The sequence below is a fragment of the Aplidium turbinatum genome, chromosome 9, assembly GCF_918807975.1.
Source record: "Aplidium turbinatum chromosome 9, kaAplTurb1.1, whole genome shotgun sequence".
Taxonomy (NCBI): Eukaryota; Metazoa; Chordata; class Ascidiacea; order Aplousobranchia; family Polyclinidae; genus Aplidium; species Aplidium turbinatum.
In genome coordinates, this window is record NC_137480.1 from 18,882,783 (window position 1) to 19,004,678 (window position 121,896).

Below are 121,896 nucleotides of genomic sequence, written 5' to 3' on the forward strand. Positions count from 1 at the left end.
GCACAACATCATTCAACACTTCGTGCTGCTCTTGAGACAGCTTTTTGCAGCAAAGGCCTCACTGTGAAGAAAGCAATGAGTCCATACAGCACTTGGGGCTTTGATGCGTACTTTTACCACATCAGACTATTTGTGGCCCAACGTGTGGAAAAATTTGTCATGATTTGTCTTACATAGTGTTCCTGACATAGGCTATAGTGCACGTTACAATGCAAGTCATATCCCGTAATTTTGGCAAGTTAATTTATGTTTGAGACTGAAAGTTTTGTTGGGTTTACATTTAATAATAATATTAACAATAATAAAAACGAAAACTGTTAAAACTTCTCGAACTACAATCATGCTACAAAGCTTTCCGATGTTTCGACATGAAACGCTTCATGTAGGAACAGTGGATTACCGGGACGACTCGCTTTATTGAATTTTCTTACGATATGGACAGCTGGAGGGTCATTGCAAAATTTAAAAATTGGCAGAACTGCAAAAAGTTTTCTTTGCTTTTGGGTAAATTCATTTTTATCTAATGAATTGCTGTATTTTGCGTGAGGTTTAGGATGCTAGAACATCGGCAGAACCTTGCTACTGCAGTGTGAGGCTAACTACTGCAGTGTGAAATATATTGTTGCATTATTATGACTAGTACGGTATAGCATTACACAAACATGATGTCACATATTTTCATGCATTTACAGTATTTTGGCAATACACACTTTGTAGGGGAGGATGAGGTAAGTTGAGCCACTTTTTACTTAAACGCTTCTACTAAGAAAACCGCTTGGTTTACAACAAAAGTGAAAGTGGCAGCATAATGGTTGATGCTTTGGCCTTAATTTAACAAAAAAAAATTTTTCATAACTCATAAAAATATTAAAAAAAAACATGTTTTAAATATTACGTCATTTTGGCTCAACTTACCTACCCCACGTGGTAAGTTGAGCCGGGGTGTGAGGAAAGTTGAGCCACTCGTTTTTGTTCAATAACAAAAGCTGTAGCGATGGTAGCCTACATTATAAAATGCTATGCAATACATATGTTCACGAAATTATTGCCCAGATATTTGTCCCGAATTGTAACATGGACTGTGACGCAATGGTGACGTCATCATTGCGATGCACTGTCATGCTTGAGCGACAATCTCTCATTATTTTTTCTCTATTCACTAACTCGTGTTTTGCTGCTTGGCGAAAACGTGGTTCGGCCTTTTACGATGTGATAAATCTATCGGACGGACGTATTATAGTGTGCAGTGACTATTCCACATCACAATTGAACCCGTCTCTTTTTGACAATATACAATCTTAACTCAACACATGTGGAACCTGAGTCGAAAGTTAGAAAGAAGACAGGTTGGGTAGCAGTTAATACATAGCTGCTACCAGGAAAAAAGAACAACATGTAAAAGGATAAATTTATTTTGTTGTGACCAGGGCCGGATTTATCTGATGGGAGCCCGGAGCACTTTTAGATCGGGGGGCCCCCCTGCAAAATTTTTTTTCAAGCCTACGGCGCGAAAAACCACCTCTGGGTCTACAGTAGCATCAATCCAGCACTGCACAGCATTTTGCAGAAACTTCAAAGGCTGAAAGGAAGAAAAAATAACACAAAATCACATTTTTTCCACGTAGGGGGGCCCTTCAAAAGTCGGGGGGCCCGGGGCACCTGCCCCCTCTTCCCCCCTAAATCCGGGCCTGGTTGTGACTGTTCGACTGTGAAATTGCGCACTTCCCAGCCGACAAATCTGCCACTTTTTTGTTGATTAAACGTCAACAGACGTTGAATCAATGTAGTACTAGCAGATCGTGTCAACTGACCTGCAGAACAGAAAATAAAACGATGAATTATTACACAATCCTGATTAAATAAACCTCCATATGTGAATTTTCTAAATCAATTTCCGTTGTCTGCCGGAGCTAAACTTATTCCATATGCCACTGATCAAGAGAGCATGGAAACCGGAATTTCTGCTGACGGCAGAAAGTTTCTCCAACTGGTCGTGTGAGGAAGCTTTAACGACATCCTCTTTAAGAAAAGCACACTCATCGTCTGCTTTAAAGACAAAGGACAACTTTTCCTCGGACTTTCCAGGCACTTTTCTTAAAAAGTTGGCCTCAACTTCTCCATCTTCATTGAAGCATTCGATTTTACCAATGTAATGCACAGGTCGGGTTTTCCTTTGCATGTTGCTAGGAGGCTGCAAGTTACACTACAAATAAATTTAAACTTCAATAGACCAATGGACAAATTATTTTTTCCAGAGATTTAGACTATTAAAGAGTAAAATACACTTTGTTATCTATTTAATGACTACATATATCATCACTTAACACTGGCAGCTGAAGTGAGGTAAGTTGAGCCACCGGCTCAACTTACCTGTACATCACTGGCTCAACTTACCTCAAGGCCGCCATTAAAAGTTAAACGGGAATTTCTCCAGTCATATATGAGCTAGCAACCTCACTTTAATAGTTTCTGAATAAGCTAACATTAGTGATTACTGTTAGACATATCAATACTGGTGAATGCCATAAACATTTTGTAAAACTCAAAAAATATTTTTTTTCAAAAAGCTTCCCAAAATCACTAAAAACAGTTTTTCTGTCTTTCTACAAGACAAAGACTTATAATCTTTACAGAACAGCTCCATATAAAATAAACGGTCAGGTAGGTGGCAGTAGAAAGTTGATGCGATTTTTATTTTTCGAGTTACGGGGGGTGGCTCAACTTACCCACTGGCTCAACTTACCTCACCTTCCCCTACACATGCAGGCAGATCACATACACTACACCTGGGTAGGCTATGCGACATATGGCGGTAGACCTTAAGCTGCAGTTTCACCAAATTTTGTCATAATAGGCCTACTATGACCCTCCAGTTGTCCACCTCCTTTTTGAGCGAGCAATCTCCTACTTCCACTATTCCTAGCTTCATGACTTGTGTTTATATTTTTCAGTTTTGTGATCGATCTCTTCACGTTTCAAATTTTTTTTATTGTTATTTTTTTCGTCGAAGATGTGTAACAGAAGTGGTAGCAGTCGGTAGCCTACAGATGCAATATGCCTGAAAAACAAGCGACCTAACTTTGGGTCGCGACCCATGTGTTGGGAGCCACTGCTATTGCCCCGTGATAAACGAAATCTCGACTTAGCTGCTTATTAGGCTGTAGAGTTAACTTGAAGCATTGAAAGTATTTGCATTTTATCTTTAGAATGTGTCACCTTAGCTGTTTAAATTAGGCTACATATTTTGCAATTGATTGATTTGATACAATAAAATAGCTTATAGGCCTACAATTGATACCATACTTCAATGAAAAACATCTTTTGTAACACTAATATAAGTTTACTACAGACAAAACCTTGGATAACTAGAGGACTTCACGTGCCATAAAAACGTATAAAACCCACTTCTTAATAGGCAACAAAGATAGTTTAAATAAGGAATGTTCAAAGGCTCCAAACAAATGTATTCCATCGCGTTCCTTTTCGAATTCGAGCTAACTATGATAGCAACTGCAGTAAATGCGGCTTTTACTAAACAAGATGTTCCGTACTACAACGATTGTGGACCATAGCTCACTACATTACAGTAGCCCATACCAGGTTGAAAAGATGAAAAAGTTTTCTTGTGAAATCATTATTTGCGAGTGCAACATTAGATAGGCGGCTTTAGCATTTTCATTGGTCAAAATATATTGGGCTGTAGCATGTACTTCTAGACCAGTGCTCTTCAACCGGGTATACTATATACCCAAGTGTATACCAAATCAAAACTAGGGTATACAGCTTAGATCTGTGATAGTGGAAGTCACAACAGAGGTACGGTGGCTATCGCGAGGGAAAGTTCTTTCCCGTGTGTTTGAACTTCGCCAACAATTAGGGGCATTTTACACTGAACAGTGAACACGGAGACCCAAGGGCTTCCAAGTTTCGTGACATATTCTGGGTTGCAAAATTGGCATACTTGGCGTCGATTTTTGATTGTTTGAACCAAGTGAACATCAGTCTTCAAGGGAGAGGGGGTGATATATTTCGGTCAACTAGCAAGATCAATGGGCTGAAGATGAAAATTGCACTCTGGAAAGAGAATGCTTTGTCGAAAAACTTCAATGACTTTCCTGTATTAAGTCAATACATGAAAGAGTCTAGCTGGGAGTTTGAGGACATTTCTACTGAAGATAACTTGTCTGCCTTTATTGTTGGTCACCTGAAATTACTTGCCGACAGTTTGACTACGTATTTTCCCGAAGATAACGAACAATGTCTGGAAGCAAACTCGTGGATTATCCAACCATTTAATGACGATCCAACTGAGGATGAGGAATTATTGGAACTACGGGCTGATTTAAATCAAAAATACTCATTCCGAGAAGTGGATTACACAGAATGTTGGGTTTCTCTTCTTGAATTTCCCGAATACAAAAATCTCGCGCAAAAATCCATTGATGTCTTGGTGCAGATGCCTACCACTTATTTGTGTGAAGAAGGATTTTCCAGTCTTGTTGAGATTAAGTCCAACAAACGAAACTCGATACTTGACATTGATTCTTTAATGCGGGAAGGAATAGAGAAAGAGCTAACACCACGTTATGTCCACCTTGCCGAAACAATGCAACAACAAGCTAGCCATTAAATCAACTTCAATGTTGACGTTTTTTGCACTTTTGCATGCGTAGTTTCTTGTGCCCATAGTTCCAGTTCAAGACTACTATAATCACTTTAACAAACAATTAATTAATTATTAGGTTTTTTTTTACTTCCTATGCACAATTAAACATTGCTATTTGTGAGGTATACGAAGTTATTAAAAATTTAAAAAAGGTGTACCACGGACAAAAAGGTTGAAGAGCACTGTTCTAGACTACTGGTAGTCTAGAAGTTCATGGCTGTAGGCTACTAACTTAGTTAGAAAAGCTAATCTTAGAGGCGGGGTTAGGCTAACCCTAACCAATATTTTTTTATACCAGCTAACCAGCACAGGCAAACTCATTCCACAAACCAATGGTGTTAGTAGCCTAGCGTACAATATATTTATTTAATCGATATGACAAATGAATTAATTCTAAATTGACGTGTGATTCTTAAACCCCAATAAAAAGTCAGTAAGATTTCTTTTGTGATGACGTGTATCGCAACAATAAACACTAGTAGGCTACGCTGCAACGTATGAAAACAAATTGATATCTGATTGCAATTCCAAAAATATATTTCATTGATAGATTAGGCCAAGCCTACTACTGTAAAGACACAGAATGGAAAATGATATCTATAATATGAAGCATTGTCATGGTTTAGTTTGGTTTGTTGGCGAATGAACGAGAAGTTATAGGTGGGCTATATGGTATATAAGATAAAAGCTTCAAGTCACGTTTTTGCTGTCAAGTAGATAATATTGTGTCTTCAAAATATACAAAAGGTCTATCATTTGCTACTTTAAGTGTTATTATTAGGGCCATTTAAAGTCATTAAAGTCATATTTTTTTCTATGCATCAGTAAGTCGTGAAATCAATTTTAACGCAAAAACCGCATCCCTATGAGGTATATTAAGAAAGTTATGAAGTCATACAGTATAAAGTCATATTTTCCTGGTTAGGTCATAAATCAGCTTTTTAAGTTATATAGTCATATTTTTGAGATATAAAGTCATACCGTTGTATACTTTAAATAAAAAATACTAATTTAAGCGGTGAAGCAATTAAGCACTAAGAAAGTAAGGCAATTCTGATTAAACGAAGGCAAACTGTAGGATTAGCCTACATAACACTTACAGTCACAGACCTATATTTTATGAGGTCACACATTGCAATATGAGGTCACACATTGCATTGTGTTGCAACACAATCTGTTCTACTTCTGTGCATTGAAGTGGGAGGTCATGTGAAGTTCAGTCAGTGGGTAAGCAAGCTAAAAAGCTCAACCTTGGTCTACTTATATACAAATACAGTACAACTAGTAGCAAACTGAAGAATATAACTATTAAATATATACAGAGACTTAGACATAGAGAGAATATCTGGTTCAGCATGCCAAAAGTGAAAGAATCAAATGCAGCGAAAGTCAAAGCGATTGTAAAACTTACTACAGTCATTTTTACGTCCAAATCGTAACTTCAAAGACTCTTAACATTCCACACTACATGAAACTGTACTACAACAGTGGTTTAAAATAAAAATGGATGTATATTACTGTTATGTTGCGTATGTTTTACTCTTTAGTTCCGTGAGTGACGTTGTTCGCATGTAAAAATAAACGATTTTCACATAAAGTCATATTTTCCAAAAAATAAAGTCATATTATTGATTTTTTAAGGTCATATAAAAATGGCCCTAGTTATTATACTGTTAGGCAATTAAAATTTTTAATAGGAGTAAAGACAATCCCTGCAAGGAAAAAAAATAGGCCACCACCACTAGTGCAGTGGGAACAATACCGAGTTTGAATGACTAAGACAATTTATAATGGCCTACAGTAAATTGCAAAAGGCAACCATCAAGACAACCCTCTCTACCGGCGCATGCATGGACTTTTCACCTCAATTGAGCACCGCACATTAAAGCCTACTAACGACGACACTAAAATTTGGCAAGACGCACGAGATCGATCAAACTGGAACATCATTGTACATCAAGGGCTGTATCAGCTGTGATACCTACAGAGAGAGAGCGACACCACTTGACGAATATTTTTTTTTATAAATTTGTAATTAGCGGATTTAAGCGAAAGTTCGTCACGCATCTTGCACACTCAGGCCGGGATTTAGGGAGGGGGGCAGAGGGTGAAGTTGCCCCGGGCTCCACTTGTGAAAGGCTCCGACGTGGAAAAATGTGATTTTGTGTTGTTATTGTTATTTTCTCTCAGCTTTTGAAGTTTCTGCAAAATGCCTCCTTTTTCTTTCAAGGTTAATTTTTACTTACAAGGTGGCGATTAAGCTTGGCGGAAAAGCATTAGCAACGGTGTGGGTGACTTTCAAGTTACCTTGCAAAGTTTTTCACGGGGCCCCCGATCTAAAAGTTCCCCGAGCTCCCATCCGTTAAACTCGCCCCTGTGCACACTTAAAAAAACAAGAAACTTTGCACTTGAGCATACTCAGCCTGTTTGGAAATCAAGCTGTGGGGCACCACTTAGTTGATGTTCTATTTTTAACACTGTAGACTACGTCTACTGCAATAAACGTCCAGCAAGATTTTTTCAAGTCATGTTCATTGAACTTTCCAGCACGACTGGAAGCAATTCGCTATTCAAACATAAATATAGTATTATTTTGATGGTATTACATTACCATTTTGCAATATCTGTAATTTCCTCCACAAATTCATAGAAGTCTACGTCATAAACGAAAACGATAAACTGTGTATAGGCCATATACGGTACTTTTTATGATGAAGCTAGTGGTGTCGAGGGGAGCTGCCGTTCAACACCGCAGGTAAGGTAAGCTACAGAAGTTACCCAGGGGGCAAATTAGCCCCTTCCCACTGCCTCAACATTCGCTGATGCTTTGGAATTGAAAGCTTTTCATTTCTTGAATTTTATGAAACGAGATAATCCTTTTTAAAGCATTAATTTTGAAAACAGAAATAAAAAAAGACTTTCAACGATACAAGAAAAGCTTTGCGGAAAACAAAATGCTTTGAATAAAAGGCTACATACCTAGTACCTACGTCATATACAAGTTCTTTAAAGGAACGTTTTCGATACAAGAGTACAATTTTGCTTTTGAGGTGGTAATTTCAAAATATAAATTACTCAGATCTCTTTTTTAGCGGCGTGAGGAAATTGAACGAAATAGTTGTGGCCATTGAAAGAGATTTTTAATGCTTTACATGCAAACGCTTCTTCAGAATATGTTTCGACATTGTATATACTGATCCAGCAACCAGCTTTCACTAGTTTTGAAAAAAAAAGTTCGTTTTGGGTTGCATGTACTTTTAGTCAGTTGAGTTGTTTCTCGTAATTTCATAATTAAATTAAGCGTCTTGTAGTGTATACCCAGAGAAAGGGTTTTTCAAGCTTTTTGTTGTGCGGCCCTATATTTCAGAAAATAGTTTTCTACGCGACTATTAGGTGGGCAGTTTACAACGGAAACTGTCCACTGTAGCCTACTTTCATTTGTTTGGCGATCTTAAAATTACGATTGGCAACTCGTAGTTTGGAAAGCATCACCTGGTACCTCAAGAAACACACAATTTTGTACAAATAATCAAAATTTCATGAAGGCACTTTCCACGCAGTTTGCAAAAAAAAATAGTCCACGACACGTTCCATTAGGCAAAACGGTGAACAAAATGCAATACAACCTGTATAGTAGTATGGTGAAGGCACAATTGTCAATTTAACGCAATAATTTCCAACGTCTTAATAATAACAAGAGTGATGACAACAAAAATTTTTACAAACAATATCCAAGGACTATCTGAAAGCTGCTATCTCTTCATATTACAATCTAATAAACTCTTTAAGAAAACATGATTTAACATACACAACGAGGACCAATGTGTTAATTTGCGCAATAGTGCGATGAAAGGAAAAATGTAATCAACATAATATGGGTGCAAGTAGTAGTAGTAGTAGTCCAGTTTTTATCCGGTGATGTCCCCGTTACCGAGGGTAACGGGGACATCACCGATGCAAGCAAAACAAAAAGTTTTCTGACAAAATCGATGACCAGGCAAAGGAACGGCTGTCAGCTCGACTTCCTGTAGATAAAACAGTTATAATAATTTTTTTTCAATAGTTCTCCAAATAACAACAACAAGTAGTGCTGCTACAGCATATGAGTATAAGTACACACAATCAAATTACACATACTGCACGGCTACTACAACATTCTGCAATCTGCATTGCAAGGTATTTTCAATCAATTTGATATAAATGTTGGTCACTGAAGGTCTAGAAAAAGGTAAAAGCGAAAAAACGAGAACGTTAAAACGTGCTTGAAACCCAAATAATTTAAGTTAAAAAAAACTGGCACGGTTGCAAACTTTCGAAAGTAACGTAAGGTATTGTTATTACGTTCATACACGTAGTTGCACTGATGAGAATTTAATATTCGAAAACGCGTTCTGCAACACTGTTTTTTGCACTCTGCAATGCCTGATGCAGATTTTCCTGTAGATTTCCATCACGCATTGTAGCGGTGATCTGATCATGAAAATTTTCAACGGTTTGAGAAAAAGTTTTCTCTGCCTATAAAACGTTGAATGGTAGTTTTATCAACTATTTCTGGAAACTTCCTTGGTTTCATATTATCTAACGTAAGGTATTGCACAAAAATCTTATATGCAGGAACACTAAACACTTGCATCGGATATTGAACAGGTTTAGCTTCACCGAATTTAAGTCTCTCAGAAAAACAAAAGGACTCTTATTCTTCTTGAAAAAAAAATTTTTTGTTTGATCACGCTGAAACACTGGGTTGTCCTGGGAGATTGTGACATCTCACACAATTTAGCGAAATGGTCTTCGAGTAATGAAACTTCAAGCATGCACAGTGGAAATGCTCCAGCTAATTACACCTCTGCCTTGACCAGCCCGATTTAAAAACCAAATTGGTGATGAACTGGCTTAAACATTATGGCCACAAGAGGATAACTGTCTTTTTTAAGCAAGTTTTTTCCTCTACACATCAAGATAAGCTTAGCGAAAGATAAGTTTAACTCTTGGAAGGAAACGTCCCAGAGGTTTGTTTAAACTTTTACTGGAAATATGGTAACGGTAAATATGGTAAATATGGTATTTAAGTGAAACGTGGCAGAAGTATTTGATGGATCAAAGTGCTCTTGTCGTTTGTGCGTGATGGCTATCAACATGAATGAAGCATGGTTCAAGTCACGAAAAAAGCACATGGAAATTAATAATGCTTAGCCTTGCGAATATTGTAAGTTTTGCTGGATAACTGAGAGTCGAAAAACGCTATCAACGCCGTATCAAAGCCGTCTCACAACGGTGAACAATATTACAGCTTTAACGGAGCTGTTGGGTAAAAACAAAATAGTTTAAATATATTTGAATCACACAGGCGACACGACATCCTGTCGCAAGACAACTGACCGCAGCCGACCTGCCGCAGGGACATCTCACCGCGAGACTACTTGACGCGAATTTTAATTTAATTAATCTTGCATTAATAGATACAGTATTTCATGCAACGTCTACACTTTTCGTTAACCTTACTAATACAATCAATGCTTCCTTCCCAGACAGCAAATCAGTCGTTTTTTGCATTGATTCAACGTCTGCAGACGTTGAATTAATGCAAAAAATGACTGATTTGCTGATTGGGTTATATCAGCATGCCCATTAGGGTGGAGTGAAAATAACTTTTTCGCGAAATTCAAAAACATAGCCCCCTAAAAAGTTGCTTTTGTTCATGAAAAACACATTTGTGAAAAAAATAAATAAAAAAAATAATGTCTTGATGAATCTCAATCCACAAATCAAAGATGGCCGCCAACTTTGCTTGAAAATACAGTAAATTCACCATAACTTTGCCAACACTTGCCCAATTTTCATCATATTTCAACAAGCTTTCCTCGTTCATGTCATAAAACACTAGAAATACATATACTGACAGCGTGAGCAAATTATGACGTCACCAAATCCAATATGGCCGCCAAATTCAGTTTTTCACATTTCCTATCCATGTTACACATTTCTTTTTCGATTTGCTCCAACGTTTGACAATTATATGGTTATGCTGTCTTCTGTCGTGGGTACGATTGTTTCTCTTGATCAGTGTTTTTTTAAGGTGTTTTTGGGGACCGAAACGGTCCCCCAAATTTCTCCAGCGGTTTCCCAAAATTGGGACTTGCAACTACAGTAGAAAAGTAATGGTTGCTTCTCGCTATGTCTTAAGCAAATATGGTTATTTTTTGGTATTTAAATGAAACACTTGCGGTCTCTTAAAACTACTTAGCGATCGCCCAAACCAAACCTTAAAAAAAACCTGCTCTTGATAATAGTAAATACAGATGGAAGCTTTATTTAGTATAGTATTCATCTAGAAATTAAAAATACCTTCAATAATTGCAACAGAGTAGGATAGGACGTTTAGCCGTTAAGCCCGTAGAATTAACGTTTCCAGTTCACGCCACGTGGAGGCAGTCCTACATGTGAACATTTTAGGGCACAAACCGGGGATGGAATACGTTTGTCGCCCAAGAGCATTCTGGGAAGTCCAAGGGATATGGATTTCACCCAGAATGACCTGTTCAATGTAACCTTCACTGAAATTCTAAACTTTGAAATCAGCCTTGCTGTCAAACTTTGGCATTTTGCACCTGTTCTCTATTCGAGCCCTGATCAGATGAAACCATCTCTGTTATCTTCTCCACAAACGGAGCCTGAAGCCTCTGTTACAAGATTAACATGGCGTTCCACATCCTGGTTATGACAGGGGAAACTTTCAACTGTGAGAGGACTCATCGTAAATGGATTTGTTTTGATCATATTAATCAAATCTTCATTGCTAAGGTTCTTGGTGTGGGGAGGTTCAGTGATATCTTCGGTCTGCCAGTCAAATATTTCTATATAATTCCTAGCCTGAAGGTTCAAGGTTGGCACTCTAAAAACTCGCACTGTACTGCTGCTCTTGCGTTAACTGGACTTCAGTATTCGCCTGACAGCTAGTTCTCTGATACTGATGTTGTCGTCTGCCAACATTGCCAGCAGAACGTTTTCAGGGTGGGCAAAGAAGGCATTTCTCTGGATAGCATTCATAACAACTTCCTTAAGCTCATCCTCAAAATATCTGGCCTTGTCTACCATGTTGTAGACATGCTTTGCTCCATCTGTACACAAAGATGCTTTTTTAATGGAGAACCACATCGGTGCATACACTTTCAAAATAAAGGTGATATGCATGCAAATGAGATACCTCTCAGGTATCTTTTTCAGAAGATAGATGGTCCAACTACTGGCCCCCATGGATTTGCAGGACCAATCGGCATAGCCGTTCATATCTGTGAGGCTGTGACCGTCAACCACTGGTAAATTTTGACAAAGTACCTTGTGATTTAGAGCACATACTGCAACCCAAAGACTTAAGCACCGATCAGACGTATCTGTTTGAAATCTGTCTGGCTATTAGCAAAGGTTGTTGCTCTTTGGACCTTTCACTCAAATGCCCTGGTACAATTAATCAAGCAAGATGGCTAACTTTAGCAAATCGCATATTGCGGTTGTATATTTCAACAGAAGCACCTTTATTTTGAAAGTGTATGCACCGATGTGGTTCTCCATTAAAAAGGCATCTTTGTGTACAGATGGAGCAAAACATGTCTACAACATGGTAGACAAGACCAGATATCTTGAGGATGAGCTTAAGGAAGTTGTTATGAATGCTATCCAGAGAAATGCCTTTTTTGCGCACCCTGAAAACGTTCTGCTGGCAATGTTGGCAGACGACAACATCAGTATCAGAGAACTAGCTGTCAGGCGAATACTGAAGTCCAGAGAACGCAAGAGCAGCAGTGCAGTGCGAGTTTTTAGAGTGCCAACCTTGAACCCTCACGCTAGAAATTATATAGAAATAATTGACTGGCAGACCGAAGATATCACTGAACCTCCCTACACCAAGAACCTTAGCAATAAAGATTTGATTAATATGATCAAAACAAATCCATTCACGATGAGTCCTCTCACAGTTGAAAGTTTCCCCTGTCATAACGGCTGTGGAACGCCATGTTATGCTTGTGACAGAGGCTTCAGGCTCCGTTTGTGGAGAAGATAACAGAAATGGTATCATCTGATCAGGGCTCGAATAGAGAACAGGTGCAAAATCCCAAAGTTTGACAGCAAGGCTGATTTCAAAGTTTAGAATTTCAGTGAAGGTTACATTGAACAGGTGATTCTGGGGTGAAATTCATATCCCTTGGACTTCCCAGAATGCCCTTGGGCGACAAACGTATTCCATCCCCGGTTTGTCCCCTAAAAGGTTCACATGTAGGACTGCCTCCACGTGGCGTGAACTGGAAACGTTAATTCTACGGGCTTAACGGCTAAACGTCCTATCCTACTCTGTTGCAATTATTGAAGGTATTTTTAATTTCTAGATGAATACTAAACTAAATAAAGCTTCCATCTGTATTTACTATTATCAAGAGAAACAATCGTACCCACGACAGAAGACAGCATAACCATATAACTGTCAAACGTTGGAGCAAATCGAAAAAGAAGTGTGGAACATGGATAGGAAATGTGAAAAACTGAATTTGGCGGCCATATTGGATTTGGTGACGTCATAATTTGCTCACGCTGTCATTATATGTATTTCTAGTGTTTTATGACATGAACGAGGAAAGCTTGTTGAAATATGATGAAAATTGGGCAAGTATTTGGCAAAGTTATGGTGAATTTACTGTATTTTTAAGCAAAGTTGGCGGCCATCTTTGATTTGTGGATTGAGATTCACCAAGACATTATTTTTTTTATTTTTTTTTTTCACAAATGTGTTTTTCATGAACAAAAGCAACTTTTTAGGGGGCTATGTTTTTGAATTTCGCGAAAAAGTTATTTTCACTCCACCCTAATGCCCATGACTTGTTTGATTGTAATCCTGGACATCTGTTGACCTATTCTAGAAAACAGCAACCAAAACTCCAATACCGGTTGAGTGCTTAATATGTTTTTAGTATTGTACGGTCTTGGAGTGATGTTATGAATAAAGAAACATTTTTCTTCTGAAGTTCATAAAATGGATTGGTATGACAGACTGTAAACATCGACGTCCAAATAATTTCTCTTAAATTATTTTACGCTGTGAATTTAAAGCAGAAGAAGCATCAACTGCATCATCCTTGTCACAATATCGAACTTTTCCAATAGAAACGATTGTATCAAATAATTTCATTGTGTTCCCTTTACTTCCAAGCTGGAAAATGCTTAATTATGTTAGATATGGGATGGGTGACATCAATTCGATGTAAAAAGTAAAAGAATAGGCACTTAACATCACTTGCAATTTTAAACAATTTTACATTTTTATAAGACTTTTCGTACAAAAAATGACCAGATATTTTAGAATGGTTCAAAAAAAATATATTCCCATACGTATCGCTCAAACGTATCTTGTTTGCCTCGATCTTAGAGATCTCTTCAGCGCAGTGAAAAAAAGTTGATTTCGATTGCTTTAGAATTAGTTTTTTTTGTCAGATTGATTTGGCTTTAAATTTTTGTTCTTTGGCTTGCATACATGGATAGTTATTTGGTGACATAAGTGATCAAATGCTAGCGAAACGCAAGGTTGGTCTTTTTTTTAGAAAAGATCAAAACAATTGGCATCCGTTTGCAGTGATATTAATGTCTTAGATATTGGGCATTATCTTTCAAATCACAAAAAAAGTGTTTCACTTTGCGTGGAGCTATATGTTCTTGAGAGGTTGCTGATCTTTCTGTTTTCATTTGTTAAACAAATTTACTTTGGACTTGAAGTGTGTAGGTAATCGGTTCACTTGAAACATTTACATTTCACCAAAACATATTCTGATATGCAACAAAACTGGAGCTAGCAGAATTTTTCACTTTCCCTCACTAAGTCACTTTCGGTATCAACATTTTACTCGAAAACAGGCCTTGGCAGAAATATAGCAGGATAGTATTTTTTACCTGAAACGTATATCTTAAACCTTTGGCTCTTGGTTTTCAGGCACATGTTCGCTTCGTGGCGGATCTCCTCGAAATAAGAGGAAGGCATGGGCAATGAACAGAAGCATCACAATTGCACTGAAGACCTGTGACATTAACATGACCATTTTAAGCGTTTAAAATCACAAAGCACGAAAAGTTGTGGTATTGAAAATTGTGATAGCTGAAAATTTGATTGAATTCAAAACTCGTTTGAAAACATTCTATTTCACTGATAATAACTAGGGGGGCATTCCATTATATTTCAGGTCATGAAAAAACCAATACTCTTGGAAATGTTTCATACTTTGGCAGTAAGTTTAAAATCATCAACTGAGCACACCAAAAAAATTTTTTTGAAATTGAACAAGTGGTTTAGAAGTTGTGGGGGTTTAAAATTCACCACCTGACAGGGGCATCATGCCCACCAAAATTCAAATTTTGCTAATATCTCGTAATTTATAGCTAAAAAAACAACCAAAATATGTGGAATACCTTTTTTGGGGGCAAGGAATCTGAATTTCCAGTCAAAATTGGTGAAAAGATATCATTTATAAATGAAAACAACACTTCAAAAATTTTGGGGGGATAACTTTGGGGGGTGCTTTGGCCATGCAGCCATGACCAAACTCAAAAAAAATTTTCTGAAATTATTTACCTGTTCATGTTATGTCTTTATGATGAGTTATTTTAGTTGTTCCATGTGTTTTTTGAGAGGGACTGCAGTTTAAAACTGATACTCAGTTTGGCAAAATTCCAATTTCTTTGACATGAAGTTTTGGCTTTTTTGAAACAGCAAATTGCAATGTCTGTCATCTGACAGTGATTTGTTTCAATTCATATGATCAAAAAAGTTAAAAGTATAATTAAATCCCATAGGTACAGCTTAGAAATTATTGAGTGAGCATCAAGTAATAAAAAATACACTAAATTGCACATCAGTCTAGTTAAAAAGTTTTTCAAGTTTGTTCAGTTCTTGCGAGCTAAAAGTGTAACTTCTACCATTGGATGTAGAAGGTGGAGTTAGTTTCAAAGTGCAGAAGTGGGTGGCATCCAGCATATATGGTCTTTTCCAAACCAAACTGTTTAACAACTCCTTTCCTGCTGAATAATAAAAACATCATAGCCAGGCAGTTTTCTACTTCAATGAAAAGTTAGTTCAGAAATGATAAGGGTGCAGGTGCTGGTTTGATAAGAAACGGTAGTAAAATCTTGGTTAGACCAGCTGTGTGATATCAGCTGAATAATAAAACATTGGTAGTTTGACACATAAAACAATTCTTAAAGAAATGGACCATAATATGGCTGAACCCTGCAAATATTGTGACAAAGCATCAGTTATGTTTCAATTATTTTCATTTTTTTGATATGTATGGGTTGATATTTTCTAAGTTGAATATTTTGGTTTATTCAAAACTTACATCAATCAAATTTCGTGAAAATATTATTCTTCAATTGCTTTGTTTGAAAAAAATTTTTTGTTGGGATCTTTTTCTCAACGCTCCGAAATATTTCCCAAACTTAGCGTATCAAAAATCAATTAAGAAAAACTTTAAACTTAAATTACCATTTGAAATGTTCATCTTAGCATATTTTTAATTGCAATTTAAATGAATTCCTTGGATCTTAAATTGATAAAATGCATGTTTTCAGTGCGAAAATCGTTCAAGGTAAAGAGTCATTGCCAAAAAATGAAGGCGCAAAATGAAAAAATGGCTGTGCTCAGCTTCCAAGATCGTACTAGTGGCCGAAAATTCAAAGTGCTATATCTCGGCCCCCAATGAAGATACTTCAAAATTTTTTTTGCTATTTCCATTTTAGTATGTACAAAATATGTTAAAATAAGCAAAATCTGTGACTAGTGGTTACAAAATTTGAAAAAATCTGATGATTATAAATGGCCCTACTGTACAATGTTAAAAAAGCATTTAAAATTTGCAAAATTTTAGAAAGAATTTTGACCACCAGTCCAGGCAAGGAACAATATGGAACAACAAAATTGGAGTGTGTTTATCAAAATATAAGTCCAACTTAACATCCCCTCCAAAAAAAATGTTTTATTTTCCTTCGGCTACATGGGCAAATTTCTCCCCAAAATATATATCTCAAAAAATATTTATAATCAAATTACTCCAAAACTACATGTTTTTCTTATATTCTGTTTGCAAATTTGGATTCCTCATCCCCCAAAATGGTATTCTACATATTTTCATCAACTTCCTAGCTTCAGTATCACAGATATTGGGGCATTTTTACTATTTGGAGCTGAAATACTGCCACCGTGCGGATAAAATTGAAAATGGTGTAACTTTAAAACCACTCGACCAATTTTGAAAAAAAATTTTTTTGTTGAGCTCAGTGGGTTGCCATCTTTCACACATGTCAAAATCAACCAAATCAGAGAGTGTGGGTGGCATTTCCTCTAATTTTGACCTGAAATATAATGGAATGACCCTAAGGGCCATTTTTATATGACCTTAAAAAATCAATAATATGACTTTATTTTTTGGAAAATATGACTTTATGTGAAAATCGTTTATTTTTACATGCGAACAACGTCACTCACGGAACTAAAGAGTAAAACATACGCAACATAACAGTAATACACATCAGTTTTTATTTTAAACCACTGTTGTAGTACAGTTTCATGTAGTGTGGAATGTTAGAGTCTTTGAAGTTACGATTTGGACATAAAAATGACTTTAGTAAGGAAAATGAGCGCTCTACAGATGCTGATGTGGGTTGACACTTCTGCAGTTTTGCATAAAACGCTAGTGAAATGTCTTGTCTTTGTAGCTCCATAATTTGTTTCACATCGTTTTTGTCCAATCGCTTCTTAATGTAATTTTTGAGCTCAAGCGGATCTTTTCCGAAATCAAGGGCATTTAGATCAGCATGGGCCTCTTTGATGGTGTACGTACAACTTTCCATTTTGAGTATTAAGTTTGAAATATTGTTGTAGTGGAGGCATATTTCTGTTAACTGACTAGTCAACTTTGGATCGTTGATTGAATTTTTGACGCTCTTTACAATAACTCCTTCACCTTCCCATGCATTGACTATTTCTTTCACTTGTGGAAGTCTCTCGGCATAATATTGAGCAGCATTCAACCAGCTACCCCAACAAGTAACTATGGGCTGTGGTGGTATGCCACATGAATCGAAATCGGCAGCTCTGCTTCTGTTCTTGGAGATACTTGCTTTCACTTTTGCAATCAAATTGTCTACTTCGGGGTAGGAGGCTTTTATTTTCAAGGCGCAATTTTGCAGTAGATGCACAACACATGTTACATGCAGCAGTTTAGGATATACCTCTTTTAAGACTTTTCCAGCGCAGCACATGTAAGCTGCTGCGTCAGATATCAATAAATTCACTTGCTCTCTGTTAATTTTGAGTTCTTTCACCACATCGTCAAGTTCATGTATTATCTTCTGACTATTTGGCGATCTGTCTAGCACAGAGCATTTAACCAGAAAACAAAATTCAGGCTTGTCCAGTGTACCACAAAGCGTGTGCAGAAATTTTTGGCTCTTAAATCTGTTTCATCCATCACAAAAAACAATTCTTTTTCACTCAATTTATCCAGCAGTTTTTGGTTGTCTGCTTCACTCAATTCAAATACGTTTTGGCGACAGGCTGATTCAGAGGGTACAGTTTTTCCCAAATCTACAAACAGCTTTCTAATTGATGGGTGTTGTACTTTTACCAATGGAATGTCACTTGATGCAAATGCCCGAACAAGTTGACTGGTAAAATCGTTTAGCTGCACCGGGTAAATGAATGCTTGTTGCAGAGCTGAGGAGCGGGTCATTCTTGCTTCAATCCCTTTCTTATGCTTGAGTGTTGCAAGATGCTGTTCAACAAAACAACGTTTCTCATGCTTCACAATGCAATTGCATACCTGACAGAACAGTTTCTCTGTAGGGGAGATTGTGAAGTCCTTAAATTTATTTACAATCGCTTTGATTTTCGCTGCATTTGATTCTTTCACTTTTGGCATGCTGAACCAGATATTCTCTCTATGTCTCATCATCATAATCCATCGTCGGTTTGTTCCCCACTAGTGGGGGTGGCCGATTGTTTCCGCGCAGCAATTAAAACAGCAAGAAAACTTACATACAATCTAAATTTTTGATTGGTGGACCACCAATGGTGGTGCAAAACTTGAAAATAGCGAGTAGAAGATTACAGAATGCACAGCTCGATAACCGACAGTTTCGAGTTACGTGCGACCTTCTACTCACTATATATATATTTACAAATTAAAACAATGAAAACTATTAATACTACAAAAAGTGCTAGGAGCCATATTTACAAATTATATATATGTTATGTTACATTATATTAGAGCCTTAATATATTATATTAGAGCCGTATTTACAAATCATATATTGTTGAAAAACAATTGTTTGTCTGCTACAAAATTAGCATTGTGCAATAACTGCTGAAACACATTTATTTCAAATTAAGCACGAAGTTCGTAAGGTATGCTTGCACACACACCTCCACTCCTCCAGCACAGAGTCTAAGTTGAAAAAACTGGCTGAAGTGTGGCCACAACCGGTGGTTATTCCACAATTGAGGTCTTGTCAATCAGCTCAATGTGAAGTAAAATTTACATACTGTCTAATATTTATATGAAACAAAATTAGAAAAATGCATTCTTACTGTTTACTGCCACAAAAAATGAAATTACGATAAGGAATGAGCTAGCTGTGTTGTAACAAGTATCATATACGGACATTGGACAGGTCACTTCAAATATAACTTACAGCTGCAGTTGCAAACAGATTATGATAACTCGGCCAGATAGCGTTCTGAGAGTTGGCAGACGAATGTCCTGCCACAGCTATCGATATAAAGTTTAGTACAGCGCTTCCCAATGCATAAATAATTTCCTGAAAAGAGTAAAAACATAACCACCTTTTACCCAGAATCACGAGTGCTTATTTTAGATATAAAAGATACTATGCAAATGAACATAACAGTTAAACTATACCTGATATTAACTTAATAATAATAGTAGAAGATAAAAAATAGAACTATACTTTGGTCTTGTTAAACGACACAGCTTGTATGAATAACAATCGTTGTTTATGCTTTTGTCTGACATTAGGTAAAATATTGACCTTACGCAGTAGTATCAGTATTTATAAGAAAGGATTATGTCTGGGGCAGGGATACCTAGACACTAACGGGATGCGAAACTCAAAATTCGTCCGTCCAACTGAAGGGCTAACCATGTTGCCTACAATGAATTGCACAATGCGGTGTTACAATACGAGAAAATGTTTGTTTTGCACTGGCTGTTTTATTCGTCGTTTCACAAAAGTTGTATCTGTACATTATTGTCAATCTTATGTTGATGACAAAATTATTAATATTGTAAGTTATAACCAATTCATTAGGCTACATGTAGAATCCACAAAAGAAAAAAAACGACTAATGGCTTATTGTTCATAAACTTGGCTACTAGGCTATGTACACAAACAAAAATAATACCAATAAATATCACTGGACAATCAGACATCATAACTTTACACTGTAACCACAATCAGGCAATGACACAAATTCAAGTATTTGCAGTCTTGCTTGAACCACCACTCGTAAGCTTGCGTACTGTTCGAGCCATCTTCGGCAGCCGTGGCCGAGTGGTTAGCGCGTTGGGCTCGCAGTCGAGAGCCTGCATGTTCGACTCCAGCCACCCGCACTTGCTGTTGTTTCTCTGGGCAAGAAACTTTACGATAATTGCCTCTACCTAGTGATCGATTTCGAGTAATGGGTAGTACCAAATTTAAGTCATAAGTACAGTAGACAATCGGAAACAAACATTGCAGTCGGCTGCAGCGTGGGTCAGGTGTATGTCGGAAGGCGTACACCGATGCATAGCGCTCAAGTCTGCTTTCCCGCAATGCAGGATAAAGATAAACAAACAAACAAACAAATCTTCGCGGGTTCCTCGCGCCTGGGAGCGTTCAAACGTTTTAATTGATTTTTGGCAAAACAATTAAACGAAGTTTTTACAATCAACTCGAAATCGCGGTGGTCTTTTGAACAAGCCACATCAGCCTGCAAACCCAATGGCGTCTCTGCTGCATTTTTAACGGCTCGAATAAAAGCAGAGCGTGGGTTTGGTAGGGTGAGCATTTTCTTTTTAGCAGAAGGATTGCTGAGTACGACATCGTAATACTGAACAGCCATTGTCGTTACAGCGAAGCACAACTCTGTTGGCACTGAAGAATGTACATCAATCCCAAACTGTCATGCAAATACTGAGCAAGTTCGAGCACTGCTGTCATCGTTTGAATGTATGCCAAGAATGTTTGCTCAGTGAGACCAGCATTTCCAGATTGTTGCCACTTCACAAATATATCAACTGCAGCTGCAAGGTAGCACATGATGGGAGGTTGATCCTCTCCTTCTTTAGGAAATTTCCTTGGCATGCACATGTCATCCTTTTTTGCTACACCTTCAAAACACACAATGCAGTGAGTTAAGTGAGCATTTCACTAACAAAAAAGAAAAAATGTCATCAATAACATTGCATTAATATGTAACCGTTTATAAGAGAGTGCGACGCCTGGAAAGTAACATGTCGAACCGCTATCAGTAGCAAATGTTTCCTCATGTAGTCTACAAGGCCTGAATTTGACTATTAATGTGTTGGAATAGTTGCTGGTGATAGTGATTCTACCACTTGCTCATGATCTAATTTGATTGAAAAAAAAAACAGAAAATTTTCACAAGTAATGTTGTGGACAGAAAGCATAATAAACTTTAGAACAGCTTTAGGGTCATCGTATGCACCAATAAGATTGATCCAAATATGCTGGTTCACTGTTTTTAACTTCTTCCACTAACTTCTGTAAACTTTGTAGAAAAGCTGTTGCTGTTGGTTGTACGAAGTCTGCTTTATATATATGTAAAATTTGCGATATCAGTATAGTGACATGACATACCCTTAAATGGTGATTTAACGAACATGATTTTCCAAATTTTAGTTATGAATTTCACAAATCTTGATGTTTCCAGGAACCCAGCATTGCTTTCAGCATACAACTCCAAGGCATGCGCACTGCGCAGTTGATTCACAGAACACATCTGAAAATAGCAAAGGCCATCGTTGGCTTGCGGCTGGCAAAAATAGTCTTATTCCGTATTTTTTATTCTATGACTTTAATTTCGTACACAGTTTCCAGTAATAGTGCTAACCTAAATTACTAGCATATTATTACTTTCTTTTAAAACAATGAAAACTATCAATACTACAAAAAAGTGCTCAATGCTAAGCAAAAAAGCAAAGCAGAGCAAATTAAATCAAATATAGTTATTACTATCTGAAGCCTTTACAAATTGTTTCACCTAACGGATCATCAGAAGGTCTTATTCAAATAGAATTCTATTTGAATAAGACCTTCTGATGATCCGTTAGGTGAAACAATTTGTAAAGGCTTCAGATAGTAATAACTATATTTGATTACTTTCTTTTATATATGTCTTTGTGATGTCATAACCGACCAATTTCAAATGCTATTTTAAAATGTTGTTGTGCTCAATGCTCATATCATCCGGACAAAACCTTTCTGCATACAAGACAGAAACTACACCAGCTGAGCACCATTTAAGTGTATGCATTACAAGGCAGTGAGTTCTATACTCAATTCACAGATGGGTCTGTGTCATTAATACCATATTTTACAACTTTACTTACTTAAAAGCATGTTGCCAGGTGATGTACGTGCTATGCTGCTGGGATTGAGCGATGCTTTCCTCAGTGCAAATGCAGCCTTCAGAGGCTTGTGTTCCTCAAGAGCATACAAGCGTTTTATATGCTCAAAATGAGCAGTGCATTTTTCACCAAAGATGTGTCTATGATCTTCACCAACAGGGGGAAAGTGCATTCTCTTTCTATTCAGAAAATTATTGAAAATATTTTTAAAATTGTGTGTGAAGTCAAATAATAGGTACAAATGCTTTTCTTTCCTTGTAGGATGCACAATGCAACTTGACAATTTGTTGTTTCCGCACATATCCATGAACATTTTTCTAAATAAAAGAGTATGTACATTGTTAGTTAATTTGAACTATGTGAAGCAAAGCATTACCACCAATAAAATTACACCTTTTGTCCAATAAATTTGTATATACATTCAAACTGCATAAAAGTACACCCAACTTACAAGGGTCGACGTCTTTTAGGTGCAGACAGTTAGGCGCCGGTCAAATAGGCGCGCACATGCGCAAACCATTACCCTTTAACGGCACTGGGAACTACCCTGGGTCTAGTGACAAATTAAAGCATGTCAAAAATATCATTACCCAGCTCTCATCACAACCAATTCATGCAGACATAAATACCTGTTGCAAACATGATTGTCAACGGAGACAGCAACAACAAAGAAGATTTCATCTAGTGTATTCATCACTTTTTTCAAATCATTAAACGAGTCTAAATTGTTCGGTTAGTTGTTAAATCATTTTCCTTTTTCAGTCTTGCAGACGCTGTAGATGTAGAAGTGGATCTTTTAGGTGGCTGTTGCTTTGTCAGATAACCAGGTAAACCAGGAAATATTCTTGGTACAGCTGACGGCTTTAGGCGAAGCTTTTTCAGTTGCAACAATTCTCTTTTTGCAACTCTTCTTTCTCGGACATCGGTAGTACTTGTTATAAAGTCTGAATCATAAAAATGTTTTGCACAAACTCTACTGGAGGAAGTGACTGCATATTGTTCTCTAGGAATAGCTTTAATCCAAGCTTGAATTGCATCTTGATTGCGAGGTAATCGAAAAAGTGACACTTTTGGTCTATTGCTTTGAGATAAACGATAACCAGTATTACAATTAGGAACGCAACAGGTAAACCCCATATTGCTAAACAATTTGAATGACCTATAACATTCAAGCACAAGTACTTAGTTTCAGATATAAGCACAATGAGATATGAAAAAGACTTGGTAGCATTATATCATACATTGGCACAAGTACAAATGATGTGTAATTGTGTATTGTTAGCCTACCTACCAGTGTTGGGTCCACATCTTTTAGGCGCCGGTCAAATAGACGCGCACACTGTGGCGTCTGGATATTTAGGTGCGGAGCACTGTGGCGTCCGTTCATGTAGGTGCTATTCCTAGTAAAGTCTGCAGATTGTATCAGCTTGGCAGGTAAGACAATGCTTTTCACACAAAATGTTATATTGAACAGAAAAATATGTTGTTTTGTTAATGCGCGTGTGGATATGTGTGATACAACGCTCTACTACTCTTGATTTTAGCTCATCTCCACAGGACATTTGCTATTTATCCTGAACCTGGGTTTTTTTTTTCGCTGAGACTTTTCGGTCATTTGTCCGAAATGACTTGAAAAAATTCGGTCATTTTTTATTTATTTTGGTCATTTTTTCTGATGAATATACTTCCTTTCAAGTAGCTGATACAAAAAAAATGCACTTCCTGACTAGCTACAACATTAAGTTTCGCTGAGAGACGTTGTCGTGTTTTATCTGAGAAAAGTTAGAACAGACAAACGTTTCTTCAACGTTCATCAGCAAAACTCAACCTTGCAGCACCCGGCCGCAGACATCTTTTATTGCACACTAACACACGTTCAAAAATAACGCAAAACAAAAATACAGTACAACGGAAAGGAATAAAAACAAGTAAGAATGACCAAATAAAAAAACACGTTACGCTCTAATGGTTCGCAATTACAAAGTGAATTAACTCCTCAACAATTTCACCGCTCACGTTGTAGCGTGCTGGCTTCGCGTTATTGTGCCAGTGCGCGTATGCCACGTCATAATTGAATGTTTTGCATGATGCAGCATTTAACCTCAAACACATGAGTTTACTGGTATCTGCAGTTGAACGACGCAAGCGATTTCTTGTTGGAGTTCGCAACCGACAAAGCAAACTGAATCCACTTTGTACGGTTGCGTTCTCTGAATTAAAAGTCAGCAAAGCATTAGCAATAGCTGCCAAACTTGGCCAAACTATGCCACGCTTCGTAGCTATTGTTAACACTTTCGGCCAATTGTCACCTGGTTCGCGATCAATATTGTTAACAATTCAAGCATAGACAGTGTGTATTGTGATTTATCGGGTGCTTTGACTGCTTTCTAATCCTTTGTGATTATAAGTGGCAAAGTACTTTATTCACAAGACTGTTTGCGTAAAATTTTCTCGAAACTTCATGGCGGACAAATGCGGCCGACGGAAGTGCGAGACCTAGCGGACGAATGTCAGTTTTTGTAGGTTAATCGCGGCCGTGTTCACGATGGCCGCCTTCAGTGTCGAAGCCTGAGTTGGAAGCTGATTTAATTCGTATTCAGGTTAAGAAATTACGAAATCGTTTTACTGAAAAATTTCATCTTCTCTTTTTTCAATTTTGAGAGGGTTTGAGGCTTCCCTTGCTTTCATTGAGGATACGCCCCTGAGGCTACTCAATACTTATCGAAAACGAAAAAATTCCAGCTAAATTGAAATGATTTCCCACCTGCTCATTAAAAAGTTACAAACAGTTATATTTTTGTAGGGCTTTTTGCGTCTACTCATTGGAGTACGACGTTGCAAAAACCATCACACAAAATCACTATCTATCGATGTGGAGTCAAACATTTCACAGAGGTTATCACCAGCTCCAAAGTTAACAACATTATGCAATATGCTGATATAATTTCCCGACTGACAGATCAATCTTTTCCACGACTCGAAGGAAAGATTTGAAAACATAGTGGCATTTCTAGAAAGTTGAAGTCTTTGAGTGTGTTATTTTCATGTTTGCGTTTATCACAAGCAATGAGACATTGGATCAACGTACAAAGGGATACTTCGTTGTTTATCGTGGTCTGGTCAATAACATTTCGAAAGAGTTGACCACCAGCTTAAAAATTGATAATACAGTAGAATTCGCCTATAGTGACTTTAGCTATAGTGACACTTCGCCTATAGTGACACCTGTTGCAAAGTCCCGTTTGCATATGCAACAGTTGAGTAGAATTCGGCTATAGTGACACTTCGGTTATGGTAACACTTTTTCCGCTGTCCCTTCAGGTGTCACTATAGGCGAATTCCACTGTATATGCAACATGCTGAGAAAATGTCCCAATTGACAGAACAGACCGATCAATCTCTACCAAGCGGTTTGACCTTTCCAAGGCAACACAACATTGCGTCACACTTGAAAGCACCATGTCAGTCACGTTTGGGAAATGTTACTTCTGTATTTACGTTATCACATACAATAAGACATTGGATCAACGTTCAAACACTAAGTCTATGTCTTGTATTTCCGATTGACAAAAAATTGTAGAGTGGCGCAAGAAGCTTCTTTGCAATCACTGAAATCGATTTGCGCGCGTACATATTTTTTCTGACATTTTGACCGAGTTGACTATATATTTTTTCGAACATTTTGACCGAATTGACTATATTTTTTTCGGACATTTTGATAAAAAATCGGTCAATGACCGATAAATGACCGAAAAAAAAAACCAGTCCTGAACACAGGTTGCAGCCAGATGGACCTTTACTTAATCTGTTATCTTTCGCAATTACCGTACTTCTACTCGGATGGATTGGTCGTGTTGCGAGTACGTATGAGACAACGCTCTACTACATGAATACACTTCTATAGGGCATGTGAACCCTGGTTACAAGTTGCAAGCATAATGGTGCGACTTTGCTCGTTATTAAACCTAGTCAGGGTTTTGACAGAAAAGTAAGTTACGCTTCACTCAAGCCTACCACCCGCTTGAATATAGGCTACGGTATATATTTTACTGATGTTTAGTGTAGTTATTATTTGACTTAACTAAAAGTGAACTCAGTAATGTTTGGACACTTGAATAATTTATTGATAAAACGTTCGCCGACGCAAACCTGGACTAACAACAAATAAATGCCGAACACGCGCATTAAAATACAATATATTTTTCTATTCAATATAACATTTGTGGGAAAAGCATTGCAGGCATAAGCAGCTTCACTCATGGAAGCCATGACATATTTTTTTTGTTCAATATAACATTTTGTGTGAAAAGCATTGCCCTACCTGCCAAGCTGATACAATCTGCAGACTTTACTAGGAATAGCACCTAAATAAACGGGCGCCACAGTGCTCCGCACCTAAATATCCAGACGCCACAGTATGCGCGTCTATTTGACCGGCGCCTAACTGTCTGCGCCTAAAAGACTTGCTCCCCCAGTGTTAACCTACTAATAGGGGGGTATGTTAAAATTAAAAAAATCTCAGTACCCCACAAAATTGTGCCACTGGGTGTAAAAAAATATATTATGAACATTTTTTTGGGTTGCCCCTCCGGGAACTCCTCGCTACCGGGGGGTCTAACAAGCGATTTCCAAAATGCATGGGATTTGACACCTAACTTTTGAACCGTGGTCATAGAAAGCTCGGACTAGTCTCAAAAGTTTCGTCTTGAAAAGTTAAGATAGGAATGTGACAGTTTCAGAAGTGTCAGGTGTATACTTTGGTCCGTACAAACCAAGTTTGGCCCAAAATGACCTATTTAGCCTACCGCGATGGTACAAAATCGAAAATTTGGCAATAATTGGCCTTAATGAGTTGGCAATGGGCCTAAAATTTTTGATTAATAAGCTATGATAGGGTTGTAATATTTTTTCATGAGTCACATATGCCCGACTTGACTTCAGGCACATCATTTCCTGCAAACATCAGAGTGTGTTACTTCTTTTTCGTCAATTGATATGTTCAAATCGACATTGCCTAAACCAACAATTCTCAGCTCGATCAATGTTTGCTTGCAAGAACACTGTAACGAAGTTAAGAGCTTGCTTGCTCTATTCCTTTAATCTTTTGCAAAAGGCTTGGCAACTCAAAAAGAGTCTCTGTTTGGTTTTGGTCCTGCTGCAAATGAGGACACAGGATCACTGTTGAAAATGTGATGATGCAGTGAGCAAGTGATGATGTCCTACAGAAACTGGATGATCTGCCAGTCCACAACCTGGGTGAAGAACGTAGTGTCGGATTATTGAACTACAAGATAAATATTTATGGTGAAAGAAATCTTGATACAGTCTCCAGAAGCGTAGTTCTCAATAAAAGCACGGATTTACTTGAAACTATTCAGAAGATTGACAAAAAGAAATGGGAAAAACCAGTACAGAAATAAGACAGCAAAAAATTAGACTGCAATGGAATGAAAAGATGAAAGCTTATGAAGAAAAAGGTTACTCTAAAAAAGAAGCTCTTAATATCAGAGCAGAGCAAAGTAAACTTGCTGATTTAGATTTCCTGAAAGCGCAAAATCCACCAGGGCCTTTTACCGCTTCTGAGGAAGTGAGTGCTTACCTTCAAAATGATGCTGTAACAGATCACATAAAGAACAAAAGACTTTGCACTGAGGTTCGCTATGCAAAGAAGACATGCCTCTCCCTAAAATCAAGTGCTTCAATATTCCGACTGAAGCGAGACTATAAAAATTCCAGATTTGAAGACTATGCCAACAACCTTATCAGCTAGTAAGATAATTCACGTTCATGTGCAACTATAATAATGTCAGACCTCCAAAGTGTGCTTTCTGCTATGCATTTGCTCACAGAGGCAAATTCAAGCTCCACATCAAATGACCAGGAATCTGATTTTGCAGCACCAGTCTATCAAGTTGGTGAGTTCATAGCTGCCATCTGGATTGAAGGAAGCTAATAACACTGGTACTTTGCTAACATTGTTGAAGTTGTGAGTGATGATGCCTTACTACTTACATACTTCAAGAAGGTTGGCAACAGTAGAGATGGAGAAATATGGATTTCCATGAAAATCCTGAACTTCTTGTTACTGTGTCATATGTCAGATCTGCCCGAATCAAATGCTGTGTTTCAAATGAAACAGTTCAACTATTGAATGAAACTCTTAATGAAAAGATAAAAAAACACTAATTTGATATCTAGAACTACACAATACTTCCATAACATTGGACCTTTGAAACATAACTATTATTATTATATACTTATTTGCGTCAGACAAAGCTGTCCATATCCAAAACAAAACAACGAAATAATACACAAACTGCAAATGCACAAACAAACTATCATTAAATATTACATAGCATCCTGTTCTTATTATTTTATCAGTATTATATACATTACAGTATATCAGTATTCAGTATATAATACTGAATATATATAATATGTCGCATTGGTAACTGACACGTACATATTATATTTATATTCCAAAAGAGCAAACATGGGCAAGAAAATTGAAAATGCTTTATAATGACTGGCTGTATGCCTATATTACAATCTTTACGACATTACCCAAAATGTCTCTGATTTTCAACGAAATGACGTCATATAATCAATCAATTTTCTACAACTAGACATGCATATAATTTATTTAAAAGTACTAATTCGAATCATAACGTTTTAAACAAAATATTACCCCGGTTTCAAACTTATTGAGGTAAAATTTTGAATTTCATACAATTATTGTGATAGGCCAAATAGGCCGTTTTGGGCCAAAATGGGCCTGTCCATACACCTGACACTTCTGAAACAGTTACATTCCTATCTTAACTTTTCAAAACGAAACTTTTGAGACTGGTCCCAGCCTTCTATGACAACAGGTTCAAATTTTAGGTATCAAATCACATGTATTTTGACAATCGCTCATAAAACCCCCCGGTAGCAGGGAGTTCCCGGAGGGGCAATCCAAAACTTTTTTCCTAATATGTTTTTTTACTCCCAGTGGCATAATTTTGGGGGGTACTCAGAGTTTGTACTCAAAATTCGTCTTTTAACATACCCCCCTACTACTAATCTCATTGGTCATTCGCTGCTTCCAGCTGATTAGTACTAAAGTCAAGTATGTTTTTATTATGAATGAACTTGGACCGTTAGTTTATAATGAAATTAACTATTTTCCTCCAACATACCGTACTGGTACCCTAAGGCCTAGAAAATGACCACTCCAGGCAATAGCAGATTGACACTTCATCCAATCAACAGAATTTTGAAAATTAAAAATCTGCTCGGTCTAGCCTATCTGACACTAGTCACAACTTTGTCTTCCATATTCATAACCTACCAGCTTAAACCAAACTAACAACGAGCACACCACGATTTAGGCATGCCCTTCAGTTGGACGGAATAAATGAAAAAACGGATAAGCTTCGGATCCCCTAAGTCCAATATCCCTAGTCTGGGGGCATGTGGAAAGTCTTCCGAGTTTAGGGTTAGGGTTAGTAAATGCGATTGGTTTTATGAGAAATCACTAACATTTATGCACTTAAGAATATCACAAAATATTCATCCAGAGTAATTTTTAGAAGTGTAGCGCCGAGAACTGTCTCTGGCGTCACGCGCTTTGCTCCACTGGCGTCGCGTCAGAACCCTGGAATCCACTTGATTTGTACAAATACTGCGAGCTTTTAGCGCAGTCCCGCGTCTTGCTTAGAAATCTAAGGAATTGAATTTAGGGGATTGTAAGCACTGAATTTATGTAAGAATACCCAATCGCATTCTGGCTAGTGCTTTATACACACGTAGATTTGCCGTTATGTTACATTATGTGGTTGTGTTTAGCGATTGCAATATATACTTACAGAGGCATTTTTTTCAACCAAGACTAGGGCCCTTAAGTAACTACAACCATGATTTCTGAATCATTTTTCCAGTCTTGTTCTCATTCATTCAGGAACTCATCAATAGCGAAGAAAATGAAGTGTCTTCTGACAGGTGTCAAACCCACAACAAAGCTTGATATGAACGACTCGGTTACATGTCTTGTAATGCAAAGAAATTTATTCTCACACGAGTCAGTTCAATCATATATAGCTAAATATCGATTTCGATCAACTAGAAGCTAGATCATCTTTAGTTAAGCTTATTCAAATAGAATCCTATCTTATTCTATTTGAATAAGCTTAACATGATGATCTAGCTTCTAGCTGATCGAAATCGATATTTAGCTATATATGATTGAACTGACTCGTGTGAGAATAAATTTCTTTGCATTTCAATAACGAAGATCATCGCGTCCTGATCACTTCTCGTCATAACCATGTCCAGAAGTGTTGTCGTCCCATCTACGACTGTATATGAGCGGGCATGCTAACAAGCAACGTGCCGCTATATATTTCTGGTGACCCCGATATGATTGTTGCTGCTTCGACCTGTTGGAATACTTTGGATTTATTTTGGATTTACATTGGATTACATTACTGTGAGTGTGGATTATAGTAGGCTACTCTTCGCCGGACGCTTCCTCGACGACGGCGGCTGCCATCATATCAACGTCCCACTGTTGCATCTTGTTCGAGCTGGATTGGTTTATTCCATTGGACCCGAGTTAAGCAGTGTTTTAAAGTTAATTTTAAATTGTAATGGCTGAATACTACTTTTATATCATCGCAGTGGCCATAAGCCTACTCACATCCCTCATTGTCCCGTCCATCTGTAGGCGTCATTCGATTGCGACATGCTTTGTTGTTTATCGTTTAAGCCACGGCTAGTAGGGGCTTGTTTATTCTTAAGGTAGGGTTTACATTCTGAACCGTCATTGGTGGTGCCTCGATTTCTCACAAGGGTGTTACACGTAATGTAGTTTTCTAATTGTCTTCTGTCTGTATCGTTGTTATCTGCTGAATTGAACTTTACCGGATTTCTACCGTTGTTGCCATTGGACTCTTAATTTAAGTAGGATTAGGATACTATAGTTAGCTGTGGATTGCCATATCTGACTACTTTTTGCACTTTCACCTGTGGGCTGTGGCCATTGTGCACGACCATTGTGGTCCTTCTAGGTATCGTTCTACTATCAGATCTGATTGTTTTTATCGTTCTGAATACTTTCAACTCTCATTGCATGCAAATTTGTAAAAGCAGATATTTAGTGAGCTCTCAAACCGATGACATCCAAAGTGGCTCTCTGTAACCTTTGTACATTTGCAATTTGTGTATTATTTCGTTGTTTTGTTTTGGATATGGACAGCTTTGTTTGACAAAAATAAATAATGATAATAACTATAGACGTTTGATACGGCCTTTACTGACATTGTACTGATGTAAGCCGGCATGTTACTTGTAATTTTTGTTAAAAAATAATAAGGCAGGCCTCGAAATTCGTTTTTGTTGACGGCAGACAAACGTGTCCGCTCTGAGCAGCTATCTCGGCGGACAAATTAAGTCTCACGGCAGACACACCAGTTTTAGCGTCGATTGTCATGTTTAATCACTTTGTCTTGATAATTCTTCTCCATTTGAAAACTATAGCTACGGTTTAGAAGGCTTTTAAAAATTTCAGCGAAGTCACTCTGAAAGGCTTCTTGGTCGTGTGGCTTCTTGCGTCACAATGCTCTGAGCACGAGTTGGAAAACTTCTACACTAACGTTTTTATTTTCTGCTGTGCAAGGTTTCACTAGGTTTTTTTATTAGGTGTATTTTTGCGTGTCATGTGAGCGAAAGCAAATTTTTTCCTGGGCCTTTTCTATTACTGTAATACAAAAACTTAACAAATTTTGCTGCATCTTGCTGCAATAGCCTACTCGTATAATCCAATTTTGTAACCAACCAATTTTGTAACCAATTTTGCCTTATCAATATTACTCGGAGATCAAAGCCAGACATTGTGACGTAAGACTTGAAATAAGTTGCGCTGATTAGTGTAGAAGTACCGGTACTCCTATCGATTCTTAGCGAAGAATTCACCTTTGTTACGCTGATTCAATGTCACCACTCGCCATTTGTTGAGGCAATGTAAAAATCGAAAGTTTTCCTGCTTCAATGGAAGCTAAGAGATACAGTAACAGTATTCACATTTTCTAGATGTGCGGGAAATTATATTCTCGCAACAATTGTTCGTGCTATGCAATGACGATTTGTATCACTAGTTCCTGCATTATTTCTCGGCGGACAAATATGACCGATCTAGACGGTACTTCCGCGGACATCGCATGCTGTGACGGTGAACATGTCCGTCGTGAATTTTGAGGCCGGTAAGGTGACCCAACTTTGGGTCATGACCCATACGTTGGGAACCACTGTCATATAATACGGTACTGAGCCTTGTGTGCCTCTTCTTTTGCATCATGTTTTGCTCAGACATCTTCATCAGAAGCTAAACGGCTCGACCTGTTTGCCTTCTTGCGGGGGTGTCTGTAGTGCTGAAAACTCTCTTTGACATCATGCGCTTTGTTCCACTGGCGCCGTGTCAGAACCTTGGAATCCACTTGATTTGTACAAATACTGCGGGCTTTTAGCGCTATCCGCATCCGCTTAGAAATCTAAGGAATTGAATTTAGAGGATTGTAAGCACTGCATTTTTGTAAGAATGCCTTTGAATCGTGATCGCATTCTGGCAAATGTGCTTCATACACACGCAGTCACGTAGATTTGCCGTTATGTTACAGTGTGTGGTTGTGTTTAGTGATTGCAGTACTTACTACTTACAGTGGCGTTTTTCCAACCAAGACTTGGGCCGTTTTTAAGCAACTACAACCATGATTTCTGACTCATTTTTTTCGGTCTTGTTCTCATTTCTCATTCAATCAAGAAAAACTCTTAAATTTTGAAGTCAAGTTGGCAATGTAGGACGACAGAGTGTTGTGTTAATTTCTGGTGGTGAGACTGTCAGTCGTATCGGTGTTTTTCATTTGGTGCTCTTGCCCTGATTCTGTCACTCAATGTTAAGCTTGCTATGTTGGAATAAATCAATAGCAAGGATTATCGTGTCCTGATCACCTCTCGCCATAACCATGCCCATACCTTAGTGTTTGACTGTATATGAGTGGATGCTCTGGAGTCTGGACTATTTAACGTTCGCTACAGATTACAGAAGCTTGGAGATTTGCATGTTTAACTAGGCTACTCTTGAAAAATGACTGTGACTACAAATGTTAGGAGCCATTGTCATTGATGGATACCTATCCAAAACAGTTTAAAGGTTGTGCAATATCACTAGAATAAACCTTTTCTTGTGCGAACTTTTTCGTTGCCAGTCCAATCTAAGGCACTTGCTCTTACCACCCTTGGAACAGTGTAGTGACTGGAGAAAGATGTTGGGTCAGGTATCAATGCCAAAAGTCAACTCATAATCAATGCCAAACAAATTAACATATACCAACTCAACCAACACAACATTTTAAATAAATTATTTGATATGGTAGTATTGTTTTCAAAATTAAAAAATTCTTTTAAATAATTATCATCTTATTAACTGTAAATGGAATTTATATTCTGGGAAACTATGAAACAAGACCTAAAATCATTCTACAACATGCGTAAACTGAGATGAGCATCCTCTACTGAACTCTAAAAAAAACTTCTTAAAGAAAACATTTTAGAACTCTAACCTACCTACATTTCAATCCATTTTTGAGTAAATAAATAACCACAAAACACCAACTACATTATTCAACATATTCCAAATTACACAGCTCTTACCAATTTTTTCCAGGGAAGTAGTTTACAGCAAATGATGGTGTAAAGCTTGAAGAAGTAAATGAAGTAACTGATGAGCAATGTGATAGCACCAAAGCAACCAACAAAGTTGACATATGCCATTTGTTGAGTTGGTAAAATTCTGCCATTAACACTTACTCTAGTTGTATAGTCCGATGCCGATACAACAATCAAAATCAACAAGCAGAAAATCTGAAAGAAACAAGCTTATTTTATACCAGAGTCAACATTATGAGTTTTTGCTACAAACGAAATCGGTTAATAGTATACCGCTTAAACGTATCAATCGTTTATTTGAATCAAAACATGAAATCCCAAACCAAATCCAATGTAATGTTAAGTAAAACCATCATAAGTGTTGTTAATTTTTATAGCCACCAAACTTACTTTTTAACAGTAAAACTGTAGTGCGTAGAATCAGTTATATCCCTAAACTGGGAAAGTAACCTAAATTACATTAAAAGAAAACCAGAGCAAACAAGAAAAGGTGAAAAAATGTCATGATTGAGTAGGCCTACCATGTACCAAGGCTACCATATGTGCTCTTTTTGGAGGATTCCTCCTCTTTTTTCAACAAAAATGAACTGTCTTTCGAGGACACTTAAAAACGCTCAAATGTCCTCTTTTTTCCCTTGCTTATAAATATTTTCGACAGGATTTTACTTTTATGTGACTTTTTCGATTTGTGGTTTGTGTTTGGTTTATGCTGGATTTCCAAAGATTTACTGTGTAAATATAATATGTTAATTCTTGGTTTCTCCATCAAATTGGCATACCTGGTTGAGGCTGGTTGTTTAGAGTGGTGAAATTAAAAGGATTAGGGACATCTAAAGATTTATCAGGGATATCTAAAGAAGGCCCACAACGATTGCCTTATTCTTACAATACTATTACTAGAAGAGCAGTAGTTGGTACCGCATTAAACACAGAATTCTTTTTAACATTGTAGAGTTATATAGTGCAGCTCTCTACAGAAGACAGTTAGCAAATGTTATGTAGAGCATAATTAGAGAATACTTGTTTAGACAGTTGAAAAGTTAGCAGCAAGCTGTTCTTCTTAACAAAGCCTTTGCAGTAAGCTAGGTGTAAAGCAAGTGTACGAGTAGTTGAATTAACAAGTAATTATGAGCAATTGAGCATTCAGTGAATATCCATGCCTGTCCTGATCGTAACAGGGCAAAGCAGGTTATAGTAACAAGGTTTATTAAATTACTACTGGTGCCAATTGTCATTTTACGATAAACAGAGATTGTTTCTATTGTCAGAAGCCCTTCTATTGTCAGACGTAATAAAAGCCTTCGTATCCCCTTGTTTAGATATCCCTGTCTTTTTTCTACAAATCTGTCCGGCTCGATAGCTCATTTGGTTAGCACGTCACTTTGTGAACAAAAAAGCTTCAAGACGAATTGGCGCTGGTTTGACTTTCGGGGTGTGCGCTTGAGCAACACATTATAAGGACTGTTCTCCATTTAGCTGCACCTAATGGATGGAATAAATCCCCAGCAACCACACTACAACAATCGGAAATTTCACTCCGTTAATCTCGGTGACAGGGCCTCATGGTTCAAAACCTCTACAAGTATGCAAAACTTCCAGGATTAAGCTCTCAAGGAAGCTTTTCGGGTACAAGGATAAAGGTTCAATCAATGTATCAAGTATTCAATTTAAGGTATATATAGCTCCATAGGCGTCGATTTTTTCTTAGACCAGAGGAATTATGGGTGGGCGAGAGTTTTCAAACAGATTTCATTGAATGTGTATGTTCGCAAATTCGCAATGGTTAGTCTTTCTCACAAAGACTGTGCAGCAATTAAGCTTTAATAGGTTTGCTTTCTTGCGCCTTGCGATCTTATGAGCGCTGCTAAACTAAACAAACTTCTTTTATGTTTTCCTTTGCGACCTAAAAAGCGCGTGACGCATGACCTGTTATCTTTAAAGTGGCACCTTCGGATTTGTCGCAAAATGTTCGGACAGGTGACTGCTGACTGTTCTGTTGGTCTGCGGCAGATAACCGATTGTTTTCTGAGGCCCACAAACAGCACCTACAGTAACAAGTACCATCAGGGTTAAGACGAATCCACTGAAATTCGGAAAAAAGCTTCCTTTGCAACACACGACCTTCCTGAGCCGAAAGCTGATCCGGCATCAAGCTAACGTCAAATGGAGCAGGTAGAGACTCATGGCTCGTGCTGTCTTCTACAATTACCGGTGCATTGCCTGAGACATTGACTTCACAACTGTCCATCCTTGAAGCACTGCTTTCTTCATCAATGTCATCTCTACGTTCATTCGTGCTGGACATGGCTTCTTCAGCGTTATCATCTCGGCGCCTTTTGGAAGCTGGTTTTAGTGTTGGGCAATATATCGAATTTTCGATACGATACGATATCTTTTCAATATCGATATTTATTTCAATTTTGCTCAATATTTTAACTATTACAGCCCTAACTCGTAACTGTAAACCCCTATAAAAACGTTGCCAAGGCCAAACGGCAAAAGTTGAAATTGCCTTGGCAATTGCTGTGAACATTTGTTACGAAAAAAAATTGTACGAAAACATGTAAAACGAGAAGCGAAAATAATACTCGAGCAGTCTATCACGACCGCACTGTTTGATTTGTTGTGATGTAATAATACCATATCATCATCATTAAGTTCCTTCCTCAAGTCGAGGGTTGGAGGCAATGAGACGCCAAGTTTCTCTGTTGTGAGATTTTTTTACTGCAGTTTTGTAATTAAGTCCTGACCAGTCTTCAATATCATTAGTCCAAACTCTTGGTGGTCTGCCCCTATTTCGTTTGCCGTTCATTTTTACTTCTACTAATTGTCTTTGAATAGAATTATTGCAAATCATGTGGCCAAAATATTTCAATTTTTTTTATTTAATTGTTTGTAGAATTTCCACGTTGGTTTGTATTCTGGATTCTTCTTCAACAGATTGATCATGTTTGATCAGCTGTGATCTCTCTTATGAACTGCCTCCATTTTGTTCTGTCTTTTGTTTTTATAAGTGCTTCCGGCATGCTTTTTATTCCTGTAATTAGCTTGATATTGTCAAAATATTTCATTTTTTGTCATCCTTTTGTTCGTTTGCCACCATCCCAGTTAACATTGAATTTTCCAACGAGTTGCTTCTTGCAATGTGTCCGAAATATCTCAATTTTCTAAGGATAATGTTGTTTATCAGACTCCATTTATCGTTGTTGGGAAACAAATTCATTTGTTTTTCTTTCCATCCAGAAAACTTTTTAACTTTTTTATGTCACGTTTTTTGCATGTCCAAATTTCACATCCATATGTGGCAATTGGGAAAACGAGAGTTTGCAGCAATCTTAATTTTGTGTTTTTACCAATTGATCTCTGTTTCCACACCGTTGTAAGTGATGTCACAGCTGTTTTTGCCATGGCAATTCGCCTTCTAATTTCTGTGCTATCATCATAAGTGTCAGTTATGACACTGCCAAGAGAGCAGAAATTACTTACACTTTCAACAATATTACCACCAACAAGCCTTAAAGCAGCCGGCGGCCATGGCCGCTAAGTAGTGCTTGAATGACCGCCGGTGCTACCCCCTCAGTCGGCCAAGTTTGGCCGCCGGTTTCTTCTACTTAATTATTTAAACCATAGGCGTACGAAGCCGAGCAACGTTATCAAGTTTAACATATTAAAGATTATTATATTTACAAAAACACAAAACTACGCAACAATTAAATATCGAACATTTTCGACATCACAAACAAGATGTCCTCTTCAGGAATAATATACATACAACTTAGCTAGTACATCTGAATAAAATACATTGTATTGTATTTTATTATTTAAAATACAATAAAATTGTATTTTATTCTTCGTCATTTTTACCCTGATTTAACGACTGCAAACGTAAAATCAATGTAAAAATGACGGATTTTGTTGTTTGGGTAGGTTAGTTGACATCCGAGGGGAAAACACGTGTCTTCAGAGTTGAGAAATGTTTCCGCTGTGGGTTAGTGACTTCACACACTCAATGGTGACATCATAACGGTATAAATGGTCAGGTTTTATGAAAGACGGTATTCAGTAATGCAGTTGAAACAATTTACTGAGCAGCGAGCAGTTGAAACAATTTAGCGTCGTTAGATGGTTCCGCAATACCGGATTGCAATCCCGATAAAGGAGTTATTGCGTGGTAAAACGATTCTATAGCAGGACGTCGCCCAGACTTCAACAACACTACGTGATCATTCTGTCATTGTTGCAAGCTTAATTCTATTTACTTGTGCTATCGTTATTTGAATTTTGGCCTTTAAGCACGCAGATTTGGTCGCCGAGAAGGAGCTCTCGGTAGGCCACGATGGCTGCCGGAAAAAAACACGAGTTTTAAGGCCTGCACCAATGTATAAGCTTGGACAAATTTCATGTTTTTTTTACTCATGGCCATCACTTTTGTTTTTGTGGGATGTAATTGCAAACCATATTCTTCACTTCTTGACTTGATCCTATTCAAAAGTTCTTGCAGTTCCGTTACAATTCCACCGACCATGTATTCTGGATAGTACATATTTTCTAATAATACCAAAAGTAGCGACAAAGCGAGCAACGCGATACGCACGCTGTTACGGTAATTCACGTTAAATAACTCACGGGGGAGAAAAGTTAATTTTGAGTTGATTCAACGTTCGAGTCAGCACAAATCGATTTAATTTTCCCGGCTGGTTATATTGCATAACAACAATGCTCAACAAGAAATTTACGTTTGTTTTACATTAATTAGACATCTAGCGACGTTGAATTATCATAAAATAACGTTAATTGTTCAACCAGGTGCCGGTAACAAATTAATAGCTCCCTGCAAGAAGATTGCCTCGATTTACGTATCCACTAACATCCACTAACCAATTTCGGCACAATTGGGATACTGCGAGCAACACAAAGTCTGTTTGATAAAGAACTAGCTGTCAGAATCGGAATCATCAGATGCTGTATCGGAGGATGAGGTTGTCGCGTCATCACTGAAATCGGACACATCAAGAGGCTCATCGCTTGGCTGTAAATCTAATGAAGCGTCCACGTTTTGCTGCTTTCGTGCTTTGATACCCATCCACATTCCACACGCCTCTTTCGCAGATCTCCATCAGGGTGTTGACTAAGGATCAAATCTATGGCTGTGGCATAACGACTGGGAGGAATGTCTAACGCTAACCTTACAAGCACTCGTGTGGCCTCGGCATTTTTATTGCCGACGCTAATGAGCCATTCATGCATCTGTGTCGGCAATTGCCGACACTAATTTCGAAAACTGAGAAACTCTTTTCTTAATTAGAACAAAAATATTGAAAAGTATCGAAATATCGAGTAATTTTTTCTAAATATTGTATCGTTTTGTTTTTTCAATATCGCCGAACACTAGCTGGTTTAAAGAACCCGCAAATAGATGTTTGACTTTGCTTCATGTTTAACTTTTCAATAAAGAAATGACAACATCGCGCGGTGCCACAATTTATACTCAGCAACAAGTTAGTGAGGAAAGATTTGTAAAAAGCGATTGTTTCAGTACCTCTTTAGTTTGTATGGGTTATTTTATTGTCATGTTCATTATGATGTCATATTCCTATTCCCTTACGCTGACCCGGAACTGAAGTTTGATTGCGACGTAATGTAAGTGAGACCATTCGGAGAAAAGATCAAACGTGGCTTTTTCTCACCAGGAATTGCCGGCGTGTGGCAGTTGCCGTTGCAACAACAATGCAGTGGGTAGGCCTACCGCCTTTTTTCAACGCAGTGTTGTTGCGGAATTGCTTTGTTCTGTCAGATACCTTGCGAGAGACATAGCGTAAAACAAGAAGTTGCACGGCAGTTGGTTGGATAATTCAGCGTTTAACAAAAGCGAAAATAATTGTAACGAACACTTCATAAGTGTCATGAAAACAGGATGGGCGAAACATATTTTGCCCACCCTCGTTTCACGGCCGGGTGGGCGTCGCCCACCCTATTTTGACGCCTATGTATAGCTCTAGCACCAAAATGGAAACCAACCCATGAAATACCTAAAAGTATGTGCTATGGGAAAAACAATTTGTATATATACCTAAAACAGTCTGTCAATACATTTTCTCTCTTTTTTCTTTTATGATGCAGCCACAATGGTGCAAGAAAAGAGACAGCCTTTAGTTGAGTTCCTTTTAGCTTCTTAATGGTTGTGTACAATTGACAATTTTACTTTATAGTCTCATTAAAACTGTTCCTTTCTCATTGATAAAATTAAGGGAACCACAAAACATTCATGAACTCATTTGTTTTTAGGAGTAACTTTTGTTACATCGGCCTCTAATGATTGATCCAAGAAGATATAAAATATTTTTCAAACGTATAACTCTAATTGAATTTTACTTGCTGAGGAAACTTGTTCTCATTTTGAGTGATAAAAATTATGGTAGGGCTATGCTTGAGTGAACAGATGAATATAGCCTCCAAGGCAATTTTTGCAATTTATGATAAAAAAAGCCATTGTATATATGCTATGAATAGTACAAAAAAATAATCGAAGTTGCTATTTTACACACTTGTTGCCATGGTTACAATCAGGTGTTACCAGAGTTAAGACATTTTCAACAGATTTAAACTTTTCTCAAATTAGAGCAGAATTTCTTCTAGCAACGCTATTGAGCCAAAAAATATTTACGGGTCATTCCATGCCATTTCACCAGGCTGACAACCCACCCTCTCCAAATTTATTCATATTTAAAAGTTAGTTCAGACTACCATCATTCCTGATCACAGAACTGAAAATTTTATCTTGATATCTTATTTGGTTTAGTCACAGTGCCATTTTGAAAATCGGTACCTCATGCAAAAAAGGGGATAAATTGTTACATTTTTGGAAATCCAAAAATGTCATTTTTGCTCATTTTCAACTAATATAAGAATAAATTTCAGTCAGTAAGATTGTTTCTACGTGTAATTTAGGGTGCTGAAACCAAATATGACATAGTTTTTTGCCTAATTTGCATACTTTTTCAGATATAGCTTAAAAAAATAGAATTTAGTCGTATTGAGTGCCTTTTTCAAAGTTTTGATAGCAACACTTTCCTAATATTGTACAGACTTACAAATTGGTCAAGATGTAGTTCAGATATACTTCTTTATTACATCCAAAATGCAGAAAGGTGTTTTTTTTCGAAGTAAAGTGACAAGCCATTGAATTCACCAAAATATTGCAATGCAAAACAACAATTTTACCAAGATTGCAAGTTAGGTCAAGTTTATTGACACTTTAAATAGACTCTCAGTAACATTAGTCAATGAATAATTTATTGATTGTTATATATAAAAGTGGATGTTGCTGAAATCAAGCCTACAACAGTATCAGACAATTAATTTCTATATGATGTGTTTTCAACAAGTATAGTTACCTGCATAAGTGCATATACGTACTGTAGGTGAAGAGCATGCAAACTATCTTGTTAACTTATAGGCCTAAGCAAGTTCCCTGCAAAACTATTTAATCTATCATCACATCTTCATATAAATATGCTTCATCCAGTTGATGCAGTTGATAAAATTAGTGCAGGAACACTAGCTAGAGTATAATCATTAGTATAACTTGTAGAAATGAAATGAGTATCTCTTGATCTATTTATCTTAAGATCACTATAGAACAGGGCTACTCAACTGGCAGACCGCGGTCCGAATGCGGACCTTTTCAGTGTTGAATCCGGACCTTATCTGTCTCAGTATTCACTTAGTTTTTTAACAAAACCAAATCTATTATCGTTAATATGCAAAAAATGGGGTAGGCAATTTAACGTATTAGAGACAACTACATGTCCAGTCAAGCTGGTGCAAGAGAGAAGCCCAATTACGGATCAAAAGATACGATGCCTGAAAATTCAATGTTCAAAATCAATTCTCTAACATTACTTCTCCAAAACTTTCTTTCCAAAAACAATGCAATTTATACAGATTTACTTGCACACAACAATATAAGATGGTTAAGTACGGGAAGTTTTGGAGAGATTATGGTTGATTAGGGAAGAGTTATGGGGTTTTCGCAAAGGTCAAAACAATGTGAAGGCAGTGGCATTTTTAAGAGATGATGAAAAAATGGAGATTGTTGTGTTATGATGTCACACCTCAACGACTTAAATTTAAAACTGCAAGGAGAAAAACACAGTATTTTTGATTTGATCACAGCAATTCGTGAATTTCAGAAAAAATTAGAAATTTTCAATCATGATATTCAGAGCCAACTTGTCCATTTTCCGAGACTTTTGGAACAGAGCAAAGATAAAAATGATTCTGGTACCAGATATGTCCAATTTGTTGAAAAGCTGATTGCCAAATTTGCAATGCAATTAAATGACTTTTCTCTTGGCAAACAATTGCTGCTGTTCATTGAAACCCCTTTCTAGTAACAGACATTAGCCTATACAGAATTCTCAGTTGAAGCGAAGGACATATGTAAATGGGTAGACGCAGAAAAAATTCAACTGGAGCTTATTGAAGTCCAGGAGAACATAGTAGTGAAAAATCATCCGGTGATAATACACCAGAGAAGTTTTGGTCAAAGAAAGGATTCCCAAATAATTTTCCTGCTCTTCGCAAATTAGCAGTGCAAATTCTCACTATGTTTGGGTCTACTTATAGCTGCGAGTGAGCGTTTTCAAACATGAATTTATAAAGAATTGATTTCACATCTGTATGACCAGTGAAAACCTTCACCACTGCCTTCAACTCGCTCTCACCACTTTAGAATCAAGATTGAAAGAACTAGCAATAAATAAAAAATGCCAATTCTCCCACTAGCTGTGACTAACAGAACCATAAATACATTTCGCTTATTGCTTTTGCTAATGTACCGCTTTACCGGATTTTGTATATAGTTATACCGTATTACATTTGTATGACTGTAAATCATTTCATGAGAGTTATAACGAACCTAAGCAATTTTTAAACTTTTATAACTGGACCTTTGCTAAAAGTAGTTGAGTAGCCCTGCTATAGAATGTGTTGAAAAAGGAATTAACAATGTCTAGGCCTATAATTTTTAGAGTTTTGTACAAACAACACCATAATATATTATTTGTTTGGACAGATATTTTAGATTGTAATAATTTCGTGAGAAAAATGAGTAAAAAACAGGATTTTGCTGCAACCTCTATTCAATTAGATAAGCACAGTTCAAAGAAAACCAAGAACATGAAGAAAATTACTGATGGACTAGCTGATGCTTTGTTGAAAGACAATACATAACAGGCCTCGAAATTCGTTTTAGTTGACGGCGGACAAACGTGTCCGGTCTGAGCAGCTATCTCGGCGGACAAATTAAGTCTCACGGCGGACACACCAGTTTTTGCGTCAATCGTCATGCTTAATCACTTTATCTTGAAATATTCTTCGCCATTTGAGAACTATAGCTACGGTTTAGAATGCATTTTATAATTTCAGCGAATTCACTCTGAAAGACATGCGCTTGAAGAGTCAAAGCGCCGTAAACCTGCTCAAAACGCCGCATAACTGATTAACTTCCATCTTCCACCGAACGAGGTCGTGTGGCTTCTTGCGTCACAATGCTATGGGCACGAGTCGGAAATACTTCTACACTAACGCTACTATTTTTTACTGTGCAAAGTTTCACTAGGCTTTTTTTTAAGTTTATTTTTGCGTGTCATGTGAGCGAAAGTGAATTTTTCCTGGGCCTTTTCTTACAGTAATACCAAAACTTAACAAATTTTGCTGCATCATGCTGTAATAGCCTACCGAACTCGTATAATCTAATTTTGTATCCAACCTTGTCTTATCAACATCGGAATGGCCCGTTTCGGTGAGTCCGATTCGGTGAGTCCGATCCCTTAACGGGAGATTTTTTCAATTTTTTTTTTTTAATTATCGGGTACCGTAGCCTAATTATCATTGCCATTTGAGGGTTTGGGGTTAGGATTAGAGGTTAGGAACTCACCGAATCGGACTCTCCGAATAGTAGCAGACCCTATCAATATAACTCGGAGATCAAAGCCAGACATTGTGACGTAAACTTGAACAAAGTTGCGCTGATTAGTGTGAAAGTACCAGTACTCCCATCGATTCTTAGCGAAACTTAGCGAATGCACCTTTGTTACGATGATGCAATGTCATCAATCGTTGAAGCAACGTATAAATCGAAAGTTTTCCTGCTTGAATGGAAGCTACCCAGGCAACAAAATTTATCATTTTTACATTGATTCGACGTCTGCGTCTACATTGAATTAATATAGGAATGATAGATTTTGTTGTCTGGGTGAGAGACACAGTATTCACATTTTCTAGATGCGCGCTAGAATGCGTGGGGAATTATATTTTTGCAACAATTGTTAGTACTATGCAATGACGATTTGTATCGCTAGTTCCCGTGTTATTTCTCGGCGGACAAATATGACCGATCTAGATGGTACTTCCCGCGGACATCACATGCTGTGACGGCGGACATGACCGCCGTGTCCGCCGTGAATTTCGAGGCCTGCATAAAGACATGTTTTTATCAACTTGACTTAATTTTCTTTTGGCTGCTTGAATACCAGACGATGACCTGGTTTGAGAAACACTAACGCAATTTTATAAGAGAAATGTCAGGAAATTCATGTAAAATTTGATCAATGGCTTTCTTAAAAGCTTGATTTCTCGCAAAACAGCTTGATAAGCAGAAATTTCATCTGATGAACAGGATGCTTCTGAACGGTCACTACTCTCAAATGAAGCTGATTTTACTTTCATGGTTTGTAGCAGGTCCCACATAACAAGTTTCCAGGAATAACTGTGATATTGTCTTTCAACAAAGCATCAGCTAGTCCATCAGTAATTTTCTTCATGTTCTTGGTTTTCTTTGCGCTGTGCTTATCTAAATGAAAAGGGTTGCAGCAAAATCCTGTTTTTTACTGATTTTTCTCACAAAATTACTACAATCTAAAACTGTCCAAACAAATAATATATCATGGTGTTGTTTGTACAAAACTCTAAATATTATAGGCCTAGACATTGTCAATTCCTTTTTCAACACATTCTATAGTGATCTTAAGATAAATAGATCAAGCGATTCTCATTTCATTTCTACAAGTTATACTAATCATTATACTCTACCTAGTGTTCCTGCACTAATTTTATCAACTGCATTTATATGAAGATGTGATGATAGATTAACCTGTTAAGCGTCACTCCTGGGAAGTGAAGTTGCTTTCGTATTGTCATCTTTTTTGCCAATTATTGTGCACCGCGTCAGGGTTACCAGATGGCCTAAATTTCGGACTAAAATCGATAAATTAGCCTCATTTCATTTACTGTGTCTGACAGCTATCAAATCATTCGAACATTTAGCTTGTGTCCTAATTTGGCTGAATTTTTATGACCTCTGAAAAGTTTTTTGGTTCAGTTCGTATTCCTAGCACCAGTTCCGTGCAGATTGTTTTCTGGGTATCAAAAAATCAAAGGGTGCAACGAAAGGCTATTTTGAGTTTTATGTTTTTTCTTGCCTGTCTGTCCCTGCATTAATTGCTACAATCGTGCAGCTTTTCTTCATGCTGTCATTCACATTTGACAAAGACAAACACCAGAAACTAAATGAAATCGATCTTACTTTATTTATTTTACCAAGAAATGCTCTTGTCTAAATGCTAAAGAGATGAATGAAAGGTTCTCTGCACGTGAGAGATGTAGGCTACTCAACGCAAGAAGAAATTGAAAATTTAGCAATAAACATCGAAAGTATGCAATAGGAATTGGAGTTCTGCCATGTCTTGTGTTCTATAAAGCCTATGTCAGTTTTATGCAGTTTATGAACAACAACGCAACTTTTATGCACAACAACGCAGTTTTGTGCGTTGTTGTGTAAATTGCTAAAGGGTGTTCGCTTTTTGCTTTCTCTGTTCTGTCACATTCTGGATGTGCTTAATGATTATGTGCCAATGTTTCATTTTTCTGCGAGAAGGTGAAGTGCTGGATGATAAATAAAACAATTTTTATCATTTTTTCTAAAATGTCCAAATTTCAAACTGATACTGTCTGAATTCCTTCCGGATTACCTGGCAACCCTGCAACGCTCAGAGACTGGTTTGTGTGCTTACAATAGCAGTTTTTTTCTTGTAGAATGACTAATTGTTGTTGTTTTATGTTAAACAATCATAAATAAACAAAAACGTTGAGCATTGTTGTGGCACAGTTTATTATAAGTCTAAAAACGGATCAACAGTGTACACTATGGCCTACTAATGGCAGATCCAGGGGGAGCGATCGTCCCCCCCCCCTAAAACACAGAAAAGTAACTTCATTCAAGGTGTATTTGCAAAGTCGGATTAATGTAGACCTACATAATTGTTTTTGTTGAAATCCCCCCTCAAAGGTTACTTGCTGGATCCACCCCTGCTAGGCCGTACAAGTACCTCTGCCAAACCAACAAACTGCATTTGCAGTTGCATTGTTGCTATGACGCTTTTTCACGCTAGATTGATCACACAGTTTCCAGAGAGTTTCCTTTTTTTCATCACTTCTCTTTTCTTTGCGAGAAACGTAATATGCCGTGGCTGACAGATCAATGTAAACAGCTCAAGTCTGAAAACGGCATATACTGTTGGTGTCAGTTCTAAGTGAACAATTGTAAACGGCTTATGCAGTTGGTGACGCTTAACAGGTTAAATAGTTTTGCAGTAAACTTGCTTGGACCTATAAGTTAACAAGATAGTTTGCATGCTCTTCACCTGCGTTTTTTATTTGGTCATTCATCGGTCATTGACCAATTTTTTAGCAAATTGTCCGAAAAAAATGTAGTCAATTTGGTCAAAATGTCCGAAAAAATATACGGTCAATTCGGTCATAATGTCCAAAAAAATATATGGTCAATTCGGTTAAAATGTCCGAAAAAAATATAGTCAATTCGGTTTGTATTGTTTAATTTTTGTTCTGTATCAGCTACTTGAAAGGAAATATTTTCATCAGAAAAAATGACCGAAATAAATAAAAAATTACCGAATTTTTTCAAGCCATTTCGGACAAATGACCGAAAAGTCTAAGCGAAAAAAAAACCAGCTCTTCACCTACAGTACGTATATATATGCACTTATGCAGGCAACTATACTTATTGAAAACACATCATATAGAAATTAATTGTCTGATACTGTAGGCTTGATTTCAGCAGTTCAGTTTATTTTTTTGTCTTGTTGGCCAAATAGAAAGACACAAAAAGCAAAAACACAATAAACACAAATAATTCGCACAAGGATGGCAGCGAAAGACCAAAAGGTCACTAAAGTCCACTTTTATATATAACTTTTATATATCCACTTTTATATATAACAAGAAATAAATTATGCTTTGACTAATCTTACTAAGAGTCTATTTAAAGTGTCAATAAACTTGACCTTACTTGCAATCTTGGTAAAATTGTTGTTTTTGCATTGCAGTATTTCGGTGATTTCAATGGCTTATCATTTTCCTTCTAAAAAAAACACCTTTCTGCATTTTGGATATAATAAAGAAGTATATCTGAACTACATCTTGACCAATTTGTAAGTCTGTACAATATTAGGAAAGTGTTGCCATCAAAATTTTGAAAAAGGCACTCGATGCGACTAAATTCAAATTTTTTTTAGCTAGGCTATATCTAAAAAGTATGCAAATTAGGCAAAAAAAATTGTCATATTTGGTTTCAGCACCCCAAATTACATAATATAGAAACAATCTTACTGACTAAAATTTATTATATTAGTTGTTGAGAAGGAGCGATAAATGACATTTTTGGATTTCCGAAAATGCAAGAATTTATCCCCTTTTTTGCATGAGGTATCGATTTTCAAAATGGCAACTGTGACTAAACCAAATATGATATCAAGATAAAATTTTAAGTTCTGTGATCAGGAATGATGGTAGGAACTAACTTTTAAATATGAATAAACTTGGAGAGGGTGGGTTGTCAGCCTGGTGAAATGGCATGAAATGACCCTTTCACAGCCAAAAAAAAATTGCTTGAGAAAATCTTTAACCTATCCGCGGATTGAGAAAGCTTCTTTTAGAGATTAATCCCAGCAGTTTCATGTACTAGTAAAGGCTTTGAACCGCAGGCCCAGTCACCACCATTGACAGAGTGAAGTTTTCAATTGTTGAAGTGTTGTTGTTTAAATTATTCCATCCACTAGAAGTCGCTGAATGGTGAAAGCAGTCTTCAAAATCCATTGCTCAAGTGCACACCCCGAAAATTGAACCAGTTTGATCTTGCAGTTTCTTTGATTGTAAATTCAGGCGACTAACCAACTGAGCTATTGGAGAGGACAATGTATATAACAAGTAATAAGGCAACAAATTAACTTACAAATTCAATAAGTTTTAAAATTCCATCTCTGCTTTTCACAAATCCCGAATCAATTCCACAGGAACACATTATCAGAGGAAATTATCAGTGATATTGTAAACCAAAAGATAATTATTGGTCAACTAAACTAGGTATGCTAAAATTTCAACACAAGTAAACCACTAGGACGCCTTATAACAAGTTCCAAGCTTAGCCTATACATATTCAAACTAGTGTAGTTCAACTATTTTTCATGATTTAAAACATTGTCATGTAATAATAAAAGAACTACAGTAGGTACTACAAGGTGATGCTCTCGGAAGCAACAATCGGATTGTGATGCCGTCATGCATTGTTTGGCGAATCCGAAACAATTTTCCAGATCCAGATGGCCGTTACACAGGATTTCAATGGCCAACTGAAGGCACATTATGAGAGAGAGAGAGAGAACTTTTATTTATTTTTGATTAGTGATGATGAATTAAATATGAATGATGAATCGTACGATTTCTTCATTTTTCACTTAAAGTATATTTTAGGTTTTGTAGGAACGTATCCAGTACAGTTTTATTAAACTGCAAAAAACAATAAATCTTCGAAAAAAGCAACCGCTTGTACCAACTCCGACCAAACTGTGATCCACCAATTACATCTAGGAAGCAATTGTTTCATCCGTTGCTAACGAGGTCCACTTAGGATGACGTAATACCACCAAAGTCGTCCCAGAGCAGTGAAATATGGAGTTTCGCCTGTGGTGGCGCTGCAGAGCAGTCATTTGATTAAATCACGCCCTAACCAGTCGAGCTACGAGGTTAAGATTAAAAAGTTTGCTAAGTGTAATTCTGCGCTAGGAAATGCTTTAAAAAGTTACTATACTTGGATCCAACCTGTCAGGGGCACTTTAAGCATGACGATCGACGCTAAAATTGGTCTGTCCGCCGTGAGACTTGATTTGTCCGCCAAGATAGCTGCTCAGACCGGACGGCAGACACGTTTGTCCGCCGTCAACAAAAACGAATTTTGAGGCCTGTAATGCAATGTTCCTTATAGGAGCATACACCCAGGCCATGGGCTATAATCTAAATAATGTCGTACTCTCAAGGAACACTATTAAAAGATCCCGTATTGTAACACGTAAAGAAACAGCTGCATCAATCAAGGTACAGTTCACACCGAAAATCCCACTTCTGCACTTGGATGGAAAATTATTGCAGTGGTGTTAAAAACGAGCCCTTGAATTTTATCTTTCACCTTCCACTCTTCAAGTGCATTTAACCATGAATCAGCTTGTGTTTGCCCAGTGCCTCTACCAATTTTTGGTACACCAAGAAGCTGCTCTACTTCTGTTCCTCCAGTGACTGGGATAGCAATGCGATCTACCATTCCCTGGGTAAAACAATTCATTGTAAGCAATTCTTCATAAACAATTCTTCGTAAAATTAATTCTTTGTAAAACAATTCTTTCCAAAGCATTTCTTCGTGTATGCAATTGAGATTTGATGTATACGAAGACATGCTTTACGAAGAATTGCTTTACGAATTTCATTTCACCAACAACTGTTTACAAACAATTGTTTTATGAACAACTGTTTACGAAGAATTGTTTTACGGATTTCATTTCACCAACAACTGTTTACGAACAATTGTTTTATGAACAACTGTTTACGAAGAATTGTTTTACGAACAACTGTTTATGAACAATTTGCCTATAACCCTTCTGTTGGTAGTTATTATGGCATATAACTATACAAAAACAAATGGGGTTCCAACAGGGCCGTTGTTCGTCCACCAAGGGTGCAACCTAGTTTGTACCCTGAACACTTCGGACCCTCAATTCGTACCCTGAAAAGATCGAGAGAAAAAATTAAAAAAAGCCGAAGTCGCTGATCGCAGTTTAATAGCACAAAGCCGAAGTCGCTGATCGAAGTTTCCACAAACAAACTCGAGGGTTAGGGTTAACGGAAAACACAGTTAGCGGAAACTGCGGAAAAAATATTTGTAGAAACTGCGATCAGCGAGAGTTAAAGAGCATAGATTACTCGATGGTTAGAATTAGGGTTAAGGTAAGCCGAAACTGCAGTTATCACAAACTGCGAAAAAATGTTTGCGGAAACTGCGATCAGCGAGGGTTAAGGTTAGAGCATAGATTGCTCTATAGTTAGGGTTAGGTTAGCGGAAACTGCGGAAAAATGTTTGGCGGAAACTTCGATCAGCGAGGATTACAGTTAGAGCATAGATTACTTTATGGTTAGAGTTAAGGTAAAGGTTAGCGCAAACTGTGGTTAGCGGAAACTACGGATAAATGTTTGCGGAAACTGCGATCAGCGTGGGTTAGGGTTAGAGCATAGATTAGTCTATGGTTAGAGTTAGGGTTAGTGGAAACTGCGATCAGCGACTTCCGCTTTTTTTAATTTTTTCTCTCGATCTTTTCAGGGTACGAACTGAGGGTCCGAACTGTTCAGGGTACGAACTAGGTTGCATCCGTCCACCAAGGTGCACAGCTGACATGTTTCTATGATTTTCAGCAATGATTGGATCTATTTCTCCTAATTTTCTGTGCATGATGTAATCTTCTCTGAGGAAGAGACTCAAAATATTTCTATATTCTGTAGAAACCATAAAATACAACTTGTGCAGACGAAAATGATCACAATGGAATTCCAGGTTGACACTATTTATCTTTTTAAGAACATATTGCAAAAAAACGAGCATAGGCTATGCTTTGTTCCACGATTAACAAGTGCATCATAAATCCGTTTTGCATCATCAACCTTGTCAGTCTTACATTGAGACTGAAAATACAAACCAGCGCTTCCAACTGCTCTAATATGCTGCTGATGACCTACCTGTTCTCGAGAAAGCCATCCTGTTTGTGCTACGGTACGATAGTTTTGGAATTTTATGTTGAGCTGTATACCGTACTGTATAGGCTAAACAACTTTTTGAATCAAAGAAAATTCACAAACCGAAAAACCTAGATTTACCCAAAATTAAGAGAAAAAAACTTAAAACCCAAATGTGGTCAAAAAAAACCCAGATCTAGGTGGAAAAACCTAAAGCTGGCATTCTTACTAACGCTACCGTAACAGCTGACTTGATGACTAATATAGTCTTTCGCTGCTTCCTGTCTGTTGTTGAATACCTATATGTTTGTACTGTACATATACTATTTTTCGCAACAGACAAAATAAAAGGTTTCTCTCTCTCTCCCTCTCGCTCTCTCTCTCTTCTTGCTTTCAACAACATATTTTTAAAAAAACTAAACCAGGGTTGCCAGATTTTAAATTGAAAAAAAAGCCAAACCTTCATAAAAAAAAAAGCCAAAAAAGGCCAATAAAACTGTAAAAAAAAGCCAAACATTAAACTAAAAAAGGCCAAAAACCAGCCAAACAAGTCACTTGTAAAAACCAAGTTTGATAGGTACCGTAATACTCACGTTGCGTTCTAACAGTTTGTAATTCATTAAAAAAAAGCAACAGGAGCTGGTAATAAGTGATGATTTTAGCTGTTGCAGTATGCTAGAATGCTACCCTTTGCATTTGCAACAGGTATGTCTTGGAAATGGTCAATTGCATTAATAGAGCTGTGGCATGCGACAGACAATGCTAGTTTCAGCTCAATCTTCTTTTTGCTTCTTCAGAATCAAGTGCAGTAGCTGCAAGTGTATCAAATAATAAAGAATTTTGAGCTTGTACTGGAAGTTTACGTTTACTGGAAGTTTACGTTTACTGGAAGTTTACGTTGTCTTTTCATGGTTATTAAAATTACTTTTCTTTGGGACAATGGTTGCTTGGCATAACTTGCAAAAAGTATCACCTGTGCGCAGGCCCGTAGCCAGCCGGGGGCCAGGGGGGCCTCGCCCCCCCTGAAAAAACTTTTGCGTCTCCTGGCAAAATCCCAACATTCTCGAGCAACAGCTACAATTATAATGATTTTGCCCATCTTTCCGTTGCAGAGCTTTTTCGGCCCCCCTAAAAAAAGGTTGGCCTCCCCTTGCTCTGCGGTCTGGCTACGGCCCTGCCTGTGCGTTCATCTTTTTTAAGCTAAGAAAACTCATTTTCCCATTCAGGTAGATACTTCCTGCTGCTATCATACATTGCCTTCCACTTTCGTTTTGACATATTATCAACAACTACAATACTTTTGAACAGATAATAATTAATACGGTACTTTAAATAATAGCCTGTCAAAATGGTCACTTTATAAAAATTAACAAGCATCGCCAAAAGAGCAAGACTTCATCCTTGCACACGCTGTCAGTCTGCCCCTGCCCTGCGGTAGACTCTTTAACATAGGACAGTTTTCCGTGCGAATCAGCTGATTTCAGTCATGCGACTCAGCACGTGATATTCCGATCTTCTCCGATCTTCTCGATCCGATCTTCTCCAAAGATTTTTGATACAAAGAAAATTAAGTGAATGTATCGCCACAGCAGCGTGACCTAATGGGTTAGGGTTAGGGCAAGGGAATAGTCATTTCGATTGCGTGGGTTCGATTCCCACTCTCTGCTAATGTTCTTTTTTCTTCTGCAACTGAACTGAGTGCAAGAAGGTCTTAAAGGCTGTAATCAATTGAGTTTATAAGGTTACAATCATAATGGCATGAGTCACATGACTGCAAACAGCTGATTCACGAGGAAACCTGTCCTACGTTAAAGTGCCTACCCTGCCCTGCAGTCTCTGCACAGTGCACATGCGCACAAATAGCAATTCCTCAATCCACACAGGGTTGCCAGATGGCCAAAATAAAAAAAGCCAAACTTGCCTAAAAAAAAGCCAAAAAAAGCCAAATCTACTACAAACTCTAACAAGCCTATGTTCCTTAAAATACACAAAGCTACCTATAAACTAGCTTATAAGAAACAAAATCAGTCGTGACAAGACACTAAAAGACAAAAATACCAGTTTAACAATATCCTAAAGCGACTGAGTCTCTAGTGAATAGACAAACATAGCAGTCATCTAGTCAAGAAATTTAAATTGGATCATCGTCTTCTTGCAGCAGCAGCAAAAGACCTTCGTTTACTGAACCTTCGTCAACTTTGTCAGTTTGATACATGTTCTTTGATGTATACCAAGATAGCATCCTTGGTGTTACGGTACTTTGAAGTGTTTACAGCATTGCTTTGAGGAATTCAAATGCGTTTTTATTCTAAGCAATGAGTCCAACATTTGCAACCGCATTCTATTTCTCTTCTTTATTTTGGTCAAAGTGACGGTAAAAATATTCCCTTCTACAACTGCATTGGAGATTGGCATGGTTAACCTTTTTCTAGACCTCTGCTATGTTTGGCATAGGCCTATATTGTTTTTTGTTGTTGTTGTGGTGGTGACAAATAAAAACAAACTGATCTGTTAAACAAGACAAAGCATATGTGGCCAAGTTTGCAAATCCATGTGTACCTGCAGAATTTGTATATGTTTTGACACCAATCCAAAAATCTGCTGTATCTTTTAGGATTTTTCCAGCAAATAGACTACCGTACTTTTAGTTTCAGATGACCAACCAGTCAATAAAGCCTATCTTCCTGTATTGTTGCTCTATTTCCTGTACATTATCACCTTGAAGAAATCTCACTGGCAACTGATCAAAGAGGACTCGAGCAGTTTGGGAAAGGACTTTAGATAAGTGCAAAGCACTTAAGCCTTGAAAAATCATCATCATCCCATCACAACATGTTACGCTAGTATTTATTGAGTTAGCACTTTAAGGTTTTCAAGGCAATTTTTCTCTTTTTGTGATAGTTTGTTCTCTTCCATAACACTCATTAAATTTTTGAACGAAACAAAAAAAAAGCCTAAAAAAAGCCAAATTTCATTTGGATTTTTTTTTTAAACAAAAAAATCCAAAGAGATTCAAAAAAAGCCTAAATTGTCAAATTTGGCTTTAAAAAATCCAAACTGGCAACCATGAATCCACAGTGAAAGAATAAAGGACAAGTGTTGCCATTGTTGTTTCAATCTTACAAAATACAGTAAATGTAAAAAAAGCCAAACAAATAATTTGCGGCCAAACCAATATGAAAAAAAAAACCAAAATAAAGCCAAAAAGCCAAACCCAAATTTTGTGGCCAAACGACTTCAAAAAAGGCCAAATTTGTGAAATTTGGCCGTAAAAAAGCCAATCTGGCAAGCCTGAACTAAACGATAGCCTGCCGAGTGCCGTCCCCTTTACCAATGCTGCCAGATGCTGAAAGCTGCTTGGCACCAAAAGTAACTAATATTTCACCAGATTGCATACAATTTCACCAGACATTTAAAACACCCTAAATAAAGCAATTTTGCATAAAAATACAAATATATTTTATGACATAAGACACTGACATCACTCAAGCGCAAACCTCTTGCAAAACGTTTTCTATACGAGCGGGAATTTTTCGCTAAAAAGTTTTAAAAAAATTGAAAAAACTTTTTCGAAAAAAAATTGAGTAGGGAAAATTTCACCAGATTTCACCAAAAAGTTGTCTGGTTCCAAGGTCAAAAAACTTGTCACCAAAGACCTCCAAATTTCACCAGAATTTTTTAATTTGGTATCCTATTTCCTCCTCTGGCAACGCTTTCTTTTACCTCTTATCAGTGTTGTTCAGGATCCGGATTTTTGGAGTCTGATCCTGCCGGATTTGAAGAAACTTTTCGGATCCGGATTGGATTGGATTCAATTTTTTTCAAGCTGGATCCGGAGCCGGATTATCCGAATCTGTTTAACTTTGTTTAGTTACGTTTTAATAAATTGAATGACATAAATTCCATGTAGTTGCTGTTCTTCGTTTCAGGGAAGCTAGCCTCCGTAGATCTGGCAGCACTAGTCTGATACCGATGTACGGTACTCGCAGTCAACAAAAGCAAACCAGCAACTAAGCAAAGGCAGGCACGGAACGCTAAGAGGTTAATGAAAGTAGCCTACCTCGGTACTAGAAAGTGCTGGCCGGTGCCCAGCAGAAGCTAAAAAGTTTGCCATAGTAGATCTCCTGTTGCTGTGCAGTATACTATTATGCTTTTGACTTGACATTTTAGATTATATTCACATTATCAACTGTTGATGCTTTACTTGTACTCAACTCTGTGTTTAGGTCTGAGGAAGAATAGTTTTCTGAACGACTTACATTTCTGTATGGTTCATGGAAGTGAGCATGTGATTAGTGACAATTTATTATACACTGATCTTATAATGACATTTGTATCATTATATTCAAAAACAGTATGCTTTTGATAAGTGTGTGCAACTGTGCATGCTTACACTGCTATTTTCTTTGTTTTGTTATTGTCGTTTATTGTTGTGTTTCAGATTGATTACTGGTAGGCTGAGTGCTGCTTTAATATCAGACTATCAGTATAAATTCATTATGCTGCAATTGAGACAAGGATGGTAGGGTAAGAAAAAAATGTTAGTGCAACATATGTCTGCTATAAGTATAATGCTAGTTTTCGGATATTCGGATCTGGATTGGATCTTGCTTTTACTATTATTTTTGGATCAGGATTGGATTCGGATATTTCTAAAAAATTTCGGATTGGATTGGATTATCAAATTTCAATATCCGCACAACACTGCCTCTTATTCAGGCATGCAGCCTTGCATGACCGATGATGATTTACCAGTGTTTCCCAACCTTTTTCGAGCCGTTAATTAAACAAACGTAGCGATTATAGCATTGTTACGGACAATTGTTCCTGTGTATTTTCAGACATATAATAGAAATGAAGTAAGGCAGGTCGCCAACAAGCAGTGTTGGGCGCGATAACTCATTTTTCAGTTAAGCGATAACGATAATCGATAAACGAAAAATGCCTAAAGCGATAACGATAAACAATAAATCAAAAAAAAGTTAAGCGATAACAATAAACGATAAATTATCGCCGATAATGTCCGATAACGATAATTCTTTTTTTTTTGATTAGCGCTGCCCCATCCCATGCAGCACGAACTGTTTTCATCAACATGACGAAAAATCGAACATAATATACTGTAAAGGGACAAAACTTTTTGTAAGTTATGCATGAATACAATCGCAAAAGCGGCAGTAGGTATCGAATCTTCAACCTCTTGATCCAGAATCAAACCACTGAGGTAACCGCCGTGCTTATAATTATACCTTCAGATACCAGTTGGATGCTTTTATCAATTGAGTTACACTGCCGCTTACGTGCAATAGGCAAAATAATTAAATCAAATGAAAATATCATAAAACGTTCCAAACTTTGTATTTTGCTTTCTGCAGGGCTGTTTAGAGCAAAGTCAGCAATAATTGAAAAAATTCCAAAAAACGCAAAATGCTTGAAAATTTATCAGTAATCTTAAGCGTTATTGGTAGTAAAAATGTGCATACACTGTGAAATCCATCAAGCTTGTGAAATTTGATAACAGATTTGCCTAGCGTCTTATATATAGGACGGCCTTTTTCTCAAAAAGTACAAACACAATTAGGAAAAAAATAATTGTGATATGTTTTTTAGGTCATAATTAGCCTATGCAACATTTAAATTTTCCGAATTTTTTTTAAGTAGGCCTACTTTCACTTTCGGCACAAATGGGTTAACTTTTTAAGTTAAATGGCACTTACACATTTGGTTATTATTTTTGGATTAAAGTTATATCGCCAAGCTAGAAAAAAATCGATCTTACAGTCTATAACCGATCTTGTGTTGTTATTGTGTGTGAATTTTGTCTTTTAAACTGAGTTTGTGACGTAACCGCACGTCTCAAGGCAAGTTCTTGCAATTTTAGTTAATCTACTCATCTAAAGATTTAATGCACTTAAAACAGTAAGTTTCATGCTTTGACGAAAGAGATTTTATTTTTTTACGACAATTACTAAAAACTAACACTTCCAACAAAAAAAGAAAACACAAGAATAAAATAGTTGAACGTGAGGTGGCGCGAAAGACCATGTTTCCGATGTAAAAGCGGCCTCGTATTGCGACATTTTCACAAACCACTTGTCAATTTCTGTCGCTTCGCTTCAAAGGAATCTGTACCGCCTGTGCGCTTACATTTTAATTGAAAAATTCACTCGCGATTGCCGATTGCAGCAAAACAACAAGAGACTTGTTGCATGCATTTCATTGCATTGCAATTTGCAACTCTAAAAATTATTGTGTTGTCAGGGCCGTCGCTGCAGGAGGCGTGCCCCCTCCCCTGACAACGACCTGTGCATACACACTTCAGGCACTGAAGAAGAACTGGTTTTAATTTTAGTTTCATTAACTGAGTGGCTAGTAAAAATATTACTTTTCATGGTCTTTCCACTTGTGCGTTGATCCGAAATAAAATTTATCGGCGATTAATTATCGGCGATAATCAAATATTGCCTTTGGCGATAACGATAAACGATAACTGAAAAAATAATTGAGCGATAACGATAAGCGATAAAAAATTATCGCCGATAATTATCGCCGATAAATTATCGCCGATAATGCCCATCACTGCCAACAAGTAATAATAATTCGTCAAACAAGCAAGTGAAAAACCACTGACCTCCTGTACTTACTCAAAACATTGTACAAAAGCAACGCAATATGTAGGCCTATCAACAAAGAAACGCAAAGCATGCAACTGAAAAACGTAATAGGCTACGGATAGCTTAATTGATTACGACGCGCAGTGCGGTGGTTATCGATTCCAACGTATGTACCAGAAAAGGTTGAATGGGATTATGTAGTGAGGCTGGTCACAAGTTACATAAATACAACGAAAATTAAATGGCGACTATTACACCTCCCCGATAATTTTTATACACAAAGAAAAATATGAACAAGACACCGACAGTGGCGTACGCAGGGGGGGGCCATTGAGCCATGCCCCCCCCCCCCCTTAAAAATGTTTTAGTAGTTAACGACGTAGATTAAGGCATTTAATATGTTTTGCATTGCTCTGTCAAAGCAATTACTGTAACAATGTTGTTTCATAGACTAAGCCAATACGAAATACATGGCCCAATCCACCTACCCCACCCCAGGTATGCCAATGTAGCATAGTGTTCTGTAAGCTTATTGTAGTGATTAGTAAGAGAGAAATGGATAAAGTCTAAACTAAAACCATATTGGGATATCATGAAGACGTCTGGGATATCAATGGCCAGTGGCATAGCCAAAGGGGGGGGGTTGGGCCTTGGGAGTTACAACCCCACTTTGGCACGCGTGTGACGTCACGATATTGAGAATGATGCTTTCAGTTTCTTTATGTTTGGGAATGATGGCTTCAGTCTAAAAAAAACTTGCCTAATTTTAAACAAAACTGCATTAAAAGAGCGAGTATTGCCAATACCAAACATTCAAACATCTCAGCCAGGAATTAACAACAAGAAAACATAGAGACTTAGCTTTGTTTCCGAAAAATGCCGAAGAAAACATGATCTTATCTTTTTGCTATGCCACCTGACAGCACCATTTTACAGGAATATTCATACCCACATTTTTGTTGAAAATGCTCTCAGAATGCACCAAATTCAAAGTAATTTTTCAAAATTTTCTAGGGGAGGCCCCCAGACCCCCCGCCGCTGGGTGTCGTCTTAAGCGAAAACGCCGTCGGGCTTCGCCTCCCTTTCAAAATTCCTGGCTACGCTACTCTCAATACACCCCCCCCCCCCCCCCCTTGAGAAAATCCTGCGTACGCTACTGGACACCGAATTAAACAATAAAACTCAAAGTCGGAAACGAGCCGGAGGTCTGCGGCGACGGCTCGACCTTCGTAGATTGTGTGGCCCGAATTCCGGTACAATATGGTGTTTCGTCCGAATCCGTTCGAGCTGAGGTGGAGGCAGCGGAGGAGTCGACCGTTGGTGAGTAGGCTACGCCACGGTGAGTGCTTAATGCGAGTCGTTTTCGACTGTCAAGACCAAGTCTAATCTGATTGTAGGCAGCAGTGTATTTGTGTATTTGTACTCGCAACAAAATAAATGTCAATCAATCAAATCAGCCAAGTCTATCATGCTGAAACCATACCCACCACCCAACTTTTGCATTAAGTCTTCTGGTAAGGGTAACGGCCTAATGGGTAAAGGGCAAAGATGGGCAAGATCACCAGTATTGGTGATCTTGAAGATCAAGATCACCAAACTATGTGATCTTGGAGATCAAGATCGTGATCTTGAAGATCAAGATCACTTTCAAGATCACTTTTTGTGTAAGTTACTTGAAAAAAAAATGAAGTTTTTGATCAATGATGTTGCAAAAAATAATTACCGTACTATAAGCAACCTGGGTAAAGGTATATAGTTGGTATTGCTAACTTTTACTTTTAACTACTCGATCACTGGCCTAAGAATTGTAATAAGTTAGTGACTGTTGCTATTAGGTCTATCAATTGCTGACGTAGTTTGCGTAGAACTGCAAAGTCACACCCAAGGCCAAAGTTAATTACAATAGTACTGAAAAAGTCGCAAAATTTGCAATTAGTTTTATACTTTTTATTTATAATAAATAAATGAAAATAAACTTTGAACTGCATCATTTTTTACCAAATTTTTGTCTGGTTTAGGCCTATGTGGGAGTTTTTATTCGTGTTACTAAGTAGTTTTAACTTTCACTGTGTTATGTCAATGTTTATTGCACCATTTACCCATCTGGCAACCTTGATACTGTTGTCTGCTATCAAAAAAGTTCAGAGGTTTGCGGTCAGACAAACCGCTCCATACTCAGACCTTAAACAAGTCTTGGTCTCGTTGATTTGCTGCAATAAACCACTTTACATGACCAAAGTCGGCTAGAGTCCAGATTTTTTAACACCACCATCCTAGACTTTTGAAACATCTAAAATTGAGTCAAAGAAAGCAAACATTTCTTAAAAATTCACACATAGAAATTGTGAACAAAGTTAAATCATTTTTTACCATACGTCAACATAAAGTACACGGAAGTTGACTTCTTTATTATGACCAACACAGAAATCTTTTTCAATTTTGAAACGGCAACACTGACCAGATTAGATGGAGACTTTAAATTGTCTTTTGTTGGATACATATCATATTAACAGTGGCTTAATGTTAGTAGTTGCCACTAACTACTTTGTACAGTACGAGTTCTAAAAAAATTCCTCTGTTTAGTAAGTAAACTTCAATTTTAAAGTGATCTTGATCTTATTGTTCTTCAAGATCAAGATCACACAAAAAAAAGTGATCTTAGATCAAGATCAAGATCACCAAAAAAAAAGTGATCTTGAAGATCAAGATCACGACCATCTCTGGTAAAGGGTAACAATTCATTAACAGAAAAATTCAAAATGGAACCTACACTAAAAAATGACGCTTCTTGCAATGGTAGCAAAAGAAGAGATTGCGATTCATGTTGCATTTTTAAAGCACAAAGTTCTTCTTTCAAAGCTTGATTTTCAGTTACCAGCTTACAGGATTCTGTAATGAATAGCATAGCCTGTAAACTATGGTTGTTTAAATTTAATGGTTGCATAAAATAAAAAAAATTAACTGAAACATATAATACCAATAGCCTAGTACCGTAAGCTACCAGTAATTAATTCATACAAATCAAGAAATAAACCATAGGCTAAACCAGTGGTTCCCAACCTTTTTGACCTTGCGGCACCTTATCAAATAGATAAATAGTTTGCGGCACCCTGGCAAAACTGGATCAATTTTATAAGGTTTCTGTATTTTAAATAACTGTATGCAGTGGTGGATTTCCAGAAGATTAGCTTCCGGAGCGCTAGTTTTTTACTTTCCGAATGCGCTAGGGGCCGTAGAAGAAATTCAGAAATATGTCTTTATAAGTGTTCCAGACAATTATTCACCAAATCAAACGTCATATAAAACCGTTATGGTCTACTTAACCTAGCTGGCATCTTACGTCATGGAAATTGCTAGAAAATGTCCAAATATTGCACCATCGGTCGTAAGACCTGATGAAATATTGCATCACTACCAGGGAGTCGAACCGTTTGATTTTTCCGGTTCGGGTCCGGTTCTGGTTCAAAGATTGTTTCAAAATTTGGTTCAGTTCCGGTTCAGGTTCGAAGAAACTTAAAACCGGTTTTATAAGTTTCGGTTCGGGTCCGATAAAATTAGGCCTAGGCCTACTATTGCCCAACTACTAACTAGCCCAATTGGGCGTGAAAACCGCAAGGTTGGCAACACTGATCTCAACACTGCTTTGCTCAATTAACTTGCCTTTGTTGTTTGTTGCACAAGTTACAATCAAACTATATTGTCTATGATGTCACAGAACAGAAGTTGTTTACCTCAAAAAATTCCTCTCCAAAGCATCGATGATAGTGGATCGTGTGTTACGGAATAGGCTATAATTCATCCGTACAATGTGGCCTCCAAGATAACAACATGCTACGTACAACTTCACTTACCACAATGCGAACAATGACGTAATGCTGGAGTGAACCGCTTTTTTCAACCGGTTCGGGTTCGGTTAGGGTTTAAGCTAACTCAAATTTTCGGTTCAGTTCCGGTTAAGGTTCAGACAAAATCGCCCCAAAACCGGTTTACAAAAATTCGGTTCGACTCCCTGATCACTACCTTTGAACACCGGTTTGAATTGCGTGACAATGTTTTTTATTATTGCGTCACAGTACTGCGTACGTGAGTTTGAGATATTGCTACCTATTCTGGTCATTCGTGAAATGGTTGCTTGAAAGTTGGCCGCACATTTAACTGTTAGCTTAGTGCTTGCTAGCTGGACAAAAGTTCCGTCTTTTATCCAAGTAATCTGTTCTGTAGTGACAGTTTTTAGTGGTGCATCGCGTTGCACCCCAATTTTTGGATAGCCGTGGGCTAATTTTTACAGAAATACAATTTTGAATAGACGTTTCAAAGGCGTGTTTCTTGTTCGGTCATTGCATGCAGACAAACGGATTTGGGAATCTTATGTTACAATTTTCCCACGAAGAGATTATGGTTTACCGCTGTGACCAATAAGACTTTGAAACAACACACTTGATGTAGGCTACCTAAAACGTTACTAAAGTAAGTACCGTATCATGGTTTATAGATGGTATAGCGCTGTTCAATGCAAATATTCATATTTTAGTGAAACAATAATACAAAAAAATACAAGTTATAGCCTAGAAAAAACAAAGAAAAAAAGTTGTTTTTAGTTTTTTCCACTTTTGATTTTTGATTTTTCAAGTTATAGCCTACAATTTTTAAGACACTTATCGTATTCAAAATCATAAAACCTCTGGCGACTTCGGGTCTCAATTGCCGTGTTACGTCCATGGCGTAATCAGGATCCAACATACTTTGCTGGTTAAAAATTTCTCAGTAGGCCTAGAAGACGGATCATTCGTGTAAAGAGTAAACTTGAAACAGTTACAGTGTGTAGAGAAGCACGGTCAGATGTCAGTGTGAGGTTCATTTGTGAAAATCCGCGCTAACACTCGGATCATTCGTGTAAAGAGTAAACTTGAAACAGTTACAGTGTGTAGAGAAGCACGGTCAGATGTCAGTGTGAGGTTCATTTGTGAAAATCCGCGCTAACACTCGCTCGATGAAATTGGAAGGGATTAGCCTATAGTGACGTTATCAAATTTTGAAGACTCTGGGATCTTCTTTTCGTAGTTATATATTCACGGAATCCTCTCACAGCAGCTTCGCGTTCATCTAAGCGCAATCTCTTTGCCACTTCAATGATTTCGTTTTCTCCGTGTGTCATTACTGTGTCCTCTGGCCAAATAGTTGAATCAAGTATTTTTCAGCTGTTAATAAATGACAAGTCTGTTGAATTCAACAAGCGATCTTGGATGGAAGTTGAATTCAACAAGCGATCTTGGATGGAATTTCCTAAGTGATTATACACCCTTCTCTGTTGGGTGGAAAATACCACCCTTTGGTAGGGTGGAAATGACCATCTTTCCAATAGGCTATGGGGTGGGAATGAAAAAGTAGAAGTGGAATTTTTAGACCACCCCTAGAAGTGGTTAAAACTACAATTTTTGATTTACAGTGTAGAAGATGCGGGGATTGATTAGCGGGCTATTTCTGCAATTGTTTACATGTAATTCTACACCTTTGAACTCTAAGTTTTCGTCAGCATCCTTAGCAATGCCATAATGTCGTCCGGGTTCGTTCCTTCGTGTTTCAAATAATTTTGCAAGATTATTAATTTTGTTATCTGTATCTCAAATAGTAGCCTACATGCTCTGTTTTACAGTTAAAGGTTTAGGCTATTTCGGATAATTCTTGCGAGTATTCGTACATCAAAGCCAAGTCCAACAAGAAATCCGTGGATGTTATCTTCGACAAGAGTCCTTGATATTTCGCACGTTCCCGAGAATCTCTTGTGTCGCTAATAGCCCCCTTTTTGAAAAGTGCTGGGAAGTCATTCCAGACGGCACTAACTGTGCGAAAACTCGAGGCTATCCAACGTGTGTCTAGTAGGCCTACCCTTCCGATTTTCAACAACTGCATTTCAACAGCCGCTGCACATTCACCCAATTCCTTGCTATTGTTAGGAGAAGCGTGGTAAAGGCTATAGCTATAGCGTTTGTCCATAAAAGACCGAAATCGATTCAAATTACTGACTGATTTTACAACATGACGAACCGATAGTTCCAATCTATGGTTGCACAATGCCACACCACAATATCTAGAAATTAATCACGAAGCCATTTTGCTACACCATTTTTGCGACTTATCATCACAGCCGCGCCATCACATACAACACCAATCAAACAAGAAGATAAAAATGTTGTAGACATGCAATATGATTTTAGGCAGCTCTTCAGGGAATCAAAGATGCCATTCGCCGTAAGAATAGCGAGCTCAACAGGACAAATACATTCACAGGTTCGCTTCCGTCAAGACTGGTACGAAGATATATTATCAGAGTGAATACCCCATTTAACGTGTTCGACTCATCAAGAATTATGGGTATACTTTTACTGAACAGGGCAAAGCATAATAAGAGTATAAAATATTTGAGCTTCCGGAACGCCGTTCCGGAGAAGTCAATTTTTTGATCGAGCTTCCGGAGCGGCGCTCCGGACCGCTCCGGCTGAAATCCAGCCCTGACTGTATGAAATAACACAGAGGCACATTCGATAAAGCCACTCACATTTCTTCCTCGACTACAAGCAGTCGTTCCCGTTTTTTAGTTTTTATGTTCGTTAATACGGAAAATCCACTCTCACATAGGTATGACGTGGAAAACTGCAGCAAAAGCACAATAGCTTTCTTTCCAACGCAAGGGTATTCATTTTGAATTTTTATCCAGAACTCGTCGAGAGGCATCTGCTTGTGCATAAGCTTAAAATTTCCATCGTTACTTACGAATGTCAATTAATTTGTCTTCTTCTTGATTCAAAACAATGTGAGAGTCAATGTGGATTTCTTACCCATGCGTTAAACACCCCAGCAGTGCTGGCATGTGAATAGATTGGTTTACAATGGTTCGCAGACAATCGTGCAATTTTATAATCGTGCTGGGTCACACAATCCGATAATCCATCACTGCAATTTGACCTTGTGCGCCGTGAAACGCAAAATAAAATCAGTAGGAAACCTGGCAATAATGATGCGTTTCAAACGTTTTTATGGAAAGCACAGCAAGAGTCAAAATCTCTTTCTTGCTGTTTTTCCTGGGCGAGAAAACAAATGCTTATCGCCAGCAACTTCTCCACCAAGCGACTCTCCAGAAAGGAGCCGGGAATAACTGTGAGACGTGAAACTTAATACGCACTGAAACGGTTTGAAATAAATAAATTCCGCACTTAACTGGTTAAAGTTAAAATAAAGAATGGGCCGCAGTATTGCAATATCTCAATATCTCGCGGCACCCTTGAGCATTGCAATTGGTACCCTAGGGTGCCGCGGCACCCCGGTTGGGAACCACTGGCCTAAACCATTACAAAGTGACTAATTGAGATGTCATGGATAATTATAACCTACCATTGTTTTGTGCTTCCGAAATACTTTGTGCTTCTTTTGTACATGATTATCTTGTTCATTGCATGCATCATTGTCATGAGGCATATCAGACATAATTATTTTTCGGCTCTTTCGAGTTGTTCGTACTTTCATTCCATCAGCTGGAATTGGGTCTGGATGAATGTCAGAAAGTTTTCCACCCACAAAATGCTAAAATTGGTAACACTTCATGTAGCCTATTGATTGTATTTTAATACATTACAAAACCACCACCACAAATAAGCATCAAAATCAGTCTATCGGTAGCTACCCTCCAGCAGACCTAATAGATCGTTTAGTCAATTGATGCAGCATTGTAAGACAGTTTCTGTTGTGATAAGATCACAAACAATTTCAGATTCTAGTTATTAGTTGCACCTACCTTTGATTCTTTGAACAGACGTATGAATGATGGTTAATTCTTGACATGTTTAGTTGTAGCCTACATGAGGCCGACCACATGCTTTGATCCAATGTATCCTAAACAGTCTTCCAGTCTTGTTTTTGGTTTAGGAAAGCAAATGAAAGTGATATCTTTGCATTTCTCTGGATATCTGTCGTCAGAGTTGCAAATGTCATAACGAGCCTACATCATCGCTTATTTACCATCACGAAAACAGCATAAACGTGACCGAAACTGCATAAAACCAATGCGACTAGTTGGAAAGCATGCAAAGCTTGCTCTTCTTCGCACTGTTGTAGTATCGTAAGAAAATGGTTGACATATCCATGCTGGATATTGCGTTTTTTCAGGAAAGTAGTTTTGAAATGAATTTTGAAACTTTGGCTTAAGCCTCTGAACTTCTGCAACTTCGCCATTAATTGCTGTATCGGAACTACTTAGGCCTACTACATCGTCCAGAGGTGGAAAGTTAGCAAAGTTGTTATTTTCCAATAGCTGCCACCACAACTGCAATTTCCTCTGAAAAGCACTCATTTGTTCTTCAGCTTCTATTACATTTTTATCACCTCCTTGCATTTGGTAAGTCAGCTGATTGAGAGCACTAAAGATGTAAGCCAAAGTAAGGATAAAACTTGACCTCAAAGTGTTTTGAATGCCGATAGTTGAGACTTTTCAAAAACTTCAATAATTCTGTGCACAAAGCAAAAACGCGATTCATCACTTTCCCCCTCAATAGCCATCGTACTTCGCAGTGTGGTTCAAAAATGTTTCCAAAAATTCGGGCGTAGCGCCGAACCCCTGAAACAGCTTCGTCGAACCCCAAGGGTTCGATCGAACCCTGGTTAAGAACCACTGCACTAAACGGAGCATGTTACAACCAAGACAGGCAAACTTGGTGCTTATGGCCTTTGAACATTCTGTATCGAAATCTATCGATTTAGACTTGTTTGTGAGACGGTTTGCATCCAAACATCTGCGATCCAAACAAACGTAAAGTTCCCGGATCCGTTCGTCTGTATGTAATGACCGAAAAGAAACACTCTTTCGAAAAGTCTATTCAAAAAGTGTATTCCTGTAAAATTAGCCCGCGGCTATCGAAAATGAGGTGCAACGCCGTACACCACTAAAAACCTGTCACTACAATCCAAACTACTTAGATAAAAGACGGAAATTTTGTCCAGCTAGCAGCACTAAGCGAAACAGTAAAATTTGCGACTAACTTCAAGCAACCATTTTACGAATGATCAGAATACATGGCAATATCTCAAACTCACGTACGCAGTTATGTGACGCAATAATGAAAGGAATTGTGATGCAATTCAAACAGGTGTTCAAAGGTGATGATGCAATGTTTCATCAGGTCTTACGAACGATGGCGCAATATTGGCTCATTTTTTAGGAAAAATTCCATGACATAATACGCTAAGATTCAGTAGACCTGAACGGTTTTATATGACGTTTGATTTGGTGAACCATTGTCGGGAACAATATGATATATTGCAATTTTTGTGGATACCGGTATTTAAGAGGTTAAAATGCCAAAATGATTAAAAACATTGTCCCCCCCCCCCTAACAAAAAGTTGCCCCCCCCCCCTTGCTCTGCGGTTTGGCTACGGCCCCGCTAAGTACATTCACGTCATCATAGTTTTTCTCATTCAAGACCGAAGTAATATCGTGAACTCGTCGTTTAGAAACTGCTACAGATACTCTTCTACTACCAGCATTTGATTCCACATTACTTTGCTCTAAATTAAGCACTTCTGTCGACGGCTAATAATCTATTTCTTCATCAGAATCAAACATTAGCACATCGTTAATATTTTCCTCAAAAGAATTTTCCAGTTGTTCGACAACTTCGCTTGCAGAAAATTGTTGTCGAGCCATGTTGCGCGTTTGAAGTGTGGTTGTATGTCATGCACAAAGTTTTCACACAAAAGAATGTACATGTTGGGCTTTCTGAGTATTTATGTGGAAATTGGTTGCACCATACAGTTTGTAAAAACCAATAATTAGAAACAATTGTAACTTTCCTGGCATTGTTATATAGTGGCTCTGGTTATAGCACAGACAAAGGAATGGATGCAATCAATATGTTCTGAACACAGCGATGTTTGCACAGCAGCGCCGGGCTCAAGATCGCGCCGGGCTCAAGATCACGCTGCGCTGGTTCGACTCTCGGGGCATGCGCTTGAGCAACGCATTGCAGGACTGCTCTCCATTCAGCGGCACCTAGTGAATGGAATAATTTCTCGGCAACGACACTTCAACAATCGGAAAACTTCACTCTGCCAATCTCGGTAACCGGCCCTGCGTCAAGAGCCTCTACAAGTATGCGAACAAGTACCAGGAATAACCTATCAAGGCTTTGTCAGTCCGAGGATAAAGATTCCAAACCAAACCAAACCAGCTTGAGCGTTTCTTTTACCTAGTCATATTAACAATGATAATCGTTCAAGGACCAGGTGTGACAAAACAATAATTGATGCAGCTGAAAAACTGAAAGCGTTTTTAGCCAAGTTGCCGGTTTGAAAACGCAGGTTCATAACCACTTGCCTTTGCGAGGCAGGATTCTCAGCTCTCGTTACAATAAAAACTAAACATCGCCTGGACGTTGAAGATGACATGCGTGTTGCATTGTCAAAAACTCAACCACAGTTCAGTCGTTTAGTTCAGGAAAGGCAACAACAGTACTCTCATTAAATTTGCTTACTTTGAAAAAGTTTCGGCATGACACTTTGGGTCACCTTAATATTCAAATAGGCTACTACTGACATTTCTTGAACAACTCATTCATTTTCTTATTTGAGCAACTGTTTAACCTGATATTTGCCGCAGGAGTCATAGCGGCAATGCAATATGACACACACAGTACAGTAGGCTAGTTGAGTAGCATAATTATTACAATAGTCAATAGTATGTTAATTGAGTTTCAGGCAAAATTTAGGTAAGGGTCCGCAGAATTAATAATTTGTCTAAAAGGGTCCGTGACAACAAAAAGGTTGGGAACCACTGATAGCCTATAGTAGGGCTACCATGTCCTCTTTTAGGAGGATTAGTCCTCTTTTTTCATAAAAAATTAATTGTCCTCCGAGGACACTTGAAAATGCTCAAATGTCCTCTTTTTTGCATTGCTATCATTTTCAACAAGGTTTTATTTTATGTGACCTTGGAGAAAGCTAAATAAGGCTAAGCAACGATACCAAAAAGGAAAAGTATGTTTTCTGTGAGCTGTGGCAGAAGTAAGCTCTCATTGTTCAAGAAAAGTGTTTGTTGACTTTGAGTTCACATCCTTTGATTGGATGCTTATGCTGTCTTACACCAAAGAATAGGATAACGCTTTTCAGCGGTGTGCTGAAGCCTCTTGTCAGAGAAAAATGTTGGCATTGATGATGTTAAACTGTTCGATCTATAGCTAGCCTACCAAAGCTATAGTGCAAAGTCGTCTTATACCTGATAGCTAGCTTGCATTAGCTTTGTTTAAATGATGGCACATCAGAAAGTGGACAGAATAGTTCAAATATTGCAGAACTATTGAACAGCTAAATGTTCATTGACTGAATCTGACAAATAAATATGTTGTGTTTTTTTATTTGTCACTTTTGCTACATAGGCCTATAACCATCTAAGAAGATGTAAAAATTGTTTAAACGTAAAAATCCACTGGCATTTTACTTGCTTACTAAACATGTCCTCTTTTTGGGTGATGAAAATATGGTAGGCCTAGATATAGAGGCTGTCTTCATCTTCCCCTGTCTAGTCTCTCTAGCATACTAACAATCAGGGCTTCAAGATTGTCGAGAGAGCTACTGTATGCTAGGTTTTACTAATAAGCCTAGCAACAAAACCAACTAGAATTTTCAAAAATAGGCTTTCGGTAGGCCTGTTGTAGGCTACTTTGCATGAAACACCCTAAGCCAAACAAGTTTAGGTTTACATGCCTTGACTAACCACTTTATGTGCAAACCCGGGCGCTTTCACCTCACGACGTTTTTGGCGTTGCGAGATTGTCACGCATTTCATAATTTGTTTCGAACAAATTGTTACGATTTCGAAATGAAAGACCAACACATTTTTGGTGAGGACCAAACAAATTTTTCCGTCGAACGTTTTCAACACGAATCTAAAGTTGGTCATGTTAAAATTAAAGCAAGCTTCTCAACAAGTGGTAAAAACTGTAGCAAACTAAAAGTTAGACTTTAGTGTTGTAACATAATAAAATTTAAAAAACATATTTGATTCAAATTACAATTAGTCTACGTTTGATAAGTTGCACTCATGATATATGATGTAGCCTAGAATAAATATGCTTCTGTGAACTTGTGCGTGAAAACACAACTTTCTTGTAGCCTTCTATGATGTCTTTATCAAATGCAATTCTACTGTCGTGGTTCGTTGGGTGGTTTTGAATCATTATCGTCGGTCTTACAAAGCTTCTAATAGATTATTCCTGGCAGTTTTGAATACTTGTAGAGGCTTTTGACGCAGAACCGATTACCGAGATTGGCAGAGTGAAGTTGCTGATAGTTGTTGAAATGGTGAAGTTTGTGAGCTATTTTATTTACTAGATGTTGCTGATAAAATCAAACTGTAACCTACTAAATCATTGATAAACATAAACATTGAAAAAAGAAACTTTTAATTGCAACATGTATTCGGTTAGCCTACATTTGGAAGTAATTTTAATTTGAAAATTTCAGAACAATATAGCCTAATTGTAATGTAATTGCATATTTTTATGATGTAATTTTAACTGAACTAAAACTAAATTGACCCAACTCTGGTTTCGACCTGACCCATGCGTAGGCTATGCCACTGTGAACAATTCACACAACAATATCTACTGTACAGTAGGGCTAATATCTATGGGCCATACTGAATTTCAAAATTATCACAATGAGTATAAAGGCTATTAGCCCACCTATCTTTTTGTTTTGACCACAAGAATAGGCAAAGCAATTTTCTTTTATTGTCAAAGCGTTTGGTTTATGATAAGCTTGTGTTCACCAATCCTACAAGTATAGCCTATAGTAAGTTTACATATATACTGTGCTGTATGAGGTGTCAATTAGCCTATCAGATGATGAAGATCTTCGATCGTTTTTCCAAGAATCTTGGATCAATGGTTCGTAAGTGTCATTGAGTCCTGTTTCTTCTTTGTCACTCGGTATTTCTTCTAACCCTTCATACAGCTCCTCATTCCATCGAGCGGAAGCAAATTTACGGCAATTTCTACCATAGCACAGCACTAAAAGAAAGACTGTAACCAAAAGTAGGAAGCCTAAAAAGAGCATAATGTTAGTTTAAACGTTGAAATGTGCAGTAACTATATAGCCTGTTAGGAGTTTATTTTTGTAGTCAATTCAATTGGGCACAGAAATGTATTATTATTTGTTACTTTGCTGAACAGAAGCCCATTAGAAAGCCCAGTAATGGGATTCTTCTACTAGGCTAGATATACTAGAAAAAGTTGGCCAAGAACCGGTTCAACAAACTTTTTATTTTTAGAGAGCGGTTTGCGCGAACCGGTCGAATCCCACCATTAAGTAGACGTACTAGTGCATACGGATATATTGACAGCAGTCAACTTTGATACTTCTCGTTTCTTATTATTTTCCACTTTGGAGTGAGTAGTTAAACTACAATATCCATCAACAAGGTTTCCAGGAATAATTAAAGTGACTGTCCATGTAGGCTAACTGACAAGCTTGATCAAACACATCGTGAGATTTTTATCAAAACGCCGACAAAGAAACGTGAAAAAATGCCCCTTTTTGTAACATATTAACTGAAATTAGTGCATTAAAATTCAAAAGCCTAAACAAAATGCTTCGTCAAAATTAACAAAATCCAAGCAAAACGAATGATTTTAGTATCAAAAGTAAAAATGCCTCTCTGGATTACATATGAAGAACTAACCCGAAGCACGACTTGGAAAATAATAAAACACAATAATAATAATGTTATGGTTTTATTTATTTGTCGCTCCACAACTGCTAAGGCCGTTTAGCGACAGGGCTCATGTTTAATTCTATATTAGGTTTACGATGTTATCACATTATTACCCAACTGATCCTAAATGCGTTACGCAAAATGAACACAATCGGTACCGTTTTTAAAGTCTTAGGTATGACCCGACCTGAAATCGATCTCAGATCTACTAGCACTAGAGCCGAAGGCGAAACCCCTCGGCCACTGAGCTAGTGATAAAGCACAAAGTAGATTATGTGAAGCAGTCCAGGCCTATTTGCGATCAAACAAAAATGCCTACCAACCCGCAAAATTTGTTGTTTTTACATCATTTGAACGTCGCGAGACAAAAGTAGACGAAATAAGAAAGTAAGCTAGCGTGTGATATAGCCTATAACAAATATTGGAAAATGTGCATACACAAAAAATGTATTGTTAGTGTGAACTGTGAAGTGCAAAATTTCCCTAACGCATTACCACACTATAATTACTAGAATATTCCACTTACACGTCAGTAAACTCAGAACGATGGCAGTTTTGTTTGAGGAAGACGGATTTTTATTTAAAGCTGTGCGAATAACGCTGCATGATTGCTTTTCTTGCTTAGGGTGGCAGCACTGAATAATTAAGCAAACCTGCACAAAAAAGTAGATTTTATCTCCCTTCAGGTGCTATTCCTGTAGAATAACGTGAAATCATTTGACATAGGAGTCAGCGTAATGTTTCTTTGGAATACTTACCAATATGGTAAGACTAAATACGTGATAAAATAAACAAATTTAACAACTGTAGTAAATGCAGTTTTAATAAATTAATCAGCATTATCATTTATTTCTAGCTTAACCATTATGGTTGAGAAGAAAATTTAAACCAAAAATTCACTTCTACTTGCTCGGCACTGCTTCGTTCTAAGGTCTAAGCACTCAGAAGGCGAGCTGCAGATAGGCTACTTAATTTTCAAGTGTTTTAGCATTGACTGGCCTTAGTTAACAGATAGGCCTATTAATATACCACGTAAGTTTCGCCTGGTGTCAATAAAGAAATGTTGTATTCTGGCCCCTCAATCTCCCAGTTTGGCAAAACGTTGTATGGTTGTACCTCGTGGGCATAAATTAACCTGTAAGTGAAGAAAATGTAGGTTGTTTCAGACTACAGTGGGCAAGGCAGTGACAACCTTTTTTGAACTAACTACTTAGAATGACAAAAATGGTTAATCTGTAAATTAGGCTACGTTATATGAAGAAGCTTATATGCCTTGCAAATCAGATATCAGGTTTGTGTTGGTAAAGAAAAAATGCTTATTAGACTTATTTCTTTTCTTTTTATTGGACGCTTGTTTGATAAAAACAGTTAATCATTTGTACGTAGGTAAAGTTGAATATTTTCTTTAATGGGCCTACCAATTCTCTTAGTCCATAATTTTGGCAATGCATGTGTGTTTATCTCGTTTCCACTAAAGTGGCCCACCTGCCATTTTGTTTCAAGCTTATTTTCATTATTTTGTTTTCCTTGATTTTGAAGGATTGATCAAGATCACGGGATGACCACGTGATCAATGCGTTGGTATCCGTGACTTTAAGAACTTTTATGCTTGGAACTCGTGGAAGAATTGGCTTCATGCTCATGGGTGAAGTTTCTGAACATTTCGCAATAAAGGTACATTTTTGTCATGCATTGGTTTATAAAAAGTGTAGCCTAATATTTCATTACCCAATGAAATTAGGCTACGATATGTTAAAATAAACTTTTGAAAAATCTATAACCTACCTTACATAAAGTAACCTAACCCTGCGACAAAAAGGCTTAAAAACACTAGCAATTTTATGACACTTGTGCTCGATTGGTTGAAGACTTAGAAACAAAGCAGGAGTTTCTAGAAGTTGTTTACTTGTTTTCTCCAAACAAAAAGTTGAAATATTTTGCTGCATAATGGCAGTCATTGTCCACTTTCAAACATGGCTAAGACACAGCCATATGCTCTCAACGGGCATTGACCCAGTCAGCAAGTCAGTCCTGTTTTACGTTTATTCAACGTCCTCACTTTCTGACTGGGGAACCGGCTCCTTTCAGGTACCGTACCTGTTGGAAGCTTCCACTACCAACTAACATAATTAACTCCAAAAATGTAACATAAAAGCGTGGTTTTGGCTGTGAATTTGCGCTACGGATTTCTAGAAGCATGTTGAAAGCGTTATGTGTATTGATGATCACAATGGTAGTTGTTAATCAAAAGTATAGATTAAAAAGCTATACTAACTATCACCTTTTGACAGAGTATTTTTTTGTACATTTGAAAATGGTAGCGATGTAAAGGCATCCCTTGTTGCTGTGCTTTCGGTCGAGTGTTGTTGTGAAGTGGTAATCGGTAGAGATTCTCGAGATGTGTGGAAAGCCAATGTAGTTGACACATCTCTGCTCGCTACACCGGTGGTAAGCCTATGTGGTTTAGAAGTTTCAGCACTGCTTTCAAACCTCACTTTCACGAGAACGTCTCGTTTTGCCATTCCTCTGCTATTTTCAGCCTTACAAGTATAACTTCCATTTTTAGGGTTCTGAAAATCAAACATCAAAGTTATATCATAGCAAACATGAATTGTAGGTTTGAAATTGTTTTGTAGGCTAGTCTGAGAAACGTTTAACGACAATTTACAGTCTACATTTTATCAGATCTAACCTTTACTGTCAAGGTTCCGCTGGTACTCATTTTTACTCCTTGAATTTTACTTTCCGTGTTGATTGTGTTACCACTCGGAATGTTCCAGAATATAGTAGGTGTAGGATTTCCAAAAGCCCTAAACGCTCATTAGCATTAGTCTACTTCTGTCGCACTTCATCCCAAGTATAAGGGCATATGGAGACCATGCGATAATTTTGTTTCAAAGTATGCACTAAGCTTTTTGCATGTATCTTTATATCACTATCCCTGGCCTAATTATTTTAAATTTGACAAAACTATAGTGAAATTTCCTTCGTGTCAGTACTCATGTTTGACCAACACAGTTGGTTGATTAATAAATTCAGTTTGGGGTAAGAAATAACTTAACAGCCAATTAATTTATTTATGGTATTGAACATAAATCTATTCATTGAAATCCAGCTTTTCCTCTAAAAAGGCAGTGAAATAGTAATTCATTTCATTAGAAAAGAATCATTAGTTATCGAAACAAATTGTGCTTATAAATAATAGTTGCTTCACTCTTTATTTCGTGTTATAACTATGATAAGTTTTCATTACAACGTGTAGGCTATTTGCAGTTTCATACTACATTCAAACGCTGAGGGTATGAGGTAACTTTTTAGTAAAATTTCATCAACAGTTCACTGTCGTTTTTTTGTACTGAAATATTTAACTTGCCTGCAATTTAAAGTCAGTGTTTCCTCTTTTGTTGCCATGATGTGAAGAGGAAGAGTTGGTTGAACTGTGGGTGCACAAGTTACTTGATCAAAGTCCACTTCAGCCAAGCGACTACCGCGAAACTGCGGTGGACTTGCGCAAATCACGTCTTCAGTAAAGATTCCATGTCTTTCTGCAAAATTTATTTCATGCTTTATGAAAATTTGTAGTTTCTCATTTTCAAAGAAGGGAGATAGGCTTAATTTTAGACTTAATAAAAGACGTTTCTCATTTTTACCCCAAGGCTAAAATGTTAACAAACAGCCTAACGCTGGGCTGCAAGCTCTACTTCAGAGATTTGGGGCTGTGTGTCAAAACCGAACTAGAGCTTCAATAAAATTAACTCTTTGTCGACGAAGTCTCAACACAAACGATTCAGTATGAGCTGGGTAGCCTACGTTTAAACTATGTGGTCACACAACAGCCACTAAATCCAAGATCGATTAATCCCGCAAACGCCACATTCTTCTAAGCAGCTGAAATAGATAAAAAATCATCAAACTCAATTTAGCAAAAGAAGTGTCTGAAGCAGAACTTCAAAAATTCTACTTTTAACTAGTGTAAAATTCAACGAAGTTTGTATCTTGATGCAGGGTCAATATCATCGATTTCCAGGAAATATTGCACTTTAGTGCTTTCACGTTGTCTATGAGTTGTGAGCATAAATTTTTCAAATATTTGACACGAATGTGTTGCATGCAAAGTAAAAATATTATATTTTGTACGTGATTGGATAATATAAAATTAAATTAATATAAAATTAATATTTTTACTTTGCATGCAACATTCTGTAACAAAGATATTGTGATGAATGAAAACACTCTCTTCTGGGAGCATAACTTTATTATAAATAAGTCACATTTAGGTACGAATGGATTTAAATTGGTCTTATTTTTGAAAACAAAAGTTCTGATCCTCTCGGTTAGCAAGATATAGGACAGTTCATAAGTATGTAAGCAAACCTAAACCAAACTGTTCATACCGTCTGGGACATGCTTCATCCATGGCTGTGCCCACTTCATCATGCAATTACAATTGATTGGATTTTTTCGCAAGTTTAGATTTTTAAGAGACCCCAATTTAGCCACAGTATTGCCATGTAAAGTTTCAATCATTGTGTTATGAAGATCTAACGTTGACAGATTTGGGCATTGATTAAATGCTGCCTTTGAAATGTAAGCCAATTTCTGGTTATTGAACAAAAGAACAGTGTTCAAAGACGGAAGGTATGAGAAGGCATCATCATCGACAATCTCCAATAAAGAATCCCGCGTTAACTCAATCATTTCCAAGTGTTGTAATCCACTGAAAGCCTTTGATTGTATTTTTTGGAACATGTTGCCGTTCAAATTCAAGGATCGAAGACGAGAAAGTGTCGCAAGGGCTTTTGTTGGTATAAACGACAATTGGTTGTCGCTTAAATCGAGACTTTTTAGCGCCACTAATCCTTGAAAAGCATTGTCGTTGATAACTTTCACTCCCATATCTTCCAAAACTAATATCTCTAGCTCCTGCAAGTTCAAAAATGAACTGTCGTTTATAGATTTGGATTGCATCTTGTTCCCTCCAATATCTAAAGTAATTAACGAATTTAGAACACCGCACATTCTTATCCAAGAGAGGCTTCTGATGTGGTTATAATTCAAATCAAGATATTTTAAGCCATTAATAGTTTTGTTGCAAGTTACATGCCCAATCTTCTCAATTGAGTTTCTGGTTAATGATAACGTTTTTAGATTTGGAAATGCCAAGAAAAGTGTTGCCAACTCAGAAATGTCGTTTTCACTGGCATCAAGTTGTTGAACACTAAAAGACGAATGATTAGATTCAAATGTGGATAAATTGTTATGAGATATTAATACATCTGTAACGTTCTGCAGACTAGTAACTTTTTGTTGTAATTCGTCGAAGTTGCTCAATAAGTTTTCTTCTAAATTTATCATCTGCGTGTCCACAGGAAAGGCTTTTGGAAGCTTTTTCATTCTTCTTCCATTGCAGTCCACTGTTTTCAGCCAAACTGCTTGCTGAACGCTTGTATCAAGGCTCTGCTCAGTATAACTACAATAGCAGGAAGGGGAACAATTTTGCGGGCTCCACAATGGTAGATTACCTTGGGCGCAGACACCAATTATTACATTTGTAAGTAAATATACAATAAATGTCATAATTTCCATTGTCCTAATGTGTCTCCAACACAATCCTAATCATTTCAAAATTAGTCTATTTGCAAACAACTTAAAATAAGTAGCCCACACAAAACATATGATTCACGTGCTTAGTAGCCCACTTTTGTTTTGAGCTAATAAGCGAATGTTACTCATAAGCTTAGGCTACTTATTCTAGAATGGGCCCAATTGTTAGCATAAAGCCCATTTCTCAAATGAATTCAGTTTGTTTGCAATATGTAGAGTTTCTGTGCTTATCTTAGTAACACAATGATATAAACCAGTGGTTCTTAATCTCTTTTCTATCAAGCCCCCCTTTAATAATGGTCATGTGCCTCGCGCCCCCCTAGATTTTAAATAAGTATCATATCAAAAAAATTGCATTTTTTCTGTTTATTGTGCACATCAGTGAGATACTTGACACTGCTGCTTAGCGACTAGATTTTTAATGCGAGGTTTAACTCCAGAGAATGAACAACGTAAGTCTCCTACAGCTCTCAGCCTGTTTCTGTACTTGGTCTTGATAACAACGAGAGTAGAAAATGCAGCTTCACAAAGATACGTGGATCCAAACATTGTTAGAATTCGAAGAGCCCGAGTTGCGATAAGAGGGTAAACAGAAAGGTAATTGGCCCAGAACGTTTCAAGTTCCAGTTCTTTGAAGTCTTCTTTAGCTTTGGAGTTGAACTTCATCTGAAGAAACTTCTCTTATCCTTCTTCGAAAATATCAACTACTTCGCATTGAAACGGTTTCTGATGAACTTCCAGGCTTCACGCTTCTCATCCAGATCTGGAAAGTATTTGATGAACTCCGCTTTCAATTCATTAAGCTGGATTTATATTTGTTTCTTCAACTCAGACTCAAAGTTACCATCTTTGAGAGCAAAATCCAAGTTACTAAAGCTCTCTGGATTTCCTTGTTCAATTCGACTCTTCCAGAGGTCGAGTTTGGCTATAAAAGTTCGAATGATGTCATGATGCTTAATGATGTTGAGGTTTTTCCCTTGAAGCTTAAGGTTGAGAGTGTTCAATGCTTCAAAGATGTCCACGAGGTACGCTTGCGCTACTTGAAAGCCTTCGGACTGAAACTCTGCCAAAAGTTGTGTCTTCTGTTGTGATTCCAAAAATATTGCGACTTCTTCTTGTAATTCATGAAGCCTTTTCACATGTTACCTTTGGACAACCATCGAACATTCGTGTGGAAAAGCAAGGCTTTATGATCTGACTGCATATCGTTACACAGTAGCTTAAAAAGACGGCTGTTAAGGGCTCCGGCTTTTGTAAAGTTGACCACCTCGATAGCTAAGTTCAATGCATCCTTCATTTCAGGAGGCATACAGTAGTTCTGGATGCGCTAAGGCTTCACGATGAATTATGCAATGAGTAAACTACCAACAACAAAATAAGAAAAATAGTTTTGTAAAGTTCTGGTCTAACTAATAAAGCAAGAATTACTAAATACAATATAAAATACGATAAAATGCAAAATATGACGACCGGCATAGGTCCTAGGACATTAAAGTAATTAAAAAAAAATTGAAATTGTTGTAGAGCTCGCGCCCCCCTGAGAGATGCTTCACGCCCCCTGGTTAAGAACCACTGATATAAACATTAGGCCTATCAAATGCTGTTTAAAATTAATTTTTAGAGAAATATTTTCTCTGCTTTTAAGCACTTCGTTTTTTTTATTTGTAGCCTACCGGTACAGCTGTTATTTTTCTGTAGGCTGCATCTGCTTTACTTTTGCTAAACCATTTGCTGCTGTGAAAGGTTATGCTAGTCTATTTCAAAAGTTAGTGTTGCTTCATTAGTTTAAGTTAGAACATCCAGGTAGGCTACTTGAAGTTCATATCTGAAATTGCGTTTATATCTTTTTGTTATTCAGCGTCTTTTGAACTGAAGCCATAAATTATGAATGATGGGCCTACATTAAAATTTTAATTGCATTTCGATCGTAATCGAATTGCTTTTCGATATTCATATTTGGCAGCCTTTGTAAAAAGGGTCTTCTAAGACTTATCGATTTATCATAATCAAATTTCACTATGCTTTCTTTGCTTTTTTTACTGAGGACGGAAGTTTTGGAGAGTAATTTTTTGCCGTATCAAGTTTCTTATTTTTGCCTTCTAAAATGTGAAGCAGCCTCACACTAGCTTTACCCAAATTGAATTTACTACAGTTTCAATAGAAGTATTGAAAGCAAAAGATATTATTGAGTCACTAAGGTTATTAAATTCTTGTAAGCTGCAACACAATAACGTGCTACTGATATTTTATGATACGGTAATATTTTGAGACGTTTTATAATATTTTGGACTATAGGCCTACGCTAAAAACAACAGGTAAAAATATGTTTTCCACAACAGGCTACTTTAAGATCATAATTGAAGTAATCAACATCAAACGCTGAGGATATTAAAACCAAAAACTGATGTTGCAAGATCACTGTTACAACGCTTTTATTTCTCGAAAGAAAACACTTTTGCATTACTAGAAGACATCCGATCAAAAAGTAAAGAGTTCACAATATTGAAATTAAACTCATGTGAAGCAAACGTTTTTAAACCTAAACCATTCTGCATGCAACAACGCAGTTCAGTTTTCGAAAAGTTTCTTGCATGATTTTAGTTGCAAAACTTTAGGCTTTCTATTTTTTGATCTTTGGTTCCAAAGATGTATCTCTGAAGACATCCGCTCGTTTAACTGGAGTAGTCTATTTGAGCTGAAACTTTTCTGTGCACCACAGCCAGCTAAGCTCTGCCTTTTTTATTTAAAAACAAAGAAACTCTTTGTTGGAAGTTAAAAAAAACATTTATGCATTAAGATGAAAAACATCGATTTTTTAATATCTTTATTTCTTTCTTGTTTTCTACCAATGTATCGATCTCTAAAAGCACTTACCTAGAACTGCAGGCAGGCACAAAAGAAAAAAAGATCTTACCAATACTTTAGTTTTTATAGATAAACTGAGATACTGGGTTTCGCAAAAAAAACTTGAATCTCAACTTGAAGATTTTGTTATGTTGGATATCAATTTTACACGTTGGTGCCATTGGGCTTTATTGTTTGTTTTTTTTAAAGAGTCTCGGATGTAAAACTTTAAGTATAATCTATCACCGTTAGGGTGATTCAAACGCCCCGACCCTTTTAAATATAGCCACAAATTTTTTTACAATGGAGGTTAACTTTAAAATGAATATTGGTATCAAAATTATTGCGTAATATTAAATTTTCACATTTGCTCTTTTCGATTGAAGTAAGAGCTCCATAATGCAAAAAAACAATTATCTCGCCTAGTTTACAAGTTCATAAATACAATTTTGTTGAAGACAAAAGTCTGGATTTGGCTTTATGTTGTCTAGAAAAATTATTTTAAATATAAACAATAAATTGCACATATTTGACTTATTCATATTTTTGTAAAATGCGTTTGAAATTGCTCTTAATTTCACTTTTTTCATATTTTTAAGCAAAAAACGTTCAACGCCCCTTGTTTCTAGCCTCAGAAATAAAATCTTGGTGAAGATAAAAGCCTGGATTTTGCTTTATGTTATCCAGAAAAATGTTATCAAATACACACACTCAATTGAAAATGTTCAACCTGTGTAAATTTTTGGTAAAATACATTTGAAAATGACCTGATGCTGACTTTTGCTCAAATTCTATTATGTGACAAACAGGTTTTAATATCATTTTACTCAGCTGTATAATATTTTAATCCCATAATATCATTTACTATATGGGTTAGTGTGGAATGTAATTGCAGTAAAGATAGATTGCTTCAAAAAGTCAGAATGTTTAGGCAGGTAAAATACAATACAGTTTTATCTGTCTCACAGTCACTTATTGTTACTGAATAGTTTACTTTGTGTCCAATATTTGAATAATTTGACCTATTTAACCAGAAGTTAACCTATTTACGAAATTTCGAGATTCGTGGCATTTCATTGAATCCAAATCCGTGCCAATATTCACCATGAATAATGATGACTATATCTGCATTCATGATGCTGCTAACACATTAAAAGAAACAACAGTCATCGATCTTGAAACATTGGATAAGAAGTATTTACTTTTGTGACGATTACAATAAATTAATCCAACTGACCAAATTGTATCTGAGTGAAAGAGAAAACAGTGTTAACTTTACCTTTCGACGACCAGGTGCCATTCACAAGGCTAGGTGGATGGCAAAACTGATATATGCAATTAAGATGGTTCTATTAAAAGATCAGGTGCTCAAATTGAACAAAAAAATAATTATCAGTAAAAGAATGATCAAGTTACAACGATTTGTAAATTTTGGAATGCTTGTCTATGCAAAGTATTGGTTTAAGTGTCCAAGTGCCATGGATGCTCCAATAAACGATTTGAATTTATTCAAAGACATTCAGATGTACGATTCAGTTGATTCGAAGGCAGCAACGCCCGCGATGAATGCATTGAAACGCCACTTATGGAGCTTAACAACAGAATTCGCGCCAATCATTCTATTTAGTCAAGAAATAACAGTGGAAAAAAAGGTCACTGTAGCCAAGAAGTTGTCTATGGTCAAGAATGACCAACAAAATGTAAGACCTCATGGTCTGGGATATGGGAAGCCCCTGTTCCATGCATGCCCTGTTCCCCTCGATAGATACCCTCACAAGCTCAGTATTGGATGTATCCTGTCTTATTGGTGAAGGTTCATGGATTTTCTTTCAAGCTCTGGGTGTACAAGACACTTCCTTTCTATCCGAGGATCCTGACAAATGGCCGGAACATAGATCATTCCAAGATTGTCAGAAACGAGCTAACAATATCATGGTTGTTAATGACGCCGCTGAACGAGGGGTGAAGTTGGCAACAGATTTGATTTCATCCTGTCAGGAAGAAGAAAATTTCCAAAATACTCTTCAAGTAGTTGAAGAAAATCGACAATTGGTAACAAATATCAGGAAGAACATGGACATTAAATGCATGAATAGAATGGAAACTTCATAAACCACCATTTATTGTGTCGTGCACTATGCATTGAAAACCACTGTATGATTTGGCTGAACTATGTCTGTATATACTGTGTGTAGGTACTAGGTACCTAATCCTCTCCTCACCTCATGTTCAAAAATGCATAGTGTTGATAGTTGAAAATATTATGTTCCATTAAACATGATATTTATGGTTCAATTTTATTTTTTTAAATCACAAAAAATGAAAAATTTATGGTTTTCATTCAAATTTTTGAAAAATTTAGAGCACGTATATTCATGGACATAATTGTTTCTAGTAAAGCAAATTTTTCCTGAGAAATAAAAGTGCAAAACAAGTCTTTGGTTGAAATAAAATTCATTTTATATTGCTTTAAATATTTTATATTTACTTTGAACATTGACAGTATTTTCACTGTTTTTCACAATTTTTGGAAAACGATAAAACGAAAAGGGCAAGTGTGAAAAGTTAATCAATCTTGAAAATTTTGATGGCAAAATACATTTCAGGTCTAGCCTCCACCATAAAAAAATTTGTGGCAGTCCCAGGCAGTTTTTGAAATTTTAAGGGGCGTTTGACTCACCCTAATCACCGTGCTATTGCTATCGTGCTATCACCGTGTCAACCGCCACTCGTACCCCCTGGAAGAGGACTCCAGGGTGCCAATCAGTTTAGTCTGTCCAACGTTTTCGTTTTTTAGCTAATTGAAAAGAAAATCGATGGAAATACTGATACTCAATAGCTTACATTACACAGTGTTGCGTTAAGTGCCTCTGCGCGCCATGACGGAGGGCTCACTGCCGTTTAAAAGCCGACCCATTTTTAGTCTGTCCAGCGCTTTCTGGCTATTTGAAATAAAAAAAGGTCGAAACAGCTACAAAAGCTCGATATTTAATAGCTTACATCATATCATGCAGTTGTGCAGGTAATCATTTACTGCAGTATGACGATTTCAAGAATCAACGAAACCAGTAAATCTATGTTATTTTATTAAACTTTATATAAGAAAAAATAATAATAGGTTATACTTTCGTTTGTTTGGAAATTCTATTTCAATAGTGGGTTCGATGAGCCTTTCAACTGCCAAACATCTAGAAAATGGCGAAACCGTTAGATCAGCAGCCAGAAGACCGAGGAGGTTCAGGGAATACTTGGATTGTGGATGATATTACAGTATAAACCCGATCTGTTCCTTTGAGTAAACGCTCGATCATAACAAACTTGATGGATAAGATACCTTCGGCGTTCAACTGGAGAATGGTAGGACGACGGTACTTGTCGACAGCGAAACTGTCGCGCACTGAACAGAATGGATCCGGAGAGATCGTTTTCAAAAGACTTGATGTAGGTTTTCGTGTTGCTTACAAGAGCGACCACGTGAAGATGACTGTCTTTGCTTATCGTTGAGCTACATGAACAGAACTTTGTTAAAAAATAAAATTATAAGATTCTGGGTTGAATGCAAATGCACTACTTTAAAATACAAACCGAAATCAGAAACATGCAACAATTTTGAGCTTCTTTGCAGTTGCACTGCCCTTGAAAAAATGTTGGGGTTTTGTCATACTTTTTGAGAAGAGCCACTGCACTTCTGCAGATAATCTAGCAACCCCACACCATATTCGGTAGGTGGCCTGCCCAAAGCAGAAAGCATATAGGCTACGTTTGTCCACGAGAATTTAAATTGGACTCTTGAAAGGTTTTTCCAGCGTCAAGGAAAGAGAAAGGATTTGTGTGAACATAGAAAAATATTACATCATCAAAGTATAGAAGCCACTATCTTCACGCCAGGATTCTTCGTCTCACCAAGTACAGCATCTACAGTACAATGGCGGTTTCAGCTGCCAGTACCCGGACTGGGGCTGCAAGAATGCCGTTAGCGAAAGAGAATACCTGGCTTCTTGGGCAACAAGCAACAACCTTACCCTTCTCTACAACCTGAACAATTCAGCCAGCTTCTGGTCAGGAAGCTTGGGAATGAGTAGGCTACAAATCCTAATTTCGCTTTTGAAAACACAGACAGCTCTATTTCTCATGGACGTGTGTCGGAGAATTTTTATGCTTACAACACCGACCTTAACTAAACACCTGACCATAAGCTCTTTACTTGCGGCAACTCATAACGACCGCATGGAAGATGTGATGGTGTAAAGGGGTCGCTATGTTGTGTACACATCCAAAATCTTTTAAAATACCTTTCAAAAGTTGGATATGGCTATGATCAAACGTAGCACAGTTTAACACGTGCAACAACATTCTAACCGGCGTTGTTGCCATTTTGGGTTACACGATTTCTTTGTGTTTTAAACGTGATTTTATTGGCTAGGGTTTCTTTTTTATTTCTTCACATCAACGTAACCTATCTTTTGAAAATAATTTTAAATAAGCAAAATAGGCCTACACTTCTGACAAATGAAAACAGAACAGAAAATGGTTACAGAATGAGCTTTGCTTAAAAAGTGGTAGGCCTAACTTTTAAAACTTAATTATTTTGCTAAGAAAATGTTTGCTCAGGAAAATGTAAACTTGTTTTACAACAAGCAACAAAACGAACTTACTTGACAGCTTTTTAAATATAGATGAGGGTTTATTTCTTTATACGCTTTTTCTTTGCCTGTTATTGATTTTCGATCGATGATTTTTTTTAATGATCAATCGCTTCTGCTCTTACTAATGAACTTTGGAAAAGGGAATGACTTTTTAATGAAATCTTTTCTTCGGGGAAAACCTTTAGCGTCCTTTGTTTCACATTGACAACGACAGAGCTAAGAATATATTACATGCTCAAAGAAACGATTTAATTAGAGTCAACTATCTTTATTGTCTTATTTACAATAACCTGTTTATGAATTTGAAAAGCTGCAATGCTGTTCTAATCAAACCTTTCTATCATGGCATTACTATCTCAAGGCATCTATAATATTAGCTTCGCATATTAGAAAGATAGTCAACTCAAGAGTATCACAACTCTAAGGATCAATGTCACGCCACAATCAGGACAATATTGGATACAGAGAATTCACAAAAACAAACAACCCTTAAATCTACTGAAAGGAAAAAAACGCAAGCTTAACAGCGTAATTTGATGTAGGCCTAACACCAAAAGGTTGGCAACACTGCCCTGCACTTCGCATTTGTCCTTCGTTGTAGAGTTGGATTTTTTTTTATCTGTGTGCGCACTGCGCACGCTCACATAATTTTTTATTGCCCCAATGGTATAAATTATTGATGATGATAATAGTGTTATGATTTTATTTATTGTCGCTCTACAACTCCAACTGCTATGATCATTTAGCGACAGGACTCATTTTTAATTTCATATCAGGTTTACGATATCACCACATTATTACCCGACTTATTTTCACAGCGATATGCAAGAAAGAATGCAACCGTACCATTTTTAAAGTCTTTGGTTTGACCCGACCTGGAATCGATCTCAGATCTACCATAGCACCAGAGCCGAAGGCGAAACCACTCGGCCACTGAGCTGGTTGTAAATTATTGAGCAACTGTGCTCACTTTGGGGAGCTTGCTTTTCTGATCAACTATTAGGCTTACGTGCTCGCGGTCTGGAAACCACGGTAGCCGCTTCATTAAAACAGAATGCAATGCAGTAGAACCGTACCATAAAAAGTATTCGAGACTGCGCTTAAGTGGCCGTCATAACGAGGTAGTCGCCAGCAAAAGTTTCACTGGGGCTACACATGGAAGAAATTTAAACCTCAACTTTACATATCCTAACGCAGTCTCGAACGACCACTGTCTTTTAGTAAATAAAGAGTAAATATATTTTCTCGTAGGGACCCAATCAATTCAAAGGAAAGGTTTTAAATAATTTGGCTTGGTCCACTTTTGCTCGAATGGTTTTCACACTCTTGCATGTGATCTTCCAACAAAAGAAGCAAAATAGTCATAGCACAATGGTTCAACAAAATGGGTCACCTGTCAGAAGATACTTCATTTTCCTGGTTCAAGAAAATCACCATCTTTTTATGTACAATTGTTAGAGTAGGCCTACAGTCGGTTGTAGTAATTTTATTTACAACATTTTCGTTACAAAATAACATAGGGGCACGAGGCACGTGGTTGTTGACAAAGTCTATAGGCTATCATATAGAAAACGAATTGGTTCATTTACACTTCTGAACTATATTCAAAACGCAACCAATGTTGACTGTGCATTGTTTCAAAAAAACACATTCAATTTAAATAATAATCAACCGGAAAACAAAACTTTCTCAAAAAATATTTTTTTAAGTTGACTGAAACAAATCACATTTTATAAGTGTAAAACTGGAGCATCTGGGGTTAAGGACGATTGAATCACAAAAAGATTTACAGGATGATAAAATTGAAATGTGATTACTATTGTACATAATACAAACGAATTTATTTTCACACGAGTCAGTTCAAGGATAAACATTAGTTTATGATTGAACTGACTCGGGTGAAAATTCGTTTGTATTAGGTCTACAAGACATGTAACTGAGTCGTTCATATCAAGCATTGTTGTGAGCTTGAAACCTGTCAGAAGATATTTCATTTTCTTGACAATTGTAGATAAAGCTTTCAATTTGTTTGCTGATTGATCAAAATTGTTTGTTTGTACCGCGTCTTGCTTAAATAGGCTAATCAAGCTTTAAAAAAACTAAAAAAGCACTTAAAAAGACATAAAAAATTAATAAGTTTGACTTGCAAATGTGCATATTCCATCAAATCGTAAAGGTTGTAAATGAACTGCAAAACACATGTTGTGAAATAGTCCTTCCATCAAGTTTTTGATGGAAACAATGTGTCACAAGTTTTTTTTCAAAACGACATTATGGATTCCAATTTATTTGAAAAGTTGATGAACCAAAAGAATGAAACAATGGGACAAGAAAAAAAAGCAACCTTGTTTTTAAAAAACTGATGAAAAATGTTTCTTCAAAGTTCCTAGAAAGACAAAAGTTTTCTATTGCAATTTTTTTTATACAAACTTAGATAAAAGTATCCCAATTCTGGTTTGAATATTTTTACTCTATACACCCCAAGCTTTAATTTTACTACATTGGGGTAAAGTCTTTAAACACATCCAGATGAGCTACACCACTGTTCCACTACGTCTTTTTTTTAATCTTCAAGTTTTGGAGTGTTAAATCTAACTCTCCAATAGTTCTTAGGGATCCTGATGGTGCAAGATGATGAGGAGCCTCTTGGAACAGGCATCAAATGGTTTGTGGTCTTCCATTCACCGACTGTTGTGTCATAATATCTTTAAGAAATAAGTTGGTTTTTGGTATTGATATCATACAATGAATTAAAGGAACAAGACAAAAATGGTACGGTAACATTTTGAGGTCAAAGTTGATGAAGTGAAGCGTCATCTAATAGGTTCTTCGACAACAACAAAAACCTCACTGCGTGAAAGTCGCTCGGAGAAATATATGATAGTTGGCGCACTACTTCAGACAATATTGTTCAACACGTGATTTACTGCTGTCTGCAGCTAAGCAAACCTTCAATCGCTTTTCTGTCAAAAACTTTATTTTAGGCTTTAAGTTGTAAGTTGTTTTTTTAACTACTCCTCAATCACACTGCAATGGTTGTATAATGTATAGATGTACAAATATCAATTAAGCATAACCTACATCATAATAACCTGCCTATGGTGATGCATTGGGCTAAATAAAAACCAAGAAATTGTCGTAAAAGATAAAGCATTTCATCAGATTTTTTTATCTTGTTGTCCAATTTAGTGGACGTAAAAATCATTATAGATTCCGTTTCTGGAATAGCCTCATAAGAAATACCGACTGAAAACAAGATTGATACCTCACTCCTTCAAACACTTCATCCTCGTCAGACCATCCACCAAATAAAAAAATCTTCTTGTCTATGACGGCTACTCCAGGTAAATACAATTTCTTTGACCTCAAAAATGACGATGTCAGTATTGTCCATGTCGAGTTGCTGAAAACTTCAGCTGAGAACGGAATGCCGTCTCCTCCTGAATAGTAATGAGCTCCTTTGTATAGTCGTATTGCAGGAAAGACGATTTGATTTCAAAGGGGAGTTTTTACGAAAAGTGACAGGGTGAACAAGCTATAAAATTTATGACAGTAAATTGACTAAAAAAATACACTATAAGAACTAATTTCAATCTTTAACGTGCGATTTAAGTAAGTAAATGCAAACGTATTGTAAAAACATTCACTTTGACCCACACAAAAAACAACTATATTTCAGCAAACTGATTTTTACCTATTGCATAAGCTTTTTCGTCGACTGCTTGCATCACATGGGAATCTCTTCCAATGTTTAACGGAACAGCTTTTTTCCATTCGTCTCCGTTAGGATTGTAAATAAACACCGTATCTTGTTTCTCGTGACCTCCACTGACAATAATCTCGTCATTGAAAACACAGCCTGCGTGCCTGCGTGCACAAGATTTGAATTTCATAAAAGTTTCATACGTGAAGCAGTTGAATTTACAACGAACGTGCCCGAAAGATTTGATTGGACACGAATACAAAGGTATAGGTTGCATTGATCAGACAAGAAAGCCTAACGAAGCTTTTCAAAGTATCCTACTGTTGGAAACCTTGTGACAGTAGCTGAACCTTTTGATAACGACTTTTAAAAGTAATTAGCTTATAAAACAGATAAAAAAAATTTCAAGTAAAAAGAATTTTTGAGAACAATCATAAAGCCGTCAATTCGTCGTCTGCCTAGCCGAAGAGTGAGAACGTGTGCGCGACGCTCGAAATAAAACCGCTTCGATATCGCTCCAAGGCACTAGGCTGTGTCTCGACAAAACCCTTAATAGCAGGTCAAAACAATAGAAGCAGCAGCAAATTAGAAACGATGGTAAATTATAAGCGTTCGGTCACCGCCTAGTTGCGCATTTTTTTAATATAAAATTATGATTTTTCTCATCTCAACGCTGATCTAACAAAAAATTCTTACCTATACCGCGTACAGGGAAGTGGTTTAACTAATTCCCAAACTTTTCTTCTTCTATCCAATCGCTCCACTGTTGCTGTGTACCCTTTCGGTGTTAAGCCTCCAACAGCATACAAAAATCCGGATATTAGATGCAACGAAAAGCAGGCACGTTTAATCTAAAAAAGAGGTTGTTAAAAATAGAGTTTGTTCTTACAATACAGGTACTAACATTGGTTATCACTTAAAATGGTAAGCATATAGATTGTGTGGGAGCAAATAGGAACGTTGAGCAACTGTTTCAAAATCTGAATAACACATGGGATGAAAGATGAAATAAACAAAATATTAAAGATAACAGACAACAGATGTTCTGACCTTTAATTTTGGCAGCATCTGCCATTTTCCTGAGCTCAAGTCAAAACAATATGCGGTTTTGACAATACAAGAGTAGGAATCAAATCCTCCAACTACAAACACATATTGATCACAAGCTACAACGCAATGGAGGGATCTGGTTGCTGGTAAAGTTGTCAGCTCATGAAACGCTCCAGTTTTGACATCAAACGCAGTAAACTGATTGCTGTAAGTAACAGCTTGGTATCCTCTTTCTTCGCTGGTCTCATCAGCCACAGGATAACTTCCTCCAGTTGTGATTATGCATTGGCGTCCCCTCATAGCAACTGGTTCATTGAAGCACATGTAAGGTTTCGAAGAAATAACACTAGTAATTCGGTCACAAATGTCCTCATTGGACATCACCATGACATCGGTTGTCACGTCATCAAGAAGATGCTTTTCACTCATCAGTGGAAATCGAACGGCAGACATGACCTAGAAAACATGTGGTCAGTTAGCTCGATAAACTTCAAATCTATACGTTTCTTTGCTACAAAGCTTTTTGAATTCTATTGCTTGCATAATAAAGTTTTTAAAGTATTGGCGTAGCGTGGTTTTAGAACTTGGTGACATAGAGTAGCAAGAAAACGCAGTCCAGTTTTAATCAAGCTATGTAATAAACTAGGGCTAGAGAAAAATACACCACTGAGGCGAAAAAAGTCACATCTTCTTTTCTCTAATCTTACTTTTGAAGATACAAAATCAAAAGCTCAGTATCCTAATTATATGACAGTGATATCGCTAATGCTTCTACGAAACTTTCCATTTGCTATACGTTGTTGTTCAATAGTATGATGGGTATTTGAATTGTCACCAATTCGCCTGAGATACTGTAAACATGTTGGGTAATTGCGATCGCGAGAGACTTGCTGATCTACCTACCATTAAAGCCAAAATGTTTTGTAGATAACTGATTGATGCAATGCTATGCGATAAGTACCAGGAAAATGAAGAAATATTGTGTACAATTCTCACCACATACAAAAAGAAATACGACAATAAATGCTTTTGAGTTGATTAGTCCTGGAAGATTAGCTTTTATTATGTTCATCTGCACAGAACACTTGAGCTACACCAAGAGTTAATTTCTGTGTTTAACCAAATTGTTTGCATCAAATGAACTGTTTTTTAAAGCTAAGACAACCTCTATAAAGCTTGTAAATATTACCTCTGGTAGATGCTGCTTTCGATTTTCTTCGTCATGATTGATCCACCGCTTGATGGCGTTGAAGATTGCCATTTCTCCATTTGAAAGGGGGAAATCCAAAACAAGGTCATTCGAAGTCGATATTTCCAATAAACTTCCAACGGATAGAGTCAAAAAGTCTGGAGTGAGAGCGACATTGCTAAAATTCTGTGCAATAAATGAATTGGACACATCCTGAAACAACATGAAGAAATGTCAGAAAGAAGTGGACTAACCACTTCTATTTCGGGTCTATATAGGAGCTTAAAGATTTGCTCCTAAAAGTTTTTGCAGCGAAAGTAGTTTGATAATAATAGTGATCATATGTTAGGTATAGTACGAAAATATGTTATTTTTTTACTGTAGGCAAAAAAGTTAAAGCACATTATTGCATCACTATCGGTCGCCGCGAAGCCGTCTTCTAACTATAGAAACTAAAATTCCACAAACCAACCTTTAACTTGTGACATTTATAATCGATTCCAATGCTGCGATGTTGAATGCAGTTTTGAACACTCAGTGAAGCCTCCAGAAATTCTGCACAACCTTCAATGATGTCTGGAAGCTGCATGCGATCCGCAGCTTGAATTAGTTTGGACACTGTTTGATTATTTACTTCCACCTTTCCAGTATAAAGAAAATCAATTACTTGCTCCAGTACACTCTCGTCAATCTCTGTAACCTGTATTTCGTTTTGCTCAGTAGAAATGACAGGCTGAAAGAAATTTGAGCCACTCGCCAAGATGACGGAATGGGCATCCAGAAGAAGGTCCTTGGATGGTGGTTTCACTTTAACATCGGTGAACTTTTTTTCATTGCGGAGTCTTTCAAAGTGCTGCAACATTTTGCTTGGCATTGTCGGATCTGAGTAGCGATAACGGAACTGAGAAGCTACAGCGTCTTTCTCTTCGTTTGTGACCATCGGCTCTGTTTCCGTTGCAAGAACTTTGTCAAATTCATTGCACGCTGTTATAACATCATCCATGTCGCACTGCGTTGCAACAACCCGCAAAGATGTGACGTTTTTCTGAGTGATGTCAATGTGGGAAGTATACAGAAAGCGAACCAATACATCTATTGGGTTATTTCGTACAGGAGACGGCATCGTATCCGGAGAATCATCACATTGGTTTTGCTCATTTTCTGCATTGTTTTGTTCACTTTTATCGTCTTTGACAACAGGTAATGATAGTTCTTCACACAGTGGAGGTGGAATATCTTGACTTGCATCGTCTGCGTTAATTTCTTTATTTGTTTCAACTTCTTCCTTCTCTTCGTCTGCTTTTTTTTGCCCAGTCTGCTCTACTGCAGTGTTTTCGTCCTCAACTTCATCTTCTTGATTTACTTGTAAAACTACACTTTCGGTTTTTAGTTGAGAAACCAAACTACTTTCCTCGCATACATTTTCTTCTATTGAAGGTTGGTCTTCTGCAGATTTAGATTTCTCTTCCTCACATAGATCTTCTTCCGCTGAAGACGGTTGGTCTTCTTTTGCAGGTTTATATTTTTCTTCCTCCGGTAGATTTTCTTCTGTTGAAGGTGGATTTTCTTGTTTTGCAGATATCGCAACATTTTCTACTTCTTTTTCTGTCAATGTTTTGTCATGCTCGATATCGCTGTCTGTATCTGTCGATCGCGCATCATTTTCTATGGTGCTTTTCTTTTCTTGAACAGATTGCTGTGTTTCTGAAGCTTTATGTTCTTCTTCAGGTGGTGTTGCAAGATCTAAACATAGTATTACACCAATTAACTTTCTTAAAAGAAGCTTTCATGAATTAATTTTAAATTGTTAGATTTAAAAGATTTGTTTTTCCAATAGTTTGTCATAGTAATAGCCTAACATTTGATAGTATGTGTTTGAGTAGTGTTGCTAATACTATATACGGTAACTCACTTGTGGATGAAACCGCTTGCATGTGTGCAGCATCGTCTCCTTCTATATTCACTTCTGTAGTTTCTGAAGATGCTATCGCTATCTGATGAACAATATCATGACAGTGTTTAAAACATATAAAAAAGAACCTACACAACTTGATACTCAAATATGGTAAAGAGGAAGTTTCTTCTTTTCTTTTATCTATGAATACCTCACCACATTTAGGTTAACTTTATTCTGACGACAAGCCTCTGAAGAGAGTCAAATGAAATGTACCGCAGCTTCGAACAATGACAAACCTTCTCCTCGCCATATTCAAGTTCTATACCACAAATCAACTTTTCAATTTGATACTCAAAAGTAAAATCTTCAAACCTACAGTAACTGCAAACCATACTTACATCAAGCAACTTGTGATTGAATGACACGACGACTTTGTGGGCTTTCATAATTTTGTCGTTATTCAAGGCAACATCACAACGGATGCCATCTTGTCTTAACTCTGTTAGCTTTGTCATTAAATTGGTCGCATATTCATCCACATTCTCGATGACATTGTGAGGCCGGTGTTGTGAGAAAATATTTCCCATGTTGGGCAAGAATTCCTTTATCCCTGTCAAAAATTAAAACTTTATCTTTTTCTGAAATTTTGTATTGTTTTATGCTGTTATGTTTAGTGTAGATGTACATCCATCAAATTACAACCTCATTAATTCACCATGTGAATTTCTTGCCGATTCTTTCGCATTATGTGTCCTGCAGTTTCAAACGATTAAACCAGTTTCAACTATCAAGCCTGCAGAATTTACAATACCAACAGTCTTTGCATCCAAAACTTTAAGGTTAACAAAGCTAAAATTTTCAATCAACATAAAGCAGCCTACAAAGCCAATACAAAACATATGAAAACCAGTAGTCAAGTATGTAGAACCAATACGTAGCCTATTGCCTACAATCCTCATCTTGCTTTATCATGTAACTTAAAGAGCAAAATAGTTTTGCGTTTGTAAATCTTCTGCCCAAGTTAACTTTTAATCGTAGCGATAAATATAGGTCGCAATCTTTTGATTACATCACACACAGAAATTGAATCACATATCTGCTGTGCCTACCTTTAAATATTTTCTTTTTTTTATTCTTCTTTTTAACTTCGTAGTTATTCTTTTCTTTCTTTGTAGCTGAATGTGACAGGTTCAACGACTTCAAGCTTTTCAAAACATGTTTAGACATTTTTCATCAAGGAACTGTTACTTTAACATAATTTTAAATCATCTAAAAAATGACATGGAAAACCATTGTTATCATTAACATCAGCAGTCCTCTCCTTCATGTGATGCTTTAGTAACAAATAGAAACCATGATAAAAACAATTAAAAACATAAAAGAACTATTTATCTTCCTATTTTCTTTCTAGAAATCTTGCAAACACATACTTCAAGTCCTTCAATGCTTGAGCAAGGCTTTCTAACCGGTTATTCAGCTTTGATCAGTGACATCACTGATGAACGTGCCACAAAGAAAAAGTCGCCCGCCTTAGGCACAATACGAATCGAAGTCTGCGTGTTCAATGCTGTTACTTATTTATATACCGATGGCCTTATCTTTGAGGTATCCCAAGTCAGGTTTTAATTAACCGAGACTTCCAAAATGGTGGAAAACACAAAAAATTCACTCTCCGACAGTGCAGAAGTTAATGAAAGTGAGGACAATGTAAATTCGGGTAAGATTTTTGTCGAGCAAAAGTATCACGAAAAGACATCTAATTACTACTGGCAAACGATTAATGCGTACTGCCTTTGAAATGGCTTTGTTTAAAATCAACTAATTTCCATAAAGTTAATCCACCTTTTCTGATGTAGTTGGGGGCACCTCATAACCTAACAGGAAGAAAGTCTAACAAATTATTAAAGCAAATGATTGAGATTTAATACTTCATAGCTAGTGGTTGTAAAAACAATTTTGCTTCTACAGATAGACAGTGAGCGATCCTCTCTTTTAGATTTCTGTATTTACTCACACCGTTCAGGATTAGGAGCTAATTTTTGTATTTGATGCTAACAAGACTATGAAATCGAAAATGGAAGAAGTTTTGCTCTCTTTAAGTAGAAACTTATAAAATAAAGCACTGCTATGGTTCCAGTAGGCCACTCAAAGTAATGTTTTTATAAGAGGTATAACAACATTAAGGAAAAATATCCAGACTTCTGCATATAGCCGATATTAGGAATTCAACTCTCAAGCATACCTACGCTCATTTTCGTTTGTTTTTAAATCAATTCTCCGAAACCACAATGATCCGAAGCTAGTTGGTAGATGTAGGCCTAAATGCAGCTTTAACAACTAGATCCGGGATAAGCAACACTGACACGTTTGAAAAACTTGACTTAGCTTTAGCGTTAAGCAAATGCTCACGAGGCCGAAAATCATCAAAGTTCAAATTACTGTATCCTGCCTACATGTGCAGAAAAAGTAATCTGTGCAGTTACTAAAATTTTAAACATCAATGACAGTTTGATTCATGAAGCAACGTTGTTCCGCAGATGACGCAGTGGAAAACCATGGCGCGAGCAGATTCAGTGACGATGGAATGGAAACAGAGATTGAAGTGACTCCTGAAGTGAGTTTGATTTACACATTCAAATAGCTACACATGCGCAGTATTCTGTGCACAATAAATAGTCTTCATTTGTTTTCAGACAAATAAAAATTACAAACTGTCGCCTATATTTTTACAATTCTTAATATGATCATTTTCATGTCATAAAGAAAACCGCTCCTGATGAAGAACCAAAGAAAAAAAGAAAACGCAAAAAGAAAAGAAAAAAAGATGATGAAGAGACAAAGAAAGACACAGAAGAAGATGTTCCTCGACAAAAGGAAAATCATAAGCCCGTGGTGGATGGTGGGTATATATTTTTTATGGCCTACAGATTATGATTAAGAATTATCTCACTAAACTGACTTGTGCTATACCTTATAGCCTACATACTTTTATTTGTGTTATACTTGCAAGTATAATCCACATAATGATTTAGAACCACCAAAACCTCTTCCAATTAAAGAGGTTGCTGAAATTGAAGACGTGGAAAGCGCCAAGAAAATGACGGTAAGTTTTCTGGATTAGTATTATTTGCTGTTTTATTTCAAATACATTTTCTTTTTGTGATAGCACGGTAATGTGGTAGGCTATTGTTTTTTAAGTAGCCCCTATCTGGTCCATTTTGTAAAGCAAGTGACATCAGCTTAATTCTATTGTCCACGACATGCGAGGAAAACGATATAAACACTTGATTGATTGCAGCATTTTATGTTTTATTTTCTGTGCGGCTCACTGTTTTTGAGGGTAATCTACTTGTTACGGACTTTTACTTCGTCAAGAGATTAAAGCAATATATTGAATACTTACGGAAAACTTCTTGGTTTCAACACTATTGTTTGTTCGAAAAATTAATAGGCCAACTACTGTACAGTATAATATGAGTTGAATTTACAGCAACGAGTTACTGTCTTAATGCAAAATTGATAGAAAGATACTTGCTACCGGTGCATTGTTTTGCTAGTAGCCTACGGCACAAGTTAATAAAAGACTGCAGTGACGCCTCAAAAACGTTCCTTGTATCCTTGCAGAAGAAACGAAAACTGAAAAAACAAATGAAAAAGATGCGTCAAAACCGACTATATCCGTTACACGTGTTGGTCATTTGCATGACATGTTTCATTCTTCCTATCGCTATTTACGCATGCGATGTCATCATTGGAGTCAATGTCCTTGAGAACACGGACACAGGAATGGACTTAGCAACCAGTCAAAGAAACTTGTTCAATGAATCCTCTGCCCCACTTCGTAGTGTAGCAGGACATACGTATACCCACAAATTTAAATCAACTGTCTTTTACCAAGTAAGCATTAAAATTTTCTTCATTTGGTTCATGTAGCCTAGACTAGTTAGTTATCACAAATGTTAATAGGCGTTGTTGAGTATTAGCTCATAACAAAATAGGCTACCTTTAGCAATGGAAAAACTTTCTTATCATGAGTTTTAGTGTAAAAGCGTTTTACTGTTGACAAAAGCGACTAGGAAGAAGTGTAGCTATGATTCTATCAGCTGATGAGACCTACAATAGTTGCAATAAGCAAGATTATCAGATAATCTATGTCGACTGCTATTGACCCAAAACAGCTATAAGTCTGTATCTTTAATGACGTAGTAATATCGCCTATAATTACCCATTAAATTTGTTCTAGCAATGCTGAGACTTGAGTATTAACTAAATCCAGTACAATAGGTTTTTAACGGGCCGACTAATGAAAAAAGAGTAGCGTAAATAACAGCTGCACTGTGTTTCTAATCACCTACATTTAAACTTTTAGGTACAATATCTCGCAAAATTTCGCGGACGAAGACAGGTTTCGGTAGTTGAGTCGCAATCGAATGACACATCAGGTTGGTGCAATTGTTCGCTTGCCAGCTACAAATTGTGTTTTGAAATCAGTGGACTTAATATCACTTAATAAGGAAAACAAAAATTTTGATGCAACGTATAAACCACATAATTGTATTGTTTTTTTTTTGTGTTTTCTGTCATTGCATACTGAGCAAGATTATATCATGCACCGCATCATATATGATGACATTTTTAAAGTCTTTGAAATGTTCTGACTTAGTTAATAGTTGAAACTTTTGAAAAGTTTTATCACAATGTCTAAACTGCCAATTACATTTTTTGTCTAACAATTATCATAACCTATACATTATACAAAGAAGTCTATTTTGGTACAGAAGCATGTTCCACAGAAGTTAAATGAATATAAAAAAGGATTGATTTTCTGGCTAGGTTGGACACAAAACAGAAAATTAGCAAACTACTGTTGTTTGCAATAGGTATAAAATCGACTTGTGTTATATAAATTGTTGCTCAGCTCCTACTTATTTGCAATTTACAAATATCGACTTTATGAGCGTGAGAACTGTTTCGTTATGACCTCCAAAACCATATTTTTAAAAGTTAAATTGCATGAGGTTGATGAGTTTATAACAAAGCTAGTAAAAATATAAAAAATTAAATAACGTGCTTAAGATTTGAGACCTGTGTGAAGGTGGTCCCATATTTGATTCAAGTGTCGGGTATGAGAAGATAAGGCTCTCATTGTACCAAGCCATCGGCACTAAGAAGAGTAGGGTGGCCAGTTCCTTTCTCTCGGCCGCCTTTCCTTCCGCAATTATGCCCACGCAGTTTATTAAACCCTAGGTAGAGGTGAGCGGTGTTTTCAACATCCAGCTTAGCCGGGAGTCGAAGCACTTTTGCATTATTGGAAAGCCAACGCCTTATCTGCTTCGCCATTCCACCGCTTATGTAGGTTACACAAAACAATTTCTATTCCAAAGAAGAAAAAAAATGAGAGAGTGCAGTTTCATCAGTAGGCTAGCGTTGATAGAGAGTCCATGGGGTACTTGAAAATTAAGTCTCATGATAATTTTAGGGGTCCGTAACCATTTCAAGAGACCCGGGATCTTGAAGAAACCACCCCGTCTTCGTTATACTGTATATGATGCATTTTTCTTAGAAGCGTTTAAATTTGGGATTCGAGAGACTCATGGATACCAGGCCCAAATTATCCTCTCGGCGATCCTGAGTTTTACACGTTATATTTTTCACAGATGTCTTGCTGACAACAGCTGCAATCAGTGCAACCGATGTTGACACGGTGTCACCGACGGAACTCTCGCATAGTGATTTTGAGTCTACGACTGTTCGGACTACTTCTTCGTTAGTCACTTCAAATCAAACTGCAGATGCTGCGGAATTGAGTACACCATCAGCCGTTACGTTTCAAGAAGTGATCGATTCAAATACGACCACCGACAAAATGTTTTCCCAAGCCACCTTAGCAAAAGACGAGATCACTCAAGCTACCCCTAGATATGTTGAACCAAGTCACCAGTACTGCAAACACACAATTTATTTTCTCGAGCAGCACAGAGAGCTAGGTATGGAGGCCAGCAGCAATGAAGAAGTGGAATTTGATTGGTACATCAATATGACAAGCATTCTCAGCAAGTACCAGCAAGCATTGTTCTTTATGTTTACTGTGATAGGTTTCATATTTTTGCTCATCAACATGGGTTTACGAGTGGATGCATTCCTTAACGAAAAATGGTCGTCTTCCTTACTTTTGATATTCGTGCTCTACATGATTTCAATGTCCTTGACTGCCAAAGTGTTTGCTTTGCAAAGTGGTTTTAATGGAGTGAGGTGAGTAATTTATTTGTGAGTATTAAGGTATGAAGCATAGAAAAAATAGCAGCATTTATGGTAGGCCTACTCTGCTGCACCCAATTCCGATTTATGCAAACTACGAAGTTGAAATATCTTGTAAAGCAAATAGCAAATAAAATTAACAGGTGACTTTAAAATAGAACAGCTTTGATCAACGCTTATTTTAAAATAATAATTCACATAAGTGTTTGTGTAATGGTAAATTAATTTCTTGCAAAAAGTCACTATTGGAGCAAAAAAGAAACTTTACTAAAAACATCAATTTAAAAACTTTAGTAATTCAGTAAGCTTCCATTTTTACCCAAAGATTATTTTCTGCATGTGTTACTGTACAATGAAATTCATTATTTTGACAGGAAATTTGTCGTTTTTTTATCTTCGAAACTTTCAATGGTTGCTTTTTAAAGGTGCTTTTTATGCCGCATGTTGAGCTTCTGCGAAGACATCGATCCCTGGGACCTACGACCTGACCATTACTTTCCACTAGAAATAAATTGGAACACCGCTGCTTTTGTAAGTTTTCCGATTTGTTCAAACTATTGCAGACTAAAAATGTTTATGAGAATGTTTTATTGTATAGTTATAGAATTAAAGTATATTTATATTTGATTCTGTTTGAATAAGAATGCTGTTTCACTAAATTCATGACAGGAAAGTTTTTCCATTGCTACCTTCTGCTAGCCTATAGGCTACTATACGCTTTTACGAAGATGAAAACTTTAGGGTATAAATAAATTTTACCAGTTATCAAACTTAACTGTTTTTATGTAACTCATGAAGTTCATTTGTTTGGTTGCAATTGATGGAACCTAACATAGTTCATGACCAGGCCAGCAATTCCCTCAGCATCGAGAAGCTAATCTAGAGGTTTAGAGCTAGATATCAGCATCACTTTGTTACTCATTAAATGTATTTGATAAAAAATGAATGCAAACTTTCAACAATAAGAATTAACGAAGTTGCATTTGTATCATTTTTGCAAATACAGTAAATAAGCACAAAGTTCTTCAAAATTATTTTTTTAACAAATAAACGATAAATGGAGTCTGATAAACAACATTAACCTCAGAAAATTGAAATATTTCGGATACCTTGCAAGAAGCAACTCGTTGGAAAATTCAATGTTGACTGGGATGGTGCAAGGCAAACGAACAAAAGGACGACAAAAAATGAAATATTTTGACAATATCAAGCAAATTAAAGGAATAAAAAGCATGCCGAAAGCACTAATAAAAACAAAAGACAGAAAAAAATGGAGGCAGTTCATAAGGGAGATCACAGCTGATCAAACATGATCAATCTGTTGAAGAAGAAGCAATCAATAGCGTTAACAGGGGGGCTAGGTAGTTTTGAAACCAGACCCGGAATGATTTAAGGGACGATAACTTTTCCAAGGGGTCCTAAAATTTGAAAAAACCACTGCACATTTTTTGAATATAATTTGTTTTCCTCAAAAATATCTAGATTTGGGGCCCGAGAGTTTCATTAGTACTGGCCCAAATTATCCTCTCAATGGCCCTGCTTATCTACAAAGTAACCTACTGTGTTTATTTCGCAAAGTAGCAAAGTGTATGTTGTGTCAATTGTAAACGCTTTGACAGCATGCACTTGTGAAGTTTCTTATTGTGTCATGTAGAAAAACATTTGTAGTTGTTGCTTAAGAGACCAGAAGCTTGAAGTTCAGCCAAATCAAAACTTGAAAAGTATCTTGTGTCAAATTTAGGTGAGCTACGTTGTATTGTAGTGGTCAACACTTTGAGGTCAGCTAACTCGCTAAAACCATTCAAGTCAAATTGTTAAATACAATTATGATAAGTCTCGGTCTTGGCCACAAAAATTTTCTTGCAGTAGACCTAGTTGCGTGATTCCTACGTATTTAGATTTTAGCACTTAAAATATTGTAAATGTATTGTTGTGCAGCCTTTTAGAAAAGATCTCCCATTTAAAATTTTACAAAAGTAAAGCTCTCATCACAACAATTTTTCTTATAATACGCTAGAAATGTGTACCGTTTTCTGTGTTTGTTGCAAAACCAACGTTAAAGCCTTTTTTTCTGATCCCCAAAGGTATGCTTAGGTCAATGTGCGCAAATTAGTTGAGAGTTTCATCGGACTGCTATGAATGATGAAATATGAATAATATAGTAACTTTTATAACTTTTGTGTATGAGTAAATTGGCATTTCTGCAACACTTTAACCGGATTTTTGTATGAAAACACCAAATCACAAAGAACGTTATTTATTTATATAATTGGCTTAATTCTGATGCCCTCGTTAAATCAATTTCTTTTAATCATGTGTGTCGTTGATTATACGCTTTGACAATAGGGAATTTTTAGTGCAACTAGCGTTTTTATGCTCTGTCTTGTTGTGCATGCTTTGTGTCGCAATACAGTTTAATCTATTTGTGTGTGGAATTTTATTTTAATTTGCACTTTATATTTCTTTGTCTAGGTGAGCATTGTCCTTAAAATCTGCGACTGTTTCGCCATTGGAATCTTGACGCTGAAATACGTTCTTGATATAAATAACGATCCTGTTTGGTTGTTTATGTTGAAAGTTGTAAGCTGGCTCCTCATATTTCCTCTGCTCGTGATTACCCCTGTCACTGGTGTGATCATTTATTCTGTTCTTCCGGTAAGTTTGAATCAAGTTTTATACCATTGTCAGTGTACAGTCGAGAAGAGATAGGCTAATATTTTGCTAATAGGTTATCTCAAAAAGTAAGCGCATTTGGCCTAGCTAAACTTCTGCTTAACTTGCTTAAAATGATATTAAGTTTCTTCATGCCGTAATAAACCTTCATATTATTTTAACTAAGTTTAGATAAACCCGTCCTATATTAATTTTGATGACATGTGTTTTATTTCATATTCAAATCAATGTTTCACGTTCACTCATAAAAACACTCAGGCTAAGAAAGCAAAAAATCTCTTCCAACATTTTTTAAATGTTTTTCTTTTTTCAGGTGACCGTTCCCTTTAATCTTGCAGTTGATTTGGCCATGAAAGTTATTTTTTATATTGGAATTGCTTTCTGGGCTATTGCACTTCTTGTACTGCCCTTCTTTTGCAAGATACGTATGTGCAACGATGATGATGTAGATTACGAAGAAGAGGAAGAGTATTAAATAGAATTCTGCATTTCTGAGCCTAAAATTCTGCATTTCTGAGAAACAGGGATGGCTATTTTTTGTAAATACACCCAAGGTACATTGGTTCTGCGTTTTAATTGCATTAGAGCAGTAGTTTTGAACAAACTTTCCATTGTTGTGCATATGTGCATCATGTGTCTTTCTTGTTACTGTTTTATTGATTCAGCCTATTAGCATCAGGGCTGAGAACTCGATGATTTTTGTTGAAGTTCAAGGTTAAAAAACCTGAAATTTACTTATCCATCTTAAAAGTTTACATTTAGGCTATGTCTACTAACTTTTGTCGTCTAAGTTTGTCCGCTATGGGCCTATTTCCGCCTAAACTTTTAATTTTGTGATTAGGCCCATTGACTCCTTTTTTGTTTCGGTAAGTCAAAATAGGTTTTCTCTTTGCAGTACATCAAATTAGCTCACTTCAGTTTGGTCAATTTTTTTTCTCATTTGAGTTTACTGGTCAGTTTTGTGCTTAAGTTTGAAGTCATTAAAACACAAATCTTCGAGTTCTAAATTTGATCGGTGTTTTGTTTGATAGAATGCCAAAACGATCTGAAACCCTATCTCAATGCAGTGTTACACTTATGGTTGGATTGCCAGTAGAAGAAATTCCATGCTACGGTTAGCTTATAATAAAGTTCCCAAACAGGCTATACCTAAGCTGATTTTGAGAGTGGGAAAATATATTTATTCTCGGAATATAAAAGCTTCTTTGGATGCCTAATCCCAGTAGTTTCACATACTTTTAGAGGCGGTATACTACTGACGCATACTCAGTCACCGAGATGACAGAATAAAGTATCCGTTGGTATTGTTTGTTTGTCTTTATCCTGCATTGCGGGAAAGCGGACTTGAGCGCTATGCATCGGTGTACGCCTTCCGACGTACACCTGACCCACGCTGCAGCCGACGGCAATGTCAGTTTCCGGTTGTCTACTCTACTTATGACTTAAATTTGGTAGGCTACTACCCATTACTCGAAATCGATCACTAGGTAGAGGCAATTATCGTTAAGTTTCTTGCCCAGAGAAACAACAGCAAGTGCGGGTGACTGGAGTCGAACATGCAGGCTCTCGACTGCGAGCCCAACGCGCTAACCACTCGGCCGCGGCTGCCGACATGAAGAAGTGTTGTTGTTTGTAAATTATTCCATTCACTAAGTACTGCTAAGTGCAAACAGTTTTATTGTGTTTTCATATCAAAGTCCCTTCAGTTTGTTACGGTAGAGAAAAGTTTCGTTTCATGTAAAATCGCTTTTGGTTTGTTTCCTTTATTACCCGAGGTAAACTCGTGTTGGTAGCTCTCAAATATCATTAACTGTTCATTGATGCTCGTTTACATTCATTTGTTATATTCGTAATAACGGCAGGCTAAAATAAAACATTTAATTTCGCTGACTTCATATTGGTCAGCCAAACGGTTCAAAAGTCCAGACCACCATCTTTTCGCTGTCAGAACAAAGCTTACGGTTGGTGATGACTCAAATCTTGCTGCATAAGCAAAACATTTTTAGCATACCGTTAACGGAACATGGTCGGTTGAAATAACTGTTAAGCTTACCCAGTTTTTGTAATTAAGTTACACTATAAATTTGTGGTTGGTTAATTGTGTATCAATTACAACAGCGGTTCACCCCGATAGCTCAGTTGGCTAAGCACCCGACATTGTGCATGAAAAAACTTCAAAATCAAGCGCGCTGGTTCGGCTCTCGGGGTGTGCACTTGAACAACGCACTTCAATGACTGCTCTCCATTCAGTGGAAAATAAAACAGACAAACAACACTTCTACATGGGAAACTTCACTCTGTGAGGCTTGGTACTCACCAGCCCTGCGTCAGTGGTTCAAAGTCTTCACAAGTGTGCGACACTACTAGAAATAACTTATATCAAAGGCTTTTTCAGTCTGAGGGTAAAAATTCAAACCCACCAACCACAAATTCATTGGCAAATAAACCATTGGCTACAAGTTCTAGTAATTTGTAGCCTATAGCTCAAAAGGTAGGCGGTTCGACTCCAGAGGACTAATCTTGATGAGACACTGAGCAGTGAGCACGCTTGATGGTGGACACTTTAGTTTTCTTTCCTTCATCAATTTCTAATCTGTAGCCTACGGCCTTAGGTGGGACATAATTTTAATAGTAATTCAATCGACCGTTTTCTTACAACAACGGCTAAATCTTTCAAAAAAAACTATAGCAAGCTATTACGGGGATAAGGGAAACTTTGGGTGTGTGAGATGGAACACAAACTAAGCAGAATATGTTACCAATTTCTCAGACTGCGTTGAAGACGTCTGCATGTTCTACAAAATAAAAATGAACAAACGCTTGTGGAGCCTGCGGGCAAGTGTTGACCAAGCTTTCTGAAATAGCGCAGTTGTAAAACTAGTTTATACAGTAATCACTAAACCCTGTCCTTAGCTGAACCTACTTGACAATTATACGATGCTAAGGTAACATGGTGTAAACTTTGGACAGCTGTGTTTTACTTGATGATCAGGTATAAACATTTTCTTCAAAACTGCATGAAGCAATTTAATGCAAGAGCAAATTCTATCTGAGCGTGACAGGAGATTCGCGTTACAGTACAAAAATGCGACAGTTAACTGAGGGTGGCACAAATAGCAAATTGAAAATATCAAACGACGTACTTCTCAATCTTTCAGTTTATTTAAGATCACGTATTTTCGTGCTGACTAAACGCGGTGCGACGTCGAATTAAAGTAAAAACTCCAAATGCAGTTCGAGGCAAAGGCGGATCTACCAGGTGGGCCTGATTGGTACATGCCCACCCAAAATCAGATTCATGAAATAACCCATATCAATGTTTAACACTGTGGCACTGAAAAGGCCCACCAAGATATTTCCTAGGCCCACCCGTAAATGACGTTCTGAATCCGCCACTGGTTTGAGGATTGTTATTAATGAAACAAATGTACTAGTTTCATTTACCCACAGTCTAGTTGTCATCACATTAGAACCACGTTTTCGCCAGGGTGTGGAAAAACTCGACCTAGCAAAGCATCAACTCGAAAAAATGAAGCAATCGACAATAGAAGTCTCAAAATATAATTGCCTAACAAAATAAAACAGTAACATGCAGTTGGGGGCAAGGTGAAGGCAATGTAAAAAAAACATGTACAATTGTACATTACAACGTCTGTAAAAAATAAAGCCACGCCAAGATGAACAGGATTGCTCTCAGCAGCCAGAGTTACCGTAAAATAGTAAATCAAATGCTTAAATCAACCATAAAGTGGGAATAAGTCATTAAAAATACACATTTACGACGGAATTTCAAAGCATAAAGCACATTGCAAAAAGTTGAAAAAACTTACAAGTTTGGTGACGATAGGGTCAGACATATATGACAGCCTATCTGACATTCCAACAACGATATTCGTTGAGAACAAAAACAGGTATGATTTGCGCCCTTTTCGATAAAGTAAACTCGAATAGAAATACAATTTTTATGAAGTATAAAATCTTAAGCTTTAAACGCCACTTTGGGCTGCGAAGGAGTGAAAAAGAGAATAGCCACAAAACGTAATGACCATCGTTGTCAATCCAGATCAGATTAACCTACGTTTAAAATCCAGCAAATCAGTCCTTTGTAACAGTGATTCAACGTCTACAGACTGATTTGCTGGCTGAGTGAGAATAGTTGCACTTCATGGTGCGTTGAGCAGCTTGCACTAGTGGCCGTGACTGTTGAAAGGATTAGAAAATTGCTTTTGTTTCTGGTTGGCGGGAACAGCCCAGTCACCAGTGAGCTGCGAACGGCGGTATTGTTCTGAAGTAGCGGAATTAAACACAGGTACAGTCTCCACGGCGGCTGTAGAGAGCGACTGAAAATGCAACAAAAATAAAGATATAACTAATGATCACAACTATTCGGGAGGCTAATATAGCAAAACACTGCTGTCTGGTAGCAATACTATGTTATTTTTTGGAGTAGTTGTTAGTTCATGAGGTACGTGCTTCGTTTGTAGCAGTAGCTGCTCTATGTGGGTCTGCTACTATTCGGTAAGTCCGATTCGGTGAGATCCTAACCTCTAACCCTAACCCGTAACCCTAAAACGGCAATGATAATTAAGCTACGGTACCCGATAATATTAAAAAAAAAATTGAAAAAATCACCAAATAGGGATCGGACTCACCGAATGGGACTCACCGAAACGGGCCATTCCGGCTCTATGTAGTGAGCAACTTAGAAAGTAGAACACATAAGTCAATAAAATTAGTCAGGCTCGGAAACTTGTATAATTTATTGATAAAACTTTCGCCACCGTGAAGAGTAAAGGCGACTTCTCCAATATCTTATTCAACAAGAATAATTTTCAACTTTATGAATGTTTTGTGCACACTTATAAGAGCTTTACAAACAGATGCTGTTGGTATGTTTAGTTCACTTGTTTCTACATGAACCATTTCTTGATAGTTTTATTTAAAAAATCTCACCTTCAAATAAACGTAAGCGTCAGTCCCGTAACCTTCCATGGATTGCATGTGCAGGTCTCCACCAAGGTACCTGGCGTACAGTCTTGATAGCGGCAATCCGTAGCCGTAACCCGCCTGTAAAAACAAAAAACGTAACTTGCTATGGAAGCAAAGCAGAGGAAGGTGTAATGCCATGTTGTCAGGGAGGAGCAAAGGGGTAATTGCTCCTCCCACTCCCGATAAATTTTGAATAAAAATTGTACATTCAGTTACAGCATTATTTGACAAAGTTTTACTATTGATTTAGGTTGAAAATACTCTCAGAATGCGCAATTTTAAGGTATTTTTTCAAACTCAACGTCTGCCGAAGTTGAATCAATGTAAAAAAATGACTGATTTGCTGTCTGGAAGATCATCTATTTGGGAGGTTGCGAAACTATTTGCAAGGTATCGGCAAAACGTATCAATGCATCAGCACAAACACAACAATGGGAAACATGCCTCGTAGTTGCATTATGAAACGTTAGAAACTATCTCGCCATGGTGTACTTTGAACAAAGATAACATCCTTAACATTACGTTTATACAGCATCAGTAAACGCAAAACTTCTCACAGCAATATCACATCGGTTCTATTGTTTCATAGCCTTCTTGCCAATCAGCAACTCTACAAACAAAAAGTCTTGTTGCCGGCGGTGCTAGTTACTCGTTGATTAGAAAGTACAGAAATAAGAGTCAAGGAAAATCCACCAATCTGCTTGACCAGCAATTCAGGTGATAATCGGGCAACAAAAGTTGCCGTCTTTGCAAATTTGTAAGCTGGGCAACATCAACTTACGAGAGACAAAATTGAAAAATATGGCAAAATTTCTTCGACAATGCTTCGAGTTCTCAGAATGAAAACCAGTCCCTTTTTGCGTTAATGCGACAACTGCAATTGTTGCATCAATGTAAAAAGGAAAAAAATGCTGATTTGATGGTTAGAATCACCAAGTCAACATACCAGAGGTGTAACTCTTGCATCTTCGCCACGAGGTGGTCTAGGTGCGGTGCTGTATAGATACTCGAACCATTTTGTGGTGACGCTCCGAGGTGCCCCGCTCCCATGGTCGGATATCTTGATCCCGCAGTCAGTTTTTCCTTTTGTTACACTGACACATATTGAAGGAACGTCACAAGCGTGAGGGTAGTTTTCCATTGTGGCGCGCATTGCATTCTGGGAAAGTAAAATAACGTTAATACACAATTGCAAATATAACAAAATGGCGGGACAACCACCAACGTCACAACAAAGCAGAAAGCAAAGGCCTCAAGTATTGCACAGGGGATTTTTCTACTGAAGCGCAAAACTTCAGACAGACCTTGACTTCACAATGGACTCGGTAGAGTAAGGATAAGTTCAAGAATTGAGTAATTTCATTTGAACTATTATTCTACAAAATAAAATAAACATGTAGTCGCTAAGTGGCCAGACTGTGCGGCTGTCAATGCACTCGTATGTTATGTACAAGACTTGAACTCGATTCTCCTGTCGTTGAGCAGCTATTCTGTTTGCAGAAAAGTTTAGATAACCCAACATCAAGACGGCGTGATAAGGGAATCACCACTCACAACATAAGAAAACTCTAACATCCGAAGAAAGTAGGCTACGGTTTTAGATGCGAAAAAATGACATACGCACGTATATACTACTTACTTTGAAAAGTTCGAAGCAAATATGGTGAAGGTGGGAAGGAACATAGATGATATCCACGTCATTAACATTGTCCACCGCTGAAAAATTATGGAGTAAAAAATGTGTGTGAAAATAAATGTTGATACTTGTCTTGATATATACATGAAAGTCTAACGTAGTATTGAGAGCATGGATAACCAGCAAGCAAATATCGAAATCAATCTTTGCAGTCAATCGTCTATGATATTCACAGCTGAACTTTTCCTTTTGATTAACGATAAACCATAAAAAAGTCCAAAGAAAGCAAATTATTTCTACACAGTTTCAACTAACCGTTATGCACTTGAATATTTAGCGAAGGAGCACCAAGATAATATTGTTCGCACAGGAACTTGGCAGAGTTGTAGGCGTCCTCCACCACCGAGGGCACGTCACATTTCGGGTCAATCGTGCCAAACAAGTTGGGTGTGTGAGGTGAAGAATCCCCACCAAACAACAATGCTGAAAGATAACGATTAACAGCTGAGCAAATAATGAGACAAGCCTGCTTGTGAAAGTTTAGTGCTGATAATTTTATATCAGCAAATGCAAAGAAAAGACTTATTTTAACCATCTTTACATAATTTGACTTTTGTGTTTGATCGCAAATCAGTGTAGATTGTAGAAATTCAAAACATCTTCAGGAATTAAGAGCTCTTGTAAACTGCAATGTTTTCCTTGAAGTTACTTACCATGTTGGTTAATTAAAATACGAATTCCTATTCTGCTCGTATAGAATCGATCAAGAAAATATTGAAGCTTGTCATAATGCCCAGTGTCATTCTTCAGGTCTTTCCACTCCATAATTCCATGTGCCATAGTTTCAACCACGTTCCGATGCCTTTGAATTATTCTCTCCAAAATCCGATTGAAACTAAAATAAAAAAAAAATTGACCTAGTTATTTTTAACATTCACCAATAAAAGCTAAATTATATTACTTGTCAGCCATCTCATAACATACATACAGTAGTATGTTTCAGTACAATGCATGATTGCATGTCATACCTGATACTGATTGTCTCTATTGCTACATTAAAATTTGTAAGCTAAGTTTTCGCATAACTTCATACACCATGGCTTAATTAGCTTATTAATGAATATACAGTATTTGTTGATAGTCCTTTCTATGCAAGTAAAATCATGCACTAAAACATGATACTACGTGTATCAAAATAGATTCACCCAATGATCAAACGACAAACAGTTTGTCAAATGTTAAAAACAAAAATTTAAAATCTTACTGTTCTAAGTTGGCAGTATCGGTTTTGCTTTTGTCAATTGAAATAACTTCTTCAAATGATTGTTTATACCAAGATGTGACCAAGCGTGTGGAAGGCATGGCTAAAAGAGAGTCCGGCAGTCTCTTCATTTCCTAAAAGAAGCAAACACATTTTATTTATGTCCATTGTCCAATGAGGTAAGAAGATCAACCTGCAAAAAAATTAAAATCCTTGACAAATTACAACAAGAGCTACTAAAGCTATCATACTTTTAAAATACAATTCTTTCATTCAATCATTCTTTCAAATTTTGACCAATTCCAGCAAAAATAATAACAATAATATAACATTTATATATATAACAGCACATCAGCATAGTAAAATACAACAATTTTTGAAGTCAGTGTTGAATTTGTCAATTTTCTGTTTCGTTTTATACGAACAAGCAAACCATAACAACAATTAATGTTGAGCATGCTAAGTTCTAGCAGGCATATAACATATCAGTACAGGGAGGGTAGGATACAATGCAGGTAGCCAATAAAGCAAACCTATAGATAGTATACTCATCAACATGGTCAATTACAATTTTTTGTGTAGAAATAAATTATATATAATCGGCCATCCCCACTAGTGGGGAACAAACCGACGATGGATTATGATGATGATGATAACCATTTGTCCAATAATACAGGGCAACTTCCTCCAACAACTTCTACCAAGAAAGTGTAAAATACCAACAACACATAGCAAGTTGCAAGATTAAAATTGTGCCATGTTACAATCCAAAATCTGAAGTATTTTAGGAAGTAACTATTTTTCCACACTTAATGCCATGGTTACAATCAGGTGTTGCCAGAGTTAGGATTAAAGTTAAGAAGGGTTAAGGTAAGGGTTAGAGTTAAGAATAAGATTTGAGTTTTGATCTTTCCCCAGGACTAAAAAAAATTTCCAAAATACAAGTTTTAATTTTCAACAGCTTTAAACTTTTCACAAATTAGGGCAGAATTCCTTATCTGGCAACACTATTGAGACTATTATTGCACTATATAATGTAAATATAGCCACAGCCATTATTTCAAACTGACCTTCACCATGTTTGCCAACCTTGTAGGTAATTCTTGTCGCAACCATAAGTATGATATCCTTTCATCTCCCGTCTTTTGAGCTTTAAACAATATTACATTTATAATAGCGTATAAGCTTATGATAATAAAATGTTCTATAAATAAACCCAAAAACTTTACCTGGTAACTACTGAGCAAGGAAACCATAAAAGTCATTATTTATATATAAGTTTATTTTATAATTTCTCGTGCATGATGGCCGAGTTTAAGATAATACAATAAAAACTCGATGAGTTGTAGTCTTCTTTTGATTAGTCCTGGCTGGTCAAGTTACTAACACTCACCAAAATCAAGAAACTGCCGCAAGGAAAGTGGGCTAGGAGAGAAACGACCATAATGTTCAATCATGTCCTGTAGTAGAGAATCATTATTTCTTGATGGTTTAGCTGTTCTTTGCAAGCTCATTTGAAACAATTTATTTAGAAGGCGCATTTTGTTGTTGTTTAATTTAATTCTCACAAGCAACCTGAAAGAAAAAGTCTGCAATCTCATAGTGAACAAAACTTAAAACAAGCTCCATGCCAGACAACAAAATCCATCATTTTTAATTTATATTTTAAAATGTAAAAATGACAGATTTTGCTGTCTGGGATGCGTCTTCTGTGATGATCACTAAGATTTTCTTTGTAAACTCAAGTGATGTTTTACTGTTTTCTCAGCAAGCAAGTTTAGAAAATCATTCAACCTATCTAATTAGGCCTAGTACGGTGGGCTACTACCCAAGTTCATTTTGCAAAATATCATACACAAAGAGCTATTTGTCTTGTAAAATGAAGACTTAAGTGTACTTGTAATTGTGCAAAGCTGATAACGCCTTAAATTCTAAACCTCTCGTTACAATCTACAGGACCACACATGCATCTTCAGTTCTTCACACACGCTGCAACAACTTCCAACAGAACCTTATATACGCTGTGCAGTGTGCACTGAAGAGTGAAGACTGAATGCTGATGTGATGACAGTCACATTACCCACGCAGCACGTCAAGCCGGCTTGCGACATCAACGTAAGCCCTCATTGGCTGAAACCTGATCAGCTGTTCTGTGGAAAGCGCACAGTGATTTTCCGTCGGCTTTTTCTTATTTGTCAACTTTTCCGTGACGTCATGGAAAAGCGTTAATCGTTGGCCTTGTTGCAGATTGTTTTTTTACAACATAAGATTTCAATTTCATAACAAAACTAACCCATGACATAAATGATTCATACGTTGCCGAGCTAATACATCTTTTGTTGTAATGTAACCTAAAAATTTACATACGTATCACTGTAATATTTATTGCTCGAGCTACTGGTTCCTTTTCTTCATGTTTAAGTGTTCATGTGAACCAAATCAGTGGCGTATTATAGCGAATACATTTCATATGAGGGAATTGGTCATAACACCGACTTTTTAACATTGTATTATCTTTTTGATGTTTGAAATAAGTTTGATAATATGACTATGAGTAGGCTATGGTGATATATAGCCTATTAATGAAAACAACAGCCACAAACCTACAAAAAAAAATTGATTTTGGATTAACAAAAATAATAAAATGGTTTGGTATCTTTATCCTCGGATTGACAAAGTCTTGATAGGTTATTCCTAGTAGTTATGCATATTGCATACGGTACTTGCAGAGTAGAAGCTCTTGAGACAGGGCCGCTGTAACGGTCCAATAGTTACTGTGCTGCTGCAGCGTGGCAGTGTAGAAATGACGTCAGACCACAAATGGCCTGAGCTACCTCGTGCTTCCGAAAGCGATGCAAAAACAAAAAATTAACAACTAAGTTTAATTGAATTAAATTGTAAATTAAGATATTTTCCTGACGAGGGCAGAAAGTTTTGCCGAAAACGTTTGAAGTTATGTAGCTAATTTAATTTTATGTATTATTTTTTGAATTATGCAATTCAATCTCATAAAGCTGTTATCAATTACCTGTCTATGGTTCTCAAAAAGTATCTCTCTACCAAAGCTATAAATTGAATACTTGCTTACAAACTAATGCAAACCTATTCATTCAAGATTAATCAATGCTTTAATTTGTCATTGTAACTTTTTGGGGCGTAGGAATTTCAGTTATTTTCATAAAAAAAATAATTATATTTGGCAACTCTGGGACTGCGGTCACTCCTGGACCGTTACACCGGTCACCAAATTGACAGAGTGAAGTTTTCGATTGTTGAAGCGTAGTTGAGGGGGAATTATTCCATCCACTAGGTGCCGCTGAATGGAAAAAATCCTTGGAAATGCGTGGCTCAAGCGCACACCCCAAGAGCCGAACCAGCTCCGCGTGATCTTGATTCAGGCGCAAAACCCCTGAGCTAACAGGGCAGTTGGATAAGGATAAGCAACAACGTGCTTCACTTAAAACCTTGAACAAATGCTTAGCCGAAACATAACCACCTTGTCAAGACATTTCCATCAGCAAAGACTCAATTCAATTCAATTTATTTTTCTTTGTCGGAAAACAACAGCAATGATAAAATTACAAATCAGTTACTCAGTTATTATTTTGACCAAGTAACTGTAACTCAGTTACTTTTAAAAGTAACGTTGCCCACCTTGGCAAATTTTTTAATTGGCAATTTTTAGAAGGAATAGATTTTGAATTTGGAAATAAAGTAATGTATCATATTATGGCAAAACTTGTTTGTGTGGAAGTATATACGGTAAAGCAATTTCAGATTAAAAGAAAAATCAAGTAATTACGTAATTTAAAATTGGCAAATTTCAACAATATGTTTACGATTGTAGTTGTAGAACAACAAGGGTGAACTTAGGAGCAAAATGGTTGGAACGCCTGGTTAATCTAATCAAAAAATAAAGAGCCCAAAATGTAGATACCAAATTCCAGTGACGATCGGTGAGGGAAAGCAAGGAAAGCAGTGCTTACCTTAGCAAAAACTATGCAAAATATAATGACTGAATTCTGGGTTTAACTTCTTATTATTTTTATCACGTCTATTTTAACTTGAAAATTACTGTATTCTTGACTAGAATTAGCCTACTCGTAACGCTTGTGAGTAGTCTAAGTCCTCACCAAACCGCATGTCTTGCCTATAAATGCCAATTGACGCAAACGCTTCTGTCAGAAACAATCACTGAGGCTCCAGGTAAGCAACTATCCTCACTCGTTTTGCAAAACGTCACCAGCTGCTTAGCCAATCAGATGTGTTATGGTTATGGTAGGTTAGTTGTGCTTTCCCAGTGACGTCAATGCGTACATTCGCTAGAGCGACTAGACTAACTCGTCAGAATGGTCTCTCGTCACGGTACACGCACAGCATCATAATGCCAAAAAGCTTGTTGCTGTTTTTTGATGTCTCCTCGCCATATACTTTAGCCTACTGTACTAGCTTTCATAGTCATGCCTTTGCCCTTTTTACAGCGTTGATATAACGTTACTTCGCCAATGAACGTTCAGGTGCGGATGCAATATTTAGTTTGTTAAAGCTTCTATACGCAGGAGGCAAACTTATCCAGCTTTTTGTACACATTGCTTGCGGTTGTAATGTTTAGGCCTAAGTGTTAGTTTTTGTAGTGTAGGCTTAACTGAATATCTGAGAATGAACATTCATGACGAATTAAACATTTAGACCAGTGGCGTAGCCAGGAAAAAAATTTGGGAGGGGCCAAATATTTGATGATCTGAAGAGAACAACAAAGTGTTTGATTTAAGCCATCGTCACTTGATGTGCAGTGGCGTATCCTGGTGGGTTGAGCAAGGGAAGCAATAAAAGTGGTGGGGGGTTAGAGCGTGCCGAAGGCACGCGTAATCTAGGGAGGTCCGGGGCATGCTCCCCCGGAAAAATTTGAAAAAACTACATTCAAATAATGGATTATAGCGCTTTCTAGAAACACTTTTAGGGTAATATTTGTATGAAATTTATTAGCAGATAAAAAGCTATTAACTTATTAAAGGTAGCTCTTACACACGAACGGGCAAAAACTGCGGCTAAAATTAGAGAACACCAAAAACTCAGCTACACAAAAACTCAATAACTACACAAAAACCCAACAGAGTAAGCCTTTCTGAAATTGCTTCCACAAATTAGTTCAAAGAAACGTAAATCGCGTAAATTTTGCGCGATTTACGACTTGCAAAATTTATTGGTGTTTTTCTGTGTGTCTAAAACAAGTCCATGGAGGTGTTAATAGCCAGATGTCTTGGAAAACGTTATAAATTTCTACAAATTTTATTACATTTTCAACAAAGGGCTCAAGTTCAAAACCCAAACTTGGAAAATTTGGGGGGGCCATGGCCCCTTTCGCCCCACCCTGGCTACGCCTATGATTTAGACAACTATTATTCCATGTCGAACAAATGGATGTATGATCACGACATAGGCGAAGCACAATTTGACAGATTTTTATTTTTGATTTGTTTTGGAAATGCTCTCAGAGCGCACCAAATTGGAAGTGTTTTTCAAAAATTTTTGGGGGAGGCCCCCCAGACCCCCTGCTAGAAGTGTTGCCTTCGGCAACACGCCTTTGGGCTTCGCCCGACGGTTACGCCCTTCGTGCCTACTACCTTGCTGCAGCATATTTCCAAGTTGCTTTCCCAACGGTTTAAGCCACCGAACGTTACTGCCAAATTCATGTTCAGCAAACAAACGTTTCGAAAACTATACTGTCTTCATCTTCAGTGGTGGTCACAACAGTAAACCATAATCTCTTCGTGGGAAAATTGTAACATAAATTTCCCGGATCCGTTCATCTAGCAAACGCAGACGTTTAATATAAAATAAACAATAATAATTGTAGCGATAGCCAACCAAGTGAGAAAACCATTTACCTCTTGTTACTTACTCATTCAGTGTATGAAATCAACGCAATATATAGTAAGAAAGAAACGCAAAACAATCAACTAAGGAACGTGGTACAGAACGCTCAATTGATTACACGCGCAGTGCGGTGGTAATCAATTCCAACGTCTGTACCAGAAAACGCTGAACGGTGATTATGTAGTGACGCTGGTCACGAGTTACATATATTCAACGTAGATGACGACTATAACACCTCCCCGATAATTTTTATACACAAACATAAAAAATGAACAAGACACCGAATTAACAATAAAACTCAAAGTCCGAAACGAGCCGGAGGTCTGCGGCGACGGCTCGACCTTCGTGGGTTGTGTGGCCCGAATTCCGGTACAGTCGGTGTGTCGTCCGAATTCGTTCGGGCTGAGGTGGAGACAGCGGAAGAGTCGATTGTTGGTGCAGGAGTATCTCCCGGCTCCTGGTCCTCCGATGATGCATAGCGAGGTTGCAGTTGGTCCATATGGCGCCTCCACGTCGGACCATGTGGCAGCAGACGTACCAGGAAGATTCGGCTACCCTGTCGCTTGATCACCTCGGCTGGAACCCAACGAGGATCCTGGCTCCGTCGTGGAGTGAATGATAGCGCGTAACAGGGATCTCCCGGTTTGAAATGTCGTTTGGTACCTTCGGAGGCGTCGGTGTTGTGAGGGTTTTGTCGGGGTACCACTTGAGACGGTGTAGGGAGAAGCGTGTCGATCTTGGTTCGAATCTGACGATTGTTGAGTAATTGGCTTGGAGAGTAGCCACTCGGAGTGGGCGTGCGTCGATATTGCTGTAGGAATTCCAAGACGGCCTGCTTCGGGGGTAGGGAAGATTTGCGAAGTGCTTGCTTGAACGTACGTACGAGGCGCTCCGCCGCTCCATTCGTTTCCGGATGGTAAGGTGCACCCGTGATGTGTACCATACCCCTCTCCTTACAGAAAGTTTGAAATTCTGTGGATTTAAAAGTAGTAGCATTATCGGTTACTACAGTATGGGGATAGCCGAAATGAGCAAAATCTTCTTCTAGCAGGTTGATAGTAGCTGTTGAAGATAAGGAAGTATAGTAGCATGAATACAAGGGTATTTAGAAAAAGCATCAATGCTGAGTAACCAATGGTAACCCATGAATTCTACCGCATGATCTATGTGCAAGCGACTCCACGGTGCTTCTGGAACCGTCCATGATTGGACCTGGGTTTTAGATTGCGGTTGATATTCGCCACAGGTACTGCACTTGTGACAAAGTTCCGCTATGTCTCGGTCAATGTTTGGCCAGTAGACGGACGTTCTTGCCAACTGCTTCATTCTCTCAATGCCGAAATGTCCTTCATGAAGCAATTGAAGGACGGAAGGACGAAGTTTGGACGGGATGACCACTCTGGAACCGTAAAGTAGACATCCGTAACAAGTAGAAAGAGAGTCTGCGTACTTACGAAACGGTTCGACCGGGTCTTGTGGAGAAGACTTGGCCGGCCATCCTTCATGAATGAAACGCATTACCGTGGAAATGGTAGGATCTTTAGAAGATTCTTTACGCAGTGAGGCAGCATTTGGGGTCTGGACCTGTAAATCCAAAGCATCGATAGCGCAGACGATATCAATGTCATCCGCACTTTCCTCTTCATCGAAGACTTTATCCCCTCCTGCTGGTAAGCGACTCAAAGCATCAGCGTTTTGATGATCCTTCGTCTTCCTGTACTCAATAGTGTATGTAAATTGCGACAAAAAGAGTGCCCAACGAGCCAAACGATTTGCTGCCAAAGAAGGTGTCGATTTAGTCGGGCCAAAAAGACTAAGCAATGGTTTATGATCTGTGACCAAAATGAATGATCTACCAAAAAGATATTGATAGAATTTCTTTAGCGCAAAAATTATCGACAAAGCCTCTTTCTGAATTTGACTATAGTTTCTCTGCGAAGCTGTTAATATCTTTGAAACGTTTGCTATAGGCCGTTCTGTGCCATCTGGGTAACGGTGAAACAAAGTAGCACCGATGCCCACACTAGAAGCATCACATGCGATACCTACCGGAAGTGACGCATTGAAATGTGTAAGAACCTCATCAGTAGATAGATGATGCTTCAGCTGAGCAAAAGAGTTTTCCTCTTGTTTTCCCCATCTCCAAGGAATGTCCTTTTTCGTGAGATGGTATAGTGGTTCTGCTACAGTAGAAGCGTTCAACGGTAGAAACTTCGAATAAAATTGTAAGGAACCTAAAAACGAACGAAGAGAAGATACGTCAGTGGGGGCAGACATCTCCAGTACGGCGTTTACCTTGGGACCTTTGGAGATGCCCTGCCTGGACAAAATGTGTCCGAGATACTCTACCTGAGGTTGTGCAAACTTACACTTGTCTTTCCTACACCTCAGGCCTTTTGAGTGAAATCGATCGAGGAGCCGTCTAAGATTCTGGAGATGCTCCTCAGCAGTAGTGCCACTGACAAGAATGTCGTCTAGGTAGACTGCGACCCCTGGAAGGTCGGCTGTAAGGTCGTCCATGATCTTCTGAAAATAACCTGGAGCAGAAGATATGCCAAAAGGTAAAACATTTTGTAAAAGTACGCCACGGTGAGTGCTTAATGCGAGTCGTTTTCGACTGTCAGGACCAAGTCGAATCTGATTGTAGGCATCAGCCAAGTCTATCTTGCTGAAACCATACCCACCACCCAACTTTTGCATTAAGTCTTCTGGTAAGGGTAACGGGTGACGATGGGTCTCCAGGGAAGGGTTCACCGTGACTGAATAATCGCCACATATGCGTAACTTGGCCTTCGCTTCTGAAGAGTTTGAAGGCTTACGGACTGGAACAACCGGTGTGCCCCAATCGCAAAACTGAACTGGTGTCCATACACCACGTGCAATTCCCGAATCATAGGCTTGCGCTAAGTCCTCCTTTAGCGCGAAAGGTACAGGCCTAGGTTTGAGAAAAACAGGTTTAGCATCAGACTTAAAATCTATGTCTAGTTCATAATCTCGTAAGCACCCGAGTTCAGGCTTAAAAACATCTTTGAACTCGTCACATAAGAGGGAGCATGCTTTCTCCAGACTCTTATCAGGCTTGTCGTATGACTGGATACTCTGTAAAGTAGAATAGTTGTAAAGTAGAATAGTTAGACAGAAGGAATTTATCGATAGAAATTCCTAAAGACGATCCTGTCGGCGACGCCAGTTAAATGTCTGTTGTATTTCCAGACGTTTAATATAAAATAAACAATAATAATTGTAGCGATAGCCAACCAAGTGAGAAAACCATTTACCTCTTGTTACTTACTCATTCAGTGTATGAAATCAACGCAATATATAGTAAGAAAGAAACGCAAAACAATCAACTAAGGAACGTGGTACAGAACGCTCAATTGATTACACGCGCAGTGCGGTGGTAATCAATTCCAACGTCTGTACCAGAAAACGCTGAACGGTGATTATGTAGTGACGCTGGTCACGAGTTACATATATTCAACGTAGATGACGACTATAACAGTATGCAATGACCGCAAGAAACACTCTTCTGTAAACGTCTATTCAAGAATTGTATTTCTGTAAAAATAGCCCCAAGGCTGTCGAAGAATGAAGGAAAAACACCGTACCCACTAAAACTTGTCACTACAATGCAAATTACTTAGATAAAGACGAAATTTCGTCCAGTTGGTAAACACAAGCAAAACCGTTTTAATATGCGACCAACTTTTCAAGCAACAATTTTAAGAATGAGAAAATAGATTACGATATTTCAAACGCATTACGCACATAACCATTTTCTGTGACGTAATAATGATAATTATGAAGCTATTCAAGCACCTGTTAAATTTGGCTTACACCATATCTCGTAATTTAAGATTTAACGATTATGTAATGTTTCACAGGTGTGACAAAGGTGATGCAATCTTTGCTTATTTCTAGCAACAGTCCATGACGTAAGACGTCAGGTTCAGTAGACAACGGTTCTATATGTGACGTTTGATTTGAAGATTGTCCGTAACAAGTGGTATAAATGTGGTACATATATATTTCAGTGGTATACATTTATACCACTGAAGATGAAGACAGTATAGTTTTCGAAGGGTGAACTCATGTTAAGATTTCGTCATAGAGGTGAATTGCGGAGATACTAAAACGGAGAAAATTGAAAGCGATCAATCGCTATTGAACAGAATGCTGGTGGTAGCCTAAAAGTTGCGGTTGAGTTAGGCTATTGGGTGGAAAATAATTTATCAAATATTTTTGTTCATAACACGTGAGTTTTAAGGAACGCAAATATTATAGGAGAAAAACATTTTGCATAAGGTTGAAAACAATGAATATTCATCACGGGTCCCTACAATGTGATGACGTCTAAAAATCTAATAAAAAGTCAAAACTGAGCCCTGTCGCCGAAAAAAACTTGGAAGTTGTAGAGCGACAATGAATAATATGATAACATAGCCTACCTCTGATTCACAAATATATTTGAGATGCGTATTGCTGGGAATGACTGTCGTCTGTCTTGACTATACCTTGTTTGAATTTTTAAGTCGTATGAAACCTCGGGGGTATCCAGAGGCGCCGGAACGATTTTTGACTGGGGGGGCAGGATTATGAAAAAAGGGCACTTTTGTTGCTGAAAGGCCAATTTTTTTTAAAGTTTTAAGATAAGATATAGCGATGATGCTTTTCTATCAGCTCACCATCGAGTAATAATACAAGTGTCCGGTATACAAAGAACAATGGCACGAAAGGGCACCATACTATATATTATAATGATGTAACCAACCTACTATGATACAGAATTTTGTGTCGTGAATATTATTTTGAGGCAAAAATGAAAGAATATAATTAGACTAAAAGCGAATAACAGAAATTGTTATATTGCAAAATATGCAGTAGCTTAATTAGGCTACATGGCCTTAAAAGGGCACCATTGCCCCCCCTGCCCCCCAATCCAGAGAAAATTTGAGGGCAGGGGGAGCATTCGCCCCCCCTGCCCCCCCTGCTTCCGGCGCCCCTGGGGGTATCTGAAGTAAAAAACGTAATTATTCAGTATTTTCAAGCGTAGGGGAAGGTGAGGTAAGTTGAGCCAGTGGGTAAGTTGAGCCACCCCCCGTAACTCAAAAACTAAAAATCGCATCAACTTTCTACTGCCACCTACCTGACCGTTTATCTTATATGGAGCTGTTCTGTAAAGATTATAGGTCTTTGTCTTGTAGAAAGACAGAAAAACTGTTTTTAGTGATTTTGGGAAATTTTTTGAACTTTTTGAAAAAAAAGATTTTTTGTGTTTTACAAAATGTCTGTGGCATTCACCAGTATTGATATGTTTAACAGTAATCACTAATGTTAGCTTATTCAGAAACTATTAAAGTGAGGTTGCTGGCTCATATATGACTGGAGAAATTCCCGTTTAACTTTTAATGGCGGCCTTGAGGTAAGTTGAGCCAGTGATGTACAGGTAAGTTGAGCCGGTGGCTCAACTTACCTCACTTCAGCTGCCAGTGTTAAGTGATGATACATGTAGTCATTAAATAGATAACAACGTGTATTTTACTCTTTAATAGTCTAAATCTCTGGAAAAATAATTTGTCCATTGGTCTATTGAAGTTTAAATTTATATGTTGCCTAGTGTAAACTGCAGCCTACAAGCAACATGCAAAGGAAAACCCGACCTGTGCATTACATTGGTAAAATCGAATTCTTCAATGAAGATGGAGAAATTGAGGCCAACTTGTTCAGAAAAGTGCCTGGAAAGTCCGAGGAAAAGTTGTCATTGGCGTAGCCAGAAAAAAAATTGTTGGGGGGGGTGGCAAATATTTGATGAATTAAAGAGAACGACAAAGTGTTTTGTTTAAGCCATCGCCACCTGATGTGCAGTGACGTATCCTGGTGGCTTGAGCAAGGGAAGCAATGAAACTGGGGGTTATAGCGTGCCGAAGGCACTCGTAATCTAGGGGGTCCGGAGGCATGCTCCCCTGAAAAATTTTTGCAAAATTACATTTAAATAATGGATTATAACGCTTTCTGGAAACACTTTTAGGGTAATATTTGTATAAAATTTATTAGCAGATAAACAGCTATTAACTTATTAAAGGTGGCTTTTACACACGAACGGGCAAAATCTGCGGCTAAAATTAGAGAACACCAAAAACTCAGCGACACAAAAACCCAACAGAGTAAGCCATTCTGAAATTGCTTACACAAACTAGTTAAAAGAAATGTAAATTGCGTAAATTTTGCACGATTCTTTGTCTTTCTGTGTGTCTAAAACAAGTCCTTGGGGGTGTTAATAGCCAGATCTCTTGGGAAAACGTTATAAATTCTACAAATTTTATTATATTTTCAACAAAGGGCTCAACTTCGGAATCCAAACTTTGAAAATTGGGCGGGGCATGGCCCCTTTCGCCCCCCTGGCTACGCCTATGAAAGTTGTCCTTTGTCTTTAAAGCAGGCGATGAGTGTGCGTTTTAAGAGGGTATCGTTAAAGCTTCCTCACACGACCACTTGGAGAAACTTTCTGCCGTCAGCAGAAATTCTGGTTTCCATGCTCTCTTGATCGGTGGCATATGGAATAAGTTTAGATCAGACAGACAACGGAAATTGATTTAGAAAATTCACATTTTGGAGGTTTATTTAATCAGGATTGTGCTGTATTGATTCATCGTTTTATTTTCTGTTCTTTAGCTCAGTTAACACGATCTGCTAGCACTACATTAATTAAACG

At 37.4% G+C, this 121,896-nt stretch overlaps 6 protein-coding genes across 8 annotated transcripts; 1 reads left to right on the forward strand and 5 right to left on the reverse strand.

The window, feature by feature from the left end:
- Positions 1 to 5,006: 5,006 nt before the first annotated feature.
- Positions 5,007 to 48,499, reverse strand: LOC145777596 (plasmolipin-like). 2 transcript variants are annotated; one of them, XM_082589016.1, is made up of 5 exons: positions 48,362 to 48,499; positions 34,036 to 34,245; positions 19,391 to 19,516; positions 14,600 to 14,724; positions 5,007 to 8,691 (listed from the first exon to the last, which is right to left on the reverse strand). In XM_082589016.1, exons 1-4 carry the CDS (start codon positions 48,428 to 48,430, stop codon positions 14,614 to 14,616), a joined length of 516 nt encoding a protein of 171 aa, XP_082445142.1. In that variant the 5' UTR covers positions 48,431 to 48,499; the 3' UTR covers positions 5,007 to 8,691; positions 14,600 to 14,613. The 2 variants fall into 2 exon arrangements, with proteins under 2 accessions (XP_082445142.1, XP_082445143.1); XM_082589017.1 differs by lacking the exon at positions 5,007 to 8,691 and adding an exon at positions 8,760 to 9,181.
- Positions 20,389 to 22,424, reverse strand: LOC145777779 (uncharacterized). The gene is made up of 3 exons (XM_082589225.1): positions 22,330 to 22,424; positions 21,578 to 21,719; positions 20,389 to 21,087 (listed from the first exon to the last, which is right to left on the reverse strand). Exons 2-3 carry the CDS (start codon positions 21,717 to 21,719, stop codon positions 20,825 to 20,827), a joined length of 405 nt encoding a protein of 134 aa, XP_082445351.1. The 5' UTR covers positions 22,330 to 22,424; the 3' UTR covers positions 20,389 to 20,824.
- A 21,980-nt stretch (positions 48,500 to 70,479) lies between the features above and the next one.
- LOC145776757 (uncharacterized) lies at positions 70,480 to 78,470 on the reverse strand. Its single transcript, XM_082587982.1, has 11 exons — positions 78,308 to 78,470; positions 78,006 to 78,224; positions 77,627 to 77,808; positions 75,952 to 77,014; positions 74,931 to 75,078; positions 74,250 to 74,367; positions 73,839 to 74,127; positions 73,043 to 73,211; positions 72,587 to 72,692; positions 72,084 to 72,210; positions 70,480 to 70,886 (listed from the first exon to the last, which is right to left on the reverse strand). Exons 1-11 carry the CDS (start codon positions 78,468 to 78,470, stop codon positions 70,642 to 70,644), a joined length of 2,829 nt encoding a protein of 942 aa, XP_082444108.1. The 3' UTR covers positions 70,480 to 70,641.
- Positions 78,471 to 86,122: 7,652 nt separating this feature from the next.
- On the reverse strand, positions 86,123 to 93,755 carry LOC145777312 (kelch-like protein 26). The gene is made up of 10 exons (XM_082588662.1): positions 93,600 to 93,755; positions 92,889 to 93,100; positions 92,506 to 92,587; positions 91,066 to 92,336; positions 90,594 to 90,806; positions 89,405 to 89,860; positions 89,051 to 89,205; positions 88,346 to 88,518; positions 87,917 to 88,091; positions 86,123 to 87,356 (listed from the first exon to the last, which is right to left on the reverse strand). Exons 1-10 carry the CDS (start codon positions 93,715 to 93,717, stop codon positions 87,215 to 87,217), a joined length of 2,997 nt encoding a protein of 998 aa, XP_082444788.1. The 5' UTR covers positions 93,718 to 93,755; the 3' UTR covers positions 86,123 to 87,214.
- A 321-nt stretch (positions 93,756 to 94,076) lies between these two features.
- On the forward strand, positions 94,077 to 102,428 carry LOC145777101 (uncharacterized). The gene is made up of 10 exons (XM_082588390.1): positions 94,077 to 94,207; positions 95,028 to 95,104; positions 95,254 to 95,389; positions 95,523 to 95,593; positions 96,115 to 96,387; positions 96,860 to 96,932; positions 98,148 to 98,742; positions 99,174 to 99,279; positions 101,221 to 101,403; positions 101,735 to 102,428. Exons 1-10 carry the CDS (start codon positions 94,135 to 94,137, stop codon positions 101,894 to 101,896), a joined length of 1,749 nt encoding a protein of 582 aa, XP_082444516.1. The 5' UTR covers positions 94,077 to 94,134; the 3' UTR covers positions 101,897 to 102,428.
- Positions 102,429 to 104,394: 1,966 nt separating this feature from the next.
- Positions 104,395 to 110,884, reverse strand: LOC145776927 (pyruvate dehydrogenase (acetyl-transferring) kinase isozyme 2, mitochondrial-like). 2 transcript variants are annotated; one of them, XM_082588167.1, is made up of 9 exons: positions 110,701 to 110,884; positions 110,378 to 110,457; positions 109,311 to 109,441; positions 108,760 to 108,941; positions 108,362 to 108,529; positions 108,050 to 108,126; positions 107,357 to 107,569; positions 106,375 to 106,488; positions 104,395 to 105,761 (listed from the first exon to the last, which is right to left on the reverse strand). In XM_082588167.1, the coding sequence occupies exons 1-9, from the start codon at positions 110,846 to 110,848 to the stop codon at positions 105,609 to 105,611; spliced, it is 1,266 nt and encodes a 421-aa protein (XP_082444293.1). In that variant the 5' UTR covers positions 110,849 to 110,884; the 3' UTR covers positions 104,395 to 105,608. The 2 variants fall into 2 exon arrangements, with proteins under 2 accessions (XP_082444293.1, XP_082444294.1); XM_082588168.1 differs by lacking the exon at positions 110,701 to 110,884 and having other exon boundaries at positions 109,311 to 109,500; positions 110,378 to 110,440.
- Between the last annotated feature and the right edge of the window lie 11,012 nt (positions 110,885 to 121,896).

Excerpts from the sequence above, each read along its gene's own strand:
- LOC145777596 (XM_082589016.1), bottom strand. The coding sequence starts at position 48,430 with ATGTGTTCCTGTGGAATTGATTCGGGATTTGTGAAAAGCAGAGATGGA. Across the intron at positions 19,517-34,035 it reads TACTTCCCTGGAAAAAATTG|GAAATTATTTATGCATTGGG; the intron begins GTAAGAGCTGTG and ends TACTCTTTTCAG. Across the intron at positions 14,725-19,390 it reads ATCTGTTTGCAACTGCAGCT|GTCTTCAGTGCAATTGTGAT; the intron begins GTAAGTTATATT and ends TTAATGTCACAG.
- LOC145777779 (XM_082589225.1), bottom strand. The coding sequence starts at position 21,719 with ATGTGTTCTGTGAATCAACTGCGCAGTGCGCATGCCTTGGAGTTGTAT. Across the intron at positions 21,088-21,577 it reads CGTTAAATCACCATTTAAGG|GTGTAGCAAAAAAGGATGAC; the intron begins GTATGTCATGTC and ends TGTGTTTTGAAG.
- LOC145776927 (XM_082588167.1), bottom strand. The coding sequence starts at position 110,848 with ATGCGCCTTCTAAATAAATTGTTTCAAATGAGCTTGCAAAGAACAGCT. Across the intron at positions 109,442-110,377 it reads GGTTGGCAAACATGGTGAAG|GAAATGAAGAGACTGCCGGA; the intron begins GTCAGTTTGAAA and ends TGCTTCTTTTAG. Across the intron at positions 107,570-108,049 it reads TTTGCTTCGAACTTTTCAAA|AATGCAATGCGCGCCACAAT; the intron begins GTAAGTAGTATA and ends TTACTTTCCCAG.
- LOC145777312 (XM_082588662.1), bottom strand. The coding sequence starts at position 93,717 with ATGTCTAAACATGTTTTGAAAAGCTTGAAGTCGTTGAACCTGTCACAT. Across the intron at positions 93,101-93,599 it reads AAAAAAGAAAATATTTAAAG|GGATAAAGGAATTCTTGCCC; the intron begins GTAGGCACAGCA and ends AATTTTTGACAG. Across the intron at positions 88,519-89,050 it reads CTTCCCTGTACGCGGTATAG|GCACGCAGGCTGTGTTTTCA; the intron begins GTAAGAATTTTT and ends TTGTGCACGCAG.
- LOC145777101 (XM_082588390.1), top strand. The coding sequence starts at position 94,135 with ATGGTGGAAAACACAAAAAATTCACTCTCCGACAGTGCAGAAGTTAAT. Across the intron at positions 94,208-95,027 it reads TGAGGACAATGTAAATTCGG|ATGACGCAGTGGAAAACCAT; the intron begins GTAAGATTTTTG and ends GTTGTTCCGCAG. Across the intron at positions 96,388-96,859 it reads AATCAACTGTCTTTTACCAA|GTACAATATCTCGCAAAATT; the intron begins GTAAGCATTAAA and ends TTAAACTTTTAG.
- LOC145776757 (XM_082587982.1), bottom strand. The coding sequence starts at position 78,470 with ATGCCTCCTGAAATGAAGGATGCATTGAACTTAGCTATCGAGGTGGTC. Across the intron at positions 73,212-73,838 it reads AAAAAATACTCTGTCAAAAG|AAACTTCACCCATGAGCATG; the intron begins GTGATAGTTAGT and ends CGAAATGTTCAG. Across the intron at positions 72,211-72,586 it reads CACCAGGCGAAACTTACGTG|GTTTGCTTAATTATTCAGTG; the intron begins GTATATTAATAG and ends TTTTTTGTGCAG.